The sequence below is a fragment of the Amaranthus tricolor genome, chromosome 4 (assembly GCF_026212465.1).
Source record: "Amaranthus tricolor cultivar Red isolate AtriRed21 chromosome 4, ASM2621246v1, whole genome shotgun sequence".
Classification (NCBI taxonomy): domain Eukaryota; kingdom Viridiplantae; phylum Streptophyta; class Magnoliopsida; order Caryophyllales; family Amaranthaceae; genus Amaranthus; species Amaranthus tricolor.
Window position 1 is genome coordinate 28,636,323 of NC_080050.1, and position 141,883 is coordinate 28,778,205.

The 141,883-nt window shown below is 33.7% G+C and overlaps 14 protein-coding genes and 1 long non-coding RNA gene across 32 annotated transcripts; 11 read left to right on the forward strand and 4 right to left on the reverse strand.

Moving 5' to 3' along the window:
- Positions 1-11,106: 11,106 nt before the first annotated feature.
- LOC130810020 (dolichyl-diphosphooligosaccharide--protein glycosyltransferase subunit 4A) lies at positions 11,107-11,716 on the reverse strand. The gene is made up of 2 exons (XM_057675927.1): positions 11,556-11,716; positions 11,107-11,473 (listed from the first exon to the last, which is right to left on the reverse strand). The coding sequence occupies exon 2, from the start codon at positions 11,471-11,473 to the stop codon at positions 11,360-11,362; it is 114 nt and encodes a 37-aa protein (XP_057531910.1). The 5' UTR covers positions 11,556-11,716; the 3' UTR covers positions 11,107-11,359.
- A 2,301-nt stretch (positions 11,717-14,017) lies between these two features.
- Positions 14,018-26,590, forward strand: LOC130810021 (uncharacterized). The gene is made up of 16 exons (XM_057675928.1): positions 14,018-14,412; positions 16,353-16,743; positions 16,837-17,062; positions 17,156-17,389; positions 17,469-17,584; positions 17,778-17,876; positions 18,020-18,107; positions 20,825-21,051; positions 21,970-22,154; positions 22,366-22,565; positions 23,323-23,655; positions 23,757-23,858; positions 24,078-24,375; positions 24,614-24,762; positions 24,996-25,280; positions 25,960-26,590. The coding sequence occupies exons 2-16, from the start codon at positions 16,445-16,447 to the stop codon at positions 26,230-26,232; spliced, it is 3,114 nt and encodes a 1,037-aa protein (XP_057531911.1). The 5' UTR covers positions 14,018-14,412; positions 16,353-16,444; the 3' UTR covers positions 26,233-26,590.
- A 1,005-nt stretch (positions 26,591-27,595) lies between these two features.
- LOC130810023 (probable inactive heme oxygenase 2, chloroplastic) lies at positions 27,596-36,297 on the forward strand. Of its 4 annotated transcripts, none has more exons than XM_057675933.1 (5): positions 27,596-28,181; positions 32,455-32,678; positions 32,898-33,005; positions 33,109-33,202; positions 36,179-36,297. In XM_057675933.1, exons 1-4 carry the CDS (start codon positions 27,644-27,646, stop codon positions 33,199-33,201), a joined length of 963 nt encoding a protein of 320 aa, XP_057531916.1. In that variant the 5' UTR covers positions 27,596-27,643; the 3' UTR covers position 33,202; positions 36,179-36,297. The 4 variants fall into 4 exon arrangements, with proteins under 4 accessions (XP_057531916.1, XP_057531917.1, XP_057531918.1 ...); XM_057675934.1 differs by lacking the exon at positions 36,179-36,297 and adding an exon at positions 34,389-35,298; XM_057675935.1 differs by lacking the exon at positions 36,179-36,297 and adding an exon at positions 34,351-34,379.
- Positions 35,432-46,234, forward strand: LOC130810022 (uncharacterized). Of its 4 annotated transcripts, XM_057675931.1 has the most exons (11): positions 36,102-36,240; positions 36,332-36,525; positions 37,657-38,790; positions 38,933-40,027; positions 40,247-40,288; positions 44,272-44,348; positions 44,437-44,521; positions 44,609-44,692; positions 44,804-44,905; positions 44,991-45,089; positions 45,442-46,234. In XM_057675931.1, the coding sequence occupies exons 3-11, from the start codon at positions 37,693-37,695 to the stop codon at positions 45,550-45,552; spliced, it is 2,793 nt and encodes a 930-aa protein (XP_057531914.1). In that variant the 5' UTR covers positions 36,102-36,240; positions 36,332-36,525; positions 37,657-37,692; the 3' UTR covers positions 45,553-46,234. The 4 variants fall into 4 exon arrangements, 3 of the variants coding, with proteins under 3 accessions (XP_057531912.1, XP_057531913.1, XP_057531914.1); XM_057675929.1 differs by having other exon boundaries at positions 35,432-36,525; XR_009040977.1 differs by lacking the exons at positions 44,991-45,089; positions 45,442-46,234 and having other exon boundaries at positions 35,457-36,525; positions 38,933-39,971; positions 44,804-44,861.
- A 633-nt stretch (positions 46,235-46,867) lies between these two features.
- On the reverse strand, positions 46,868-48,978 carry LOC130810024 (uncharacterized). The gene is made up of 2 exons (XR_009040978.1): positions 48,327-48,978; positions 46,868-47,122 (listed from the first exon to the last, which is right to left on the reverse strand). It is a non-coding gene; the product is annotated as an uncharacterized LOC130810024 (long non-coding RNA).
- A 328-nt stretch (positions 48,979-49,306) lies between these two features.
- Positions 49,307-57,833, forward strand: LOC130810025 (uncharacterized). Of its 7 annotated transcripts, none has more exons than XR_009040979.1 (10): positions 49,330-49,502; positions 51,867-52,051; positions 52,771-52,859; positions 53,052-53,115; positions 54,108-54,185; positions 55,107-55,183; positions 55,268-55,334; positions 55,412-55,519; positions 57,375-57,472; positions 57,678-57,833. XR_009040979.1 is itself a non-coding variant. In XM_057675938.1 (9 exons), the coding sequence occupies exons 2-9, from the start codon at positions 51,980-51,982 to the stop codon at positions 57,402-57,404; spliced, it is 585 nt and encodes a 194-aa protein (XP_057531921.1). In that variant the 5' UTR covers positions 49,307-49,502; positions 51,799-51,979; the 3' UTR covers positions 57,405-57,833. The 7 variants fall into 7 exon arrangements, 5 of the variants coding, with proteins under 5 accessions (XP_057531921.1, XP_057531919.1, XP_057531922.1 ...); XR_009040980.1 differs by having other exon boundaries at positions 49,331-49,502; positions 51,875-52,051; positions 57,664-57,833; XM_057675938.1 differs by having other exon boundaries at positions 49,307-49,502; positions 51,799-52,051; positions 57,375-57,833.
- Positions 57,834-59,121: 1,288 nt separating this feature from the next.
- On the forward strand, positions 59,122-63,327 carry LOC130810027 (uncharacterized). 3 transcript variants are annotated; one of them, XM_057675943.1, is made up of 3 exons: positions 59,122-59,856; positions 61,467-61,820; positions 62,555-63,327. In XM_057675943.1, exons 2-3 carry the CDS (start codon positions 61,583-61,585, stop codon positions 62,572-62,574), a joined length of 258 nt encoding a protein of 85 aa, XP_057531926.1. In that variant the 5' UTR covers positions 59,122-59,856; positions 61,467-61,582; the 3' UTR covers positions 62,575-63,327. The 3 variants fall into 3 exon arrangements, with proteins under 3 accessions (XP_057531926.1, XP_057531924.1, XP_057531925.1); XM_057675942.1 differs by having other exon boundaries at positions 59,139-59,856; positions 62,605-63,327; XM_057675941.1 differs by having other exon boundaries at positions 59,125-59,856; positions 61,467-63,327.
- Positions 63,328-64,716: 1,389 nt separating this feature from the next.
- On the forward strand, positions 64,717-66,060 carry LOC130810028 (uncharacterized). The gene is made up of 2 exons (XM_057675945.1): positions 64,717-64,969; positions 65,346-66,060. The coding sequence occupies exons 1-2, from the start codon at positions 64,796-64,798 to the stop codon at positions 65,865-65,867; spliced, it is 696 nt and encodes a 231-aa protein (XP_057531928.1). The 5' UTR covers positions 64,717-64,795; the 3' UTR covers positions 65,868-66,060.
- Positions 66,061-67,679: 1,619 nt separating this feature from the next.
- LOC130810030 (uncharacterized) lies at positions 67,680-75,725 on the forward strand. Its single transcript, XM_057675948.1, has 7 exons — positions 67,680-68,216; positions 68,391-68,479; positions 68,867-69,005; positions 73,509-73,607; positions 73,745-73,867; positions 73,994-74,256; positions 75,197-75,725. The coding sequence occupies exons 1-7, from the start codon at positions 68,051-68,053 to the stop codon at positions 75,305-75,307; spliced, it is 990 nt and encodes a 329-aa protein (XP_057531931.1). The 5' UTR covers positions 67,680-68,050; the 3' UTR covers positions 75,308-75,725.
- Positions 75,726-75,881: 156 nt separating this feature from the next.
- LOC130810029 (origin of replication complex subunit 2) lies at positions 75,882-80,877 on the forward strand. Of its 2 annotated transcripts, none has more exons than XM_057675946.1 (7): positions 75,882-76,514; positions 77,249-77,382; positions 77,483-77,589; positions 78,605-78,737; positions 79,243-79,534; positions 80,166-80,393; positions 80,479-80,877. In XM_057675946.1, the coding sequence occupies exons 2-7, from the start codon at positions 77,254-77,256 to the stop codon at positions 80,676-80,678; spliced, it is 1,089 nt and encodes a 362-aa protein (XP_057531929.1). In that variant the 5' UTR covers positions 75,882-76,514; positions 77,249-77,253; the 3' UTR covers positions 80,679-80,877. The 2 variants fall into 2 exon arrangements, with proteins under 2 accessions (XP_057531929.1, XP_057531930.1); XM_057675947.1 differs by lacking the exon at positions 75,882-76,514 and adding an exon at positions 78,248-78,400 and having other exon boundaries at positions 77,365-77,382.
- Positions 80,878-83,452: 2,575 nt separating this feature from the next.
- LOC130810031 (uncharacterized) lies at positions 83,453-88,646 on the forward strand. The gene is made up of 6 exons (XM_057675949.1): positions 83,453-83,866; positions 84,601-84,658; positions 84,986-85,066; positions 86,851-87,123; positions 87,199-87,340; positions 87,613-88,646. Exons 1-6 carry the CDS (start codon positions 83,685-83,687, stop codon positions 88,107-88,109), a joined length of 1,233 nt encoding a protein of 410 aa, XP_057531932.1. The 5' UTR covers positions 83,453-83,684; the 3' UTR covers positions 88,110-88,646.
- A 532-nt stretch (positions 88,647-89,178) lies between these two features.
- LOC130810032 (uncharacterized) lies at positions 89,179-101,685 on the forward strand. Of its 2 annotated transcripts, XM_057675950.1 has the most exons (10): positions 89,179-89,709; positions 89,816-89,947; positions 90,149-90,313; positions 91,239-91,544; positions 99,263-99,361; positions 99,458-99,489; positions 99,583-99,757; positions 99,850-100,056; positions 100,970-101,070; positions 101,431-101,685. In XM_057675950.1, exons 1-9 carry the CDS (start codon positions 89,431-89,433, stop codon positions 101,012-101,014), a joined length of 1,440 nt encoding a protein of 479 aa, XP_057531933.1. In that variant the 5' UTR covers positions 89,179-89,430; the 3' UTR covers positions 101,015-101,070; positions 101,431-101,685. The 2 variants fall into 2 exon arrangements, with proteins under 2 accessions (XP_057531933.1, XP_057531934.1); XM_057675951.1 differs by lacking the exons at positions 99,263-99,361; positions 99,458-99,489; positions 99,583-99,757; ... (1 more) ...; positions 100,970-101,070; positions 101,431-101,685 and adding an exon at positions 91,785-92,370.
- A 1,376-nt stretch (positions 101,686-103,061) lies between these two features.
- On the reverse strand, positions 103,062-108,376 carry LOC130810035 (probable protein phosphatase 2C 12). The gene is made up of 10 exons (XM_057675954.1): positions 107,764-108,376; positions 107,350-107,653; positions 106,964-107,135; positions 106,544-106,697; positions 106,395-106,458; positions 106,023-106,130; positions 104,833-104,958; positions 104,318-104,553; positions 103,954-104,153; positions 103,062-103,859 (listed from the first exon to the last, which is right to left on the reverse strand). Exons 2-10 carry the CDS (start codon positions 107,545-107,547, stop codon positions 103,834-103,836), a joined length of 1,284 nt encoding a protein of 427 aa, XP_057531937.1. The 5' UTR covers positions 107,548-107,653; positions 107,764-108,376; the 3' UTR covers positions 103,062-103,833.
- A 111-nt stretch (positions 108,377-108,487) lies between these two features.
- Positions 108,488-113,243, reverse strand: LOC130810033 (pentatricopeptide repeat-containing protein At3g07290, mitochondrial-like). Of its 2 annotated transcripts, XM_057675953.1 has the most exons (3): positions 110,773-113,243; positions 110,441-110,487; positions 108,488-110,094 (listed from the first exon to the last, which is right to left on the reverse strand). In XM_057675953.1, the coding sequence occupies exon 1, from the start codon at positions 113,086-113,088 to the stop codon at positions 111,577-111,579; it is 1,512 nt and encodes a 503-aa protein (XP_057531936.1). In that variant the 5' UTR covers positions 113,089-113,243; the 3' UTR covers positions 108,488-110,094; positions 110,441-110,487; positions 110,773-111,576. The 2 variants fall into 2 exon arrangements, with proteins under 2 accessions (XP_057531936.1, XP_057531935.1); XM_057675952.1 differs by having other exon boundaries at positions 108,488-110,487.
- Positions 113,244-137,299: 24,056 nt separating this feature from the next.
- On the forward strand, positions 137,300-140,367 carry LOC130810036 (BRI1 kinase inhibitor 1). The gene is made up of 2 exons (XM_057675955.1): positions 137,300-138,040; positions 139,376-140,367. Exons 1-2 carry the CDS (start codon positions 137,438-137,440, stop codon positions 139,802-139,804), a joined length of 1,032 nt encoding a protein of 343 aa, XP_057531938.1. The 5' UTR covers positions 137,300-137,437; the 3' UTR covers positions 139,805-140,367.
- The last annotated feature ends 1,516 nt before the right edge of the window (positions 140,368-141,883 follow it).

Here is a 141,883-nt window from a genome sequence, read left to right on the forward strand (position 1 = left end):
ATAAGGTTTCCTTCACCATATGAACGTGCCAAGCTATTTTGCCAACCGCTGCCTGATTCCAAAACTGAATGTTACGCATACCAAGGCCACCAACCTTTTTTAGAGTGCAAATTTCTTTCTAACTAATGTTGCCAGGTTTAGGTGATTGGGCAACCCCAAACCAAAGAAAAGAACGACAAATGGAGTTCACAATATTGATTACTCTTTTTAGAAGAATGAAGATTTGGCACCAGTAAGAAGTAACCCCTATCAAGACTGAGTTGATGAGTTGTAATCTGGCAGCATAAGAGAGATGCTTACTTTGCCAAGAACTTATGCGCTTGGTCATCTTATCAGCCAACTGCTTACATTCGGCAATACTAAGACGTTTGGATGAAAGAGGAACACCTAAATATCTGAACGGGAGTGTGCCAAGAGCAAATTGAGAAATGTCTGTATTAGCATGAAGCCCTGAAGTATTGGAGAAAACCTTGATGCACTCACAAGTAACTCTAATTGAAGAAAGGTCACCTTTGCAAAAGATCATCAAATCATCCGCAAAGCAAAGGATTGTGAGGTTAATGGATTTGCATTGAGGATGAAGGCTAAATGTACCGCAATGCTCTTTAAACTTCTAGAAAAATACTCTATCCCAATAACAAACAATAAGGATGAAAGATGATCACCTTGTCTTAACCCTCGTTTTGTTGCAAAAATGTTAGTAGGAGACCCATTGATCATTAAGACATAACTCGTGGATGTGATACAAGCCATAATGATTTTGATGAATTAGTGTGGAAAATTGAGAGCCACCAACATCTTTTTTATGAATTGCCAATTCATCGTGTCATAAGCCTTGCATAGGTCAATTTTCATGAGACAAATGGGAGCACAACCTTGTCTAGTATAATGTTTAACTATATCTTAACAAAGTAAGATGTTATGCATAATACTACGACCTGCTAGAAAAGCTCCTTGAGCTTGATCAATCAAATAATCCAGCACAAGTTTGAGTTTAGAGCAAATAAGCTTAGATATGCATTTATATAGCACATGACAACAAGAAATCGGTCTGAAATCACCTGGGTATAAAGGGCTACGCACCTTTGGAATCAATGTAATTTCCATGATATTTCAACTCATGAGCATTTTGCCATTTTCAAAAAATTGATTAACTACTTTGATGATATCATCTACCAAAACCTCCCTAGCAGCCTTATAAAATTTACTATTGAAACCATCTAACACCGACACCTTATCATTAGGAATATTCCACAAAGCATGTTTAATTTCTGCAGGTAAAATCGAAGGTCAAGTAACTGATGATGCTGAGGAGATAGGATGGGACCCTAACACACCGTGTCAATATTGATCGCATTTCTATCCTTACCCTCAAAGCAGAATAGATCGAAGTAAAAGTCAAAAAAAGCCTTATGAATTTGTGAAGGCTCAGTGATGTCCCTCTCTTGGAATCTAATGAAAGCGATTTTGTTGTGCCTTTGTATGTAATTAATGCTCTGATGAAAAAACGCAGTGTTATCATAACCAAATTTTATCCAATTCAGCTTAGCTTTCTATCGAAGACTAGCTTCAAGCATTTTTTTTGAGTTGGTGAAAATGAGTAGTAGCAACTTGCTCTTAAGTAGTTAAGGTAGGGTCACCCAAATGTTCATAAAGCTGATTCTGCAGAGATTTCAATTTAGCATGGGCTCTGTCCACCTCCATCTGTAAGTGTTTCTTTCCAAATAAGGTCTTCAACTTACTTTTAAGTGTTTCTGCTCTTGTAAGTGTTAGTTGTAACTGCCTCGAATTATGAAGGCAAACACTAATTGGAATTTAGTATTAATCTAGCGGAAGCTTACTTTTGTTAACACAATTAAGGTGTTACTTAAAGGTCAAACCAATATCCAAGTAAAATACTTGTTGAACCAAACCAAAGCAATATAACGGAAGTCTTAACTGTCCAAAATATAGAAAAATTACAACCAAATCGAAATAAGTCCAAAGTTCAAATTACATCCTTAAAATAGTCTAAATCTAAACAATTAAACTAATAGTCTCTCAAATACAATAAAGAGATCTAAATAAAAGGGGAGTCATACTCCAACTCGGGTTCAACTTCCGCTCGCATATTCATTCTCCGTCGAGGTGCCATAGGGGTTTACTCTAAAAAAAACCATTGGAAAAACATATAAAGCATAGTATCGGCAAAAAGGCCGAGTATAAACACACTAGTGTCGTCAAACAAGTTATTAAAACCTTTTTGATTTGAGTAAATTCATTTTGAAATATGCTTTTTCATTAATAAATCATTTTATCATTCAAACCAGTTCAATGGCTCTATAGTCATTTCAAATTCTCATTTTTCATCATAAATCATAAGATCTCAATGGATCCAAATCAATTTCAAACTCATATCATAAGTTTGCATGGGTACTCTGTGAGTCATCCTGTGACTCGTTTGGTAGTCGGTCTACCGTCTGCGACATGTCCGGCAAGTGTAACACAATGGTATTGTGAACAATACGCGCTCAGCATTGGTAAGCCGTTTAATCATACACACAACATTTGTTGTGGCATATGTACCCGCCATTTAGGCTAAAATATATTAATACATAATATATATCTTGTAATTTCAATAGCATTTGGAAGTCAAAAATATCAACTTTTTTCCATATATAAACATCTTTTATTTGCAACATAGCAAAACATATTTTATTTGCGACTTAGCAAAATCAAATCATTATATTTCCCACATGGGTAAAACATGCTTAGCATAATCATATCATCAAACATAACCTTTGTATTATACTGGGGCATCACTAGCATGTATGGAAATGCATCGTAACAGAAAGTGATTAAAGTTCAATATGAATTTCTAACGAAACCACTAAAATGTTTCGTTTCACTCCTTCTTAAAAAAATATAACTTAAAAGAGTTTTGAAATTCATTCAAAACAACTAGAATATGATTTATAAGTCTATAAAATCATTATGACAGAAGATTTCATAAAACACTATTTTCTTAAATACGAGATAGTTTGCCGGTAATAAAATCGATAATTGATTTACAAAATACATATTAATTATCCAACAAGGCCCAAATTAATCAATTTATTATAATACCTTATTTAAAATGAATTTAGGGTTTCCCATCAGATTATAATTGGTTATGTGAATTTATAACGATCTTACGATTATTTTCGACAATTTAGGTATATACTGTTATTTAAATGGTGTCTTGAATTTGTAAAATTTATAAACCATCTAAGTTAAACTTATTTTATAGTACGAGGCAGTAGGCTATTAATATAATTATAAATTTTTGATATAGGTCTATTTTTACCCAAATTTAATTAACAATATTACACCTTTTAATAAATAAACATTTTCTATTAATTTGATAAATTAGTAAATAATTAATAATTTATTTTATAAAATTATATCAAAGTTCCAAAAGTCATATAACATATTTATTAAGCCATTTTAACTTATAAAAGTCATGTATGATGTTTTATTATTTTGTATAGACATTTTATCGATAATTAGAATAAAATAGGTTTAAAATTATTTGAGTCGAAATAAGATATTATAATTATTATATGATGTTCCAGAAGCTATTTTAAGGGGTATAAAATTTTAAATAACCATTAAAAATTATGTGGGGTAATTTTAATAATTAATATCGTTATTTTACCGATAAACCAAATAAAATTTATTAAAGTGTCTCATAAAATTTTAATGTCCAAAAGATATCATTCAATATTTATTTTATATTTTATCGTTTTCTTACTTACCGATTATTAATAACCGAGTAAAAATTATTAACGTCCTTAAATGTCAACGAAACCTTCCCAAACTTTTATTAATTTTACTTACTGTCCATATGAGTATGTGATAAAAATTTCAAGTCCATATGTCTTTGTTTGGTAATTATTTTATATTTTACCACTTTACAATTTACCGTTAAACAATTTAACGATTATTCAAAAATCATGAAAAAATTCCAAACTAAATATATTCTGGCCAAATCTTGTTGGAGACATTATAATATGTTTTTATTAATTATTTTTGATGATGAAGAGTTTGTCTAATACCATGTTTTATAATAAGAGTATTTAACACCTTAAAATCCATTAAAATATCAATTTAACAAATAATTTCAATAAAAAGTATTCAAGAGATTTTCTTAACATATAGCTACTGGAAATTTCTTTTAAAATGAATTAATTTCATATAATTATTTCCATCACAATAACTTTCACAAAGTAGTGTTAAACATGCCTTTAAACATACAACAATTTATAAAATCAACATGCATGATGCCCACAATAATAATACATGAAATAAATAATTCCATACTTAATTATCATTTTGACATCATTTTTCAAGATTTAAGAACTTCTCTTTGGGAATTTTATTTTTAAAAATAAATTTATACACAAACATTCCCAATATGTTCTTAAATCCTTTAAAAATCATCCCATGTGACATCTCTCGACTCCAAGTCTATATAATCATTCCGTAAGCTCCTACGCGTTCTTAGAAGTGGTTCTAACTTCGGGTCCTTGCCCTTCAAGTCTCAACTCCAACTCTTCAACTAAACATATTGCATTCATCCAAAAATCAATAAAAAATTTGGATTTCTAACATGCACTTAACTTTCCTTAGTTGGAGTTGTTAAGCTAATTCTTGTGATGATTTTAACATATTTGGAGTATACTTATTATGTTGAGCAACATACTTAATCAAGTCCCATAATTTTACTTAAATCCTTAAAGTAAGAAAATTTATATGTTTGTTGAAATACATCTTCTTATTTTCTATTATAGCCGATTTTTATAGATTTATAAGTGATGATTTTCTTAGTCTTAGAGATAAAATACCCATTTTATAATGATCTTAGTTTATAGAAGGATTCATGTTAAAAAATATATTTTACATGAGCAAGTTCTCACAAAAAGTAGTGGAAGAAAGAAATGAACATAACGTACTCTATACTTAATAAATTTCTTCAAGTTTGGTGTCTATGGAATGCTCTTGAAATGAAGATTATTTTTATGGGAGATTTGAGTTTATAAACATAAATTTTCAGAAGTTTTAGATGGGTTTTTGAAGAAGATTTGATGAGAAAAGAAGGTGTTTTAGTAGTTGAAAGTTTGAAGGATTCTAGTGTTTGTTCATGGATGAACTTTGGAGCAATGTGTTGGGGTTTATGGCTGAATAATTATTCGTAAAATAGAGTGTTTTTGCTTCAAACATTTGCCTCTTGCATGCTTGTAATGATTCACAAGCTTTGGGTAGAACAAAAGGGGTTCTTAGGTAGAGTTTTTAGCTTGTATATGTAAGTATACAAAGAGCTATAAGGAGGAGTAGGGACAGCTTTAGCATGGCTGGTTGGGGTTTCTTTTGGTGATTTTTGTCCATCATTTGATCTATTATAGTGTAGGAAAGGTTTATCTAAGATAGTTTAAGGTTTGGGTAAAAATTATTGTACATGTAACAAGTTATGTAACTGGTACTTCATGTTTAAAAATCACTTGTATATGTGTGAAATATTTAATTTACTCCCATTATGGTTATATAATATGCTTGGGTAATAATTAAAATTTTTTCGAACTGTTATGGGTAGTTGCTCAACTTTAAGTTTTACCTCCAAAGTTTACGTTACTTGTTACGATTCATAATCACGTTACGAATTAACAAGTTTCTAATCATTGTAGAGATTTTTCAAATTACTAACATCGCTAATTAAATTATAATTAGTAACGAACAAATATATAAGAAAAATTAGGCGCTAAAAACGACTAATGAAATCTCATAATAATACGACTGTTTCATTAGTCCAAGTAAAGAATCTGCCATGGTGTTTAAGATCATGAACATTGCACAATGCCATACAATCACGAAGGGGCTGAACTTCAACTAATCGCACTGGAGACCCTATCCGTTCATTAAGATTTGCCACACAGTTAAAATCTCCCAATATAATCCAAGGTGAAGTGATGGATTTACTCATATCCTGAAGATCATAAAGTAACTGAAGTCAATCCCGCTTTATAGTGGACCCATAAACAAAGGTGCAAAGGAACGGGTCACCATTATTAGGAGCTACTGCAACATGAATAAACTGACTTTGACAACACAGAACATTCACTTGAACATCCGCACTTCTCTAAGAAACTATAATACGACCTCCATCATGCCAAGCTAGGTTAGTTGTAAAACACCAACTAGGAAACATACGAAGATAAAGTGATCCTAACCCTTTCGCTTCACCTTATTTTCTAGGAGACCAATAAGGCTAATATTATTAGAAGATAAGAAGTGAGCTACCTCTATCTGTTTTTTAGCCTTATTAATACCCCTAACATTCCAAGCTCCAAAACTAATCATCATCCTGGATGGGATCAACTCCCAACGCTATGTTATTTGAAGTTTTAACATCCCCAATAATTTTTTGCTCTACACTTAACACATCAAAGCTATTGCTAATAGTCAACATATGCTCCTATCTCAGAACTAGCTGATGTGAAGGGGATACAAGTTTATGCTGTTGTAAAGAAGCGGTAAGCTGCTGTGGGGAAGGTACATTTTGCTGTACAGATGCAGCAGGCTGCTGTGAGGATACTGGCACCATGCTGTCAGGAGTAGGTTCTGGCTGTGCTGGAATTAAGACCTCAAGCTCCTTATCCAAAGCTTGGTCCTGCTGCGCTGTCTGAGGCTTCGGGAGATAAGTTTTCTTCAAAGGTCGGAAACCATCCTAATCCATCTCTAATTGAGGCTTAGATGCTCTAGGATGACCTACTCGACACTCTACTGCGATATGTCCAAACTGAGCACATTTAGTACACCAAGTAGGAGTCCAATCATATTGAACCCGCTGAGAAATGAGCTCATCATGTTCATTAGAAAAAAATAACTCCTCAGGAAAACCTTCAGCCACATTCATGTCAACCAAAACACGGGCGTACATCAATCTTGTCTTAGTAAGCGTGGCATTATCCACCTTCAAAACAGAGCCTAAATAACCTGCAATCTATTTCAACATATGTCTGACCAATACATAACATCAAGAGTAGGTAACTTCACCCACACAGGCACTGAGGTTAGACTAGATTTTTCATAAGATATATTAGGGCACCACGGTTTAACAATAAATCTCTTCTTATCGAAGAGTATACCCTTCATGTTGCAAGCACGTTCCTGATGTTCTTGCAAAGCAAAAGGAATTAGGAAAACTCCCCTATTGACCATTCCAACCTTGTCTATCTCAAGATCTTTCCATTTTCTTCTAACAAAACCTTCTATAACATGGAGAGGGGGTTAGAATTTGTAACATAGCAAATAACTGAACGCTCCCAATACTTAATGTCAGGTTCAACATCCAATTATTATTATTATTATTATTATTATTATTATTATTATTGTCTTGTACTATTTTACATATTATTTTATATAACATCTAATTACGGTGAAAAGCTAGATGTTGCATTTTTTTTTTTAAATTTCATATAATAGATCAAGGTTTTAATTTGTTCACACTACATTAAAAAAAGATAAAAATGCTCCCATAGTTTTTATTGATATCAGTATATTACAAAGTGGAGCCAGGAATTTTTAGGTTTTTTATTTTACAAATTCTTGTATGAGACAATATAATAGTGAGATGCACTTCAGTTAAATAGCCTAATATACAAATTATTAGAATATAAATTTTTTTTAAGATTGTCTTATTGAGAGACGGTCTCTTATAAGAGTAATTAATTGATTAAAAAAATAAGGATATTTTTATTTATATTGATATTGACTATAGTTTGAATAAATCGAAACCTTATAATATCATTGTGTTAATATTATTTTAAAAAAATAGTACCCAATAGCTTTTCGTCATAGTCGGAGGGTAGCATCATATTCTAGATATTATATGATAATACATTAATACTGTTTATTTTTATTTTTGCTTTTCAACAATTAGATTATTTTTAAAAACATAAAAACATTGGAGTAAAAAGTTTTTATTAAAACCCAAAATTCAAATTTAAAATCAAAATATAATTCTTTTTTATCATCATATTCGTTATATTTCGCTTATGAAAATTAGTGTGAAGATCTTGAAAGGCTAAAAGATGTCAAACTATTCCCTTCTCAAAATGAGACAATTGAATTGTGGCCAACGAGATGAAATCATTGCAATTGTATAATACTCTTGGTTAAGATTATCACAAAAACTTTTAAAAAATTAATAATACTAGTTAAGGTGCTTTTTTTTAATGGGACTTATTTGCTAAAAATTTTATTAGTATTAAGATTAAAGATCGTACTATCTCATAAAATTCAGATATTGTTTATAAGTTCATCTTTTTTGTGTTGTGTTAGCTCGAAATAATAGCATTATCCTTCGTTATGCTTCAAGCCACTATTTTGTTTTTTAGTTTGATATTGTGTTTAGGGAAAAATTAATATTAATAATCATATATTTCATTTAGTGTGAATAATCCTATCTTTAGATTATTTTTCATTGATCCAACATTTCCTTTCATTTTGCTCCCAACATACACGTTTACTTGTAAACCTGTTACAACATATTTTGTCGATTGATTACTCTAATATGATGGTTGTTCGACAAATATTGATGTAGGCGAAAGGAAACTTAAACCTAGAGCTAAAAATTGCATTTTTATGATTTGTAGATTGGGTGCTAAGGGATAATAGGGTGTGATGTGAACAGATTAAAAATTGGATCATAAAATCCAACGACAATGTTAGAGTCCTAATTACTTGATGAAACTTAAGAAGGTAGCATTGGTATGCTTGATCTTGAACCCAAGACTTGAAATTTTGAAGGAATATGTCCGTAGACATTTCCGACAATTACTAAATATAAATATATAGGATATTTATGAAGATAATAAAGTTAATTATTATTAGTAATTATATTTGCTTGCTAGAGAATAAATATAATTGATGGGTCAATAATAATTGGACCACAACTAATATAATTAATCCTATAAGGTCTTACAAAAGAATCAATTGAACGATAAATGACTCGGGCCCATTAGGAGTATGGGCTTGCGATCCAATTAGGTTAACAAAAGAATCGGTTTCTTTTGACCTAGGTTACTAGTATTATATGAGGATATAATGCTAGTAGTGGAGAAGTGGGGATAATGGGATGATGGGTGTGAGTATTATAAATATGTTTATTTAAACTCTCACCATATACAATTCTCATACACAGTTATTGAAAAACCAGTAAAAGCAAGAGAAACAATACTCTTCCGTTCTAGCAAACGTTGGTATTCAATTGATTCTGGTAGACTGAATAGAGGATCAACGTTTGAGGCTCTCCATATTATCTTATCGCGTTAATTTCGTGGATTTCACGCTACAAAGGTAATATAGACTAATCCTTTTATATGATTCATATGTCTGATTATGTTTATGATCCTGAGATAGATGTTAGGGAAGTGTTTCCTGAAATTCCGCTTTAAGCATCTATCGAACCCAACAAATTTATCAACCAAACACATTTTAGTTAACCAATTTAATTGCAGTCACAAGTCGGGACTAAATATGAAATATAGTAAAATCAAAGTGATACAGTCATAAGTGAAGCAAAATCAAAGGTACAAAGGAAAAGGTTTTTGCCACCGTTTGAAAGGGCCAATTTCGTATTAAACCTGAGTTGTTTGAGCTGAAACAAGACATTCACCCGATGAAAGCAGTTCAAACAAAAGAAAGAACAATTGGCGTTCAATGAAAGACTACTGCAGCATGTCAAAACCAAAAAAATTGACTAATCCAAGTTCCATTAACAGAAGGCTTCATAGAGAATGCAAGGTCAAAGAGGAAGAATCACTTCTGAGCCTGAGAAACAAATTAAGATTCAATTCCTTAACTTCTAAAGCTTACACATAAAGCTGGAGCAGGCAAGCTGACTTATATGGAGGAATGGCAGAACTTAAGCTACTTAATTAGCCAACAAATTTAAAAGCTGGATCAGGCAAGCTGGATATGTAACGAAAGCATCATCTATAAATGTGAGGTAAAAGCCTACAACACCATCAAATACATAAGTTCTAAAATCTGTCACATCCTAATTTAGGTCGTGTTCAGCTTAGTCCACAGGAAACCATTACCTGAATGTCATGAACTATCAACAGATGTATCAGGGAGTTGTACAACTGCTAAGCTGTTCAATAAGATTAGCTACTTGTAGCTGTAGCCAATTCTCATCTGAAGTGTTTACTAGTTCGGCCTAGCCTATTTTCTTTAGATCAGAGGATCAAAAAGGGTTTTAAGAAATCCTAACACTGGCGGAAGCAGCCGCACATTTGCACCTATTTCTTTGTTTAAGTAGACGTAAAATATTTAGCAAGAAACACAGCTACAATGAGCATTATATATATGTGATCCCTCATTATTACTACAGGCTACTCTGTAGGATTGCTAAACTGGCACTAGAGAGGCAGGCTTCAGTGTGGTCTATCCTAAATTCCTAGACAAACCGAGCACCAATTCAGGGTGAAGGGTGAATGTTTAAACAACTTGATAAATAGGCGTTAGAAAGGCAGGTTTCACTGTGGCCTATCCAAAAATCCTATATAAACCAAACACCAATTCAAGGTCAAGGGTAAATGTTCAAACTAACTTTTGGGATTAAAGCTCTGTCATTTGTCATTGATATTGTTGTAGTTTAAGAGTTCTCTTTCTGAAACATCCAAAGAAGCTAATGAAAGACAGAAGATTCTTCTTTAGATAACAAGACTAAAAAACACTATCCATCTTTAAGGCAACATAGAACTGGTTGAAGCCATCAAACATGAGTTTCTTACGACACTCCTATAAATTAAAATTTCGAATACAAAAATGGATGAGGGGAAAAACAAATGCTTTCCAAGAAACAAACCTGACTATGATTTTGAAAATGAAATGGATTCAGGATACTATCATCTCCTTTTTCAATCAAAGCTTGAATCAGCACTCAACCAACACGAACAATGTCAAAACCTTAATTCAAGGCTGGTTGATAATATTTTATTATATTAACTGATCCGTCTTGTTAAGATTTATGTGATTCAAGCTTTGATAGGAAGATTTTGCTAATCAGCAGTAAGCACACCATTACCAGAAGAAATTATGTTTTCTACTGAAATAGGCATTCGCCTAAAATTCAAAATACAAATGTGCTGCTCATAATCACTTAAACAGATCAAAATCAGCTCTAAGTCGGACACTATCAAAAACACTCACCTGTATAATTTTATTGAAGTACATGGATAGTCAAAAAACGGAAAAGAGAAAATGTTGGAACATTCAAGGAATTACATAAAAACTACATGATTTAGCACTGACTATAGATGAGGAAGAAAATTCCTCAATTTCCTTCATACTTGGGATCAGCCATAACAAAATGGTAAGCAATTACCAGAACAAAGATAAAAACGCCTAGAAAATTGGCGAAGAATCCAAGATCTTGATCGTCAATCATCTGAAATTCATACATTCAACTTAATCGTTAGTAATTTATCCGAAAATTGAAGCAGGAAGATGTGTTCGGGAGAGAAACGTACCTCGGAAGCAGAAGAAAACAAAGGATAATTCGATGTAGTTTCGCCGGATCGGGAGGGTTTAAGGGGGCTGCCAAGACTTGAACTTCTATAGGGTTCCAACTTCGAACAATCCAACCTTCGCGGATCGTGAAAACAAAATAAAGTTTTTCCAATTTTTTCAATTATCAATAATACTCTTTGTTATTGAACGTTTTACGAGTTTCAACCGTAATCTTTTCTAATTTGTTTCATTTAAAATTGCCCAAAATTATTCACTTTTTCTTTTTATTCTAATTTTTTAATATTTTAAATTGAAAAATAATTAAAAAAAAGTTAATGGTTTTGGACGAAAAAATTAAAATAGATCATAATTGTAAGACGCTTAATAACATGAGGGTACCGTTCATAATTGAAAAAAACTAAGGAGTACCATTGATAATTTCTCTAATTTTTCCATTTTAGTAGAAAGGAATTTTAATTATTTTTTAAAGTATATATTAAAAATAAAATATATTCATGATGAACTTTGTTAGAGTACTTGGAGATATTGAGATTTGAAATTTGATTTAAAATGCATACAAAAAATAAAATGGACAAATAAAAAGAAATAAATAAAATATTTAATTGCCGATAAACTTTTGAGATTTGTAAAATTAAAGCATTTCATTTTAATTAAAAATTTAAACTTTTTTTTATCAAACCAAAGCATATATATATATATATATATATATATATATATATATATATATATATATATATATATTATTTTCACCAAGGAAATTTATAAAGTTACTCATATGTTCTTCTAAATTTGCGTTTTAATTATTTTATATAGGGGTGCTTGACAATTTATTTATTTATTTATTTATTTTACTTTTATTTACATTTTGTTTAGTCAAATAGTTGGAAAATATATAATAATATAATTTAGTTTCACCGAGAAATTTATGAGAGCACTCATTTGTCCCTTTTAAGTTTATGTTGTAATCATTTTATATGGGTGTTTGAAAAATTGTTTTTTGATTGTTTTTTGGTTGTTTTTTACTTTTTACATTTTGTTTAGTCACATAGTTGAAAAAAAAGGTTTGGTAAATGACTTTTAATTTAGCTAAAAAACTATTTTTTATACCAAAACACAAATTTGAGTTTTTAATTTCTAAAAATCTCAAACTACACGATTATTTTTACAAATAATTTTGATTTTGATTTTAACAATTTACTAGAATGAAAGTCAACTACTACTTAAATTATTATTAAATTGAACATATGACATCTCCCTCAAGAAAAGGATATAATGTTGACAAAAGAGATAGTTGCATAAACCAAGGCCATAATGTTAAGAAATTCACAATGTGAAAGGAAAAAAATGAGATAAGCATTGTGGGCTAAAAATGGTCCAGAGAAAGCAAGTTAATCTTTACAAGAAACAAAATTCTAAATCAGAATGTCAGATTGATATCTAACTTCTTACTCTCAACATACTTTCCCCAAACAATACTTTAAAATCCAACCCATAATTACAAATTAATATTACATATTTTGGAATTTTAAGTGTAATTTAAATTTTAATTGTGTTAATTTTTTTATAAGATTTGCTACCAATGTTAGCCGTGAATGCCGTTCATATTAAAACCTTTAATGTTGTTAGGTGTTCACTTAAAAGCAAAATTAATAATATTATCGGTTCATTAGAAAAAGTGTGTTTAACAATTAAATTGTTGTTGACTTTTATTTTTGACTTTTGTCTTTTAGTTTGTTCAAATAATAATAAAAATGTTAAATACATAGCTTTTAAAGTCATGTGATCAAATTTTTGAACAATTCATCTGAACTAAACAATTCTCATCCATACATTTGAATTGTGCATATGAATTGTGCATTAATATCTCAAAAAATTTTAAATCATTACAAGTTCTTGAAAAGGAGGATCTTAAGTGATGTAATCAATATCAACAATTCAACACTTACAACCATCTGCCAAACACAAATTATTATATGAGACGATCTCATCGAAAGATGTGCTTTCTATATATGGTTAAATAATCGATCTCATATATCTACTGGGGGAAAATCTGAATACGTGCGTTTCTCCTTGCCCACTCCTTGGAGGGGGCACGAGTATGATTTGTCCTCTATCCTTGTCTTCAGACCCTGTCTTGTGCGGGATATTGGATTCTAACTATAATTACGAGCAGAGTCATTCCTAATCATAGGCAAGGTAGACATTTGCCTAGAGTATAGAGTTAGAAAGAGCCCTAAAATTAGAAAATGTTAGTTAATGAAGTAGACACTTAAAAATTTGTAATTTATGGATAGTTCTTATATAATTTAAGAATTATATGTCACATTTACATTTTTAGTGCTAATTATAATATATAGGGTCTGTATTTGTTATTTTTTCAAATACCCATTTAAATTTAGATTCAACCTTTATAAAGAAGGCTTATCTTTTTTAGTTTTCGTTAGAGCTCAGATAATGTGAGGAACGACACTGACTACGAGACTAATACATCTACGTGGAGGTATTGTAGGAATACTAATGTTTGGACATTCCAAGGATAGAACACAGCAGTAGGAAATCAATGGGGATTTCCATTGCTTCTATTTTTTGAATGTTGAGTCAAAACAAAAACAGAAACAGTAACAGAATATGCCATTTTCTGGTTCGCCTTCTTCGCAGACATTCTTAGATACCCCATTCCCCAATCTTAATTTTTTTTTATATTTCTTTTTTTTTTCCCCTTTAATTTAAGCATCACAGAATACCAATTACCAACCATACCGACCTTCTTTTTCCGTCCACCATTTTTGTCTTCATTTATTTCTATCCACAATTCACAATCCACATGCTTCTTTTTCTCTCTAGTTTCGTCTTCAGGTAATCAATCCTTTTCTTTTTTTTTTTTGAATTTTTGAAATTAGTCGTTGCAACATTTTTTTTCTTATTGATTGATTTACCATTTCGTATCGGAAATTGCAGTTTTTCTAATTTATTTTGAGGTATAACTTGTCTATGATTCTGGGTTTTTGCTATTTTATTGCTTTATGCGTAAAATTGGCTAGAACCCTAATGTTTAATTTCTATTCTCATTCTGGGTTATGCAATTTGCGTTTTTTTTTTACCTTAAATTGTGTTCAATATAGGTGTGATTGTTTTGTGAATGGGAACTACATCCATGTTGATAAGCTTATTGGTAACGAGTTTTTATTGCCTTTGCATTTTCTAGGATTCTTGACCTGACCCAATCCAAGTTGTAAACGGGAAAAACTTCCTCCAAATTTGTACCGGAGTATGAGTTACCATAATTCATAAGCATAGATAACAAAAATTCTTCAATTATTTTTTATTTAATAGAAGTATGAACTTATTGACCCACTGATGAGTTTAATACATCAATTATTAACTGTGAAGCTTGACTTCCTAGATGCTTTAGAATTGAAGTTTTAAGTGTTTGGCAAATGAGAATGAGAATTGTGGAATTTTAACTGAGGCTTGATATGAGACTTTGGGGCTAAAAAATAATCATAACTTTGGGTTAAAGTCTCAACCTTTAATATTTGCTCCTAAGAAGTTGAATTCTTAACGAATTCCCAATTTTGGATTTGATCCTATGAGGAGTGCTTTTGTGGTATCAATGAAAGTCATTTATAAGTTTTTATGTGCAAGAGTCTCATGTATAGTAATTAGCTATACGCCATTTCTTGTAAAATAATAGTGTCAAAGTCGCACGAAATCCTTTGACACCAACGAGCTCCATTTTATTAGTCAACAGCATTCCATTGCCCCAACTCCCATCAAGTGATTCTCGCCTAGGGTGGGATTTGAGGTGTCGGAACTCGGAACTTTACCCTTGCTGGTGATATCACTTGATACTAAACCAACTTGTCATTTTGAATTTGTTAGTTGTGTTGAAGCACGTCGTTCAAGTTGATGACTCAGATTTTTTTATCAATTAGTGATTGTCTCTTGCCTGATCCTGATGTATAACTATCTCAATTGTGCTTAACCCCTCACCTTTAATTTTGTTGAAAGTTTAAAGATAGAATCTAAATCGTAAAATATACTAGCTATGATCTTTACATTTTTTAAATGTCTTTCTTGATTTGGAGCCCAAAATGAAGTGGTAAAGTGTACACGCATGTCTAAATGTCAAGCATCAAGGATCTGACACGTTTACTAAGGTGAAATGTAGAGTCTTGTAACATACAACTAAAATAAAAAATTTCATAAGTTAAGGGGATTGGAGCATGTCATCGTAACATACCAACTTTTTCTTGCTTTGTAGCGCTACGCTGTTGTGGCCAATTCGTTAAAATCAGTTTAAATGTTTCGAAACTAAAAACAGAATATGAAGCCAGTAAAAGTAGTTTCCTTTTTTTTTTTTTAACATGTTCACAATAACTGGTTAGTTTTAAATTCATCATACAACCTAATTAATCAAACATAAACTTTAAAATCAAAGTTAAAATGATAGTTATGCCCTTACAAAATCACCTTCTTTTTAAGCAAATAACAAAATCTGAAAGTAATGGTCATGTTTTTTCTTGGCTATTGCTGAAAATTGTGGTCAATTGTTTGAAATGGTAAGTAGTGTGTATTGATATCATTTAGCATCTGGTCAAGTGATAGTTATGGTTGTTTGTTGCTCAATACTCTTTCTTTCTCGCTTTTACCTGGTTTACTTTTGATTTCTAGCTTAAACCTTCATCCTTTTTGTCAAGTTCCAAGTTCATTTTTTAGCTGCGCGCTAGAGTGTCTGGATTTATATTCCTCCTTTTGATATTCTGATTATCTTCTATACCATCTTTTTCTTGCAGAATTTTATTTGATGTTTAAATTGGTTATCAGTGACATTCGTTTGACAAAACTGAATTCGCTCTACACACTGGAGCTGGTTCCATATTGAGGAATGGGCTCTAACAGGTCGGCGGTTGGTTTACTGGATACAATTAAAATGGAAAGCTTCAGGACTATACTTCCTCATACTTATCCTTATCCACATGAGCATTCCCGCCATGCTATCACTGCAGTTGTTCTGGGATGCCTTTTTTTCATATCATTTGATAATATGAATACCTTCATACAAGGGTTAGACAGTAACATAAAGTGGTGGTCTATGTATTTCTGTCTGTTTGGATTCTTCTATTTTTTCTCATCGCCATTTATTGGAAAGACAATTAAGCCAAGTTATTCGAATTTTAGTAAGTGGTGAGTACTATGTACATTCTGTAAATGTATCTTACAAATATTTGATGTATAACTGTCCACAATTAACTTGTAGACCTTGGGCTGATTATTTAGGTATATTGGCTGGATTTTAGTGGCTGCTGTATACCATCTCCCAAGTTTTCAATCAATGGGAGTTGATCTCAGGATGAACCTCTCTTTATTCATAACAATCTATATATCATCCATATTGTTTCTTCTTGTTTTTCATCTGGTTTTTTATTTCCTTTGGTTTTTTGGTCTTGTTGCCCGTGTGGCTGGCAAAAGGCCTGAGATATGGACCATTCTTCAAAATTGTGCTGTAAGTTTGGCAGACTCCTTGAGTACTTTTTATACATTTGCCATTTTTTGCTTCATTTTATGGTATTAATTCATTCAATTTTGTGCTTTGTAGGTAATTAGTGTTGCCTGCTGTGTATTCTATAGTCACTGTGGAAATCGAGCCATTGTGAAAGAGAGAAAGAACTCTAGTTGGTTCTCCTTTTTGAAGAAGGAGGAGAGGAACACATGGCTTGCAAAGTTTTTGCAAATGAACGAATTGAAAGACCAAGTGTGCTCTTCTTGGTTTGCTCCTGTTGGTTCCGCAAGTGATTATCCTTTATTGTCAAAGTGGGTGATTTATGGTGAGGTATGTGAACATAGTTCGTTTTTGTTAAATTTTCTTATATCATACAACGGTTGTTGGCTTATTTTTTTTCCAATTGTAGCTAGCATGCAGTGGCACATGTGCAGAATCACCGGATGAAATTTCCCCTATATATTCCTTGTGGGCCACCTTTATAGGCCTCTACATAGCTAATTATGTAGTTGAAAGGTCAACTGGGTGAGTAAATACTTCACTATTCCCAATGAGTTACAATTTTGTTGAAGATATTGAAGCCTTAGAAATGTGTTATTTCGGCTGCGAAAAATGGAGGATCTTGATGTAGATTCCATAATTATATTTTGTTTGATATTCAATGATTTCTCAATTTCCAGTCTTAATGTGCCTCTATTTCATTAATTTTGCTCAACAGATGGGCTCTTACTCACCCTTTGTCGGTTAAAGAATATGAGAAATTGAAGAAGAAGCAGATGAAGCCTGAGTTCCTTGATATGGTCCCTTGGTATTCAGGGTATAAGTCATCACCTTCTTTTTCGTTTAGTTTACTGAACACCCTCGTGTCCTTCTGTTTGGTTGGAGAGGGTTTGGTGAATATTTTTCCTGACAGAATGGGCTTTCATTGAAATTGATTTTGAACACCCTGTTGTATTTCAGGACGTCAGCCGATTTATTTAAAACTGTTTTTGACCTTTTGGTGTCTGTGACCGTGTTCCTTGGGCGCTTTGACATGCGTATGATGCAGGTAAATATTTTAAGTTTATGACCCAAAATTGGTCCTTTTCCTCAACTTACATTGCTGTTTAATACATTTTTGCGCATGACCAAACCAGTTTTTGGTTTTTATTTTAAAAATCCGCTCTCCCTTATGCCTCACATGACCCACCAATCTTATTAGTTCCAACTTGGTCTCTTTAACTACTATAAATCTACAGTGTGTCTTGAAAATAATAATGGCTGTTCAAAGAAAAGAGGAAAGAGAGAGACAGGGCTAGCTTTGTCTTACTTTCAACTACTCATGCATTGCTTATATGTAATTGCATATGACACGTGCGCGATGAGTCTTAATAACACATTTATGCACTACTACTCTTGTTAAATTTTTCTATGGAGTGCTTTCCAAACTCTTTGTTTTGCAAGGCTTTTGAGTTTTCTGTTATTCTTTCTGCTAAACTTTTTGATTCTAATGATCCCCTACTGTAAACTAGCTATTTGTTTTTGGCCAGAACTGTTCTTCGTATCCTTTCCACTCTGACTTTGACTTGAACAAGATGATGATCCTTTAGTGGAATTTTGCAGATCATCTGTATTGTATGTGATTGCTTATGATATATGACTTGTAATTTTTAAATTTATGCATTTCTCTCTTTTACAATTTTCCTGAGTGCTTTCGAAACTCCTTGTAAGGCTTTCGAATTCACAAATGTAACAATATATGCCCCAACACTTAACACGTACATGCAATGATGTAAATCATCCCCTTTACTTTTAATTGGACCCGTAACTTATTCCCATTGTGCAATTAACCACTGATATAAATTTTGGGCTAAATATATTACAAACTGGTCCATCTTATCCGATTATAATAGTGACAAAAAAATTATTTCTTTACATTTAAAAAGTTGAACTTAGTATGATGGATTTATAAATGTTTGTATTTGATTTATATAGATATAGATAGTGCTTCTCATATCTTTCTTTTCCTCTTTATTTGTAAGTTTATATAAGCCTTCTCTTTATTCTTGCTAAACTTCTAGTTTATTGAAGAACCCATGTACATATGTTTTTCTATCAAAAAACTCCAGTTTTATTTTTCTTAAATATATATCAAATTGTGAATTCAAGTATGCAATTTTCTTTGTTTTATAATGACCACTTCACCACTCTTAACTGAAATATTTATTAGTTTGTGCAATTTCCTTCCAAGTCTTCTTGCTTAAGTTTAATTCATCTAAGGTACAAAGAAGGGGTTCATTTCTTGAATAATCTCTAAAGGGAACTAATATCTTGTTCTCTTAGTCTATTCCTTGGAGATTTTTAGTTTCTACATTTCTGAAACTGGATGACCATATGAGAGTTGATAACAACAATGCGAAAACCTTAATCCCAAAAGATTATGGTCGAATACATGAACCAATAAAATAAGTCCTAGTGTTGAGTCTTATGTTTGAATATTGTTATTGTTTTTGACTATCTAGCATTTGAAGCATGATTAGCATAGTATTTTACTACTAATTTCTGTAAACAATATTTTTATTCTCTACTCATACTTGTTTCTTCAACACGAACCAAATCCTGACCTTCATTATGCATTACTTGTTGACTTTTTTTAGTTTATATAACTGATCCCATATTTCAGGATTGATGCTTTTGGCATTATTGTTGTTGCTACTAAGTTCGGAAGAATATGAATTTTGGCCGAAAACAATCCTCTGCGTAATGTGAAGCTCTAATTTGCTGAAGATTATGTTTTATTTGGCTTATTTTCTTATTGGGTTGTATTTTCTTGTTCAACCCTTCCATGCCTTTTTCAATATGGGAAAACTTTTCGTACCAAAACACCTCTTCGTTCTTTTGTTCTGGTCCCAGCCACTTCCACATTTTGATGTTGAGTAAATCTTGTATGAGATCGTTTGAGCCCAAATTCAAAAATGAGCATTTTAATATCCAAAAGTAATGTTATGAATAATTTAGTTGGACTTTTTAGCCCAATTTGGAATTTTCTTACAGTAAGACCGTCTTAAATGAGAATTTGTCTGAGAATTACTAAGATGCACCCATATCTCTCTAGGTGGCCCCATTTAATTTGATTTTGTCCCCCACTTACATTTCTTTCTTCGAAATGTATGTAGCAAATAAGGACAAAAGAAAATAAACTAAGGAAATGTATCCTAATATGATTTGTTTTAATATGCAATAATAAGCAAAAAAGTTCACGTTCATAGTGTAGATACGTTTCTAATTTTTTACTAGGCAATATTTAAGCAAATAAAATGGTGTCCTGTGAAATTTAATTTTTTGAGATATGTTATTTCAATGTAACATTATTTTTGATTCATTTACTTCCCGTTTTTTCTTTTTTAATGGGAATTATCTCTTATTAAATTGCAAATTTCACTCAATTTATTAAGAGGTTGATGCATTTGTCATAAAATGATTACTCCACTGACCTTATGGGTTTGTTCCTAAACCCTGATAATGACAGTTTCTCATTTAGTATGTCACTATTAGAGGCAAACTCATGAAAACAGAGGGAATATTGATTAATTGGTAGTAGAATGAAAAATCCTGATTACAATTGACAAGGAATCTTAAATATGGTTGTCACACAGGACAAAGGTCAGAAGGTTCTAAGATGAACTTGTCTGAAAATAACAAATTGACTTGTTATTTGAAGTGAAAAGTTATTGGTTGTTGCTGTCGCTGCCTGTGCTTATGTTTAACGCTGGTTTTCAATATTAGGCCGCAATGAACACATTTCAAGACACAGAGAAAGGGGATCCTCTCTATGATCATTTTAAGGAAAAGGATGAGTTTTGGTTTGACTTCATGGCAGATACTGGTGATGGGGGGAACTCATCATATACTGTTGCACGATTACTTGCTCAACCTAAACTTCTTCTGAAAGATGGTGACATTGTGAAAACTCTTCCCCGTGGAAACTTATTGCTTATTGGAGGAGATCTCGCGTAAGTTCACATATGTTTATTAGTGTTTTGTGCTCATGTAATAATCTATAGTCATGCTAAATTGGCTATGTATATGCAATTACTCATATGCCAAGTGATTCCCACTTAAAAGAGGGGTTTGGAGTATTATGTATGAAATCTTACCTTTGTAATAACAAGAAGGTTGTTTTCAATTATCTCATTGTCTATGTGCATGCCATTATTTAATTACTCCCTCCAATTTTATTTGTTCTTCCCATTTTGAATACGAGAAGGAATCAAGGAGAGCAATAATGAGAGATAAGATATTAATTATTGATTGAAATAATTAATAATTATTGTTACGTAAAATCATAGAAAATAATAAAGGGTTTTGGTAAAAACTGAAAAAAGAGGAGTTATAATGAGGTAGGGTACCACTAATAGGATAAAATCAAGTAAACATTGGAGGTTAAAAACGTAAATATGTGATGCTCTTACAGTAATATGTGTTAAGGTAAATAATTATTTTTGTCCAAAAAGACCAAAGAGTACTTCACTATAGTATCATTCTACTTCAATATGTTTAATCTATTTTGTTGTAGAGTTAGATTGGTCTGTTTGATGAAATTTTTGTGGAGCAGTTGGGACCTTGTCTTGTTTAACCAAGCATCTTAGATTATTAAACTCCTTTAGGTATTTTTTGTTTGGATCCTCACGCTTGTAGCCTTTTCCTTACTTTAGCCTCTTGCAAACCAAACTGTGGCAGTGGTAGTTGTTTAAAACGGTTGGCTAGATGCTGAATACAATTTACATTCAGTCTGCATATTTTTGATACTAAATTTCCTTTTAATTTTGACCACTGGTAAAATATCTTTCTTAGGAAGATCGACATATGAATTTTCTGCACTTTTCCACCACCATTGGGAAGTTTGATATATTAATAGCTTAATTTTACAGATATCCTAATCCATCTGAATTCACGTACGAGAGGCGCTTCTTTCGACCCTTTGAATATGCACTCCAGCCTCCTTCTTGGTATAAAGAAGAGCTTATCGCGGTTAAAAAGCCAGAGCTGCCCAGTGGTGTGCCTGATTTGAAGCATTATGATGGACCGCAATGTTTTATCATTCCTGGAAATCATGGTTTGTTCTGATGGCTGTTGGGAGCGACTTTTCTATTTTGATAGAGCTCTCATAAATAGCTTATATTTTCCAAAGAAAACTTGGAATGATTTTTCTAGATTTCAAATACTTTTGTGGGGACGATGTCATTCCTAGTTTTCTTACCATCCAGATGTTTACCTGATTAGTTTTCAAGATAGCTAGGTAATACTTTCCAGTTCTTCTATTACAGACTGGTTTGATGGATTAAACACTTTCATGAGATACATATGCCATAAGAGTTGGTTTGGTGGATGGTTGATGCCTCAGAAAAAGAGTTACTTTGCGTTGCAGCTTCCTAAAGGATGGTGGGTATTTGGTCTTGATCTAGCACTTCATGGCGATATTGATGTTTATCAGTTCAAGTTTTTTTCAGAGCTAATTAAGGACAAGGTACTTAACTGTTATTTGGTAATTGTTTTACGTTTTCAGTATCGTCTTTTGAATTGGAAAGTTTACCTAAACTTAATGTGCATTAGGCGTAACTCATCATATTAAAAATTGAAGTTTCTACAACTCAGCGGTTATTCAAGGAGTTTGAGTCATTATTAATGAGATTTTCAACAGGATATTTTACTTGACTTTTTAAATATGAAGAAAACTGTTAATAATAGTACAGGGTCGTCTGTGAGTGCCCTAGGCTGTGCTATGTCAATGGTTTAGTACTTTAGTTTGATATTAATAGTGGGAGAGATATTGATTAAATTTAGATAGTGGGAGAGATATTGATACAAGGGTTTTAATTTGATTGAAGCTGTACTCATTGATCACTTAAAATAAGAGGTTGTAACCTGTAAGATAGTTAAATTAGGTCACTTACCAACTTAGTAAACTAAGCTTGAAACAGGGTTCACTTGCTTGCTTGGGATTGTTTTCACCCCTTATTAAACTTAAAGGTTGTATTTGAGGCACTCTCAATCTCAAAAGAAAATTTTCCTTGGCTGCAACTCATTTCGATATGTCCAATAAACTTTAATTTCCTTCGGTTGTTAACATGTCTTCATATTACTATATAAATTAACAATTGTCATTTGGAGACTACCTATAAATCAACTATGTTCTTTTTTTGTTTCTTTAATTATGATAATACTCAATCCGTCTTGAGTTTTTGTTTGATTGTTGTTTGTCCTTCCTCTTTCAATTAATTTAGGTAGGAGATAGTGACTCTGTAATTATAATGACTCATGAACCAAATTGGCTTTTGGACTGGTATTGGAACCATTCTTCTGGAAAGAATGTGGCACACCTGATCCGTGACCATTTGAAGGGAAGGTGCAAGCTTCGTATGGCTGGTGATTTGCATCATTATATGAGACATTCTTATGTCCCATCTGACAAACCTATTTATGTTCACCATCTACTTGTAAATGGTTGTGGTGGGGCTTTTTTGCACCCCACTCACATCTTCAGTAATTTTAGGAAATTTTATGGAACCCCATATGAGATGAAGGCTGCATATCCTTCGTGTGAAGATTCTAGCAAGGTAGGACAAGAAACCGGTAATTCTCTTCTTTTTTTTTTCCTCTTGTTTTTACTCATAATTCCTCTCAAGTCTTAAGTGGTGTGCTTTTAACACTTTGACAGATAGCTTTAGGAAATATACTGAAATTCAGGAAGAAGAACTGGCAATTTGACTTTATTGGTGGAATCATCTATTTTGTTCTAGCCTTTTCAATGTTTCCACAGGTAACTATGAACTATTACCCTTGTTTAGCGTGCTTATGAATGGAAGTTTTGGATATGATTTTGCTGCGATATTGTGCTCATTTTACTATTTAGTCTAAATATCTTATTGGATCCTGATTTCCTTCAAACTTAGAAGCTACATTGTTTCCTTATTGCTAAAACTTGTGGTTAGTTGTATTATTCAGGCTTGATTCTGATGACTGTATTATTCTTATTTAGTGTCAGCTTAATCATATCTTGCGAGAAGATTCATTTTCTGGTCATTTGCGAAGTTTCTTTACCATGGTCTTGAATTGTTTATCGTACGTGCTGGAACACTCTTACGTGTCTTTTTTAGGGACACTGCTGTTGTTGATAACTGCAATATCTTTTGTCCCACCAAAATTCTCACGTAAGAGGCGGGTAGTCATAGGAATCCTACATGTATCAGCACATGTTTCTGCTGCTCTGGTCTTAATGTTGCTGTTGGAGCTGGGTGTTGAGATGTGTATCCGGCATAAGCTTCTAGCCACATCTGGTAGGGTTCATCATCTACTGCTCCTAAATCTTTAATTAATTGAATCTGTTTCTACATACTTTATTTTAACGAACTCTGCATCACTGATGAATTATAAATATGTTTAGAGTAGCGATCCTTTTTTTCAGCTTTGAATCACTAAATAACCTTGTGGTTGATATGCTGTAAATGGCACTGCTGTTTTTGTTTAGTTAGATTATGCCTGGTTATGTTTAATGTGTAAAATTCTCTATTTCAGGCTATCACACTTTATACGAGTGGTACAGACAAATGGAGAGAGAGCACTTTCCTGATCCGACTGGCCTTAGAGCGCGTATTGAGCAATGGACCTTTGGTCTTTATCCAGCATGCATTAAATATTTGATGTTTGCCTTTGATATTCCCGAGGTACATTACTTAAAACTGGAGGTGTTCATTTGGGTCATCGGGTTGATTTCGGGTTAGATGTTTCGAGTCGGTTTAAAATCAAATTTTTTAAAGTGGGGTTAAATAAGGTTCGGTTATAAGGTCGGGTTATCGGGTCTGTTTTGAACGCCTCTACTTATAACTGTTAAATATGAATGGCTCCTTTATTTTATAAGTTTATTTGAGTAGCTCACCTAAATTCTTAGAAAATGTAGGTAATGGCTGTCACGAGGAGCAACATTTGCAAGAACGGGATACAGTCGCTGTCTAGAGTTTATGCTGCAGTGTACTATGCCTCTGTTTTCCTGTATTATTGGGTGTTCTCAACCCCAGTTGTGTCTTTGATATTTGGGAGTTATTTGTATGTTTGCATCAATTGGCTTCACATTCATTTTGATGAAGCGTTTTCCTCTTTGCGTATTGCAAACTACAAGTCGTTTACTCGTTTTCACATCAACAGTAATGGTGACTTGGAAGTCTTTACTCTAGCCGTTGATAAGGTACGCAACTTTTTTCCAGTGATTATGGAACTTGAATTTTGTTTGACCGGGGATTGGGGAGGGGAAGACTACCATGCCTTCCATGCAGCGATCTCTTCTTGGAATTACATTGTTATAGGCCGCCATGACTTTCTATTTTCAGAATTTTGATTCTCTTGCTTGTGCATTGCTCCAAGTTTGTTACATACTCCCTCAGTCATCTGAGTTTGCTACAATTTCTATTTTTGTCCATCATACTTAATTTGTTACATTTCTTTTCATGGAAAAGATTTTCACCACTTTTTTTGATTCTCATATACACATTTTGTTCCTTACTTTTGATATCATCCACACAATTCAAGGTTTTTTTTAATCTTTTTCTTATATCAACACAACTAGTCTTATATACTTGTGTTTGTCCCCTTGGTAGCAAACTCAAGGGGACAAATGAGTATAGTCTAGCTATTTCACTTTCACTGCTTAAGTATGCAAACTCAGTTTCTTGTATTGGAGGCTCACTTTTTTTTTCTTTTTTTTTTTCCTATATGATATATCTTGTGCCCATCCCAAATCGGTAGCAAACTTGGTATCTTGTATTGGAGGCTCATTTTTATTTCCTATATAGTATTTCTTGTCCTTTTTAATTTTTAGCTTATCCAAATACAGAGGGACAATACCGAGGAATCCTGTATTTTTGCAGGTTGCAAAGAAATGGAAGTTAGATCCAAAATGGGACAGGGAACCAAAACAACCCGAGGAATTAAGTTATCATAGGAAACACCCCAGCAAATGGACTGCTGCTACAAAGCACCAGGATCCGTTGTCCACTGTTCGAATCGTAGACCAATTTGTAATCCAGAAGACTGAAACTGCCGACTTGCTCAACAATGGACCACTACGAAGGACTGAAACTGCTGATATTGTCAACGGACCACTTCAGACTTCTGTGCTGACTTCTTTAGGACTTTGGTAATGACATATGTAGATTTTATACTAAGAAACAAAGTGTAGAACTACTTACAGGTACAAAGTTAGGAGTCGGGGGGGGAAGATGTCGGAAAATAGGAAATTCTCTCCCTGCTCTTTTTCTGTATATATGTTTCGTAGAGCAATGAAATCGCTAGTTTTCACGATATGCTAACTGCTCTTACACAATTACATGGAGCGTAACGTGTTCAGGATGCTACAGAAATCTATCAAGAAGCTGCTTATAATTGTTTTCCCATTTGGTTGGGTCCACAGACTTCACTAAGATTTAATGTTTATTGTTGATTTAAGCACTATGTCTATTTTGCTTTAAGATTGCTATTGATAGTGATATTTTCCCCTTATGATATATCCTTAGTCAGTAACAATTTCAAAGGGACAAAGGTAGTATACAGTTTCGATTTAAGGCTATATCCTCTGATCTCATACATTTACATAAAATTTCGTGTTTTGGATTGTATGTTGTAGCTATCTTAATAAATGTAGCCCAAGTTTTAAAAGATTTTGTTCATATCTTCATACTTATTGAAGTAGTGTTTCTGAGTAGACATGAAACGGATTAAGCTGGTTTAAATCATGTTGACATGATAAACGCAGATTAGTTTAGAATTTTGATTTTCAGCCCGATTGATGATTTGATACAAATTTGATTTTCATAATTTATATGAAAATTAATTTTCGTGAACGATAAGAAGAATCTCTTACAAGCAAAAGAAGGAAAGAAAATATAGCAATCAATTAGTGATAATAAATTAACTGAATAAGTTGATTAGGATTATGAGGCGCCACATAATAATAAGAGCATGTGATAAGACAATATTTAACAAAGCTCTTTAGAAGATGCTAAATATGTAGCCAAAAAAATAGTATCGCTTAATCCATATTTTTGCATATAATATATAATATTCACACAATCTAATATTATTTGAGATTTTCACAAAAGCTGATGAATTTAAGCTTTATTAGAAATATTATTATTAATATTGTAGAAGATTATTTAGGAGGATAATTTCGGAAAATATTTGCTATAGCTCTTATAGGCTAAAAATCTAGCGATAGTCCATCACCAACATCAAATATATTTCTTTTATCTTTATTAATGAAATTCGATTTTAATTTATGTTACCATTTCATATAACTTATACCGACTAAACTAGTTGACATTCATTTTAAATAATCTATCTATATTTATTATGTCCGTACACAAAATAATAATAATAAAAATTAATACTACACAATCCCTTTAATTTTCCATTAAAAAATGACCTAATCGAATTTTTCATAGGTCTTTTTCAAAAAAAAATAAAAAATAAAATTAGAGGCCTTTCCTAATCAACCCCCAAATATTGATGATGGCTTAAGTATGAACTGAACTCCTTACTCCATCCTGGTAAAAAATGACGACATTTTCAGTTTCTCTCTTCCCAAACCAAATTCCAACTATACCACCATTATCAACATTCAACAAATGCAACGTCAATTCTATCACTTCAATCCATTCTCTCAAATACCCATTACAATTCAAGCCCTTCTCCTCAAAACCCAGTTTCTGTTTTTATGAATCATCCAATTCCTCATTAACAACTTCATCTTCAGAATCAGAGATTGAACAAGAAGAAGAAAATGAGGGAGATATAGATTCTGATTCAGACTTTTTTCTTTCAACAACTTCTTCTAATGGAGGATTAGCTCCACCTGTGCTAAAGAAGAGGAAAAGGTACAGGAAGGAATACCCAGGTGAGAGTAAGGGAATTACTGAAGAAATGAGGTTTGTTGCGATGAAGCTTCGAAATGATAAAGGGTCTTCTAAGTCTTCTGGGGATTCTGATGGGGTTTGGGAGCCTAGTATGGAAGGGTTACTCAAGTACTTGGTTGATAGCAAGCTTGTTTTTGAAACCATTGAACATGTTGTTGAGGATTCAAGCGATGTATCTTGTGAGTTTTCTTTGGAAATTATTATTACATGTCAATTTGTTCAAGTACTACTACAATTTACTTGCTATTGGATTGTTATTGAATATTGAAATTATTAGTTGGACTAGATGGTAAAAAGTTTATTGGAAATGCCCTTTAATGGTTTGAAATTTTACGCCTATTGGTTTCTGTGCCTCTTTTGGATAGTTAGAATGATCCCTTTGTACTCATCATCATCACACTTACAATTAAACACTTGTCTTGCTTGATTTTGGATTTGTGCATGCTTTGTGTGTTGTGTGTTGCGTGATTATTCTTTCTTCCTCATCCCATCTCACTTCTCTAACTATGTGCCCATATTCGCAACAATTGGTATCAGAGCGAGATAAGATATATTTAGTGTTTTGAGAGTGGTGAATTTGATAGATGTTTGGAGAAGAGCGAAATGGTAGAAGTGGCCATGTGCGTGGAAGGCTTTTTGAAGCCATTGGGGTTTGTTGAAACTCTTGTTGAGAGAAATTTTTTTGGTGTACCAGATATCAAGACCTTGTTAATTGAATTCTCAAGAGAGAATGAGAGCTTATTAACAACGGTGGAAGAGCAAAAAACTAGTGATAAAGTCTTTATAGTTGACAGTTGAAAAATTGGAGGAGGCTGCGAGGTGTAGTAGCACTAGTGATGTAAATCCATTTAAAGGGGTAGTTTAGTTGTTGAGGAAAAACCATCTGAGGGTATTGAAGAGAAAATCAAATTCAAGAGTGTAAGGGTTGGATATGAGAATAAAGTGTGCTACTATTGCTATAAGAGAGGAATTATTCAATATACTTGCAACAAGATGAAGATAGACCTTCAAAAATTTAAATTTTTAGAGAAGATGAGGAAACCAACCACGGGGGTTAAAGATGAGATGCTCAATGGGAAGAAGAGGAGATTTTCATTTGAGGATGGAAATGGGTGCTTAGTGCACTTGAAATGTGCGATGGGCAGCAAGGGTCATGTATTGCTATAGGGAGGAAACCTACATCATGTTGAGGATGGTGCAAGGTTTAAGTTGCCAAGAAGGTAATATTTGTTGATGGTTATATCCATGATGGGTAATGCACAACGAGAGGTGATGAGAGATTGTTTTGAGGGAGCCAAGGGACCACCGACCAAGATCCATATCAAACATTGTTGTTGAACAATGTGAGTCACCAAGATGGGTGTCATTTGATATTAGGGATGAATTTGGTCTTGAGGGTGTAATTGTTGAGTCAATTTCCAAATCATCCTTGATGATTCTGCATTTGGGCGCTTAGTGGTAAGGGTGAAAGTTTGGATTACGGTTTGGTTTTCCATCAAAACCAAATCAAACCAATTTTTTTTCGGTTTTCATTTTGTCAGCCCAAAGTCAAACCGTTTTTGTATAAAACCGAACACCGAATTTTTAAAGATGAAAACCAAACACCGAACTTTAAAACCAAATTATGACATAAAATCAGACATTTAAAATAAAATTTTACACATTGAAATTACAAAGAACATCATCCTTTATCAGATCTACATGGAGAATCAATCAAAATTGGAAACAAAAATAAAAACCCTAAAAACTCTGCTTAAAATTCTTTACAAAACCCTAATTTATTTACATATCTACTTTCTTTAAGGTGTAGAAAACCATCAATCGACCGAAGAAATAATTACAATGTCATTGATTGATTTATCTGCAGTTTCTATTTTGTTCATCCTCAACTTTTCAAATTTTCTTGTTGTCCACCAAAAATTCCTTAAAAATAGAAAACAAGAAAATTTTGCAGGTTCATCCTCCGTTTTTCGTCAATGAGCCCTAGTTAAAAATTTCTTCAAACCCTAAAAAGAATATCAAACAGAAAAGGAGATTAAAAAAACTCATCAAATTTCTTTAAACTTTTAAAAATATCGAAAAAAAATTTGTAAAAAAGAAGAACCCTTCCATTTTGTGATGTACGAATCTGAAAATTTTTGCTTGCGTTTTAAGGACAAATAAATCTAGAAATTTTTGCTTCCGTTTTAAGGGCGCAAAAATCTGGAAAGTTTTGCTTGCGTTTTAAGGGAAAAAAAATACATATTTTTGGTACTTTATCAATGGATAAGCTTGAAAAGAAAAGATGGGAGATTAGAGGGAGAGAGAGAGAGGAGAGTGGAAGAATGGCTGCCTCACTGCCTGTGGTCCTGTGGAGCGTGGAGCAAAATGAGGGAGGGATGTTGTTAGGGTTTTTTAATTTTAAATGGGACGTGGGTTGTGGAGTGTGGGCCTATGGGATTAGGCTCCTCCATTTGGGCTTAGGTGTTATAATATTAGTTTATTTTGATTCTTTTCTGTTTTTTCGGTTTTAATGTTTGGAAACTAAACTCGAACCAAATTAAGTTCGGTTTTGACCTATTTCAAACCGTATCCAAACCAAATTATAAAAAAATCAAACTAAATTTCTTATTCGGTTTGGTTTGATTTGGTTTTCGGTTTTTAACCAAATAAGTTTCACCCCTGCTTAGTGGTTCATGTATTGTCTTGCATCAATGAAGACATGGATGGGAAAGCAAGGGAGGCCACTCACCATGAGTTTGAAGAAAGAATACGTAAAGAAGGGGCGCAGACGGGGGGGCTCTTGAGCGAACATTTGGGTTTTGCGAGCAGCCTCAGGCAACAACATATAGCGGGTGCAGAACGTGCGTTGCTCGAATGAGCAGGGCATGTCAGAGCCTCAAACTTGCTGTTGCACGTGTGAATCCTTTTGGGGATTTCTTTGTTGGTCTTCTTTGACCCCTTAAGTATATATAAATTATAAAGGGACTCTTGGAATAGAAGAAGAGCATAGGGAAGTAGGCAATGTTTAGATTATTGATTCCTTGAGAGAAGAGTAAGTGCTTTGTAGTGAGGTAACTCTTTGTGAGTGCAATTGTAGCCAAACTCTAGAGGGTGAGTTTGAGTGATTTGGAAGGGGTTCTTAAGGTACCATTAGACACTTGTCTTGCTTGTTTTTGCATTTGTTCATACTTAGTGTGTTGTGTACTTTGTCCTTTATTCCTCATCCCATCTCCCTTCTCTAACTGTCTGCCCATATTCACAACATTTTCTCTATTAAAAGACTGAAATAGTTTTGGGTCAAAATTCAGAGTTTCTTTTACCATGCTTGACTAGATTCCACTTTGTCTCTTGCCTGGGCTTGAGCTTTTTTCAAAAACTCGCATTTGGTTTGGCCTAGCTGATGAAATTCTTTTCTGCTTTTGAGTTGTGTTTGAAAGCATTCTATCATTCTATGTACCTTCTTTGCTCCTCTTTCAGTATAATATTGAAAGGGTCATGTTCTATGCTTGAACTACATAATGCCAAGTGGAAGAATGTGATGCTTGCTCCCTGAAGTTTCTGGCCAATAGTGATCTAATCTTCGTAATTCTTGATAGAATTTCGTAAACAGAAGAATTATTTCTAGCACTTGAAAATAACTTCTTTGGGGAGAAGTTGAAGTCGTTGTAACACAAGCGGTTCAAATTTCTTTTTTTGTGTTTAAAAAATATAAACTGCAGGCCACTGGATTTGGGCTTTAAACTTTGATTTATGACTTTGAACTGGTCAGTGATTTTAATCATTGTACTGGTCAGTGATTTGCTTGGGTTTGATTGGGAATTTGTTGCTCAGTTATTTGGGTGCTGAACTGGGTGTGTTAGGATGATTGTAATTGCAGTTGTTGAATGTGATTTTAGATTGAGAGATGGTGAGGAGTGTGGGGAGAGGGAGAAAGAGATTATAGTAGTTTTGCACCAATTGTATCTGGCAACACAAAATTGAGTGACTATTCATAGAACAAGGGCATACTTTTCTATAGCAACTTATATCATTGAAATATTGAAATTCTATGATCTTTGCAAATGTAATGAAATTAAAATCTGAGGGTTTTTTTTTGGACTTTCAATTTTGCTTTTGATGGACATTCAATACTTGATTTTGTCCGGAAACATTCAAAATTCGAAATTCTGACATCAATGGAATACTTGGATTGGACTACATTAAGTAGTTAATTATATCTTATTTTTGCCCTAAAAATTTTCTCTGGATTTGATCAACTAAAAGGGATGCCTTTTTTGTCTTGTTGAAACAATATGTGGTTCTAGCTCCATTGCATCGGAGTAAAAAAAAACACCTATACCAGAGAGCAGCTATGTTCCCCATGCTTAAGCTGCTTTGTAAAATTGGTACCTTTATGTGTGTGAATAGTATGAATATATAGCATGATTGAAATTAATAATGATAAGGCTATTATTGGCTGTTGTTGAACAGATGCATACTTCAGGAGAACTGGCTTAGAAAGATCAGAATGTTTGGCTAGGGACCTTGCATGGTTTAGTGAACAAGGCATGGAGATTCCAGAACCTAGCAATCCTGGAATCTCTTACGCCTCATATTTGAAAGAGCTTGCGGAAAAGAGCGCTCCATTGTTTCTCTCCCACTTCTACAATGTGTACTTTTCACACATAGCTGGTGGGCAAGTGATAGCCAAACAGGTGAGTTGTCTTCTTTTCTTATTCCCGTGCCTCTTGTTTTGCTATATTTCTAAAATAGAAGCGGGATTTTATTTTTTTACTTCATTCAACTTTTCTCACATGCTTTTTTTTTTTTGTTTTTTTTACTTCCCGTTGAACTTTAATGCAACAAAACACAATTGTAGCAATTCTCATAAGAAAAAGGATTATCAGTTCCTCACTTATATTAATCTTCATCAGGTTGCTGAGAAGCTTCTTAGGGAACAGCAACTGGAATTCTATGGCTGGGAAGGAGATGAACAAGAGTTGTTGAGAGAAGTTAGAGAAAAGCTTAACAGGCTTAGTGAGGTTGGTACCTGAAGTTTTAACATTGATTTCCTTCAATTTCTTCCGATGTTTGTCTTGCGCCTGTTTGGACTTATTTGGGAGTATGATTACGGTGATTTTGCAGCATTGGTCTCGTGACGACAAAAATAAATGCTTAAAAGAGGCAACGAAATCATTTAGGTTCCTGGGGCAGATTGTTCGCTTAATTATCTTATAAGGTAAGCCAATTTTTGTTTTTATTTTACTTGTTGCCTTTTGCTTCATTATGAGTAGGGGTGCGCGAGGAATATTTGAGTAGAATCCATGGTCTTCGGGCTTATCCTGAATGTGTGTTGGCTTTCTAAGAAAATGCTAATTCCTCACCCATGTTGGATGTGCGTCACTTGATTTTACCGTTTCTTCTCATGTACTCGCGTAGAAGCCAAAACGGGCTTTCTTTATGATTTTGTGATTTTAGATCACCGAGTGTGGACATCATTTGGATGTGGACGAGGAGTTTTTTATGAAGATGAATATTCTCTCTGTCTCATTGAATTTGCTATATTTGCTATGAAAAACTCTCAATTTAAAAATGTAATTGTAGCAAACTCAATGGTACAGATGAGTACAAAGCAACTATTGAGCCTCCCAAACGATTTGGGTCTGCTACATGAACCACTAAATCAGTTTTAATGACTGTTCACATGAATTATCCTTCTTTGTTCATTTGATTATCTACCATCTCAACCTGTAAATCTATACTTTTCATATCCTTTCTCACTCCCTCTCTAAAAGTAGAAAAACAAAACAGAAGTAATTTCTTAGCTAGCTGCCATCGCCTGTATTTCAGACAGTTATATGAAGATTAATAGCAATATTTGCTTCTTTAACAGGTGCTTATGTGCATATGCTCCTATCAAACACAAATTGTTCTACTGACCCCCAACCGCAGCTAGCCTTGACTCCCTCGACCCTTGGCGCCTCTCTTGGTAAACCAAACCAGATTTTCTTACATATTAAACTTGTGAGAAGTGTCTGCCTCCTCTTCCCACTCGCGGGAAGCTTGTAGTGTGATTAGTGGAAGTTTCGGAGTTGTATGCATTTTGTTCCGATGGGATCCCGTCATCCTCAAGACTCTTCTAAGTTTTGTCATCTCACCATTATAGCTCTTTAGACGATTCGTCTTCATGACCCCATGTAAATTTAGGAAGCATATTAGGCTATGGGCTGTATATGAGACTAGACTTTTGCTAAATGTTAACATGTGAAAATACAATGTTCTATGTTTCAATACAAAACTGCAGTTTTTTTCTAGTATCCTGCAAATTGAAACTCAATTGCATTTGTGCTTTGAATTGGTCTTTTCTACTTCCGTTTTGCCATAAAGTAAGGATGTGCTTTGTCGAGTAATGTTTGAGGGGCCAGGATTAGGTTGTTGTGTGCTCTTGCTCAAATGAGCACGAGAAAGGCTTCGCAAGTAGATGTGTTGAGGCAAGTAGAAGCATGGGTTGAGTAAGTGCTCGAACAAGCATCATATGGATTGGGCGAGCGAATTCCAAATTGATGTCTTCAAGAGCAAAATTGCATTGGGTTGAACAAGGATAATAGCTTAGCGTGAAGGCTTGCTCGAATGAGGTAGGTGGATGCGTGACCGACAAGGTTCTTCCTTGAGTGAGATGGTCAAAACTTTGTGTTTTGTGCTAAATATGCGGATAAATCTCTAATTTATATGATTATTGTCCCATTTTATATGCTTAGTTGATGTATTACTATGCCATTTGATATATTTTCCCATTGAATTTCACCAAAGGAATCCCTTTCCATGTCCGACTCGTACTTACCATAAGACTAATTCAATACATAAGTAGACTATATATCTTTATCTTTGACTATTGTATTTCTATGAGCAACTGTGTATCATTTTGCGTTCTGACTTATTAGTATCTTTCTTTAAAACCTCAATTGATATTTAATGTATCATAATTATAGAATAATTAATTCACAACTATAATAAGTCTCAAATAACTAATTACTCTTAAATTTATATAATTTTAATAAATTTATAATAATCACGATAAGTAAATTTTCTATGAAATAAATAGAAAACAAGCTTTAAATATGTGGACTTCATGGGCTATGAATGTTCAAGAAAACCGGTAGGTAGATAAAACAATAGCTATCACTAATTGATTACTCCAATTATTAATGAATTCATTTGTTTCTAAAATATGAGTACAACATATTTATGATATTCATTAATTAACTTATTTCTATTTTCTATTGACTGTGATATAATTTTAATTAGACAAGACTAATTAATTTTTTTATTTTTTATCATTCTATGGTAATTCGCATATTTCTGCTATTGTATGAGAAAAAAACATAGTTATGTGAGATCTTGTTTTAATCTTCTTGTTACATATTTTCATAATATTAAATTTTTTTAATTTTTAGTTATGTATAACTCTAGATATAAATGATTCGATAAACACATTAAATTGTGTAAAAATAAGTTTGGTGTAAGTATTTTGGAATGAAATAACTATTTATATGTTCATAAAAAATCATTTAGTTAGTAATAATCTTTTTATATTATTTGTAAAAATATCACTATTAGTAGCAAGTATTATGGAACGAAATAATATTGATCAACAAGTAATATTCCTGCATTACATTGACACGTATACTTGGGGATTCGCATCTTTCCAGGTTCTACTCCTTTCTTCATCTTCCTCTCTCCAACGCTGTTCGCAATTTTCCCCCTTCTCCAATAAAACAGCCGCATTTTTTTTTACCGTTAATTCAATTCGACATTGAGAAATCTGTAATGCTTCGTCTCTCTCTCCGCCGCATTCGCCGCCGTCAATACCCTCTCTCTTTCCCTCATCCTGCCCGATCATTTTGCTCTTCTTCCAATTCCCAACCCAGAAATCCTTCACAATCCCAGAAAAACTCATATCCATCTTCAATCCTCCATGTCAATCCACCCCCCACCTCTTCGCTTTCTCCCGTCTCTTCGTCTCTCTACCCTTCTTCTCGTACTGCATCTCTCTCTTTCCTCGCCCTGACCGCCATTGCTACTACCTCCTACCTTCTCTATTCCAATGATAATGGCAACGGCAACGGCAATCGCAATCTCTCTTCCGTGATTGAAACTGCAATCCACCGATCAACTGAGTCAACTCACCGTTTAATTCATCGTTTGAAGAATACAGGTGCTGCTGCTTCCGTGCTTTGGCAATCGCTTCGCTCCGTGCTTTCGTCCGCTAATTATGAGGTGCGTTCGGGATTTGAGTTTAGGGTTGCGGCTTTTTTGGCGGATATTGCTGCTGCTAATGCTTCCCGGAGAGCTGCTATTGTTACTGCAGGTGACGGAAAGGTAGTTGATTGGCTCCTTCAGACGGTTTCAGGAGAAGTAAGTGGGACACAGGCAGAGGCTGCTAGAGCATTGGCTTACTTGATTGCTGATCCTCTTGTTAGGCCTCAGGTTTTTGAGAGGCCTCATTCTGTTCCTCATCTTCTTAAATTCATTTTCTCTTCTCAACCTCAGCGCTTCAAAAAGGTTTGCATCCTTTTTCATTTTTTCGTTATTGTTGGCTTATTGCTAGTGTGTTGGTTAATTTTTTTTTTGGTTTTTTTGGAGATTCAAACAATGCTTTTAATTTTTTTTGTTGCCTGAAGTGCTTAAATATCACCAATCATCTAAGAATAATTTGTTTTAGATATTATGAAACCAGCTATTGAGACGATTATCACGATTTTGATGAGACCTTACTTAATATTGTTCTTTTCATGCACATTAGTATTAATTTGAAGTGAAATTTTGTTTATAAATACGGCAAAAACTCAACTTGTTTGCAAGCTTTTAATATACAGAAGTACTATAATTTTTCTGTAAACCTTTTATGTCATGGTGATGAATGATGATGAGATACCAATCAATGGTTGGTTTACTTCTAGAATCGTTTGTATAGTTGTATGAAGTTTCATGTATGTTGGTTTTGTAATGTGTTTTATAGTGGTATGATAGGTTTTGCTTTCTTTTTAACTCCTTATGTATGTGAAATCTTTTTTTTTTAAATGTATTTTTATTTGTTTAGCCATGCTACTCTGGGAAATACTTGTCACATTTTGTAGTTAGATGATTCGGGAAATGTTTCTCCATCAATGTAGTATGCACTTTGTACCATTTGAGTTTGTTTATAATAGTAATGTGTTGGCTATTATTTACATCTTTGAGGCACTTGTTTGGGACAAAGGACTTAGAGCGATACATCTCTATTTTTTTACATTTGATAGTCTGACTTCAATTTATTTGGTTTATGTTTTTGTTAAGTCAATCTGGACAAAGAGCAGATGTGATTTTTTTTTTCCATTGGATCATATATGTTGACCTTCTGTGGTGTAATGTCCTTTTAATAAAATTCACAGTTAAGATTATCTTTAAGAACGAGCTCTCTGGAAAAAAACTAGTAATGCATTTAGTTTGAAGTGGTGAGAGGAGGAAGCTTGGAACTGGATGGTTGAGTTGGGAATTTTAGCATTTGAAGTGGCACCATTCGTGGGTTGAGGGAATGTACTTTTTGCATCTGAATCTTGATCTTAGTTCACGACTTGCATAACAAATTCGATGATAGTTTTTTGGCAATCTAAATTTTTGTTTTTATAAAATCTTTCGCTTTCATTGAAACAGAATTCAAGAATTTCTGATTCATTGAAAGGTAGGAGCATGCTTGTTGCTGCTATAATGGATGTTGTGACTTCCACTTGTGACAGTAAAGGCAATGTCAGGTTCCAGTCATGCCTTCCTGCAAATGCTGAAATGAGAGACATTGCATCAGCTATTCAAGTAATCGAAGGAGGTTTGGATCTGGATGATCCACATGCTGAAGAAGATGACGATGGCGGGAAAGGATTGAAGGGCATTGGTATTAAAGTTCTTGGAGGGACAACTGTTATAGGACTTTCTAGGACTAATGGACTAGTGGATTATGTTGACGATGATACTTTATCAACCATTAAATACAATTCTAGAAGCCGTTTTTATCAAAAAAAGAATGATAACTATCTAACAGATGCGAATTTATCTTCTGCTGTAGTACCTGGCCTCTGGGATGATTTACATTCTCAGCATGTTGCTGTGCCTTTTGCTGCATGGGCATTGGCTAATTGGGCTCTGGCCTCGGAGGTTAATAGATTACATATTCAAGAGTTAGATCAAGATGGAAATGTGGTTATGACTGCCTTAGCAGCCCCTGAAAGATCAGTGAGATGGCATGGAAGTTTGGTTGCTCGATTGCTTTTAGAGGACAATAATGTTCCATTAAGTGACTCTGTTTTAGACTGGAGTTCTTGTCTTCTTTCAACAATATCACAAGCTTGTAGAACTGATGACATACCTCTGGCATTGGTGGCTTTGTCTGCATTTATGCTTTCTGTTGATAAGAGTCCAGGAGCGAAGAAAGTCGTTATGGAGAAAGGTCTTGATTTGATGAGAGAAACTGCTAAAAAGACAACACAACATAAGGATATCCAAGAAGCATTGGCAAGAGCATTAGAACTTATTTGTACAGATGAAATTCATTTCTCTCTTGAAGAAAGTCTTAAATGGTCTGGTATCCTGCTTTCCTGGGCATGTGGTAAATTTTCATCAAAAAACACACGATATTCAGCAACGAAAATTTTATCATGCATCCTTGAGGATTTTGGGCCATCTTCTGTCTTAATTTCTCAAGGATGGTTAACTATTCTTCTAAATGAAGTTTTGGACTCCACCAAGACCGCATCATGGAAAGGAGCCTCTCAGCCAAAGAGCAATACTGTGAAGGTTAGAGTCTGTATCCGTAGCTCTCATTTATAAAGTAAAATTCTGTTATGTTTGATCCATTTTTGTTGCTGATTTTAATATTTGGTTGGAATTGTTTGACTGATTTACATTATTTGTTTATAATGCTATCTTTTGTTTGCAGACTCAAATTGATCAATCCAACATTCAATCTGGTATACAAATTGCCAATCAGCTGGCAACGTGTGTTGTTAATATAGCTGCAAAGCAATTGGGGTTTGCCACTGGTCACACTGACATATTCCCCGTTGCTGATCTTCTGTCCCTAGAACCTTTTTTGGGACCATTTAAAAGCTTAAATAAAGATCAGATCCCTAAATATGATGCTGCAGACTTGGCAGTGGCGACCCTCAAGGGAATCAAATCGCTGACTGAAATTTGTGCAGATGATATTGTGAGTCAAAACAAAATGGTTGATTCTGGTGTTTTGTGCTTGTTGCGGCGTTTTTTATTGAGTGATGATTATGAAAGTCTTGCTGCCATTGAAGCATATGATGCATCTAGAATTAGGGAAGGACCAGAACAGACTAGTGAGGTTCAGGATGAATCAAAACCTGATGCTAATTCTCAAACAAAGGTTCGAATCCCGCCATCTGCTCACATAAGGAGGCATGCTGCTAGACTACTAACTATCCTCTCAGCATTGCCAAAAGTTCAAAAGACCATTTTAGCTGATGTAACTTGGTGTAATTGGCTGGAAGAATGTGCTAATGGAAAAATTCCCGGTTGCGATGATCCAAAAATTCAAAGTTATGCTAGAGCGACCCTGTTAAATGTGTTTTGCCATGACAAACGGGGCTCGGACTATGGGAAGAGTGGTGGTACTGGTACTACGATTGTGAAGGATAATCGTGTTTGGCCTCGCTATGAGGACATGGTATTTCTGATCAATCCTGAATCACCGCACTGGCAATGCCCTGACAAACCTGTATCGGAGAGTTCAAATAAATACTCCAGTGAGGATAACGACATGAGCTCATACAGTCCTTCAGAGGGTAACTTTTCAGATACAAAGGTCCCTTCTATAGATGTAATTTTTGTTCATGGTCTGCGTGGTGGGCCCTTCAAAAGCTGGCGCATTTCTGAAGATAAATCATCAACTAAATCTGGTCTTGTGGAGAAAATTGATCAAGAAGCGGGGAAGCAAGGAACCTTTTGGCCAGGTGAATGGCTCTCAGCTGACTTTCCTCATGCCCGTTTGTTTACACTTAGATACAAGGTTTGTTTGAAAGAATTCCCTTTATGCCTTTTTTAGCTTGGGAGGTGTGGATTTCCAAAACTTATGGTGATAGTAGTCCAAACACTTGGATGTTTGTGTAATATATACTTGAAGATTTGAGGACTGGTATTTTTAGTATCACTGTGCATTACAGTTTGTTACATTATTTTTTGTTACTCTTTAGTTTCGATCATAAGTTTAAACTTTAACTGGATGCAGACAAATCTTACTCAGTGGTCCGGAGCTACCCTTCCACTTCAGGTGTGCACCTTCCTTTTTAGCATAGGAAATTCTTATACTTTGTTGTTATATATATGCTATATAGCGTGTCAAATGGTTTGAATATTTTGGTTTATGTCATATATTGGGGATATGGTGCTTTCCTCACAATCTTGTAAACTGTGAACCATAACTCATCTTGTTCCTTCATTAGGGAGTGAGAACTTATACAAAGTGCACAATTTGCTTTTTTTTTTTGTGATAAAAATGGTTTTTTGTTCCCTTCTATTGCCTTAATCTCTTATAGTGCTGAATCTTATAAAAGTTATCAGTATATTCATTTTATTAATGACACTAGACCTATTAATAGATTCATGGTGATAAGCCCAATTCGACCTTAGTGTTACTGTCATCACCTTTTCATATTGATCAGTCAATGAACTAACATTCATCCCCCATTTGAATTCTAACTACAAAGAGCTATAGAAAAGACACAACTGGGTAAAGAGTAGTAAACTTCTGATTAAACGAGGAGAGTTTCTGGCTCTTATTGTTTAACACCTTCATTTCCTTGATTAATTTACAACCATGGTGATTAAGCGGAGAATTTCAATGAATTGGAGCAAATTCATCCTCATTTTTCCATACGATGATTTTCTTCTTGCTCGAAGTTTTAGTGCCAAATGATGAGTTTGACTATCTTCCTCAATCGAGCTCCTTTTATTCTCTTTGAATGGCAGAATCAACACGGTCAGTTTCCGGTCGTTCTGGTTTGTTTGTGTTTAGGTCGACCCAAGAGGTCATGTATTGTAAGTTTTTACTAAGAAATAAAATGACTATTTTCTATCAAATAAACTTTTTTATAGTAATGGACCAATATACAACTTTTTGGGTTTCAATGAGGAAATATTGACTCAAAAGACAATTGGATTAAAAATGTGGCCCCGACTCAAAAGTGATAAATTGGGACAGAAAAAGTTTTCGAAATTGGACAATGAGTCAAAACGGTTATTTTGAAAATAAATTTTCAACGGTTTTTTCAGTCTGGTCATTTTTGGGTTATGGCCTTATGGGTTTGAATTTAGGTTTTATGAACCTCTAATTTGCGGTCGGATTCCGGGTCAATCTCAAGTTGAATTAATGATTAATAGGTCTAATGGTGAACAATGTTATTTTAATTATATATTTTCCATTTTGTTTTGAAGATGAATTTTTCTCCCTTTTGTTTTGTTCATTTGATGATGTTTTAGCTCTGGAATTTGAGGGAATTAATAGTATTTTGGAAGTAAGGTGCAAACACAAATAACACAAAACAAGAGCTTACCCTATCAATCAAGAATAACATAAACTAGTGATGCCATAAAGTGGTTCCACACAAGGAAATAAATGAAAAGAAGGGTTCTCTTTTTAAGAATGATTACACAGATCTCAAGTGAGGTAACTCAATATTCATTAACTTGGATTACACTTCTAAAATAGCTAGCATTTGGAGGCTGCAAAGACTGAGTCCTAACTTCTAAGTATGTAGGCGAAGATCAGACACTGACAGAACTTTACCAGCAAGTAAAGGGACACAAAAGGTGTGGTGAAGCCTGATCTGCACCCATCTGACTCCTGCAGTTCCCACTCTATTTCTCTCTGCCGCCATCGCACCACCTGATGATTTTAGCTTTTTTAACTCATTAGAATGATCTTAAGCCAGTGCCTTTATTAGTCAACTAAATCGTACTTCACTATATTTGCATAATAATCCCATCCATTTAGCAATGCTCCCTCTGTGCGACAGAATTTGCATTATTTTTCTTCAGTTTTTTTCATGGATTTTGTTCTATTTCTATTTTTAATCATGACACACTTTTTTTTTCATCTTATCAACACATTTAACATGTCTTTTCATCTCATTCAAACATTTTTCCCACTTACCCATAAAATATACCTTTTTTCCTCTTTTTCTCCCTTTCTTTGGTTTGCACAAGAATTATACTGTGCACAAATCCCATGGGACAAAGGGAGTGTGTGTTTGGATTAGGTTATTGAAAGCAGGGTCTTGACCCCCCTTGCTTAAGTAGGAGATCCCAATAAATCTCTTAAAAGACGTGGCATCAAATGTAACGTACGAAAGTAACATTAAGACTAGAATGCTTAATCTCCTTATGTGATTTGGCAGAGGCATGCTTAGACCATAGTTTGAATGTTAACGATGATGCATGAGGGTCAAAAAGGACATTCTTTATTATTATTGGGACTTTGGAAGGACCCTGCTCTAGTTAATCATGGAATATAAATACTTCAACATCCTCCACCTCCAAGAGTCCAAGCTAACGAACTAATTCTATTGCAAACCTTTGAACTTATTGCTCTCAATCATTTGAGCATAACTCTCTTGCATTTACTCTTTTAAGCAAAACATTCATTAAGACCTCACGCCATTAACAAACAAGTTCCTCCAAGCTAAGGCCACAATGCACTTGGGGTTGGACTTCTTAGGTACTCAACTTATATTCTCGCTAACTTAAATGTCGGAGTAGGTTCCCAGAGAATCCCTTAAAACCTCTCTAACATCTGATCTTGTTGTTGAAGTAATCTTACCTCATGAAAGGCAAGATAGCAAAGACAATCCTCTTATCCAACAACCCTTTTCTCAAACAACCCTAGTACTAACCAAACTTCGTGCTAATCAATTGAATCTAGTCCTTGACAGGAACAGGGAGTATTAGTGCAAATAATCTACTGATTTGTTCTGGATGAGTGTTTAAGAGTAACATATTCCAGAAAAAGGGTTTCCCCCAATTTCATTGTTTTGTCATGGGTGTAAAACAGTTTTCCCTAGTGAAAAATGATTCTTTTATGAGATATTTTTTCCTCTTGAAAGAAGGAATGCAACATCTTCCTTTCAACTGTTCGTTTTTCCATCCATCCTCTTCCTTGTATTTCTATTTTTCCTATTCTTGCTAACTTTTTCCAAGGAACGTGTTGAAGAAATTAATCTATAGTTTTGTTCTCCTTGAATTTCTCTTGGAAATGTTTTTTCACATTCAAAAGTGAGCCAATTTTGAAAGAGGCGTGGATGAATGTGATTTGGGTCAATTTTTTCAAATCTTCAATGTTTTTGACATATACTATTGCACTTTATTGTAGAGTCAAGGAAGCAACGGGAAAGTGGAGGAGAGAAAGAGTTGTGTTAGTGGGTAGAAAAAAATTAAAATGGTGAAAGTGTAAAGAACATTAGGTGACTGAATTGTGAAGATGACTATGGAACGGAGTAAATTATTCTAGTTTTTGTTTAGGTCGACTATAATATAATGTGTGTTACTGCAAGACCAATCAAATGTCAAAAGACATGGTTTGTATAGAATTTCCTTTTTTGAAAACATATTGTATGAGAAGTCATTAACTTGGTAAATGCCATTTAATTTAGTAGACATAGCAACAACAATGCCAAGGCCTTATCTTAACAATATGGGGTCAACTATATGAACTAAAAGAAATAATTATGAGAAATCATCGGTAACAAAGATTATACGATCTATCTACAACTAACAAAATCGATTCCAATATCATCAACATATATTTCTCTTACATGTAAATAAACTTGTCTGAGGAGTGAGATAAGGGGAATTTTGTTTTTTTTACTACTAGATATATTTTGCTTGTGATAGTTTGGACTTTGGACAATATTGACTTAGAATCATTTTTTTGGATTTTGGTTGACAACTAGTTTGAGGTTAGATATTAAACCCATTGGTATAAACGAGCAATACTAAAAAATTCATAGCTTTAGCCAGGTATTTGGTTTGTTAATGATTGTAAAACTTTTTCTTTTTACCCTCTCCTTTTGCTATAGGTTCTCTCTTTCTACCCTATTGCGTTGTTATCCTGTCTCTTTCAACACCACAGCCAAAGCACTTTTCTAATTATTCTTCCTCCACTTATCTGTTGTTAACTTTAGCACTCTGTTGCACTGGTATATTGCTATGCTTGCTTTATAATATCGCCATAATATTTGATGTATGTACAATTTACAGGAGGTCAGCTCAGTGCTTTTAGAGAAGCTTGTTGCAGCAGACATTGGCGGCCGCCCTATCGTCTTTGTGACACACAGGTACACCACCCTGTTCTCAGAGCCGTGTATGTAAATGCTTAGATGTTGGATCTTTCATAGGTTAACTTTGAATAATACATGCTTGCAGCATGGGTGGATTGGTAGTCAAGCAGCTGTTATATCAAGCTAAGGCAAATAATTTGGATTATTTTGTGAACAACACTGCTGGAGTTGTATGTCCTTGCCTTGCATCTTCTCTCTTTCTATGCACTTAAATTTTAGGCAGATTTACTGACACTTGATAGTTACCCTGGTGATAGGTGTTCTATAGTTGTCCTCATTTTGGCAGCAAACTGGCAGATATGCCCTGGCGGATGGGCCTTGTGCTTCGTCCTGCACCTACGGTTTTTTTCTTTATTATTTTTGTGCTATTCCCTTCTACATTTATCCGTTGCATAATTACAATATCTTACTGCTTTATTCATATTTTGCTTCTGGTATTGTTGATTATGCAGATAGGGGAGCTAAGAAGTGGATCTCCAAAGTTGCTTGAGCTTAATGACTTCATGCGTCAACTTCATAAGAAAGGCTTACTTGATGTTCTTAGCTTTTGTGAGGTAAAATGTCTATTCAACATGTCTAATTATGTATTATTTGTAACACACTGTTACGTCTATCGTGATTATTGACATTGCCTTTCAGACCAAGGTGACTCCGATTGTTGAGGGTTATGGAGGATGGGCTTTCCGCATGGAGATAGTTCCAATTGAATCAGCGTATCCTGGATTCGGAAACATTGTGGTTAGTATGATCAATGATTCTGGTTTAAAGTTGCCCCGTATATTTAGCACTCATGCTTGTGTGAAGTTGATATGCTTTTCTTATGAATTGGAAATCAGATTAAGATTAATATAATCATATCGCACAAATTGAAAGTTCCATTAGCTTAACGGAATAAGCATTACCTCTGAAGTTGAATTACCCGTGAATTCAAATTTCTAGCTACAATCCCCCCCCAACCCACCCTCTCCCTCTCGAATTTCCGGACTTATTGGTTTCAGACTGCTGTGCTCCACCTTTGCTTTTGGGACATTAGTTGATCTTTCTTTTGAATTTCAATTTCTCTGCCTCATCAAGTTCATGTTTGGATTAGGTATTAGAGTCAACCGATCATATTAATTCCTGCAAGCCACTCAGTCGTGAAGATCCTTCATATACAGAGATATTAGAGTTCTTGCATAAAGTGAAAGCTCAGCATACATGAAACGGAGAAAGGATTTGTTACACTCATTTAAGCCAGATACATCAATTCTTTCCTTACATAGTAAAGTGAGTTTCCTGAACCCGAAGCTCAGTAGAAGTGATGATCATATTCGTTGACGATAGGATATGTTATTGCAATTTGCACGAGCTTCTCCTATCCTAAAGACGGCCTTTTGATGAAGGAACTTAAAGGAGTTGCTGCTAGTCGGAAATGTGTGGTTCAGTCCACAGGAAGTATTTGGTCATTGTCATTAAGGGTTAATGTTCTCCAATTTTATGCTTTTTAGGCCTGCCCTTGTACAGTTGTATGTTGTAAATATAATGGGTTATTTGAAAAAAAAAAAAAACTCAGCATTCAACTGTAAATGATTTTTTTTTTCTTTTCATGTAATATATATATACTATTATACGCATAAGATTTATTGTGGTTGGTTCAAATGGAGAGTTTTATTTTATTTTATATAGAAAAGGAGTTAGAAAAATCTGTAATTGATAGACTATTAAACATTTTGATTAATGGTACTATAGGAGTTTGAATTTTGAGTGTTAGATTAGACCTTTAAAAAGGATCACAATAGCGAGATGGGCAATTGAGATGTTTATGCCATGAGTTTAGTCTATAAAGTGAACGGATTTCATGTGAACCATAATAACGCAATTTTGATAGTTAAATTTTCTTTTACTTAAATTGGAACAAATTTAATCTTTTTTGTTAATTTATTTAATAGGTTAAAAATCAAACCTCTTATTTATGACAAAATATATTAGGTTGATCTTGATTTGAATATTTTGAAAGATTAATTTTACCAAAATATTAGAGTGGTAAAGATTTCATATTTTGATCTACATTATTTAGAGGGACCATCAATTTTTCATCCCTTATATAGCGAACACACAAATTGTTGTGAGAGACGATTTTTTCGAGAGATGTATTAGATTAGATATATGAGTTAAATAGCCCATCATCATCATCAAGCCCAGTGTATCCCGCTCATAGAAAAATAGTTAAATAGCCCAATTAATACAAATTAAACAGAAAATAAGAACGTGGGCTCCTTGTTTTGAAGTCATCTCTTTGAGGGACGGTCTCTCACAAGAGTAGCTGATATCGAAAGATTGAACAAAAGAAGCTTTATAAAAAAAATTCCCAAAATAAGCTTCAGAAAATTTAAATTCTCAAAATGAGCAAATTAACAGTGAACAAGAGAAAAAAATTATTTCAAATGAGAGTGTAACAACCCGACTTACCGTTGACTAAGTAAACAGGGTCATCACGGGGTTTGCTTCCCAAGAACCTCGAATCTCAATCCCAAAACTTGCGCAAAGAGTCTTTAGTTCTAAATCATAACTAAATCAGCTAATTCTCAATCCAAACATCTATCTAATACATAAATTAATCATAAAAGTTTCTATAAAAGTCCTACATAACCAATACAGTCTAGACTAATATATTACCAAAGCTTAGTACAAAACTGCAAAACTCTAACGTGCTCAGCTCATTATAACATCCTCGGAAACTCTAATCAACTCCGCTAATCCATCATTCCCGACTGGTTCGGATCTGTAACAAACTAAAAATTGGAAACAACAGAAGGTCAGATTAAACTGAATGAAGTAACAATCCAAAACAACAAAACACAGTAATTTCCAAACAAAGATTTAAAAGCAACATCAGTTTCCTAGATCTATGTGCGCACAGGGAGTCTAGTTTGAGAGGTGCCGCATAGCTCTAAGGCTATGTCGCTCTCGGGTGAAGCTAGTCAAAATTTGAATGACAACTCGCTTCAAAAACAGGGAGAAGGGAACAATGTTCCTCAACTCCGTCAATGACCAGCTCGCAAGCCTGATTCATTGACCATATCATAATATCAACATAAGCATTCACAACAACATTTGTCTTAACAATTTTCAATTTTAAAAGTGCTTTAGTAAAAATTTTGTTCAAGAAATGTAGTCTGATCAGACCCTTTAAGGGACTGCTACTACTCACCAAAGACGACGCTTCAAAGAGTTGGGTTCGATTTGCAGATATCAGCTAGAATGGTTCCGCCGAGAAATCGTCTCCAGTAGCATAACAATACACATAATCACCAAAGGGCATTCGATACTTAATACTAACATATAACTTTATTACATCTCCTCCTAAGATCGTAGCGTAACCAAGATTTTATTCTAATATTTCGAATCATTTAAATCTCACATGTTTTATTCTAATCTCCCGATTTTCCATCAAGATTTTATAACCATGACCTATAATTGTCAATTTCTCTTCAGGATTAACAACCTTCATGATTTTCCTTTGTATTTCCAATCACAAGTAAAACAAACATTTAACTCACCGTTAACAATACTTCCAAGAATCGCATAATTCAATCAAGAATACCAATTATCCCTTCTTTAATCACTTTTAATTATTTCTCAACTAAGCTATCTAATTTTATTTATCTACAATCATTTTCCTCCAATATGCACATCTAATCAACCATAGAGATAAGTATTATACCCTACAAACTATAAGTCCACCAATTCAATATTAAACATAAAAAAATTCCATCTACTCTAATATGAATAAGCATACCCACACTAATTCTTGAGATCACATCCTTCCATGAGACTACAAGATCTTAATGAGCACTAATATTAGGTATCATAATGAAATAAAATTCACAAGAATCAGTTATTAATTTCATAGTGTTATCCCAACAACAAAGAAGAAAAACAAAACAACAATAAAACCAAATAATATAAAAAAAGAAAAGGAGGAAAGAAGTGGACCTTGTTTACGGCAAGGATCAGAAGTAAAATAAAGATTTGGCACACAATTAAAACAGAAGCAAAATTGAATTCGATTTCATCATTTTTGGCAGAATTCAGAGGCAACATAAATTGATTTTGGCTTTCCCTTATTTTCGGCAGAATTTGAAGACCAAGGGCTCGAAATTTCAAAAATTTCAAAAGAAAAAAACGAAAATGAATTTAAAAAATTAATATAATTGATGCTACACAGAAACGCAAAGAGGAAAGGAACTCAAAAAGGACTATACTTGTTTCATTCTATCAAAAATCAGAGGAAGAGAAAGAAGAATCTTGTTTCTTCGAAAATCAGAGGCAAAAATCAAATGGATTAGGGCCTTGTTGCTTCGAAAATCAAATAAAGAAGATGGATTAGGACTTTGCTTTCCTTCGAAAATTGAAGACAAAGAAGGATAGGAATGAGAGGGAAAGGTTTGAATGGCTTGAGAAGGAAGTCATTGTTGTTTTAGTTCTTAAAACTCATGAAATTGGGCTTTGAAAAGTAGTATTGAAGAAGATGGTGTTGAGTAGTACATGTAAGGGAAAGATAATCGATTTTTAGGGGATAAATAAAATAAAATATCAAGGTATAATAAAAGAATTATTATGTTGGGTATCCCTAAGTCCAATACCACTTCTCATTCCTTCTAGGTTTGATCCAATAAAATTCTAATCTTAATATTTATTTTAAGTTCCCAATTCTAAATATTAATAATTTCCCAAATGTTACAGAGAGATAATATCATAACGTCTAAGGGGACAAAAAATAATAAATAGTTAGTTTGTTGTTTATCAACAGACAACAGCGAACAAACTTTATTTCAATTTTCTTTTGTCCTTTAAAATATTATGACGTTGTTCCTCTTTGTTCGCTGTTGGTAACAATAAACTAAGAACGAATAAATCTGTCCTTAAAATATGCCTAAAGACACTTATTTTGACAAATTAAAATTTCCAGAACTTTTTTTTTCTTTATAAAAAAGGTTCAATCTTTCTTAGAGTATATCCTCAAGTAACTAGTAAATGTAGTTTGTTTTAATAGTAACAAGATTAATCGGCATTCTCCAAAAGGGCCACGGCGAGACGGAAGTCACCTCACCTTGATCAATCATCCTGCTTCCTGATTCCTCTCCCTACGATTTCTTCCCACTTCCGGCGGTGAGGCTACTCTCATTTTTAGTCTTTTTGTAAAATCTTGATAAACATTCCAATTTCATGCTTTCCTGATTTCCCATATTATAATTTCTAGGGATGGGGATGGGGATGGGGATTTTTATTTTTTTAATATTCCCCTTTATAATTATAGTTTCAACCAACATTATCTGTATCAGTATGCAGAATGACAAGTTTCAGCCAAATTGTTGTAGGTAATTGCTGTTTTTTCCTGTTCAATTTGAGTGTGAATGTCAATGGATCCTTGTCTTACTCCTACAAGTTACAATTTGAGGTTTTGCTTTTTAGTAGATTTTGCTTTCTTTTGGAACATCGTTAAGGATCTAGAATTTGATAGTTGTTTGTTATTGCCATTGATAGATGTTATTGATTGGCCCTTGATTCTTTGTGTTAGAGCAAGTGCCAATAATCTTAATGATGGGTTAACTTTAAACATATAATCGAACATGGTTTGTCTTGTACTTTGGAGAGGGTAGATAAAGATGTGTCGAATATGGGTGGTTTAAGGTTTGGAACGGTCGATGAAAGTTGCTTGATCAAAGCAACAAGGAAAAAAGCAGACTGTGAGTGGCCCGATCGAGCAGTACCTAGCTCGACCGGTCGAGCGGTGTTGGCTCGGTCGAGCAGAATGTCTAGAACAAGTTAGTAGCTTCACCGGAAGCTCGCTCGACCGAGCGATGTAGTGCCCGGTCGAGCGGTAGTCGAGCAGACTACATTGGATCCTGTTTTTTGTCAGAATTTGTAGTGGCTATGCAATAATGTGGTGCATTACTCTATTGTTTATTGTAATGTTTATTGTCATAATTAATTAGAATGTTAATTGGGATGTTACATGTGAGTTTATGGTGATTTATGAGGGAATACTAAGAGTGATGAATACCTTGCCTATAAATAGGATTCATCACTCATAGTAACATTCACCACAAAAACACACATATTGTTGAGAGGACTATTGCATTGTTAAAAACTTGAGAGTGTTTTACTTTGCTTTAGTATTTGTGATCTTGAGAGATTGTTCTCAAGAAAAGGAGAGGTTTATTATACTTGTAATTGTTGAATTCAATATAATAAACTACATTTGAGGGGGAGGTATCCAAGATACCTCATATACACTTGTGTTCATCTTTGTATTATATTTTTCATTTGTTTTTCATTGTTAAACCTCTTTGAGGCTTTCATTTCACTTTGCATTATATTTAGTCTGTTATAAATGAGAAATTGTTGGGTTATGTGAAAAACTTGAAGATTAATTGTTGAGAATGCACAGGTTTTGGGCAGTAACAAACACATTATAGGTTAAGTGGAAGTCGATGGAAAATGAAATGGAGCTAGAGAGAATGAGGTTGAAGGAGAGAACAAATTTGGGGGCGTTCTAGGTTTCGTTTTGGCCCTTCTTTATTTTTTCAATAAATGTCAATTTATTTTTGTTATGATTATAGGTGACTTGGTTCAGACTTAATTAAAATAATTAATTAAGTGCGTTAGTATGGTAAGGGAAGGACCAAGTGCTCACTTGGGATTGAATGGAAGGGATAATCTTAGTGCGAAATGGTTGTTCCTTTATTAGTTGGTTTAAGCCGTGGAAAGAAATACATGCAATAGAGCCAAGACTAGTTTAGGGAGTGCATTGGGTGAGTAGGGAATGTTGGCACACATTGATGAAGCAAGCTAGTAGACCAGAAGTTGTCAGGTGTGCTCGAACTAGCACCCTGAGTACGAGCACGTTGTGCCAACAACATTTTGCCTCTCAATTGTATTGCCATATCTTCCACTATAAGTACTAGTCTCCTACATATCCCAGGTTATTAAGTAAGCCAACTTCTCATTGTATAGCTTTTTGTCCTTTAAATACATTAATACTTCTACAATCTTAGCTAGGTATGGTGGACGTAGCCTTTATTTGGTGATCCACCTTAAGAACTTGTGTTGATTATTGCTTTGTTTATTTTTGCTATTCATTTCATACTTGCATATTTTGGTTCTTGTCTTCATACGCACCATAGACAACCATTTTAACCTCAAGTTTTGATCTTTGGTGTGTGTGTGTCACCCTTTTCAATTTTTGTGTTCATTTTCATTATTTTTGAAAAGATTTTAATTGGGTATTGCGAAGATATGATTTGGTTTTTATGAACCAATGACTTGATCACTAACTGTTGATATTTGACAATTGGGAATTTGAATTTGTTGGAACCAAAGTCCAAGGTTTACTGTTTTTCTCTGTTTCTCACTGTATGACAATACGTAGTAAACTATTCATTGTTGGTGTGTATATTTACAGCTTGCCATGTACTAACTTAATGGAATTCATTTGAGCAAGTTCTGTAATTAAATCAACATTTGTGAAAGTTTTGAAGGAAAAGGCATTCATTATTCTGTATTGAAGGCATTATTTAGAAGAGCTTCACCGGATTCATTACAACATATTAATTGAGTGAAGCAAGTTTGAGGAAGAGAACACCATGATTGGAGCGGGGAAGATCAAACAATACACAAACGTTCTTGACAAACCATTAAGCAAAGGGAAACAAGAGGTGCTTTTATTTTCTATCTTAGAACATGACCTTTTTTTGTATCCCCTAATTTTGATTTCTTTATTCTGAATATATTATCACTCTCTCTTTTCGATTTTTTTTCAACTTGGTGTTCATTTGGTGAAATCTTAATTACTTACTTCCTCCGTCCCTCCTTATGTGTCCCATTTAGTTTGGTACACATGCCAATGCACTTATTCAAGCTTTTATATCTCTAACTTAACATAATTAAACATTATAATAATGTGATATTTATAATCTTTACGTTGAGATGAATTGCACAAGATCTCACTTGATTATTAGAGTACCATACAAATTAAGAGTGATAGGTGAAGATTGTCAAAAAATGGGACGCATAGGCTTGGACAGAGGGAGTGTTAGATAGTGGTCTCACAATAACATCACAGTTCGATTGCCATTAAAGTGGCTCTTGCTTAAGCGGAGTAGGTAGGGGTCGGATGTAGACAACTTTAGCCTTTTATTAACAAAGATGTTGTTTCTGATTGACTTTGATTTAAAAAACACCATTTGGAGCTTCACTTGAATAAAAGGTGTACAAAATATAGCGAGCATTTTAAGTAGTCCATCACAATCCAAAACCGTAGAACTATAAATATTTGACGCCATTGGAAATGATAAAAATCTTCATTAACATATCTTTTCAATTTCTGTTATTTTAGGTATTTGAAATCATATAATGGTTCATTCTACTCTTGCAGGTCAGCTTAAGTGCCTTCACCTTTTTGTTTTCTGAGCTTGTACAATATAATCAGACCCAGGTGGACAATATTGCTGAACTAGAACGAAGGTGAAATGTTGCATAATACTTACTAATAGGTAGCCCTGTTTGTTTCTAACTTGCTTCAGGTGTGCTAAAGGATCATATAGTTGGTTGCCAAAACATCATTTTGTGACCTTTCTGCTGAAATTAAAAGTGTTACAGTTAACACTTAGCATTTCTGTTCCTTTAGCTTAACAATCCTGGTAAATCTTCGTGCAGGCTAGAGGATGCGGGATATGCTGTTGGAGCACGAGTTTTGGAACTTCTCTGTCACAGGGAAAAGGTGTTGCATGATTTCGCTGTACTTTTTGTTCTTGAATTTCATTAAGTGTTACGTTAATTTTATTTTGTCTTTCTCTAATTGCAAGATGCACCCTCCCTCCTCTATACCTTTCCCCATTATGACAACAAAAGATCTCACATGGGACAAACTAATGGGACAAAAGAGCAATTAATACTCTTCTTATTCTCCAATGTAATTTCAATATTTTTAAAACTAACCAAGACTTGAAAAAATAGACCAGAAAGAACTGAAGAGAATTGCTTAGTTTCCAGGTCAAGAATGTATTTTGTGGGTTTGGTTTCAAACCTAGGAAATGGATTTGGTCGTTAAAGGTGCTTATTTTGGAATCCGCATATACGTAGCTTCTTAACCCTTGTGAAGACTAGTGACTATGACCTACTCTCGTATGCTGAGATTTTTTTATCTTTCTCATGATATGTAAATTAGACAAATGCATAGTCGCATTAACTGGGTATTTGTTGTCCCAACCTTGTGAGAAATGAATATCTGGTGCGACTAGACAGTGTCATAAGATTAAATCTTGTTGCTGTCTTTCTTAATTCAGTGTACTACTATCTATTTAGGTATTATTTATCTTTAAAATTTAATGTCAGTAGAGATAGAGTAGGGATGGAAAAATGGGCGGGCAGGGGTATTATACCCATACAAGTAGAATTTTCATGCCCACGCCTGCTCACCTGGGTATGTATTCAAACCCATCCCCACTCACTATACCTAAATAGGTATACCCATCATGAGTATACCCACCTTAAACGCGCTTCACATTCACTCTATGTTTGCGTTTTATGCGCTCCATATAATCGCAATTCCTTACAAATTTTATTTTTTGTTTGATTTATATAAACCTTGCTGTATAATAAGATAAAATCAACATCCTAGAATTTTTTGTCAAATAGTTTTTAATAAAAGTATACAAAATTGATATGAACTCTCCTAGTACATTAATGCTTTTAATATGTGAATAATTGCAGGGAAACAGAAGGGAGACTCGCTTGCTTGGAATTCTATCTTTTGTACACAGCACTGTTTGGAAGGTGTTATTTGGGAAGGTTTGTATTTCTCATTATCTCATATAACCTTGAAGCTTGGAATCCTTTCTGATTTGAATGTGGTTGTGGTGTAAAATGGTTCTCCTTTGCTTAGAGTTCTTTGCCTAACGTATTGGGGGGGGTGGGGGAGTGGTGGTGGAGGATGCATATGACAACATTAAATATAATAGAATGCTACATTGTTTTGGTATTTGTTTACTCACAGGTGTTCCTGTTTTGGTTCTGTAAAAGTTTTGCTTGTTTTGGTGATGTAGCTTATATTTTTTTTTTTGTAATTTTACTAAATGATAGACTGCAGTGTTCCCTGTTTGATTTGATAACCTCCTTTCAAATCATATTCTGCCAATTGGCAAATGTAAGGGGTGCATTTTCTTTTTTGCTAATCTAGCAAAAACGATTTGCAAATTAGGACCATACACCACGTTAGGTACCAAATTTGGTAGCACTTGACATGTGTTGATTTGCATCTTGTGGTTGTCACTACACATGATCAAAGTCCCAAGCTTATATAGTTGGTTCTATTTCATCTTATCTTCAAAATCTCCTAGTCCAAGCTCTTCTCCTTATCTTTATTTCAAATTATATTTTTACCTATTTAAGTAATGTTGGTTTGATGGAGATCATATAGAATTTTCATTTAGCCTTAGATGTAGGCCAAGATCAATACTAAATTTTCCAAGTGTTTCAAGATATTTATATACAATCATTGCCAGGGAGTTAGGTGAGCTAAGTGGTGCCATTTTTTTTAAATTTGATTTGTGCAATTGGCACCCAACATTTTATAGCAATATAGAATCAGTGATCATGGAGGACAGGCTTCTTTGTTTTGCATAAGTTTAATGGTTTAAGTATGACATGCATGTATTTTGTTGTAATGTTTCTTGTTTTCCAACTTTCTGCATTTTGTTTCATCAACGGTAGGTTGCTGACTCACTTGAGAAGGGAACTGAACATGAAGATGAATATATGATCAGCGAGAAAGAGCTCCTCGTGAACAGGTACTATATGTATTTTTTTTCTGCTTATGAATTGTTCCATCTTTCTTGTGGTCCCTACATTAATAATTTCTCTGGCGACTTCAGGTTTATATCTATACCAAAAGATATGGGAACATTCAACTGCGGTGCATTTGTTGCTGGTATAGTGAGGGTATGAAGTCCTTTGCTTATTTGATGACTAGTTTACTACAAATTGAAAACATTACTAACCTATTTTATCCAATGAAGGGTGTCTTGGACAATGCGGGTTTCCCAGCAGTTGTAACTGCTCATTTTGTTCCAGTGGAAGGGCAGTTGCGGCCAAGAACCACTATCTTGATAAAGTTTGCTGACGAGGTACCTCTTCTGCTAATTCCCACTTTACATTTTTGCTCATTGTGCCATATAGGCACAGTTGATGAATCTAGTCCGCCTTTTCAAATAATCTTTTAAAAAATTTTGAAAGTGTTAATTACAATGCTCAAATTCAAGTTGTTATACATATGGCATTGCTCACTCTTACAGCTGATCCATTGATATTTTTGTTTGGTTGATCTCTCTGTTTTCCTGACTCTGCTAGCTTGCCTGCTTTAGCTGTGCAAAAGAAAAGCTTGCTTGAGAAAAATGTCCTGCCTAGCTATATAGAAGTATCTTTTGTAAATCCATCTTCATGACGAGCACAACCAATCATTAGCTAAGTCTTGTAGAATATGTGGAGAGACTCTGTAGATATTCAAGTCTGGTGAAATCTCAATGCTTTCTGTTTGCCATTTAGTGGCCACTTCCTAGTTTAATAGAATTGTACTGTCATGTAGCATGATGGGTAATGATGAGTTCTATCGACCATCGTTGTGTGAGATTGTAGATTATGATGGCTAGTTTGAGAGTGATTTACACTACCACCATGATGGGTAAGATAGGGTTTTGAACAATCATTTTAGAGGGTTTTGGAGGAAATGGCTAAGTTGGGACTTAGGGAGTGATAAAATCACTACCCACCATTGATGATGAGGGAGTGGGATGGGATGGGGAAACGTGGAAAACAATAAAATCTCTTGATACCATGTAACTTTTTTAAGTGTTTATTGTATTGATTGAATCAATGTAGGTAGTACAACTTAGAAATTTATGTAGGATTAGGAAGATTACATGAGATCACAAAATTACATCTTGGTGAATGAGATATCTTAAGTAAGGAAACAAATGATTGTGAATTGATATTATAGTTATTAAGTATTATGGTTGATTGTCTCGTTAACAAGTTAGAGTATTTGTTAATGAATCCTAATTAATAAATTATTGTTAATTATGGTGATTGAAATTAATGCTTACTTTGCTCCTAATTTAAAAAAAATAATCACTTTGTTCCAATTACCCCCTTTGCCAAGGTTGTTATGCCTAGATGCATTTTTGAAGCCAAGCTCTTAACTATTGAACAATAGATATTCTTAAAATAATTAAGTTCACATTTATGATTACTATTTAAACGTCAAATGCCTTTCAGTTATTATTTTTGGGGTGTGTTATCATGTTGGATGGATAATTTTTTGGGTGATGCATAAGTCCTCCCATCTCTTTGCTGTTTGGGTGAGACAAGGTGCAAAATAACCAAGTGTCTTAGCATTATATACTTGATTCTGATGTGCATTATGCTCTTATCGTATATCTTACTCCTATTAGTATCGAACCAATGAGAATATATATATATATATATATATATATATATATATATATATATATATATATATATATATATATATATATATATATATATATGATCGTTGGAATTGGTTTTGTTTTTAAGATTAGTTCTAGAGATGTTTAGTAAATGGCTTTTCAGCCAGCTGACTTCTAAGCCAAAATGAAAAAGCTAACTTGATTGACTTTTTTAATTGGCTTTTGGCTTATTGATGCACTTTTTCTTTAATAAACTACCAACAATCAATAAATAATTTACCCAACATCTCCTTACAATTGATTTATCCAGCTGGCTTAAAAGCCAAACACTTCCAGTAGGTAAAACTAGCCCATTAAAAAAACCAATAGCCATTTGTCAAACACCCCCTTAGTATTGGTCAACTAAAAAATAATCTGTCACCGATGATCCCTCACATTGATTGTTTTGTTCATTTAGCGGACTCCATATGTTGAGATTGAAGCTTTGTTATTGTTGGTGTTGTGGCTTACCCTGTTCCTTCCAATCTTGGTACAGGTACTCAAAAGGGAAGCAAGATTAGGCTGATCTCTGCAGGGTCATCAAAACTGTTAGAAGAGGAAGATGTGGAAGAAGTTAGTATTTATCTGTTATAGGTAAAGGAACATTCTTAGAGAGAAAATATTTAGTAGTATGCTTGAACAGTTGAACCTCTTCAGGAGTGTTTTCAGCTCCTGGGAAGCTGATATTTAACCTCCAATATTTCTGTAATTCATTTAATTATAACGATGTTCAACCTTTGTTTACCACGGCATCCCAACTAGCTCAGTCGATCACACTTTTTCAGATCTGTTTTGACAGATCGAGGAACTATTAAGATTATCCCGAGTCATGTCAATTGCGAGAGTAGTGATGCCGTGGATTACCTCTATGGAACTGTAAGAATGAAATTGTTTCTACTCAACACTCGATATCGAAGCTTTATACAAACCAGCTTTGTAGGTTAATTGTCGTCAATCGGAAACTTGTTGCCTGCACCAAATGATGTGCAGTTGATCATTTCTGTCTATTACTACTAAGTATTTTAAAAGGTTTTAAGACTTCCATTTGTCCAATATAATTTGCATTCAATATTTACTTTTCTTCTATGTTTGTCCCACTTATTTTGCACGATTGTGTAATAATCGTCTTTTAAGTGTCCTTTACTATTTCTTGCTAATTTTCAGTATCATCTATTTGTTTCTTCATTAAAATTTGTACATGTTGGAGTTTTGGTGTGACTTTGAGTACACCAATGGTGTATGATGAAGTTGGTGGTGTGTGGATGTGTGTATGTGTGTGTATGATGATGCGGGAGTCATTATAGACTTTCTGATGAGCCGCTCGACCCACACTGTGGCATGCTCAACCGAGCCAGTTGGCTCAACCAGATCAGTGAGCATTTTGATCTGCTGCTCGACTGGAATACAAACCGCTCGACCAAGGCCATTTCGCTCGACCGGTCGAGCGAGGGTCCAGAATGCACTCTGTTTTCTTGCGCGATAAGTTTTACGGGAATGTTTTAATGAAGGCCTTTGCCCAACCATTGGTATACGGCTACTACTATAAATAGGAGTCTCATATACTCACTTCAATGTTGATTCAAACCCTAGCTAAACACAAACCCATCTTCTTTATCTTCTCTAAGTGTAATACTTCTTTGTAAGAGTTCTTGAGAACTCTATTGTTTCTTCACATAATCAAGCAAGCTAACCACCACCGAGGACGTAGCCCACATTGGGGTGAACCTCGTAAATCTTGTGTCTTTGATTTTGCTTTCTTTCTTATTGTTTCTCATTGCTTATTATTGAAGTGTTGTTTACTTGCATTGAACATCCTTGTCATTGGTCTTGGGTGTATTCTAGGGATAAAGATTGAAACTTTAGACCCTAATGTGTTTGTTTTATCAGTACATCATATGAATCGAAGAGAGTATTTTATAAGATTGCTTGTATAAGTTATTATTAGTCTGTATTTTATAATTAAAAGTTTGATTTAGCAAGCAAAAGTGAAGTCAAAATGTGGAGCACTAATGATTGATTATGTATTTTCTTTGCCCCACTAAATTTACATTTTTGATATTCGATAGGAAATTAAGAAAAATAAATTTACCTGTATTTTATAGAAAAATGAGAGAAATATATAAATATGATGAAATGAAAATATTAGTTATAAACAAATATAAAAGTGATTAAATTTAATTAAATGTGTATAATAAAGGAAAGTGGGAAAATTTCTAGACACATTGGTAATATATTTAGAATTATTATCCAATAATTAAATCCACACCAATAATGATTATATCAATTGAAAAAAGGGTGGGATGAGGTTGATGTGGTAGACAATGGTTGGTCGGTTTATTAAGAGTAGAAAACAAATAAATAAAGCCGTTCAGGTTGTTGGATGAGACATGACAACAACAACCAAAAATTACTAGTATTTCTATTCTATTTCTATATTCTTTCTGAATTTTGAGTAGTGAACGGGTCAATTGCCAACCCGTTACCCGCCCATCAAAACTCATACATAGGCCTACAAAAGCTAATTTAATCCGCTGATTCGATCTGAACTTTTTTGAAAATAAATGAATTTGAGTTATTTTTGATCCAATTAATTTCAAATTTATTTATTTTCGATTAGGGGTCGGGCTAGCAGGTCAAATCAACTTTAAACAAGCCTAAAGCCTACTCATACCGAAATCAGGTAAATTGGTATTTTACGAGAAAATAGAAGAAATAGTGATATGTTAGTTCTAATCAAAAATAGAAATTATGATAAATTTAGTAAGACAGACTGAGAGGGGGCAAATTTGAGGTAAAATAGGCCAATTCAGTTGAAACATTCTCTGGAAACTATAATCATAATCATATTTTGAGCGAGAGCGAGTATTAACGAGATTATAGTGATTCAATTACCAAAACGAGTTGTATAGTTATCTAAGAATTATTGGCAGCTTCTGGAATCCTATTGTTCCTCCGTCTAGCCTCTCACTTTTCTCATTGTAAGTTCTCTTCTCATTCTTTTTTCACTTTTATCTAATATTCAAGCTTCTATTTTATTATTATTATTATTATTATTATTATTATTATTATTTTTTTTTTTTTTGTTACCAATTGTTAATCATGCACGTTGATGAAAATTAGTGTGCACTATAAGTCATTGGAGCCCTTCTCCATTCCATTGCGTTTTGGGTGGTATCTTCTTGGACTTACGACGTTAAATAAAAAAAAAAGGTAATCTAAAAAAGTTTCATTAAAACATATGAATCTAGAAAAATCTAACGAAACAAAATTTAGATATTCTAAAAATGTATTGAGTATTGATTAAGATGTACAGTATTCTAGATGCATAGTGATTAGGTTGCAACCGATATAGTTGTAAATACTTATGAACATGTGCATCTCGTATTTTCCTGATTACAAGCTAATATTAACAATAAATTCAGCCTAATTTAACAAATATATAATAGTTTTAGCAAGAATAATGTAACAATAAAGTAGCAATGCTAGAAGCCCTTGGATTGCAGCCCTTGAATAGAGCCAACTGCTCAAGATCATGGAAGATCATGAGTAGTTGTGGTTTTCTTAACATGCCCCCGCAAAATGGACGCCCGTTTGGAAAGTCTAATCTTGATAAGTAGCATATGCATGTCATGGTGTAGGGATTTGGTGAGCGTATCTGCAAGCTGATCATCTTGGTGCACAGTGAAAACACACAATTTACTGACTGTTTGAGCAACTGAGGATAAGTTTTGATAAGTTTAAGCCAAGGGTAGTTGTTCCTTTGAGATAACGCCCAATGGGCGGTTAGTGGGTTTATTCATGAATTGCGAGAGCTTGCTAACAGCATACTCAATGTCAATGCGAGTAAGAGCAAGGTACTTAAGACTGGTGAATCTTAGGGAAAGAAGATAAGTGTGCATCTCTGTGTACCATACACGAGGAGCTTTCTTGAGGCCATCGATGGCTTTGCGAAGGTGACAAAAATGGTGATTGGTTGGGGTATTTTTGATCAACGAAAGTGCCTTGCAAGAAGGCATCATTAATGTCGAGTTGTGTTAGATTCCACCAATTAGTGACAACAAGGGATAGAATAATACAAACCGTTGAAGATTTGATTACATGACTAAAGGCTTCAAAGTAGTCTAGGCTAGGGAATTGATATCAACTATGGCCACAAGGCGAGCCTGGTAGCGTTCAATGGGGCCGTCAGGTTTGTAGTTGATGTTGTGTACCTTTTGAACCTCGCCTAAATAGGAACTACTAATGGCTTTGGGGTTGTAGAACGTTTTTGTTTTTATTGAATATAAATATTGGCTCTAAAATGGGTGTTTTTCATCCCCATATTAGAAAATACTTGATAATCAATACTATTCTCTGGGTCTAATAAGTTTTCCTTCATTTCAGATTTAAGTGATGTCAACTGACCTCAGTGACATCACGCAGCATCCGCCCCTAGTTGTACTACAATAATGCTTTTAGTTCTCATATTAATTAAAATGGAAGATTAAATTACATCATGTCGTTATACTTGTAGTAGAAGTGTTTGTGCTTATCTATTCTAACCATTTCTTTATGCTAATATACTTCCATTCACTATAATTCATTGCAGGATTTCAAACACACCAAATCTTGAATCCCAAAAGTGGGTTATTGCATAATTTGGGTGATTAAAAGCATAATCAATCAACAGTTCTTGTATGAAAACATCTTGACATTGTATATAATATGGGTTCTAAAGATGGAAGTGTAGGGTGGAGTGTATTTGACACTATAAAATTTCTTCCCGCAACCCCAGATGCACTCATGGCAGAGATAAATGCAGCCATAGCTGCTTTAGAATATGCACAGGCTTCCACACAACTCGCTCCTCGAGCTAAGAGCAGCAACTCGGTTCCATGTTCAGTTTATGATGCCGAGATTGCAGAGGAAGCTTACAAGCTGGGATGTATTGCATTATCTGAGGGTAAGCTTGATGAAGGCCTTCAATCTTTGAACATTTCTATATCTAAATGCCCACCTCAACAAATTGATGTTATTGCCAAAATACAGTCCCTAATCTCTTTTACAGCCCAACAATTTAAGATGTCTTCTAAATGACTATATTAGTCGCTTTCCTTTGTCCACTTCTTGGAGGGGCACCGGTAATCTGGTATGATCTGTCTGCTATCCTCCTCCCACCAGATCATGACTTGTGCGGGATACTGGGTTGTTGACTTTGACTCTGATTTTGAGTCACTTTCCCATTGACAGTGTGTGCTCTTTGATGCTTCTTTTAACAGTTGAGTTTGAAAATTGTGTTTGTAATACTACTCATTTTTACTCACATTTTGTCTATTTACAGTACACCATTTTTCCCATTAGCTTATACTCTCAGTCACCTAAAGATATCGCCCCAAACTTCTTGATCTGAGAGCTTTTACAAAGTTTCGGGGCAATCTTAAAGGGGCGGAAGGAGTTGTGAAATCTATTAGCAACTTCTATTCATGCCATATACGATAGTCTAACCGTTAGACCATGTAAACTTTTTCGAAAATTCTTAAATGAGACAGTTTCATGGTGAGACCGTCTCTATTAGGTTGATCCATGTATTTACAATTAAGTGATCAATTATAGAATTGAGCTAATTATATGGGTCCATCTCATGGTGTGATGGTTTCATACAAGACGAGCTGAAACTTTTTACGTTGTTTATTTCAGGAGTTTTGTGCAGCTATTGATAAGGCTCAATTTAACACTTTTTTGTGCAGTTACTGAGATCACTTTGTATATCACATTTATGAAGCTCACCAACAAGTTATACCTTAACACAGTTGAATGAAAAGTGTTGATGAATCAAATGCTCTTGAGATTTAGGGTTCATAACTGTAAAACTTTTTGATCATCTTATTCAATGTATTCCGCTCATAGAAATTATGTTCAAGGTTAGAGGAAGGATGGAAGACGGCAAACCATGTTGTTTGATGGAAGACTCAAGGAAAATGAATATTTTCAAGCTAGTTGATTTACTAAAATATGAATGTCATGTTGTTTTAAGTATTATATGTTTTAAAATTGATTTTATGCTTTTTAGATAAAAAGTGCATCTTGCTTGCAAAAAGCTTGCGCCTTTGCCCTATGTTTTGCGCCCAAGCTCTAAGGACCTTTTGAGTGCGATCTCGTGGTTTTTTGAACTGAGATTGAATTAAGATTGGAAAATATCAGGTTGAATACTTGCACTTTGCAGATACGTTTACTAATATATGCTAGCTTGCCCATTAACAATGCAAGTTTGGGAGAAGTTGTAGATTAGTGTCGAGTAATCAATTCAACTAAAAGCTTAAGCTGATGGTTGAGACCCAAAATATGTTATATACTCTAACACGTTCTTTTACATGAGAGCCCTTTGAGCTAGAAGTGTAGATGCAAGATAGACCTTTTTCATACTTGGCGCTGAATATTTTACTTTAAATAAAGGGTGGTTAAGATTTAAACCCGTGAGTCTGTAACCTCTTGACTGGAAATGAAGTATCATTAGATAAAGGGGAAGTTTGTTTTCTAGAACTACAAGTGATTGGCAGCTTCATGGTGTCAAATTCCAATGAACTGTTGGTTCTGATACTAATCATCAACTAAAAAAAATTAATTTTAATAATCATACATATATTCTAGAAGTTTAAAATCTAAGGGGGAGGGAATTCGCAATTTAGTGCACTCAACAATTTCCTTCCCTACAAAAGAAATGAGACGGTCTCATGGTAAGACCATCTTATTGGGCAGATTCGTGTATATTTAGTTTTCTAAAGTGATTATTTATAATTTTAAAGTAATAAATTAGAAAAATAAGCTAATTATATAAGTATGTGAGACAGTCTCATACAAGACGAGCTGAAGTAACAAAAGAAAAATGCCTTCTAAATGTTACCAAAATGCAATGTTTATCCTTTTTGAGTTGGTTCCTCAACATTATATACCCTAGAGTCCAAAAATAGTCATAAATTCAAGTCTACTCACAATAAATGGGTCTATGTCTAGTCAGATCTGACTCAAACCCAACCCATAACCATGCCTACTGTTGATGGCACCTCCATTTCGTTTGCATATAAACTATATGATTAACATATAATTAACATATGATAGTTGTAGTGGTAAGTCATTGTCAAGAATCAAAATTTTATGGGGTGGTTGTAATGGTAATGTCTTACACATTATCTTTAATGACTTAACATTTTAATGGAGTCACACTCTTACGAAATACCACAAAGTGGTAGTTAGGTATATTGTCTTAATGCATGATCTTTAACTTTACCTTCAAGTAATGAGATGAAAATTACACATTTACAACCCAACTTAGAAGTAACTGTCCCAAGAAAAACAAACGTATAAGCTTTTATGTAGTATCGTTCTTTTATTTATGGGTCCTAGACAAACTGTAAGAAATGCAACTTCTTTATAAAGGGTTGATTCTGCATTTTATCGGGTATTTTTGACAAAATAACAGAGACGTGCCCGATACCCCTATATATTTCTAATTATTGTTATAAATATAGACGTGTCATATATTCTTAATTGATAAAAGAACTAACTGTGAAATTTTTTTACATTGTCTACTTTAGTAATCGGAATTTTCAAATATTGAACCTATTTCTAGCTCTGGGCCTTAGGCAAATGCCTATCTGACCAAGCGGCATAAACCGCCATGCTTTTAAGCAATTTAAGCTGTTAAATGAACATTAATGGTAAGAAAAACGTAACAGGTAAACTTTCTTTAAGTAAACATCCTTTTCACTAAATACTTTGTCTTTACACCAAAGTATAGGACATTAGTAAGATTATGACATAAATAAGACTAGCAGTTACATTTTTATTCAATAGATTGTTTGAATCAATACTGATTTATGATCCTTAGAACCCAATTGATTTTTCATAGTATCACAATGATTTAATCTACATTGCCTGAAAATGCCCATATTTTGTCTACAACATCCTTCCCGTTCTGCTAAGAGATGCAAGTTGTTCTTTTCGGTATTGAAAGATCCCTTTTCGAGTTGTCACTCCTGCTATCCGAGTCACATGTCCTGCTCGAATCCAGAAGACGAGGAAGTCTCTGTCGCTGATTTTCAAGACGTGCAAGAAGTATATAGCTTAGACTTTTGATTGAATTGGTTCCTTAACATGGTATCAGAGTCAATGATAGAACTTATAACATATCCTGGTGGGTTGTAGCCCCATCGTATGTTATATACTCTATCAGTTTTGCGTTATCAAAGTTATTGCTTTGTTTTCTATGATAAACTCTGATTGAATTAGGCTTTGAAAACCAATCACAAGTATCTGGTTTCTTGTACTGTTGGATGGTTTATAAGTTTGTACACTATATAAGTCATTGGCACCTATTCTCCCATTGCCATACAATTTTGGGATGAAATCTCTATGACGTATGGAGTGTGTACACCTTGTATTTCTCCGATAATATGCTGGTATCGATGATTTGGTGGTGTTTTATGTGCAGTTGGTGGTATCGATGATTCGAACCCGTGCAATGGAAGCCAAGTTTAGAAGAAAAGGCAGCCTGCTGAGCACAGAAAGTTACTCATTCATCCATCCAACATCAGGAGAGCTCTTCGTAAGTACTGCAAAGCAGCACACACACGACGATCATTCTGCACAGAAGCACAAAAACAGTAAAAACAAAGAAGAAATGGATGATTTTGTGTCTGTCCATAGCCACTTCTCCTCACCGTGTTTTACAACTGCTGTCGATGGTTGTGACACTTTTTTCTCGATGAGAACCAACTTCTCGCACTGTTCGAGCATGAACGATCCAGACTCTGCGGAGAATAGATGGTGGGTTTCGGAAGCTATGGATAGTTCTGAACTCAAGAGGCGTGCAATCATACAGGAACTCTGTCACTGTGAAGGCTGGCCTTTCGGTCTGTGTCGTAGAGCATTGTTACTTCCACCCTTGCCCAAGTCCCCTTCGGAATCTTGGTCGTGGTGTAAAGGGTTTCCTAAACATGTCAAGACAGTCTGATTTTGCGTATTCTTTTGTCAAATTTGGTGTCAGAGAGTAGAGTTGGTTGCGTACAGAGGCGGCAGATTCGTCACCAAGTAGGCATCTATAGTGTAGTGTGCGAGTTTACCGATAACACAGTATGAATAAGGTCAAGTTAAGATCAATAAAATGTAAAACTTGGATAGAAATGAAAAAACATTCAGATACAAAACTGGACTTATGTTCAATGTTGTTTGAAACTATGTTACTCGGACTCTTCATTTTGCTTCACGTTTCATGTCCAATTCTTGATGCTTGGACATTGGTATGACACTCAGACACTTCGTTTTAGCTGTAAAATTGAATAACACTTGGACACATACCAGTATCCGACATTAGTACCCGAGTCGAAGTAAAATAAGGTTTAAACTAATAATCTTATCGGTAACATTCTTATAACACTCTGACCTACACTACCCATGATGATTGTAGACTAGCCCCACAAACCAACATAAGTATTTTTCGACACATTTTGTCCTTACTTGTGTTCACCCTAAGAACTTTCTAAGAGGTCACTCATGCATCCCGAAACCACTCCAATACCAAGTACGCTTAAAAATTTAGTTATTTTGGTGACTTAAATCAATGGTTTATTTTAAGATGTTCATAATTGGCTTTTTTTCTTTACATTTTGTATGCTTGTCTTCCCTACATATCTAAATTGCTCATAAGTTACTGATTTGCACTTGCTACTTTGCTTGTATTCAAGAGTTATGCTCAGGCTCAGTTGATAAATATTTAGATACTTTGGGTTCCTGTCAAGGACAAGAAGTAATTAATAAGCACAAAGCTTAGTTTGTATTATGGTTTAAGAAACTAGTTAATATGTTGGTTTTGGAGTTTGTCTTTGCTATCTAGACTTTCATCAGATAAGTCCACCTTTACGTGACTAAACAAATAACAATGGCCCAAAGGTTTGCCTATAGGGATCACCTCTGAGTCTCTAACGATCAAGTTGTAAATACACAAAGAGAGTACTTAACTCACACAACTCCAAATGCACAGTGATTTTTGTCTTGGATGAGAAATTAGGGTTTGTTTATATAATATGAGGCCATTTGTCGGTAAATGCGAGCAGAAGCAAATGCTAAATTTTCTAATGATAAAATCTCCACTATTACCAAGATCGTGGAACGATTCAAGTCGCATAACAGGGTGGGGAATGAAATTTACCAATTTTCAAAATCTAAGGTTTGATCGAATATATTTTGGATCACTGAACGATTTATTTCAGATCGAGGTACAATTTGGAATATATATAATATAAAGTGGTAAAAACTGAAATTATACAAATCTTAAATGTTGTACATAATCGAATTTTTAAATAATTGAATATTTGCTAAAAGTTGTATATATATGTTTAAAGGATGTTTGTTAATCCCTCCGTTCTTTTTTGATCTTCCACATTATTATAATGGGTAGTTTCAAAAGTTCTTCCATTTTAGAATACTTTCTATTTTTCAAAAGTTTTTATCCCACTTTTACCCTTTAAAACCCCCCTTTTCTTTTAATGTACCCCTTTCTTTTATTTATAATTATTTTCTCTCTCATACTTTCAATACAATCATTACTTCACACTGCTATTTAATTAAAATAATACTCACTACAACCTTATACTTCCAATACAATAATTACTTCACACTACTATTTAATTAAAATAATATCTACTACAACCCAAAAATTCTATCTTCCTTAATATGTGTGAAAAATCCAGAGTAAAAGATAAAAAAGAACGAAGGGAGTACAATTTAGAAGGAAGGGTGGGTCGAGAAGAGAACGAACAGTAAAAAAGAAAAAATTGATAAAAAGATGAAAATAATGCTAAATGGAAGTATTACTCTTATGTTGTGCCCTGGATTTCCGACTCTTTCTAATCCTATTCCTCTTACCATAATAAAATACCCACTTTATTCAATTGTTTTTTGTACCCTATTGTGTTTCGTCAATCCACCTGAGTGTTTGATTCTTTACCAATTTTAGGCTATTCTATCATCGATCTGTAATACCCAGAAGTTTGTTCCCTGAAATCTCTAAGAATTTTGACTATACAACACTCAATAAAACAAAGAAAAGACAGAAAACGCCGGAAAAAGTGCACTTTTCAGTAGCAAAATAAAGATGATGGGATGATCTGGTGTTGAGAAAAGCTTCGAAAGTGGGAAATGGCGAGGATAGAATGGGGGACTCAAGCAAGAGCTAAATGGGGTTGTTCTTATAAAAAGACAACTCTTATTGTTTGCTCAATCAATATTGTTATTGCTCTCTTTGTTCTTCGTTGTCTTTACACTTCTGTATATGTCTACTCCAATAACAACTCTTCACAAGACAGTAAGTCCATTAAATTTCGTTAATTTAGCTTACTGTTTCTGGGTTGTTTTGCTTTCTTGTAATCTTAATCTTAATCTTATTCTTGTTCATACTTGATTTTTGTGGGTTTTATGTTGATTTGATTCTGTATTTTTAAGCTTAGTGGATGTTGATTGATGGGTTGTTTGTAATCAGATGTTAAATACACCCCAGATCAGTTAAGAAAAATGGAGGAATCGATTCGAAGTAGGAAAGCATCAGAACCTAAACAGCTAGTCAAAGTGGTAAGATGATTCCCAACTTTCCATTTTTAATTTGGTTGATTTGGTGATTGAGAAATAGTAGTGTTCAGGGGCAAATGATTCGATTGCGAATCGAAAAAGTGAATTATAGTCGTTTTTAGGCTATTTTTGAACCATTTTGAGCGAACAGCGAATTCAAAATGAACTAACTAGCGAATTATGTTTCATTGGTAGTGTTTGATTTTGCTCAATTTTTGTCAATTTATGGTCTTTATTATTAGGCTTCTAATTGATGCTTGATTCTAGTTGAAAAGTTTCACTTTTATATAAACCTTTCACTGTTAATTGTCATCTGATAATTCCATAAAGTAAACTGGGATATTGGTGTGGGACTAATGCCTTATCTTTTAAAAAATTTGGTGTATGAAGGTAGAAAATTTTACAGCAGAATTAGCTGAAAAGAAGAGGACTGTGAATTTACCCTTACATTTGAAGCAAATAATTAGAGTTGAAATCTTGCAACGGCTCAAAACATTACCTGCAAATACAAATGCGACTGAGCAACAAGGTTGGTGTAGATTATCTTTGTTTGTCTGCATCATTCTCTTCTTAACCGTTGGTGTTTCATTGTGTATTCTATGTAGGAAATGTCTTTGCTGAGAATTGAATGCATAATTGCTTGAAAATTGTGACTATGTGAAGAAAGTGTTGGTACGATTTGTTGCATGTTCCGTTTTGTAATGTGTTGGACCAACTAGCACTAGAGAGAGCTTGCACTTATGTGCTTGACAATAGATTGGAGTCTTTACTTACGTTATTTTATGCGTTGCCATCCCGACAGATTTTTGGCCCTTTCTTTTTTTCTCAATATCTTTTAGATGAGTTCAAAAATTTTGATTGACCAACAGTCATCACTCATCACTTCATAAGACAAACACATGTATTGGGGAGCTTGTGCATAACTGCATGTCTTTTTGCCTTCAACAAGCTATTTCTTCGACTCTGAGCGTCTAAGGCTTATTTTTTCTTCTTTATTGTTTTGTGCTTCACTCGTTAAGCATTGTTTAGTAGTAGTTCATGTATGTATATAGTGAATTAGGATTTGATCCTGTGGCATTGGGTTTTTTAGACCCATATTTCTGAACTGAATAAAATTTGCATACATTAATGGCTTAATGCTGATATTCGTAGTTTTTAACTTTTTATTTAGCAATTGTAACTGAGTAATATTGCATACGTTAATGCTTATTTTCACTTCATGTATACTATTAAGGTGATATACAATAACGTTTATTATTTGAGCCTTTGAGGAATAACAACATTTCTGTATGCTTTAGTGATTTCTGAATTATAAGTACTCCCTCAGTTGCAAGTTTTCGGAGTTGCAACCATGGAATTAAAGTGACACCATGACATTTTAATGGTTGCCTGTTCATTTTGGACTTGCCTTGCTTGAAATGTTGTGTTACATGTGATTCAAAATGCTGTGATGTTTGTTGTTTTCATAGTTTTAAGAGACACTAGGCGCACCGAGGCACAAAAGGTCATTTTTTTGAGGCGCAAGGCGAATGCTCGGGCTTTTTGTATGCGAGGCTCACATTTTTGCTAAAAAGCTTCAAAATCAATTTTAAAACATATTTAATACTTCAAACAAGATGAAATTCGTATTATAATAACATATAAGTAAGATATTCACTAATTTAGCACATTAAGTCATACGATAACCGATAAGTTGATAACATAGTGTTGAGTTAACAAAAGAAATAAAAACTAAACAAAGATAAAGGTAAAGAAAGCAAACAATGGTTCTTAATGCTTGAAATGTTTTGTTTAGCAAAGCCACAAACAGCTGCACAGGTAGATAGAAAAATTAACAAAGCCACAGAAAAATCAGCAATGGTAGAAAGCAAAGCAGAGAAAAGATTTAAAAAATACAGCAGCAAAGGAGAAGAAAACATAAGAAAGGAGAAGAAACAAAAGAAAACAGAAGAAAGGTAAAGAAAAGAGAAGAAAGGAGAAGAAAATAGAAGTTACCTAGCAGTCGGCGGTCAACGACAGGATACGGCAGACAGCGGACAATTGGTGATCTGGTGAACAGCAAGAGAGGATGCTTGGAGTTGGAGCAGTCGAGCAGCAGCAATTAGGGTTTGTATGATGATTGCCTTTAAAAATATTAATCCTTAAAGTTACTTTTATTTAAAAAAAGAAAAACAAGAGACGTGACCCGAGAAAAAGGCGCGCTTCTGCTGTGCCTCTTGTTCCACACTGCGCCTAGAGTCAAGGAGGCGTTTTGGAGGTTTCCTTGGTGCACTTCGTGTCTAGGTGCGCCTCGGGCACGCTTTTTCAAAGAAAGGTTGTTTTACCTTTTCAAACATTAAAATCCATAATTTTAAGACCGATCTAATGCCTTGAAACTCGTATTGTCATATTCAATTAAAATCTAAAATTGTTTTCTCAAGATCATAGATTGTATTGGTAACAACAATATCAACATAGCATCTGCAATTAAGCTACCCCTAAAGACCAATAATTTATTCATCACAGTATCTGCATCTAAGCTACCCCTATCATGTTGTGATGTATGTTGTTTTACCATATCAGCCATCATATTTCATATGCTCATTCATCGTAGCATACACATTTACATTGCGCCTATCTTTCTATTTTGAGCTTTTTAGAGGCTTAAATTTCGGACCCATATGATAACACTAGTTTATTGTTGCCATTAACCTTAGAAGAACCCCTTGATCACATAAAATCTTACTTGCACCTCTCCATTTCAACGAACCACATTACAAGATTGACTTTTGATACTTGAAACATTCAATTGTAGTACCATGTCCCAAAACATTCACACGGTTATAGTACCTTATCCCTCTTGATACTTCGACTTTGTCTATAGTTCTTTGATTCCATCTTTAGCCTCATAGCGGTGACGCTTTCTTGAGTTTCATTCGCTAATACAATATTATATCATCGACAAACAACATAAACCACGACACTTCATCCTGAATCAAGTGTGTTATCTTGTCTAAGATGGCTGCAAATTAGAATAGGATTCAAAACCTTGATATCATTGTTGCTCCTCTTAAATAACTAATTTTTTTTTTTTATTTTCTAGTTCATATCTTTAACTATCTCGTTATATTTATGAGGAATACTTGTTTGTAATAACCACCAAAGTCTCTCGGTATCTTGTCTTCTCTCGTTATTTAATCATATGAAGTCAATGAAAACCATGTGTATATCTTTTATCCTTACACCGTAATACTACATTAATTGCTCTATCATATGATTTGTTTTCATGGTAGGTCTTCTCAAAATGAATCCAAATTGCTTCTTTTAAATGCTAATACATCTTCTTAAGAGATTTTCAATCAATCTTTCCTACAACTTCATGTTGTGGCTCATTAAAAATCTTTATTGATAGTTGAGCAATCTTGCACATCTCTTTTTTTTCTTGTAGATGGATATTAGTGTGTTTTTTCACTAATGCTTAGACTATCCTTCAAATCTTGTTGAATATGTTCGTTGACAAGTTTACGCCACATTTCCAAGCCTAAATGGGTTTACCGTCTGGACCCACTACTTTTTTTTTAATTTCATCTTCTTTGATATCAAGCTGTAAATTCATAAGGCAATGGATGTGAAGCATGTTGTAACTTTTGTTCGTATCTCATGATTCACTAATCTCCTTGCGAATTGCTAATCAAAAACAAATTATAGTATTTTTTTGGGCTTTATTTTGGTCATTTTGAACGCATCGTGAATTTAAATATCCAAAGAACTATTGAATTATATTACCACTCTACAATTTTGTTATTTTTGCGCTTGTTAATGCAATTGTGCCCACCCCCAAAATTTGTTTCTATGGTTGTTACACTTTGACATTTGCATTGAATGTTTATGATTCTTTATTTTTACTATTAGGAAAGGGAAAATTATTATTAGTTTATTTGTAAAGTAATACTGAATTTATCTAGGTCTTGGTTCCCAAAATATAAAAGTTTCGAAATTATTGCTTACATATTAATACAATAATAATGCTAAAATCTTAATCCCAACAATAGCCTACATATTAGTATAGTAGCAATATTTGAATTGATGATAGCACCAAAATTCCTTCTACACACTCGAGATTTCTCTTGCTTCCCCTCACTCCTCGCTCTCAAACTGACAACCACCAATTAAAGGGATGTAAGCTACTAAGCTTTACGTTTTTTTTTTAGTGCATCACAGATAAAATTTTTTCTTGTCCAAGGTCGGTGCAGCTAAAGGGATACATAGTGGACTAAAATCACGGCGACCCTTATTGATTGTGATATAGCATATGCTCATTGCCTTTTGGGATCAAAATTCAAGGGTGTAGTAATGGAAATAGCATTTTAGCCATGGTAGCAATGTAATTTTATACATCACATTCACATACCCTCTTTATTAAGTAGCAGGAGTATCTTTAGTGATACTGGGTAGTGTTAATTTTGATTGAATTTTCTCTGAAGATGTCTCGAAAAGTCAATGATCCTAGTTGATAGGCTGTTTCTTGAAACCTATTACCATCATATTGCCATGGTTATCTATCTGAGCTTTCTTTATTGTGCTTTGGAGTCTTTCATGAGAACTCTCATTTTTTCACGGCTCATGCTACATTGGTTTCTTAAAGAAAGCTGTCTTTCGGTGCAATTCATTGGTCCTAGTAAACATAAGAAAGGTTCTTTCCCGATGTCTGAAACCAGAAAAAATTGATTTTCTGTTTTATACCCTTTGAATGCGTAAGTCTTATAAAGCTTGCTTCATCATTGAGGATTGTTGAGTTCATTTCTATTGTTTTTTATGGTCTGTACAGCTTTTGATCATCAAATGTGATTAATAAGATCAAATGAATATGCAGTCAGATTTCCTCAACTTGTCCTTGCTTTCTGTTTAATTTTTTTGGTGTGCATTATTATTTGTAGGATACTTTCCCTCTTGATCCAGCTTTTATGAATTTTAGGATGGAAAATTGGCAATCCTTGTTGCATTTATGATGCTAATATCTCTAATATGCCTTTCTCGTTTTTTCTGACTACAGAAGCAGTTGAAAGCTGGCGAAAAACAAAACTGCATGAAGCAAAACGTCTTATGCTTGGGGATAAGAACTTAACCTTGGAAATTTCACTTGATGATGCTGGTAGGATCCCGTTTTCTGAGCATGCATTCTGATCCTCGTGTTATTCACAGTTGCTAATACTTCGTTGACTTTTACATTTTTTCGTTGTTTTTGCAATTACTTTGATTATACTTCTTTTTTAATTATGTTCATTGTAGCATTGCTCATTGAAGTAATGGAATCAAAATGGTCTTTGCTTATGGAAATCATTGGGCTTTGGATACCATCTGTAATCATCCACAAGGAGCATGATGATAAGCCTTTAGGCCTAGATGCACTTGGTAAGTGATCAATCTGACACACCCTTGAACTGATTCTAGCTTTTCTTTTATTTTCTTGTATATTTGATGCTTATTTTTGTGTCATTTTGGTGCCGTTATCACTGAGTCCTTTTATTATGTATCCAGAAGAAGACCCTTTACCAGGAAGGCCAGTTCCTCACGAGTGTCACGCCGAGCTTCATACAGATTATGGTGGGGCTGCAGTTAGATGGGGTCTAACTCATCACAAAGAGAGTGCAGCGGATTGTTGCCAAGCTTGCTTGGATCAGGCAAGACGCGCCAAGCCTGGTGATATGAGATGCAATATATGGGTTTATTGCCCATCGGAAACAGGATGTTATTCTCCAGACATTTATGAACATAAGCATCAAGAGTGTTGGCTTAAATATGTAAGTGTTTTTTGCATCGTTAACTTATTAATGGCTATGCTTAAACAAGACGCTTCAAACTTTCAAATGGCAACTTTCCAACCTGACATGATATTTGGTTCATTGATGTACAGGAAGTGCACACATCATGTGCACTTCCAAATCGTTAAAACTTAAAATCATCATGACATGTGCACTTCTTATTTATGTGAATTTACCGAGATGGTTGCCATTAAAGGTCAATTGGAAACAATCTCTTTGTTATTATAAGAGAAAGGTTGTGTACATCTAGCCCTTCACCACCTAGGTCGAAGCCATTTAATGGCATTGGTGTTGATGTCGATAAAACTGGGCTTTGAATGATTCGTTTTCTCATAGTTTCAAAATTACTTGCTTTACTGTCCATTTGCTTATACTTACAAGACGACCTCTTCAAATTGTGCTATTTATCCCATATATCTAACGCGTCTCTCGGAGAGACCGTTTCTCACAACAATGTTCAAACAAAACTACTACCCAGCACTTTGCAGGGAGATAGGTGAAAAATAGTGGGTTGGGCACATGTAGAATAAAATAGTACGAGTTTGTATTGGTAGTATGAGAGAAAAGGGTTGATGTCGATTGTGATGTGGAGAGAAATTTTAGTCAGGAAATCGAGACTGGAATACACATTGCAAGGGAATTTTTTTTCCGACTCATTTTTTTTAAAGGTGGAATGGATCAAAATGACTACTTGGTTCGCACTTAGCGGGTTTATTATTATTTGGGGATGGAAATCTTTTTTAAAAGGCGTCTCACATTATTCATGGTTTCGCCATGAAGTTGCGAAAAGCGCTCAGGTCTTAAGAATCCATTTTAGATATATATATATAAGGAGCATGCTTAAGGCTGGTTCTATTATTTCAACCATCTTAAAGCTACCCTATTTTTGTTTCTTTACACGACTTCAATTGTTTTGCAGTCACAACAGCCCAAGTTAAATTTCAAGGACAAGTATTCCGAATCATATCGAGCCTCTCACCCGGGTGCACCTTTGGTTGTCCCGTGGGTTTCTGGAGTCGTGACAGTCTAAGATCGGAGGCTGCATTTTAATCAGAATATAGAGCATCCAATGCTGATCTGCTGAAAATTTAGCTTCCATCATTGGTTTGAACGAGAAACTTGGAATGAACAAGAGTATCCGGGCTGTTTGTTCAATAGTTTGCAAGTTGCCTTTTGTCAACACGTAGGACGTAGCTTAATGGTTTACGGTGCTGGTTTGCTGAATTTAAGGCATGGCAGCCATCCAAGAGGGGCGGGGTGTTCAATTTAACTTCATATTGTTCATTGTGAATGATTTGCAAGAAATATTTTTTTCACGATCTAATGGGGAGTTTTTGCATTTTGATTCCTTTCTTCATTTTGAATACATTTGTAAGAATATTATTTCATGATTTAACGGTTAATTTTTAGCACATTTTAGCAAAGAAATGCATTCTTGTATTTTCTAATTTCGATGAGACATGTATTTTAGCGTTTTAGATTTACGAAAATGAAATAAGCTTTTCTATACGCCATTGGATTTCAAGAAATTATTTGCGTCAAACAACCAAACTATGTCAAATTTTGCAATACTTGTAATTTAATGATAATTTATTAATCTGAAAAATTTGCAAAATGAACTAAAATGTAAATTAAAGAAATTACTTTGATTATTATCATTTACTTTTTTTTATTTTTGAGGTTGAGGTCATTCATTAACAATGACTTTTTAACAAAGACAAAAGTTATTGGTTACTTTTTTAATCCACTAAAAATTGTTACATTTTTCTTTTTAGTTTGTTCAATTTACTTTGTAATTTTCTCTTATAAAAATATCCATCATTTTTTTATTCTCGTCTATATATTTTAATTCCCGTTTAATGTCATCTACAGGACCACGCCATTCAAATAGTTCCAACATTTTTTAATATTTGTTCAACATATAATTGTAATAATTACTTGGAGATTACCAGCAAAGTCCTTATATTTACGCGGGAAGAAATGAAACTTAGTTAACGTTCAAAATCATTCTTCTGGGAGTCACTACCAATTCTCTTTGCATCAACTGAGTTAACCTAAAACTGCAGCCACCACAGCCCTGCCGCCGCCTTCTACTGCCGTCTGCCGCCTCCGGCTGTCTCCTCTGCCTGTCCTAGACCTTGCCACCAGCAGTGAGTTGCCTGTCCGGTGCCGGCTTCTGTGTCGCTGTCTGTCTCACAAAACAAAAACCCTAAAAATCAGAATTTTGATTTTTAAAGGTATTTTCACTCTTAATCTTAATCTTTATGTTATAAACTTATAATATTTCTTTATTGATATGAACCATTAATTTTCAAGTTCTCAAAGGCTTTATTCATCCAAATGCCTTTGATCGTATTGCGCTCAATCCGGATAAATCCTTTTGCGTTGATGTATGTGAAGGATAGCCTGGGAAAGCATAAAATGTTCGGAAAAGACTTTTTTTTTTGGTTTGTGAACATCACCTGTTTGTTAAAATGCTTGATACTTATTTGGTACGTGATTGTAAATTTGTTGGTTTCTAGGTACGTGCAAGTAGTCAAAGAGCATTGACCATCCAATCTAAAGGGCCTTATACTAATTTGTCCCACCCAATTTGCTATATTGTGGTTCGATGCGAGAGCTTGTTGATATAAATGTAGCAAATTGGGTGAGACTGAAGAGTATATGTTTGAGTGAGTTTATAACACTTATTCTTTAGTTTAATCACTTGTTTCTAAAGCCCAAAATTTTGAAAAAAATTTATAACAAATTGGGTCTAAAAATTAATTGGTATTTTTGCTCTGCCCTTGCATCATCTGATAATAAGCATAGTGTATGAAGATTTGTCCCTTTATACTCTGCTAGATGGGAGCCAGTAATGGCATTGGGTTTATAAAATGTAAAATGTAGAGTTCAAAACTTTAAACACAAACTTTGTACACCTATTTTGGGGGATATCTTACTTCTGAGGCTTTTTTTTTTTTGCTTAAAGTGGGTATGGACATCAATGATGTAGACGATGAAGAATTTGGATTCTCCAGGAATTACTTCCTGGCAAAAGAATCTGGCACTTCTGGGAAAAAATCAGGTAGCAAGCTTTTTGATATTGATCTTGTTTCCGAGGAGGTATTTCCCAAACTCTCTTAAATTACCAGTTGTCTGATTCAAATATGTTTTCCTGAGTGTATAATTATAAAGCCTGCTGCTGGTTTATGCATATTTATAGGAACTTAGGGCAGCAGTTCAGGATCTCGAACCAAAACATGAGAAAGAAGTTGAGGCTCTGATGAATAGCTACAGAAGTTCATATCAGGAATGGGTATTTGAACTGAGGTATTTGTTTTTAAAAATGTATATTCTGAAAAATTACCTATATTTTTTTGTTGATCTTGTTTATGTATTGAATGTGATCCTAAAGATTAGAAGTTCACGATTTATGGGTTTATGGTAACTTGATAATTGAGGTCTTGCTACTTAAGAATGACTAAATGTTAACTTAACTGCATGTCATTCTTTCAAATAATGAATAAAAATCACTCTTCAGTGTTCAAGATAAACCTGTTCATAAAACTTTGATGTCACAGAGTAATAACAACACTGTTCTAGCCTCTAGGCATTTATCTCTTTCAAGCATGCGCTGCACCGCTAACATATCAACTTGCATTTCCTGTGAATGGATAAATTTTACGAATCAAAGGAAAGAAAAAATGCATACCAAAATAAAGGAAGTTGTAAATCACTTGTAGTTCTATCAATCTTAAGCGCAAGAAATTTTTCCTAAACTTAATCTATTGTTACCAAATCATCCCAAAAAAAATTACTTTTTTAATACCACTCTAGTTGATTGGCCCTCAAACCCTAGCAGGTGCATGACGCATTGGATGTAAGTGTGATGATGTCGTTTAGAAGCCAATTAGATTAAATTTAATATAATCAAGTAGGCTTCATTGTGATGGTAATTATCTGATTATCTCAAGTATGTGATATGAAGCATTAACTTGTACCAAAAGCACTTGTGGCTCAATGGATAGAGCATCTGCATGTGGAGCAAAAGATTTGGGGTTCGACCCCTACTGGGCGCAGGTATCAATTGGGGGTTTCTTGACTGCACGCATCTCTCTTTACTCCCTCCTTGCGATAACGGGTATGATTTGTCCGCATCTTTCAGGAAAAAGAAAAACCCCCCACCCAAAGAGCAATCTAGCAAGACTAGGTTTTAGCTTTACGTTCTTTCTACTGGTCTTACTTAACTAGAAGGACATAATCTTAGGCAGGTTTTCCTTTTTTTTTTTGTGATACTGTTAGAATTTTCTTCATAATAGCTTTAGATTTCACGTTACCATTTCAGGTGCGGGTTTGGCCTTCTGATGTATGGATTTGGATCAAAGAAAATGTTACTTGAAGATTTTGCTTCAACAGCTTTGAAAGAGTACTCGGTGCTTGTTGTCAATGGTTATCTTCCATCAGTAAATATTAAACAGGTAAAATACTTAGGTCCATCATGAAGTGCTATGAACCGATTAATTCACTAAAACAGTAAAATTGGAAGTGAAAGATTAAAAGGACAAAAAGAGAGACTATACTATAAAATTGATGATTAAAGGAAGATTACAAAATAACGAAAGATAGATCAAGCAATTTGAGAAGCTTGAGGTCTCCTGAAATGAGTATAAACTCACTCACAATTTTCTTAACAATATTCTTGATACTAATGAACCTCTAATTCCTCTTATTTATAAGAAAGCTACCACTTAAAACTAACTTATTCCCCAAGTTACTCCTAATATTGTAATTACCTAATTACCCCTTCGTAAACCATTATCCCCAAATATCAAGTCATAGCATAAAGTTCCTCTTAACGAAAAGTTTCTTCCATTTTGGTGTTCTTTTAAATGTTCCCTTGACAATAATATATGTATGTGCATTTTGGACCCCTTCATGGCCTTACAGATGTGAGCATGAGCTGTTTGCAATGGATCTGTACAGGTTCTTATTGCTGTGGCTGAACTTTTCTGGGATCAAATCGAAATCAAAAGGAAAACAACTGGAAGCTTGTCTAAGGTCGACCAACCATTCAATTCTAAATCCACAGAAGACATGTTTGCTTTTCTAGATGGATCACCATCAGAGGAACATGATTCTTTTGTGTGTGTTCTAATTCATAATATTGATGGAACTGGTTTACGGGATCCAGAGACCCAACAATTTCTGGCTCAAATGGCTTCTTGTTCTCATATTAGAATTGTGGCTTCAGTTGATCATGTGAACACATCTTTATGTAAGGTTCTATCCTTTCTTCTCTGAGTCCTGAGAATTCAGCAATATTTAAACTATCAACACTATTGATTGTTTGTTATTTTTTGGTTACATCTGCTTTAATTATTTTTGTTATTTTTTGAAAGTTGTTCTTTTTCCCTCCTGGTTGTAGAAACTTTGGTCTTCGCTTGTATCACAAGGTTACCTGTTGAATGCACAATCACACCATTGCTAATAGATTGGGAGATGAGAAGCAATTTTCTTACTCCCCAAAGTTTAACATTTTTCTTTGCTATTTAAGGCTTTTGCCTTTTCAAGTTTATTACCTTTTGCTCCACCATTGTTTGAAAAAACATGTCAAATATTCACATTTGCTCTTGTAACTTGCACATGTGCTGTTTTCTGTGCCGTCTGTTGGATTGAGGAAATTGCTTGCTTTTACACTTTTCAGTGCAGGAGTTGCTGCAAAACCTTTTATGAACCATAAATTTTAATAAATGGATGCAACTTTCTGCCTTATTATTATCATGCTAACTTGGATAGGGGAAGCATAGTAATTAGTGTATTTTGTTCCTTGATGTACTAATTTTGTGATCATTATTACTTGGGATGAGCAAAGACTTGGCATCTTTTTGTTTTTCTAATGGTGACAGTATGGGATAAAAAGATGGTCCACACACAATTTAACTGGTGCTACCACCACGTCCCAACGTTTGCACCTTACAAGGCCGAAACAATGTTCCATCCTTTGATTCTTGCACACAGTGGTAGTGGTCAAAATGCAAAAACAGCTGCTATAGTTCTACAAAGTTTGACTCCAAATGCCCAGAGTGTCTTCAAAGTTCTTGCTGAGTATCAAATGGCTCATCCTGATGATGAAGGCAAGTAACCTCTATTGTTCTCTTAATTTATTCGGTTCATAAGCATATATTTTCCTTCTCTGAAACATGAAAATTCTTCTTTCAGGGATGGTAGTCAACAATTTATACACCATTTGTCGAGAGCGCTTCCTTGTGAGTAGTCAGGTGACTCTGAACTCCCATCTAACGGAATTTAAAGATCACGAGTTAGTCAAGACACGAAAACATTCCGATGGCCAGGATTGCTTGTATATCCCCCTCACGAATGAAGCTATTGAGAAACTTTTGACCGAAATCAGTCAATAGATTCCTGCCATATATTTGGATATTACTTGTTGTAACATCAGCTTTCAACTGTGAAACTTAAAAGTGGAAATTAATCTGAAATGAGATATGAGGAGCTCTACTGCTGCTCTATTGCATCCGTTTTTGTTTTGAGAGCACAACTTATACTTAAGCTACTGTCGATTATCATGCAAGCACTCTGTCACTTTCTTGTTTGCCATTTCGACCTTGTGCCTATGTTTTCTGTCATTCTATATTTCTGTGGGATTCTCACTTGCTTTGCACTAACTTAGTTTGGATCTGAACTCGGAAATTCAGATATGGTTTAAGAGTTAAGAATAAACATATCACAGTGGGCACAAAAAACTTGCATCTTGATGTTGCTGGTGACAAACACTAATGCATTAACTTTGAAAGATTTCCTGGTCTGAAAACTCGATTTTTCATAAGTATGTTGCTGTTGTAGGGATCTGCTGGTGCCCCTTGTAATTGATATGTCTTCAGTTAAGTTCAATTAAGGTTTTACGCTTTAGTCATTTTGGGTCGAAACGTGAGACATCGTGCCTGTATTTGGGTATTTGTTTTGCCGTTCTGGTTGTATTGCCTTGCCTTTTTGATCAGTTTGTTCCCTTCTTTCAGAGGTTTGGAGTAGGGTTGGTTATGGGTTCAGGAATTTATTGGACGCGCCTAAAATCCGCCTTTTTTTAAGGGTATGGGTCTCTTTTTTTTTTGAGACTTATTGGGTCTAGGTCAGATCTAAATCTCATTTTTTTGTTAGGAGATCGGCAAATGAGTAAGACAAAGTTTAATTGGGAGATAAGTCCGAGTAGAAAATGAATAATGTTAAGATGTACGACGGAAAATGGTGTGATGTAGTGTTGAAAAGAGGAAATTTTAGAACAAATGGTGTAATAGTAGCATTAAAAGAGAAGGAATTTAGGAAAAATATTATTAATATCAAGATTAATTACATGCTATTCGCTGACGATATCGTGTTGGTCGCAAAAATTAAAGAGGAATTTAGTTAAATTGGATGAGTGGAGGAGAGTTCTAGAAGGTAAAGGGTTGTGTATTAGTCTTACGATGACCGAATATTTGCATTGCGAATTTAGTGGAACATCGCCGACTGGCGAGCCAGAGGTGTCCATTGGTGAAGATATTGTTACGAGTATGACAAAGTACAGGTATTTGGGATCGATCACTTAGAGCAATGAGAAGATTGACGGAGATGTCAATCATCGAATACATGCGAGTTGGCTCAGGTGGCAAGCAGCCACCGGGGTGCTATGTGATAGAAAGTTTCCAGGTAAGTTAAAGGGGAAATTTTATCGGGTGGCGATCAGACCTGCTTTGTTGTATGGGACAGAATGTTGGCCCGTAAAGAAAATTTTTGAACATAAGTTACAAAAATGCGTATGCTGAGATGGATGTGCGGGAACACTTTGATGGATCGAATTAAGAACCAAGAGTTTAGAGACAAACTAGGGGTTGCTCCTATTTTTGCAAAAATGCGTGAAAATAGATTGAGATGGTTTGAACATGTGTAGAGAAAGACTTTCGACGCCCCAGTAAGGAGGATAGAAAGCCTCATAGTAGAGGGTAAGAGGAGTCGAGGAAGATCAAGGAGAACTTGGGATAAGCAAATAAAAGTTGACCTGCATAAGTTACACTTCTCTGTGACCTGACCCGGAATAGGGCTAGTTGGAGGCGTCGTATCCATACTTTAAACTACTGATTTCCTCTTCACTCTTGGGCTAGTCGGTATTTTTGTTCTATGGCTTTTACTCATTCTATTATTATTATTATTGTTTTCTTTTATTGTTATTTTTCCTTTATTTTATTTATATTTGCATTGTATCTACCTACATTTTATGTCTAAGGGTCATGCTTGGGCGATACGATGCAAGCATGCAGGGTTACTTTCAGCCTCACCCGGCTCTAGACGTTGCGAAAACCTCTTTTATTCTTTCTCGAGTTGGGGGACTCTTTGGCCGCACTCTCCTTTATAGGTATGAGTTGCTGCCGTCCTTGTCCTCCCCAGATCGTAACCATAATTTTCTATGATCGAGATATACTAGATATTATGATGATGATTAATTACACATTTGCCTGAGCTATAATAACAATATTAATATTACAAGATCAACTATTCATTTGGTGACTAATAATAACAAATATCAAATGATTACAATAATGTCAAAACTTTTACACATTAAATAATAGGTAATTCTACTAATGAATAATAATAATAATAATAATAATAATAATAATAATAATAATAATAGTTATTATTATTATTATTATTATTATTATTATTATTATTTAACTCAAAAAAAATAATTAGTATTGTTATTGTTATTACGTTTGTTTTAACCACATAACAACATACATAGAAATGTTGATAATGTGAATGTTTCTATTTAGTACAACCAATGACTGTATTAGCTACAATTTTTACACATGACTACAAGAGATTTAGAATATACTCTCTTTATCTTTTAAGAAAATTTTGAGTATATTCATTTTAATTATCTTATTTTTTAACTTAATCTTTATTTCTACTAAATAAATTTAACTAAAAAAAGTATTGAGTGCATTTTGAGAGGGACGTAGATAGTAATAGTCAAAAGAAAAATCTGATATTACTAAAAATATAAATATTTAATAATAAATGAAAAGTTAATAAATTATTTAGATTCAATTATAAAAGATAAAAAATATATTAATAAAATTAAAAGAAAAATAATAAATTAGGCAAAATAAATGTGACAAATAAAAGTAAATCCAAATGAAAGATCTCAAATACCGATGAGGAGTACCAAAAACCAAACAAAGAACTGCACACCAAAAAAGTCTTCAATCGGAGAAAATCATGTCTGCGTGGGAGAGAAAGAAAGCCTACCAATTCCACTCTTCTCCCCTTCAAACCTTAAAGGAGTAATTTTCATGAACTCCAACTTTCATTAGAGCTATTTTGAACAAATTAGCAGGAATAATTAGTGGGTAATTTGCATTAATTAGAAAAATATGTGGGGTTTTGGTGGAAGATTTTATTGGGGGAGGAGAGAGATTGGTAGAAGAAGAAGAGACGGAATTGTGGTTTTATTCGCTTGGATGTCCAGTGAAGAGAGACATTTGAAGCATTACATCGATCTCTATGCTTCTTTGGGTTGGAATTCTCTTGTTTGCCACGCTCAATTCCTCAATTCGTAAGCTGTTATTTTTGAATTTTTATTCTATCTCCAGTTATTTTGATGATTCTAATGATTGTTTATTTTGGGAGCTGCTGCTTATAATTTTTGAGCTATGAGCTTTTGTTGAGCTCAAACTTTTAGTTACTCATTTCTTATGGCTGTTAATTGTTTAATTCAATGTTTGAAGTCTTAAATTATCATCAAAATTGTCTTTTTTGGGTGTTTTGGTAGAGTAGGTTATTGGGCAATTCAAGCTGATTTTAGAGCAAAAAGATGGTTGTCTAGTTCGGCTAGTGTTGTTGGTCCTTTATTCCGGAACTCTCTTAGCGCCAGGATATCCACAAAGACAGAAATCTCTTGTGCTTTTAAGTGTAGATTTTGACGCCATGATATTAGATTACTGAAAGGAGAGAGATTATTGAAAGAAATATGAGATTTGATAGAGAGAGTAAAGAGTTTTTTGTCAATCAATGATGAATTAACTTATTTAAGAAATAAATTTTTCTGCAAATTGTTTCTGTGATTTGTCCTAAGAGATCCCAAAATGATTTAAGGCCCTTGTTTTGGAACTTTTAGGCTTGTATCTAGATAACAAATTAAATGTCTTTTTTATAAAAACATCTTGCAAAACACATTCTCAGGGATTTGTATTGGCTTATGAGACTTCCTGTCCACAAACTTTCTGCATTTTTCTTATTGCTTTTTTCATACATGTTGTGGCTTTGCGTGATTTCCTTGGTCTTCTGCAGATTCTTTCCAGAGAAGGCGACGTTGTTGGCTCTGGACATTCTGGATGAGCTTATTAAGGTCAGTACATAGCTCCCCCCCCCCCCCCCCCCCAACACACACACACACACACCCCCCAAATAATTTGAGATTAAGGCTTGACATTGCTGTTTCTGTGTAGCATTTACCATAGAGTGTGGTGTCCAGTAAAATAGTTTTCGATCTAGTTCTCTGCTTCTTGACAAGGAAGCGGTTGCTAAATTTAATCATCTTTGAATTGATATATAGCCTATAACATTTAACTGTTTGTATTTGACAAAGTTGTTTAAACCCGTTTTATGAAAATTTATTCGATTTAAAGCTTGATGTTTTCGATAATACTAACTTGATTTTTGTGTTGTTTTGAAGGAATTGAAGATAAGTCCATGCCCGATTGTATTTGCTTCCTTTTCTGGCGGTCCGAAGGCTTGCATGTATAAAGTTTTACAGGTATTCATTTTATACTACTTTTTCTCATATGTGGTAAGTCGGGGTGATAATGAATCTATATAAGCCAAAGCTTGGGTAAGCTTAGATCGGCTGTGCATCAGATCAAAGCTTTCGCAACAATTAATGTTAAGCAAAACAATCAAATTTTCAATTCCAAGTTGGAAATACATTTTAAAGAGATACGACTTGAGAAAAATACCCATGATATTTTCACAAGATGAGCTTTTTCATCACTCGTCTTCATTCTTTATAAAATACCAAGGGAGAAGACAGACAAATATACCCTTCATTTGTAACGCAGTATACATTTTCTATCATCGTTCTTTACCACTACTGCAAAAGCAGTTCTGTTTTTCTTGCTACGAGCCTGTCTGCGATGAAATCAAAACTGATGGAAACAGCAAAAATGGTGGTTTGCTAAAGACAGTTGAATTAGGTTGAACTTCTCTTCCCATCATGGTAGGTTGATACATTCCATTGGTAAACGGCAAACTAGAATAGGGAAAAAAATATAGACAACAAGATCTTAAACAATGACATGGGCATGGCGTAGGGAGAGATTAGAAAAAATAGCAGGGAAAGAGCTAACTTCAGAAGAAGTGGTATTTTTAAAAATGTAGGGTTTTGAGCTTAATAATTATGTAATTGAAGTGGGAACAAGATCTTTTCAAAAAACATTTTTGATAAGAACAAAAGATTGTTTTGGCTATAAAATTTTCTTGCTGGGCAAATATAAGAAACTAGAAAATATGAGTGTATTCATGAAGTTTCAAGCTTGTTTGACTGTCTTGGGTCAAGCTTGTTTGAGAGCTGATTTTTAATTGAGCTAAGTCAAGTATCTCACAAATTACTCCGTTTCTTCTTTATCTTCGCTTTATGAAACATTTTACATTAGCGTCCACAACAACAACAATGCCAAATCATTAATGCTTATATGGGTTCAACTACGTGAACCAAACTAAATTTAATGTGAGAGATCGTTAGTATCGAAAGTTGTCCTTGCACTTGATTACTATTGCATCATCCACTAAATGGTGGAATTAAATGGCGTAGAGAAAGGAGGAACAAGCTAGCATAATAGAATATATGAAATATCATTACAAAGATCATAACTGGGGTGTTTGAAAGTTAAAAGTCATGGAACTCTCACCAGGTGTGTTTTTAAGTACATTAGCTCAATTTTTTACAAAGATGAATCAAGCTATTAAGCATGTGATTAAGTGAGATTGGCACAAATAAAAAGTTGCAATCGGAATACTATGCAAAAAGAAAGGGATAACGAAAATGCTTATGTAAAAATGTATGAGTGGACATATCCTAAAGAATAGAATTCGAAATGTGACATAAAAAAGTTTCTTATGTTACTTATAATGACAATGAGAGAAAATTTTTTATGACGTTTGGTAATGTGCAAAGAAGATTAAAAGATGCATTAGGAAAATGGAAATCAGGAACTTGGACGAATTTAGAAGAGGTAGGCCAAAGATGATCTGCATAATAAAAGTGAAGAATGACATGAAACATTGGATTTGCATCCTCGCAAGAACATATGACAATAGAATAAATAGAAAAGATAAAAAAAATATGTAGATGATCATTAGAATAGATTTCTTAGTTGTAAATTAGTAACAAAATAGCGCCGAATAATGTATATTTGTTAGCAACAATCCCGTAGTTATTTTGTGGTAGCGCTTGTCCTCTTTTAGTCTTGTTAGCTGGTGGATTTAGAATTTTGTTGGTTATCAGGTGGGTTAAGTTAATGATTTTTAAACAATGTTTTGCAGATAATCGAGGGCAAATGTGAGACGCATAAAAATCTTAACTATCAAGTAGTCAGAGATTGTGTTGCTGGCCACATTTATGATTCCAGTCCTGTGGATTTTACCAGTGACTTGGGTGCTCGTTTTGTTCTTCATCCTTCGGTTCTTAAAGTATCGAACCCACCGAGATTCGTCTCATGGATAGCAAACAGCATTGCATCTGGTTTGGATGGCCTTTTCCTGAGTAGGTTTGAATCACAACGAGCTGAGTACTGGCAGACTCTATACTCGTCAGTTGTATGTATCATCAGCTTTGTACAATTTGGATTTCTTTTGTGTTTGGTCTTTGTATGATACTTAATTTTTTTGCAGACCTTGGGAGCTCCATATCTCATCATGTGCTCGGAGGATGATGATCTTGCTCCTTGTGAAACTATTTGCAATTTTGCTCACCGGTTGCGGAAGCTTGGTGGTGATGTCAGACTTGTGAAATGGACCAGCTCACCCCATGTAGGTCTGTTTCTAAATTGAGACCTAACTGTAGATTTTTAGGCATTGGCCATCGTGATGGAATGTCGTAGTTGTGTTCAAAACAGGCCTGATGACCCGAAATTTAACCGACCTTGTAACCAAACCCAACCCGACTTCAAAAATGATTTACAATTATGTAAAAAACAATATGGACACAAAACCTGATTTTAAACTAATCCGAAACACCTAACCCGAATGAACACTTCTAAATGTCGTGGTTCATATTTGGCTAACAATAAATATTTTTGATTGCAGGTCACTACCGACATTATCCACTTGATTACAAGAGTGCTGTGTCTGAGCTACTCAGAAAGGCATCAGCCATTCATCAACAGAATATACAGCGGCTTAAAGTACGGAGAATTGGTTTTGAGTGTGCCCGCGATGAGATTTCTGAACCACTGGGTGATCTAAGAAAAGCTGCAGACGACCCAACTGACATTTTCAAGAGATTCTCAGGTGAGCTGGAACGCCATGTGAGTGTGGCGAAAAGTTCAGTGGAGTATCATGAAGATAGAGCTGTGGGGTCAGTCCAAGACGAGAAACCTGGCCTTGTCCGCCTGCCTAGCCCACCGAGGATCAATGCTAACGGAGTGCTTGGTCAAATGCTCTTTGATGTATGCGTCCCGAAGAACATAGAAGAATGGGATGCAGGAACGCTTAGCTCTTTGCGTCATTCTCCATTTCCTTCAACAAGGAGGCACTCGATGCACTTTAATCCAATGAAATGCATAAAACGTTCGAGGTTATGATTTCCATTTTGACATTCAGATGGTGATGAAAAATGTTTTCTTTTTTTGGCGAGATCAAATTCCTCTAACAAAATGCTCGACTGCGTTGCACGTTGCACGGCTAGAGTGACATTGGAAGCATAGGGCAAGTTATTCAGAAGGATCCTTTTCTGTGATTGAAGCCTCAGGCAGCCCTTTAGTTTGGTGTTTATATTACCCCTTTAAGAATGTATAGTGGTTTGAGATGTGCACGACCTTTAGTAATACTTGTGTAAAAAAACATCAATTAGCATTACTATATTATAGTTTCTGAATACTAATATATTATTGGATAGTTGGATTGTCAATTTATGTTTATGTAACTTAAGGGCCTATTTGGCCAATAACTAATAGCTAAAGTTGTTGGCAAACCAATTAGAAGTATTGGCTGATTAGCTAGTTGTTTAAGTTGATTGTCTAAGTCAACAGGTATTCGGTATAAATTATTGGTTGTTAGCTGTATTAAACATAAGTAAGTACAAAATCTAAAGTTAATAAAAAATTTACTCCTTGTAGCTTTATAGTTTTGCATTGAAAGCACTTTTTTAAGGTGTGTTATCAATCAAAAAGTTTATAGTCTATCTAAAAACCAATAAAAAAAAAAAAAAAAAAAAAAAAAAGCTTTTTAAAACGTTTCTGCCAATAAGGCCAAATCAAGACATCTTGTTCAAGTTAACAACTATCAGATCCTTTTTTTCAAGGTTACAATAGGAAAAAATATTAATAAAAAAAAGGAAATTTCATGTGACAATCTTATATTTTTTACTTTTTAACGTGGTAGAAAATAAACTTACGTCGTGATCATGGGCTTTTAACTTTTTCATGTGGTAAACAAAATGTTAAATTAAGTATTCTTTTCGATTGGATTGCAAAATATGTGGCTAATTAGGGTGATCACGACGTCTATTTTATAAAAAGTCCTTATGTTTGGAAAAATAATGTAAAGTTAATAAAAACACTTCATTTTTGTCTACCATGTAAAAAAAATTGAAAGCTTAAGCTTACCATGTGGTATGTGGATAAAAGAAATTTGTCTATCACATAAAAAAGCCAATAATTTAGAGTTACCATCTAAAATTTCTTTAAAAAATAAGAAAAAAAAATTAAATCAAATTAAAAGGTAACGTAATATAAAACCAGAATGGGGCGAATTCTCATAAGCGAGGGAAGTGTTGCCAACAACGATGGTGCTTAATGGGTTAAAGTTCCATTAATGAATGCGTTGTACTTCTTCCGTTGACTGCATAATCTGCACATCTGACACATATATAAGAGTACCACCCAATAAGAAGAAGCGACGAAAATGGAGAAGAAAACCGTTTTAGTGACTGGAGCATCTGGATACTTAGGTGGTAGGCTTTGTCATTCCTTACTCAACCATGGCTACTCTGTTCGTGCTCTCGTCCGCCATTCCAGTGACCTCTCTTCTTTACCTACTTCTCAAAACTCGAACCTCCAACTCTCTTTTGGCGATATTACTGACTTTTCTTCTCTTCTCTCTGCACTTTCTGGTTGTCATTTCATCTTCCACTCTGCTGCTCTTGTTGAGCCTTGGCTTCCCGATCCTTCTCGTTTCTTCACTGTAATTTAACCTAACTCTGACTTTGAATCATTTCCGGTCTTTTTTGTTCTTTATTCTTTATTTGTCAATTGTTTGTTTGTTTGTTGAATTTGGAACTTTCATCTAGGTTAATGTTGAAGGATTGAAAAAGGTAATTCAAGCTTATAGAGAAACCGATTCCATTCAAAAGATCATCTATACTTCCTCCTTTTTCGCTCTTGGTCCTACTGATGGTGGAATCGTTGCCGATGAAAATCAGGTCAGTTTCAAATGAATTGTTTATTCGATTTTGGAATTTCATTGACTCATCATTAAAAGAATCCATCTGATTCTTTGTTGAATTGAACTTTTAAATTTATTTTGTTGTCTGTACGCTGGTGTTTCATTTCCGATTTCAAATTGTTTTTGAATTTTTGATATTCGTTAAGTTTTTGACAATTTGAATACTGATAAATGAAAGGTACATCATGAGAGATTCTTTTGTACTGAATATGAGAGGTCAAAGGTTGCGGCTGATAAGATAGCTTTACAAGCGGCATCAGAAGGAGTTCCTATTGTGCCGGTTTATCCTGGAGTTATTTATGGTCCTGGCAAACTCACTGCTGGAAATGTTTTTGCTAAATTGGTAAGTCGCAGTCCAAGAGAGTACACTATTTTTGATTTGTTACATTTTTTTGGAGTATTATTTTTTCATCACTATTTGTTCTTGTCTTAGTTTCTGTATCATTGTTCATCACTATGTGCACAGGGTGAAGCGGTGGTGGTATGGCTGGGGGTTGCGATTGAGATGTAGAACTTTCAAATGTATAAATTTCCAGATTATGGTTGGATGAGTGTTAATACATTGTAGATAGGCTTTCGGTATGGCTGCAAATGAGCGTGCCGAGTTGAGTGTGGGTTGTTCGTGTTAAGTTTTTCAGTGTTCAAACATGATCCAACCTCGACCAAGCTTTTCAACTTGTTTGAGCATCGTTTATTAAACTCTTGGGCTGTTCTAGCTCGACTCAAGCTTGCTCGTTTGCAAGCCGAGCTTGAATGAGTACAATAAAATGAGCCCATATGAACGAGTCTATGTAAACAAGCCTAACCAAATGAGCTTGGTAAGGAAAAAAAGGCATATTTGGGGTGAGATAACATGTAAGGATTGACATCCAAATAAACGTTAAGTTTGCCTTTTTGTAATTTTTGCATTGGAGAAAAAAGATAGATAAATTATTTTGGGGGTAATTTTCAATACTTCTATTCCATAAAAAATGCCAGAGCAATTTTTGGAATCGTAAACAAGTTATTTCACGAGTGATGGATTAGATGTTTACAAACGCTAATGTGCCAAACAGAACTGTTTTCGAGTTTAGCTCACTATCAAATAAGAATCAAATTTTTGGTTGAACTTGTTTAATTTCTTTATGAACGTGTATTCATTGACCTTTGATCAAGCTTATTCAAGAGTAGTTTGTGAATGTTTGGTTCAGTTGCAGCCATGGTTCTAGCCTATATGTAGGTACCTTCTTGGGGATATTGGTTAACTTATCTTTATTTCTGCCTCACAGCTAATTGAGCGCTTTAATTGGCGGCTACCTGGTTATATTGGACCTGGGAATGACAAATTTTCTTTTAGCTATGTTGATGATGTGGTGGATGGACACATAGCGGCTTTAGAAAAAGGTTATCCAGGTGAACGATATTTACTTACTGGAGAGAATGCATCATTCAAGCATGTATTTGATGCTGCAGCTATCCTTACGAACACAAGTAAGCCCCATTTTACTCTTCCCATGTGGGTGATAGCAGCTTATGGATGGATTTCAGTTCTTTTCTCGAGGGTTACAGGAAAGTTGCCATTGCTCAGTCCTCCGGTATGTTGTTAGTCCAATTAATTGCATAACTTCTCTTCTGTTTGTTTAAATTGAACTGCATGAGTCATGACCTAGGGAAACCAGATAAATCTAAACTAAACTTAATGTGCCATATTTTGATAGTTCAATTAGATATGCACATCTCTGCACATGATAGGAAGTTTTAAAGGTTTTATATATGATCTTGTTTCGTAGTTTATTTCGGAGCTTGAATGTGCATTTCCTTAAATTCTGGAACAGACTGTATATTGCTTACAACATCAATGGGCTTATTCATGTGAGAAAGCAAAGAAAGAGCTAAATTACAACCCAAGAAGCTTAAAGGAAGGCTTAGAAGAAGTGCTTCCTTGGTTGAAGAATTCGGGCTATATAAAATATTAATCGACAAAATTTTTCCACACTGATGTCAGATTAATCAGTTAAAAGATTCTTGGCTCGTTTATACTGCACCGCGATTACCATGCTAGTGATTTAGAATGAGGGTGTTGCAATGGCTTATGCTTGACTCTGTTCTCTGTACATGAAACAAGATCCGAGAACTCCACTTGCAAATCCCCTGAAACGATGACCATCCAATATATATATTCTGATGTTCATTAACAGTACATCTGTTGTGTTTTATTTTTTTTTATTTATTTTACAGTTAAACTTGCATTCAATTTCATATAAAATCAAGAAGAAAGAATCGAGTTGAAAAAGCAACTCGAGTTGTTTCCAATTTCAGGTGTATTTTTGGGTTCGGGTGATAATTTTCAAGTAGGGTCACATTTCGGTCTTCCGTGTATAAAAGCTATTACATTATTGTTGAGCCGAATTTAAAATTGAATTGAGTTTATAGTCAATTTAAATTTGCACGTCTCAAGGTCTAGTACTCTTACGGCCTCACCAGAGCGATAAAAAGGAGTCCTAAAAGCATGTGCAAAGTAAAGTAGTTCAAGCTCTCCAATTTTATGGGCCTTCGAGGATAAGTATATCGGTATATGTGACATCTTTATATCAATGAAAATAGAACTATTGAAGGTTCCGAACAAATCCCATAAATTTTAAAGGCAGCTTTGCAGAAAAAACCTATAATACAAGACTATTTTTTGGGATTTGCAAATCACTAAAACTGAGTTTAGCTAAGTGGTATGTTAAGGCCTTTGAAACAATTCTTTCTATGAAGTGTTTTGAATATTTGATTCAACCAATCATGCATTGTAGATTTGAGGTACTAATTGTTACCCTCTTTGACCTCTTGCTGTTTGTTGGCCAGGATGATATATACTCATTCTACCTTTTACTCATGCATTTATCACTGTGCTCCTTCCCCACCTATTATCGACCCTTATCATACATCGCCATCGAGCAACCTATACGATTGATGACTCCAACTTTGATTCATCTGCGTGCCAAACAAATAGATTGTGTGATAGCCGGCTATTTGGACATTCTTTTGTACTCTCTTTATCTCTTTCGATGCTGAAATATAGTGGAAAGGAAAATTAGATTGAAAAATGAGACAAAAAAAAAGTGAAACATAAGAATGATTGGTTAACATGGAAAGAGAGTATAAATTTATATGTGAGATTAAAAGAATATGAGTGAATGCCAAAAAAGAAGAATGTAAAATTAGCGAAACAAAATTAAAATGAGAAATAATGCAAAATAAGAGGGACAAAAAGAGTAACTTTTAGTGTATTATTGATAGCTAAAGTAAAATTACTTCAATGTTAAAAATGTCGAAGATATATATAATGGATAATGTCGCATTATTATATAAACACTATTTATATCAATAATTTTATTTGATTTATTTTTTCTTTTCATAAAACTCATTTTTAAATAGACACTAGAGTAGGATTATGATTTTTTTTTTTTGAAAGGAAGAGGGAGAAATTGGGCTATCAGATTTGAGAGACATTTTATAGGGGCAAAAGAAATCATATTTAGGGATATTATAAGATAGTTACAAAATATTGTGAAATGTGCTCTATAAGCTAAATAGTTTAACTAATACAAATCATTACAATATAAATTGTTGTTTGACTAAGGAACGGTTTCTTACAAAGGCAGTGTTATTATCAATAGAATTATTTATGCATTACAGTCTTAAAGTTTGATTACTTGTGAATTATAGCCTTAGTGTTTCTTTTTAGCGAATTATAATCGCCAAAATATCAATGTCTATGATTCCGATCAGTACATTGATTTGATCATATCAGATACTTTATGTACTGATCTTGAAAGGCCACGATTGTGGCAGCACAGAAAAGAGAGAATGAGAGAAAAAGAGAAGAGAGAAAGAGAGTAGAGATTATAGAGAAGGAAAAGAGGTTATTATTATTATTGATTATTCATCTTTCAACACCCATAAACAAGGCTTTTATACACAGTTGGGATAACAACCTTTCCCGCCAAACAAACAAATATAACAACTTAACTAACAATTATCAGAACAAGAAAAATTACAGTATTACCCTCATTAAGGCTAACCAACTTGACTAACTATAACAATGCATCCCCCTTAAAGAAACTTGCCCTCAAGTTTCTAGACTAAAAGTTGGAAAGGCTGACACAAAAACAGTAGCATCTATCCATGTAGCAACTTCCATTGGTCTGTTCTTCCACTTCACTAAGTACTGTGTCTGTGCAATGTTATGGACCTTGATCATCCTCCTGTCTATAATAGCTTCAGAAAACTGGCTTACACTTTCTTCTTGAATTCCCCCTTGTAGCCCCTTTGGGATGTGCAGAACTTTAGGCAACTGCCCATGGAAAACCTTCAATTGTGAGACATGAAAAACATTGTGTATCTTAGCTTCTTATGGGAGTTGTAGTTTGTAAGCAACTTTACCAATAAGATCTATTACTTGGAAGGGGCCAAAATACATTTTGGAGAGCTTTTGATTCTGTCTATGCTGCACAGTGGACTGCCTATACGGTTGAAGTTTGAGCCATACCCAGTCCCCTTTTTTGAAGACCTTATCTTTCCTGTGCTTATCTACTTGGAGCTTCATTCGAGATTGTGCCTTGTGCAATTGCAATTTAACCTGCTTGATCATAGCCTCTCTTCTTTTAAACTCCTATCCACTGCAGCATTAGTGGATTCACCAGGTAAATAAGGAAGGTGGGTTGCAGGGGGTTAGTTGTACATAATTTCGTAAGGAGTCAAATGCGTGACTGTGTGAAAGTAGGTGTTGTACCACCATTCAGCCAATGGAAGCCACTTGCACCATTCTTTTGGTTCTTCTCCACACATACATCTCAAATACATTTCCAAACACCTATTAACCACTTCTGTTTGCCCATCACTTTGAGGGTGATAAGCAGTAGACATGCAGAATTGAGTGCCTTGGATCTCGAACAAAGACTTCCAAAACAAAGACTCACTGTACTCCTTGGCCACCCATGATGTTTAAACACACAGTCTAAGTAACTATGTGCCACTTGAACAGTAGTGAAAGGATGTCTAAGCGTCATGAAATGCGCACCCTTGCTGAATCTGTCAACTACCACAAAGATCACATCCTGGCCACAAGATTTTGGCAACCCAGTTATGAAATCCATGGAGACATCTTGCCATACTTCACTAGGAATAGGAAGAGGTTGTAAGAGTCCAGGGTAGGCTACCACTTCATTCTTGGCAGTCTGACACACTTGGCATTCCCGGATGTATTGTCTTATGTTTTGTACCATGTGCTTTCAAAAGAATATTCTTTTAATTCTCATTACTATGGCATCTCTCCCACAATGTCCTGCCTCCATGCTGGTGTGATGCCAGGCTATTATTGCCTTTCTAAGCTCCTCATCAGGCCCTACTACAAGCTTGTGTTTTCTTCTTAACATCTCTTGCCTCCATGAATAATGTTTCACCTGTTCCCCATTTTTCAACTTCTGTATGATGCCTTGTAAATGAGGATCTAAGGAATAACTGCTCTTGAGTTTGTCTTCCAGATTTGAAATCATGGAGATGGCACAAAGGAGTATCTCAGCACCCTTGACCCTAGATAGAGCATCTGCAGCTTCATTTTCACTTCCCTTTTTGTAGACTATATCATAATCAAAGCCCATCAATTTGGCTAACCAAAACTGTTGAAAAGGAGTGAAAATTCTTTGTTGTAGCAACCACTTAAGACTCTTTTGGTCAGTCCTTATGATAAAGTGATTACTCATAAGGTATTGTTCCCATTTTTGCACAGCAAACACCACAGCCAATAATTCCTTCTCATACAAAGATAAACCTTGTAATTTGGGTCCTAAGCTTCTGCTGATATATGCTAGTGGGCGACCAGATTGCATAAGAACAGCCCCAATGCCTTCTTTTGATGCATCAGTTTTAATCATAAAGGTCTCCTCAAAGTTTGGAAGTGCTAAAACAAGAGTTTCCACCAAAGCTTGCTTGAGCTCAACAAAGGCCTGTTAAGCTTGTGTATTCCATTGAAATGCCCCCTTTTTCAACAAATTAGTAAGTCGTTTGCTCTTCTCAGCATATTTTCTTATAAACTTCCTGTAATATCCGGACAACCCTAAGAAGCTTCTAAGATCTTTGATAGATCCTAGGACAGGCCATTGGATCACTGCTTCCACCTTTTTAGGATCTGTTTCAATTCCTCTTGCTGAGATGAAATGGCCAAGGTATTCGATCTTATCTGAGGCAAAAATGCACTGGCTAGCTTTGGTATACATATGATTTTGTCTCAACACAGTGAATACACATCTCAAATGAATGCAATGCTTATCCATTGATTTACTATATATCAAAATATCATTAAAGAAAATCAAAACACACTTTCTTAGGAGAGGTTTGAAAACCTAGTTCATCCAATTTTGAAAAGATGCAAGGGCATTTGTCAAACCAAATGGCATGCCAAGGAATTCATAGTGCCCTGTATGAGTTTTAAAAGTTGTTTTGTAGATATCCTCTGAATGCATCCTTAATTGATGATAACCTGATCTTAAATCCATCTTACTAAAAACCCTAGATCCATAAAGTTCATCTACTAACTCCTTAAGTGTAGGAATAGGAAATTCGTTTTTGATGTTGTGCTTATTCAGTTGTCTATAATCTATGCACAATCTCCAGCTACTATTCTTCTTACCAATCAGAACCACAGGAGATGCAAAAGGGCTGCTACTTGCAACTTCTCAGTCATAGGACACTTTAAATTAAGTAGAACTGTATAGCCTATGCAGCATTCTTCTCAACCATAGGACCTTCAATCACTTGCAACTTCTTTTCTTGTATCCCCTTAAGGCAAAACTTTTGATTCTTGATTTGAAATTTCATGACCATATCTTGAAAATTCCAACTGATTTCTCCCAAGGTTCTTAACCACTAAATGCCTAAAACCATGTCACAACTTCCTATTGGAATTAACAAAGCATCAGTTTTGAAAATGTTCCCATTCATGTTCCAAGTGAAATTCTTGCATTTGTATTGACAAACAAATTTATTCCATCAGCTATAGTCACTTCTTGAGGAGGGATCTGCTCTGTCTCACACCCCAGCTTCCTTGCATACTCTATGTCCAAGAAATTGTGAGTAATACCGGAATCCACCAATATGTATAGTGGCTTATGTTTAACAAAACCCACAATTCTCACAGTATGAAATGTCTTTTCCCCAGTCAGGGCATGTAAAGAAATACAAGGCTCTTCCATAGCATATCCATCATACTCATAATCCCTCATTTTATCCCCTTCATCCTCATCATCTACCAAGACTCCAATTGTAAAAAACTGAGGTTCTTTGAATCCACACTTATGGCCCTTAGAATAAGGTTTGTCCTAAAGGTAGCACAATCCTTTAGCAATTTTCTCAGCCTTGATCTTGGTTGGCACAAATTTGAAATTATTGTTGCTCGAATTAGAAGAAAAATGAGAGCAGGTTTATCCAAGTTTGAAGCTGGTTTGAAGTCAATGGGTGTAGGTATAAGAAGGGTTTTATTTTGTGTTTTGATGGCAGTAGGGAAAGGCTTCCAGGCTAGTTTTGGGTATTGATTTTGCAAAGATTTCATACTCTCCTTTTGTAGTCTTGTATATTCAATGGCTTTTGCAAGAGTTTCTGGTTTGAAGGCTTTCACAAAAGGCTTAATGGTATCCTTCAATCCACTAATAAAACTATCAAGAATGAACTTAGGAGATAAGTCATAGTCATGCATTTCTAGGAAGGATCTATTGCTTTCAAAGGCATCAACATACACTTCTAAACTCCGCTCCTGAGTAAGCTTATTAAAATTTTCCACAACATTATTTAAAGATTCATCAAAGAACCTAGCCCTCACAGCCATACTGAACTTGACCCACCCAATCATGGGTTTCATAGCCAAGAATCCAACAACCCACACAGTTGCCTTATCCACCATTTATAAAGATGCTATGTCCACCTTCTGATCTTCACTAACTTTGCACAAATCAAAGTATTTACAGGCTTTCCTTATCCACTCATTTGGTCCTGTTCCATCAAATTTTGGGAATTCTTAGGTAGAAAAGCCAAATTTTTAACCCCTGCATTTCCGGAGTTATCCACTGCATTTCTTGAAGAATTTTCTATCGAAGGCACACTTTTTTCATTGAGTTTTGAAAGTAACAACTCAAACTTGGAATTCATATCAATCTTGAGTTCTCTACCATTTGACTTTGCATCTCTTTAATTTGTTCTTTCATGGCTCGAATTCGTTTAGAATGATTAGGTGGTGCCAGACTTCAAGATTGTGTTTGAATCAAGTATAGGACGTAACTACTCTGATACCAATAATTCCGATCAGTACATTGATTTGATCCTATCAGATACTTTATGTACTGATCTTGAAAGGCCACGGTTGTGGCAGCACAGAAAAGAGAGAATGAGAGAAAAAGAGAAGAGACAAAGAGAATAGAGATTATAGAGAACGAAAAGAGGTTATTATTATTATTGATTATTCATCTTTGAACACCCATATACAAGGCTTTTATACACAGCTGGGATAACAATCTTTCCCGCCAAACAAACAAATATAACAACTTAACTAACAATTATCAGGACAAGAAAAGTTACAATATTACCCTCATTAAGGCTAACCAACTTAACTAACTATAACAGTCTATATGATTTCAACCATTTTAGTGGTAGGAATTATCGGTCAAGTGATCCAAATTCTGTAATTTAGTGATGACTTAAATGTTGTAAACATTGATACTTTCATAAGTATAATTCACAAAACAATAAAATTGAAGTTGTAATTCGCAAAAGGTCCAACTCATAAATTTTTCAAATCAATATCAATTTAAGAAGGCATCCCTAATACCAAGAAAAGTTTAACCTTTTTTTTTTTTACCTTGTTCACTCACCAGTGATTTGCCCGCTTCTCTGAACACTAAACAGTGGCACTCTAACGGTCGACTCCGTTCTTCAGTATTTAAAAATTTATCCCACCTTCCTTATAAAAACTACCCATTACTTAACACTCACCGTCTTTCTCGCTCCCTCTTCATCAACAAGCTTTTGCAAAACCTTAATTGACAATAACCCACAAAAAAGGGGATGGCTAAAACATCGTACGAAAAATGTCGAGAAAAGAGGGTTGAAGAGAACCAGAAGCGTTTGGAAGAACTCAATCTTCTTCATCTTTCTCAAGCTTTCAATAATCTCTCCCCTAAATCTTCTCCGGTAACTGTTTTTCCTTCTTTTAATCGCTTTTTGTGTTGTGAATTAATGAAATTAATGATATTTGTGCTGTAAATTTGTGAATGAAAAGATGAAGAAAGTAGGTAAGCCTCGAGTAGTGGAGAAGCAAATGGTAGCAGTGAGACGATCACCTCGAGTTTCCAACAATCCTGCCCCTGTTTATGCTGAGGTTTTTTTCTTTTTTTTCCCTTTTCTTTCTTACAATTTCCCCTTTTTTTCACTCATGAATTTGTTTTTCTTTTTTTCTATCTGTGTTCAATTTTAGGTTACATTGCCTCGATTCTCCTCACCCAGGAAGTGAGTTCTTTTGATCATTCAAAAAAAATTGAAAATTATGAATTTCAACCTAAACATTCCATATAATGAATGAGATTGTAATTGTGATTATAGAAGCTATGGAGTATCAAAGGCGAGGGATTTTGCGAACAGAGTGATAGCAACAGATGAAGTGAGAGAATACGCAATTGAGAAAGCAGAGAAATTGTGTGCTAAGCTCGATGAAGAAGGGTTTCCTACTCTAATTAGACCGATGCTTCCTTCTCATGTTACTGGTGGATTTTGGCTGGTACATTTCATTCTTTTATTGTTTCTACTTTTGATATTTAGATGAATGATGATCAATGGTTAAGAAAACCCTAAATTTGTTGAATGTTACAGGGTCTTCCGAGTGATTTCTGCAGGAGAAGTCTACCAAAAGAAGATGGAATGGTAACAATGGTGGATGAACAAGGAGAGGAATTTCCGGTTGTATATTTGGCTCGTAAGCGTGGAATGAGTGGAGGCTGGAAAGGCTTTGCCGAGTTTCATGAGCTTGTTGATGGCGATTGTGTTATCTTCCAACTCCTGAGTCGTTCTGTTTTAAAGGTCACTTGCTACACATCCCTTCAATTCCAGTCTTTTATTGCTCATATCGTATTGATCGAATCGTAAATATTTTAAGCACAGGCAAAATGGGTAAAAGATTAAAGGCTTAAAGTTTGAAGTTTGAAGTTTGAACCATATCGTAAATGTTCTTAGCAATGGAAAATTGGGTGAAAAATTATGAATTGGGTGAAAAATCATGAGTTGGTTTAGTCGTAGACATTGATGCCGAATACTGGTACGTGTCTATATATTGGACACGTCTAAATATTCAATTTTACGCCTAAAATGAAGTGTCCAAGTGCCATATCGATGTCCGGACATCAAGAATCAGACTCGGGCACATGAAGCAACATGAGTCCGAGAACATAGGTTGTAGATGTTTTTAGCAATGGCAAATTGAGTGTCAAAAACAAAGGAGTGTATTTTTTCAATTGAACCATAGAATTGGGATAAACTATACCTCCCACATCACGAACACTTTGTTGAGACAAAAAAATGGGAAGGAAAGGAATGGAAGTGAAGGGAAAGGAGCGAAAGGAAGAGATAACATATTAAGGAACAAAATCCCTTCAATACTTTCCCTCCAAAATAGTTCTTCAAACAAAGGAAATTTGTCCCATCAAATCCGTCTTTCCTTTTCCTCCAATTCTCTCAATCCAAACATAGAAGAACTGGAAAAGCTTTGATTTAGGCGAGTTTTGGGTGATTTCACGGAATGACAATGTTATTTGGTAACTCCTACCACAATTGCACTCATAACTCCATTTGTGTAGATTCTTCAGAACGCTAGTATCTAGAAATTTGCATGTATAATATATGTATGTCATTCCAAAACCCCCTTGCAACGATATAGATTCATCACTGTTTGAGAATGTTAGCTTAAATATCTTTGGTTATTATTTTGTATGTGCAGGTTTATATTATAAGGGGAAGCGATAAAGAAGCTGAATTAGATTAGCCAGCTCACTGGGAAGTGGAAATTGCCTTCTAATCCAAACTACTAAATACTTATAGGTAGATGCTTGTTTCTTTCATAACTTGCATTCAATAAAGAATTTAATTTAGCTGTGTTCATGATGTAAAAACTATTTATCATAACATTGTTTTCCACAAATTTCATTACTCCATTTCATTTGACAAAAAAAAAGTGGAAACAATTTTCTTCTTTTCTATAAACATTTTTCTTGAAAACAAGAGTAACATCATATCATCCCAATGCCATTAGGTGGGTTCCACTTAAAATGGAGTTTTGACGGTCGAATGTACGAAACCTCATCCTTGTTAGTAATAACAAAGAAGTTATTTTCTATTGACTCTTAGCGGCAAATATTATCTGAATGGCTTATATAAAGTTTGTTTCACTTTTGAGTGCAGGCTGCTGGCAGACAATTTTAATCACCACCAGGTTTGTTTTGTTGAAATGAAAGGGAAAAAGCTGGTCAATGAAAATGTTGCAAGTTTGGAGATTGATCCTGGCAATGTTGTTAGAGTAGTAGTATATGTATGGATAGTCTTCTTGTATATGGTCTAGCTAAAATTTGCATTAGATCCTAATTCTTGGCTAATTTCTGTCTTTTGTTCCAGTCGAGCAATATGCTGATATATCAAGTATCTACATTCAGTGTGGCTTTTTTTTTTCCCCTTTTCTTAACTAATGTGAAAACAACGAAGATTAAAGTTGTAAAATTGAGGAACACTTCAAGGAAAGATGTTCGGTTTTCAATATTCAAACGACTATTGAGGAACATTTCAAGGAACGCTTCAAGGAAAAAAATACTTCATAGTAACCGGTTCTATTTAGGTCCACCCTAATTTTTTTGGGTTTAGATCGGCCTCGATCAAAAACCAAATTTGTATGTTTTTAAGGATCAGTGACCACGCTTGATGATTCAAGTCTGGTTTGGTTCTGATCCAGGTTCAGGTCTGGACCGTCGGTTAGTATAATTTGCATACCTCTATAATATTAAGGTTGATTTATAATGAAATAGAAGTATGATGAAAAAATACAATAGCCTAAAAATCCAAGGTATATTTTTGACTTTAAAATGTTATTTCTCAAAATAAACTATTGTTTAATAAGTTTGAACTTTAAAATTAAAATAGCGTAGAAAATAATCAGAAATACTTAAATCCCTTTATTAACTTGAAAAAAAGAAATTAATAAAAGTGACCGCGTAAAAATGAAACTAAATATGGTGATATAAAAGCTTGAGGGATTTTTAAAAATGTCTTGAGATTCTGATTTAAAATTATCTTAAAACAAAACCCTTGTAAAAAAAATTCTGATTTAGGAAAGACTAGGAAAATATGGCCCCGCCCTAAATTGGACATTAGTTCACATAAAATTGGTCCAAAAGTAAAATAATCAACAGCTGGCAATGAGTGTTCCACATGTTCCGCATTAGTTGGGTATAATTCATACTCTTCATAATAATCCATGAGCTGGTTTGGCTTCCATGTCAAACTTAGAATTCAACAAATCAAAAAAACATTAAAAAATCAACTCCTCCATTATTGTCAAATGCCTAGAAAACTTCCATAATACATCATTAATTAAATATATAATTTATTCCTTTCCAAATCATTTACAATATTAAAAATTTTACATTATATATTTATCACTCTTAATTTATAATGTAGTTTTTAATTTATAAGTTAAAATATATTCAAACAGATACTTTTTTTATTCGTTTTAATGCAAAGATTATTAACATAACCAAAGATACTAAGAACTTAATTAATACATTAAACTATGTAAAAAGTTAAACATTGTAAGTATTCAGAAACGGAAAAGTATAATTAAAAACTTTCTCCGAATTATAATAGTTATTATTCCTATAGCAACTACTGTTCATCAACTAATCTTATTTTGTATATATTTCTCTATGTATAATGTAAAATATAATCAAGTAAAATCTTGTTTGATTTGTCTTAATAGATATTTTTATAATATTAACTTTTTAGAATTTTTTATCATATGAAATTAAAAATATTAAAAATTAAAATTAAGCATTAAATAACGTGAAAAACAAAAATGTACCAACTATTAAAAATAAAAAACATAGGAAGTTTAAAAAGGAAAAACAATGATTGCACATGTACAAGCCGACAGCCACCTCACATAACACAATACAATAGTAGATTACATTCACCATTAATATGGTTGACAGCTGCAGATGAGCAAACATGCACTAGGACTAAAGAGATCTAAATTTTAATATAAAAAAATATTAAATTAATTTGCATTAGAAAATGCTATATTTTAATAAATGGGTAGAGGAAATCTCCCAACAATTCTGATCTATAAAGAATTATGTGTATGTCCTTAAATCTGTATTAGATATTACAACAGAATGCCCTTTTCACAATAATACACTGGGAATCCTTTGTATGAATGTATACAGCTGCATTTGTCCATGGAAGCAGAAACATACCGACTCCCTTCCTTCGGCCTAGCAGCAATCGAAGCACGAAGAGATTTGCACTTAACTTCTGAGGGAAGGGAGGGGAGGCTCACGTAATCGACAGATACTTTAAATACTCACCGATCAGAAGTCGATGCTAAATTAGGTTAGCCACTTCTAATATGATATACTGTGACATGAAACAACAAACGGGGAACGAACGTATCCAAGCAGACAGTAATGCTTCAACTCGATTGTGATTCGAAGGAGATATATTCGACCAACAGATAAACCTCCGTTTTACTTTTTTTCATTACTGGCATCAGATTGGAATAACTGAAAGATGCTGAGTGGTTTCCGATATTATTGTCAGCTAGTCGCTGTCGCTGTGATATCTATCTGCGCGTAAGGATAGGAATGTGATGAATCAAGGAGCTGCGGTTATGTATGATTAGAATTTTTTTGAATAAGTAAATGGGATATCAAAACATACTTCCAGACGGTCTTCTCCCTTCCATTGCTTCTCTCTTTTCCTGGCAACTTTGGCACAAGAAAGGGCCATCCCAAGGCCGAGCTTTCCGATTGGATGAACCAGAATGTATTGAAATACCATCTCCCGGTTTTATCTCAACTTGACATATTGCACACATGAACAACTTGAACATATTGCAAAGTGGATACTTGGTGTCAAGCCTACAAGTCAAAAATCTACAATTAAAACTTTAAAAAACAAAGCTATAATCCACAAATTATCATTTGCAGAGTCATAAACGAAAATTGACAGTAATAATATTGGTAATAAAACTACAGACTCCTGATGAGAAGTCACGGCTAAAGATGGTTAGAGTGAGCAAAACCTTCTCATAAGACACGCAGATCCATCTTCAAACATTTCCTCAACCACATCTGGTTCTATATACTCTTTTTCAGCATGAGAAGTTGACTCAGTTGACTTTTTCCGGAACATGGCTTTGAATACCCCTTTTCCTGCTTTTTTCGGGGGAGGTATAGGAGGAAGATTCTTCTCAGCTTGATAAATATCAACAACAATGCAGGTTGTATCATCCCTGAGACCCTTCAACTGTACCGCTTCCTGCAAATGCAACGAAAGGCACAGGACCAACCCTTTAGAAATAATCACAGTTCAACCAATTGGACCACCTGACCCTCCGAGCCAGCAAAAGCATCATTTTGCACGAAGCAATTCTTTTGATTACCCGAATACCTCTATTAGATACTGCTACTAAGCAAACTTTATAAAAAGTAGTTTGTTTCGCATAGAAAGTGCAAATGGAATTATTCAGATTGAAATATCCTAAAAGCAAAACGATGTTTATATACAAGGAGAATTGAAGCAAGGGACTGTGACTACCTTCACTATTTGAGCAGCTGCTGCCTCTGCTGACATTGTGCGGGAACAATCAAGCGCTGATTCAAAACTTAAAATATCCCACACACCATCACTGGCAATAATAAGCCTACCACCGGCAGTTGACAGCTGAAATATTTACACACTGATCTGATCAGAAACTTTGTAAACTGACACCTCCATTCAATTAGAATATAATAGACAACAAATACAAGTAATAAAACAATGTAACAATCACCTTGAGATAGGTTGCTTCTACATTAAAATTATTAGGAACTAATCTCATACTAAATTTTTCCGAAGATTTAAATATCTAAGTCATTGCTTCACTCTAGTCATAAAATAATGCATTTTTACTTCGTCCACAAGAAGCAAACATACATCACCTACAAGGATACAATAGACAGATAAAGCATTCAAACTTTTGAACCTTAGAATCTCCTTATTTTGCTGATATTTTCATGAATAAGTCCGAAGGCTAGGTAATATAAATACTCCTACGTCACATATGGTAGTTATATTTGTCAACATGAACACATGAAGTACAAGCATAGATAGAAACAATATTACAAAATGCAATAGCAGTATTCTCAATTCACATAGTCTTTTAACATTTTCTTAGGAATTAATCTAACACATTAGAGATTATGACAAGGACAGTGCTCAATAACGCATACAATGCAATGACTATTTACAGCCATAAGAAATCATCTCCAAGAAGTTCAAATCAATTAACTGCCTTCTTTGAGCAGTTTTAAAGACACTGCAACATCCTTGCAATATAAGAAAACTCGCCTCACTGAAACTTGCCTCTCCAAACAAAGCTATTACACATTTACTCTATGACATCAAAAATCGATCATCCTTGCAATGATTGTAAAAGCTAACTTCGCTGACTCTTTAATGTATGAAATATAAGAAAACATGAGAAAGTCTTAGAAGCTAAAGCATCTGTTAGGTTAAATGCTACCAAGAATTCCAACAGATCAGAAAAAAAGTTCAAGAAAGCATAATCTAAACAAGATTGTATGATTAAACAAATTCTTAAACTGATATAACAGATAAATAAATAATTTGGCTTTCATATCTCTAGGGATTAAGGCTTTGGCATCATTAATAATAAATTATTTACACTCAAGAAAGGATGATGGAAAAAAGCACTAGACAAGCATACAGTTAACTACTTAACATACCCTCACTTGTTTCACATAAGGAACTGGAACAATAAACTCGCCAACATCCTTGTCTCCAATGGATCGAGATAGACACAAGCCACCAGGCCAGCATCTCAATGGACCAATCTGCATAAAATTTAAATGGAATGCTCAAATAACTAACAAAAAACGAAAAAATATGTGAGGTGGCTATATCCAACGAAAACGCTGACAGATGCACCATACAAAACACAGTACACAATATAACTAAAGCATAATTAGGTCATCAGTCGACCTCGCTAAACTTCCTTCTTAATAAGAGCAACCATATTCCTATAAGTTTACAAAAAGTTGTACCGATACAAGAAAAGTAAAGATAAAGGTAGAAATACATTCCAAGGTAGAACATACCTCCGTTCCACCACCAGTGTTAAGCCGACCAACCTCACCCCCACAAGCGGTAACACGTTCCCTCCTGATTTAAAAGTTAAAAGAAAATATATTAGCAGCCCACATTTAAGGTGACTAGCAGTATCAAATGAGCGGTGCCCAAGACTTACTCCGACTCATTGCTCTCAAGCCTGTGATCAGCTGATAAACAAAATATATCACCCTCAGCAGATTCAAGTATACAACGCGAGTCCCCAACTGATGCTACAGTTATAGACCATCCTTCAATAATCGCAAAGGTAACAGTAGTTCCCGATGCTTGTCCTGAGTGCAAAACATCCAACATGTTACTTATCATCTCTTTTTAAGCATTATGACGATGTCATTCTTCATTAGAACATGACCATCATATCAGTCAGGCAAGTCAATTTTAAGGCATCACTATTCTATCCTATCCTAACAACCAAAAACCTAATTGGTCAAAAAAAATACAAAATCAATATCAATATCATAGTTGAAATTGAATACTCCTATAGTGAAAGCTTTTCAAAAGATGAAAACCTACAACTCATTATTGAAAGAGAAAATACCTTTCTCCAAAAAATCTTTATCAGTTTTGACGAATCCAGCCACCAAAGCCCTGGGAAGAGCCGCTACCCAATCATCTCGATTAAGATCCGTGGGTATTGCACCTAAAACATTACTTAAAAGATGCTCTTTGGCATATATAGCAGCTGCAGTTCCATTATGTCCATCAAACAGCTGCAGTGAAAAAAATTACTACTATCAATCCCATTCAACAACAGTTTCTGGCCCACAACCAACACAAATCAAATTTCTCTAAAGTACTACAAAAAAATCCCCATCCCCATCAATAAAACAATTAATCCATACAAAGAAATTTGTTGATAATCAGATTTCCATTCATAAATTGCAAAAATAACCCAACATAGGAAAAAAAATCAAAAAAAATTACCCCGAAAACCGAAAAAGTGGTAATACCATCGCCAACAATACGTTGGCATTCAGTCTTAAGAAGCGTGAAATCCTCGCCTTTTTTGCTTTGATTAGCTTGACCATAAGAAAGTTCTGGATTCTCGATTCTCTCACTATTTTGCTCCCTTCTCAACAACACTGATAAAGGAACAGTTTGATGATCGCCTCTCGACGACATCTTTTAGGGTTTTACTCCCCTTTTCCACCCTTACCAAAACGAATAAATCAACTCAAATCAACAACCCAAATTCACAATATCCTTTCTGAATGCATACAAAAATTCTCTGCATTGTTAATTTATCGTAAAAAATCAAATGTAAGAATCGTAATCAAACCAAAAAAAACAAAAAGTTAGCCAGAATCTCAAAAAGTGAAACGTAAGAAAAAAGTTTACCAGGCAAAAGAAAAAGGAAGATCGAAAATAGCGGCTAAAGAGAGGGAGGAGGGGATACGGCTGTAAAAATGGTGGATTGAAGTGATCGAGAAACGTGGATCCCGGCGAAGGGCAAAAATTCCATTGTTGAAACTTGAAGAGAGAGAGAATGGAGGAGAGAGAGAGAGAGAGAGAAAATGCGGAAATGGGAGATTGTGGTGTTTCGTTTCTTTTATTGTTTTTTTTTTAATAGAAAATGTGTTGTGATTATTCGGCGCTTATCAATTGACGCTTTTTCTAGTTCAACACTTGTTGGTCATATTCCTATTAATTATAATACGCTACCTTATTTTTCTACATCTCTACCTTCCCTTGACTTTTTTCATTTTCATTTTCATGTTCTATTGCTATTGGGTCCTTTTTTGTCTTTGTGATTCTTAACTTCCCTCTAAGAGAAGAAAATGTTGAAGCCTAAAAATTGTGATTATGTATATTATGATAATGGGTTATTGGAGTACAGAGTAATAACCGTAAATTTATGGAGTGAAATATAAGAAGTGTAAGTTAGTGGAGTGAAGAGTAAAAAGTACTCTTATAAGTTAGTGGATTGAATTAGTGGGAGCTAAATCTATATTAGACTTGATCCCATACTAAAAGGTTAAGGAATCATAACAATCATCGTCTCATGTGCAGATGTGCTAAAGATAGTGCTACATAATCTGACAAATCATACTTCTATATGGTACATATAGTACCTGTCTCACGTGTTCATCCTTTGAATTTGACTCATAGCATAAGCCTACATTTAAAAAATAGAAACCTAATTAACCAAATCATGCACCATTGTTATTAAAATAGTGATTCTTGTCTACGATCCAAAACAAGTGAACGCTCTGCAGTGTAGGTATGATCTTATCGTTACTAGAATCTTACAATATTAATTGGACAATTTTAAGAGGTGGAATTATAATACATTTTTATGATTTTAGAATCTAACGATTCAATCTAGCATATTTAGTCCTAATCATCCTAGCATTCTAACCTTTATTTCATTACTAAAAATGAAGTGAAAGATGCTTTATTTCACAAATTTAAGCTTAAAATAATATTAGATATTTTTAACGATTTTAAATTGACATGGGAAATATAGAGAGTAAAACTCAGTCTTATGCCTACAATATTTTTTAGAAATTATTCCCTACGTATTTGGAGACTTTTAAGTTTTGAAACGTTTTAAAGAGCATTAGTTTGGAAAAGCTTCTTGTCTTATGGCATCGGCTTAAACCTCAAATTTTATACCCCCAATCTAAAACTAATAAAACAAGAGTTCCCTACTCCCCTTTATATCATAGTTTTTGCCTGGCTCCAAAAGGCAAAAGACGATTCATTGTTGGTATTAAAAAGTAGAAAAGTGAAATTAAAGTTAGTTTTCAATTTGGTAGGAAAATATTTTAACATGTTTAATAGTCATACTTCTTCTTCAATCATTTCATTATCTTCGCAAAAGTTAATCTAATGCAACACCAATCAATCCACCTTTGCAAGCTTATCTACGTCAAGATATCAAGCCATCATCACTTAACTACAAAAATTTCAAATCATAGTGAAAACTACGGTAATGGTCAATCACCAAATGTCACTCTAAACATAGCCTAAATCAGTCTAAAACGCGGTTTTTTACACATTTACAATGCAAATAAAACAAGTTTGATAAATTTGAAAATTTTTATGATGTGGTCACGACACAATACAACATTGTCTTAGCACTGTAGTTCAAATACATTCTAACAACAAAATTCAAAATAATGGCAGGTGCACATATATAAGTCACAAAGTAATTCAACACCAAATTACATTTGGTTTTCAGAATTATCTGCATTGCTTATTTTATTACCTATGAATTTCAACATAGCGAACAAAATATTTACAAAAATAAATATGAATCTACAAGCAAAATACATTAATGAAATCAAATTAACTAACCATATTACTTTCCAGGCTTCCAGATTAACATTGGAATTAATAATGTTCATGTAGATTTAGAGCTAGAAAGGGTCAAATGGAGGATAATCCTTATTATACATTGTCTCTCACATTGGTTTGCTTTGGTTCATGTATCCAAGTTTCAATTTTGCCTTGTCAAGCCTTTTCATCATAAATCAATTTTACCCATTTTTTTCGCACCATAATCATCAAAGTATAAATACCTGAGCAGTATCATATAATTCGCTAATCTTCTCTCAAATCATAAATCGAAAAGGCAAAGTATTGTGGATTGTGGGCTATGATGGGCCATTTTGAACGAACCAAAATTCAAAAATAAATTAGCTGACGACCCGAAGCCTTAATCAACTGCAGCATAATAAAGCCATGACTTTGTCCATTAAACAAATGTCTTTAGATTTCACAAAGTATAAAATGGGAAGAATCAGACGGCAGGACTTTTAGTGCAACAGCAAATGAAAAAACATAGGGTAAGAAACAAGGGTTTTTATGAACACCAAAATAAAACAGATGATGATCATTGTGAAATAAAGGGATTATATATTTTGTGCACAATACCACAAAAGAGAATTTATAAGTATGAATGATATGAAGACGAAGAAACATACGTAAAATCTTCATGAGCACACACACAAGTAAACAAGCAAACCCGAAAGAGAGAGATTCAGATTAAATATAAGTCTGAAATGCTTACCTATAAAACCAATCCAAGTGCAGAGATTGAGCTCTGATAAGAACCGTCTGCATATTGAAACAGAAAAATGAGAACCATGGCCTGAACTACATGAAGTTTCAAGCCAAAAACAACCCAATTGTATTTTCGACAACAACAGAAGAAATAACAAATATATTCCATCAAAAATGCTTTGGTACAATTTTTCTACAATTATACAATTCATTTCATTACCAAAATATTAAGAAAACAAAAGGTATGGTGGCTATACTGATAGTGCCAAAATAACTCTGACAAAATTAATGTGATATAGTTAAAGCTATTCAACAACAACAAAAATGGCAATATCTTACTCCCGAGAGATTTGGATCGGCTATACTGTTCCATTTCCATCACCATGGATCATGGGAGCAGGGCATGACCACACTAGCAGAATTGGAGAATTATCAGTCAACCCATCACTGACGTTTGCTGACAACACATCACAAGTCACAACTGAAGCCACCACCTTGAGGTTAGGTTATTCGCCTTTCTTATAACATCCTTATTCAGAGTTTGGTGCATGATAGCAAAAACACTTTATTGTGCACCAGAAGAACATTTGCAGGGTCGTCTTTCAATCCAAAAAAATAATTCCTGCTAACAATGTACTCCTTAATCTGCTATCCATTGTCAGCTAATGTTCTATAGCAAAACTTGTGCTGCGATCTTTTTAACAAATCCAGCATAAATTGAAGAAGATTTCTATGAAACTTCCATGATAAGAACACGAGCGAGCATCAAAAGATGTCAACCTACATAAACTAAACTTGTTTTGTACTGGGCTAAAACGCCTAGATCCATCAACTCAACTCTTATGCATGGAGGACAATCGACAACACTTGTTTGGGGTAAAACCGACCGCTTTCCTCTAGTACTCCCTATGAAGGAAGGACAGGTTTGGATTGTCCGTCATCTTCCTTCACCCAAACCTTGCTTCCGAGCGGGATATTGGGTATGATGATAATGATGAGTGGAGCTTGCAGGAAACCTTCTCCATATCAAACCCAACAATGAAGTTCCAAAACATTTTTGCCAGAGCCAACATCATATATGTCTAAACTGTAGTTACTAATCATCATTGACAAAAGGCAAATGAAGAGAAACAAGATCCAAAATCATCCAGCATTGTGACCATCATACAGAACCTTCAATTTTCCAGCAAGATTTGCTTTTCCAATCTTACAGAGACGCGAAGTTACTCTCAAGCAAATAGAATGTTCCGGTTTAATTCCTTTTCCAAGCATTTCATCAAGAAGCTTGTGAGCAACATGAAGATGCCCATCATTTAAGTGAAGGCTTGCTAAAACACTGTAAACTTCCCGCGCTACACATCTATCATTTTCAGAAACATCACTCACATATCTATATGCCTCGTCAAACTGTCCTGCGTGGAAATAGCCTCGGATGAAAGCATAATGAGTTGAAAGGCAAGGTTCCAAGCCTATACTAACCATTTTGTTATCAAGCATTAGAACATGGTCTGATCGGCCATATCTACAGCAAAAAAGAATCAATATTTCAAAGGTATGCAAGTTAGGAGAACAACCTCCATCTTGCATTTCTTCGAAAACTGATAATGCCTCATCAATACGACCTCGCTTGCACAAACCACTAATCATGTAATTGTAAGTTTTAGCATCAGGGTCACATCTCATTTGCTTCATTTCCTCAATCAGATCCTGTACCTCTCTGAATTGGCCTCTTCTACACATATGCCTTACAAAAATATTGTAATAAGACACCTTTCTCTCGGTAATTCTCACCACATATTTGGCTAAATCAATGAAATTCAAAGAACAAAGCATCTCAATCAAGGAATGAATCCCAGAATTACTACAAGAACCACCAATTTCAGTTAAAAGCTCTACAATTTCACTTACAGATTTCTCAGCAGTCCCCAAACTTGAATTGGTGATGGGCAAGAAACTGAAAGCTTTTTCACTAAGACATATCTGCTGATTTCTGAAATCTTTCAGTAGATTAAGCAAATTTGCATGATCACCTAACAAATGACAATTCGCAAATACTAAACTACATATGTCTGAATTTCTGCAGTGGGTTGAATGTGAATTTTTCAACCATTTAAAAAAACGCAATGCAGGAACCTTTGAAAAATTCAAACATCTTATAATCTGGATAATACAAGACTTGGACAGAATTGGGGAAATCGAATTTAAATTTGATTCCATGTCAATTCCATCACCTTTAATTACATTAAATATTAAGCTATTAATATCAACAATTAAATCTTCATTATCAACAGTTTTATCATATGTTTTAGCCGATGAATTGATACAAGACCTAGAAAATAATTGAGAACTGAAATTAAACCTAAAAAATTGGGTACTACAACTCAAATATTGATTGCTGAATCGATAAGAACCCAACAAATTACTTTCAGATTGAATATTCGAATTAGACCGATTTGAAACCCCCCAAGAGAACGAAGATTTAGAAGATATGGAGCAAAAGCTTTGACGAAGTAGAGGGTACCCGGTTTTGGAGAAGAAATGGTGAGTATAAATGGAAGGATATGCAGTATCTGACAGAAGAAAAATCAATTTCCAATGATTGCAAAACGGGATTGAGCCATGCCTAGACCTCTTGCTGCTTTGAAGAAGTCCCATCTTAAACCTTGCCCAGTTTTGTTCTTCTGTAGTCGATTGAAATTTGAAAGTGTTTCTCCCCCAAGCTATTTTCTACAAGATGCTTATATTTTCAAGCTTAATATATATACTCATTGACACAATTAGAGAAGGGAGAAGCGTGAACAAATTGTTGTATGAAGAGATCTTGCTAAATGTATAAATTGAATACTTTAATTAATAAAGTCAATTGAATATGAATTTTTGTTTTGGGTTTGTTTAACTGATAAAGAGTGTCTCAAAAAAATACTTTTAATAAGTTTTGTATGAGATTGTTTCACTATGATACGGACACATATAAGGATGTTTGGCAAAATAACTTATTGAGCAATTTTAGCCCATTTTGATGCGATTAATAAAAAATAGAAATCAAAAGAGATTTCTGATTTTTGAATTATATTTTCATTACTTAGGAAAAGAATAACAAGCTCTATTTATATAAAATTAACCGGAAGAAAAAAAACTAACTTTCCTAAAAATAACCTAATCCTAAAAATAACCTAATAACCCTCCTTAATAATAGGAAGTTATTAGTAAAAAAAACTCTAAAATTTAACTATTATTCTCTACACTCCCCCTCAAGTTGAGTGGTAGGTCTTGAACACCCAACTTGCAAAGTGCCTCTTCAAATACTTCTGTTCTTATTGCTTTCGTAAGAATGTCCATAATATGATTCTTGGATGTGACGGTTGGAAGACTAATAACTTTCTTTTCAAGTTTCTCTTTTATGAAGTGACGATCTACTTCTACGTTTTTGTACGATAATGTTGAACTGGGTTCTCTGAAATTCTAATTGTAGCTTCATTATCATAGTAAAGCTTACACGGTTTAGTTTGAGAAAAATCAAGTTCATCTAACAACTTTCGAAGCCATAAAATTTCAGTTATCCCTTTAAGGATACCTCTGAATTCTGCTTCAGCACTAGACAAAGCTACAACCTTTTGCTTCTTACTTTTCCAGGTCACCAAATTACCTTCAACAAAAGTAAAATATCCAAAGGTTGACTTTCTTCCATCTCTATCTCCTGCCCAATCGGCATTAGTATAGGCTAATAAATCAAGATTACCATTCTTTTTAAACAAAATATCTCGGCCACATGTTCCTTTGAGATATATAATTATCCTCATGACAGCTTCGAAATGATCCGTTTGAGGAAGATGCATAAATCTACTTACAATTCCTACCGCGTATGATATATCAGATCTAGTATGAGAAAGATATTGTAACACCCCAGAATTTTCGACCCCTAAACGAAACCAAAACCGTAAAGGACGGGAGGAAATTCGGGTGTTACAAATATATAAGTTTACAAACTAGTCTATGATATTGCTCTTTATTAGCCAACTTATCTCCCTCAACAATCTGTAAACCATGATTAGCTACTATTGGAGTTTTCGGTGGCTTGCAATCAATCATCCCTATACTAGCGAGTAGATCAAGAATATATTTCTTTTGGTTTATGAATATTTCGAGCTTCGCTCTAAGAACCTCAAATCCAAGGAAGTATTTTAAGATTTCCAAGTTCTTTCATTTCAAACTCTTCAAATAGTTTACCCAGTTACTTTGCTATCTCTTCCAAATTATCTCCTGTTAGTATCATATCATCAACATATATTATTAGACATGTAATTTTCTTTTCACGTGTCTTTAAGAATAAAGTATGGTCTTCATTACTTTGTTTATACCCAAATCTCCTCATAGCAAGTGTGAATCTCTCAAACCATGCTCTTGGAGATTGTTTTAATCCATATAAGGCCTTCTTAAGTTTGAACCCCCTCCCCCTTCTTAAATTTGTGAATGAATCCGAGAGGAGCTTCCAAATAGATTTCTTCCTCAATTTTTCCATGAAGGAAAGCATTTTTAACATCAAACTGATAAAGAGGCCAACCTAGATTAGCAGCAATTGAAAATAAAACACGAATTGTATCAATTTTTGCAACAGGAGAAAAAGTTTCAGAGTAATCAATACCCATAGGTTTTTGTGTACCCCTTGGATACAAGCCGGGCCTTATATCTTTCAATTGTACCATTAGCATGACGTTTAATTGTAAAGAGCCATTTGCATCCAACTACTTTTTTATCACTCGGAATGATGCACTTTTCCCACGTGTTGTTCTTCCGTTAGGCATTCATTTCCTCCTCCATTGCTATCTTTCATTCTTTACTCTTTAAAGCTTCATCAACATTACGAGGAATATTTTCAGAACAAATTGTAGTATGGAAAGAAACAGCCTTCTTTGATAATTTACTCTCTACAATGTTACTAATAGGATACTTAGATATTCTATATTCAAATTCAGGATCATATCTCCTTGGCGGAATTCCTCTTATACTTCTAGGAGGTAATACATACGTATTAGTTGGAATTGGATTAGAAGTTTGATTAATACTTTCCTCGTTCCCACTAACCTCTTCAAGATAAGGAGTCGGTGCTTTACTAGGCGTGGATGAAGATAATGTGGGTGGATAATTATTTATTGACTAAGTCGGAATTGAATCTTCTTGTGTAATGACACAAGTTGAATCTTCATGTATAGTAACAGGAATCTGAAGATTAATCAGAAGATTAAGTAGTGTGTCTTGATTAGTGTCTCGATTATTAGTAATAGAAGACAGATTCTGATTCTCTTATGCCTCTTGTGTCATTTCTGAATATGTTAACCAACTAAGATCTCCACGTGTACTCTCCCCCTGAGATGTTAGTTGGGTATAATAAAAGGAATCTTCAAAAAAATCACATTCCATTGTAGTATACATCTTGTTATGAACTGGATCAAAACATCTATAACCCTTTTGATGAACACCATATCCAACAAACACACACTTAACTGTTCTAGTTTGCAATTTATTTCTATCTCCTTTCTTAAGATGAACATAAACAACCCAACCAAACACCCATGGTGGAAGATTATGGGAAGGCGGTATAGTTGTAAAAGAATGTAAGGTCTCAAGAGGCGTCTTAAAGTCTTACTTTTTTGCAGGAAGATGAATCGTTAAATAATTTGATGTCGCAATGGCTTCAGGCCAAAAATATGCAGGGACATGAGATTCGAACATCAAGGGTCTTGCCATTTCAAGAAGAGTACGATTCTTCCTTTTGGTAACTTCATTTTGTTGTGGGGTGCCAGAACATGATGTTTGATGAATAAGACCATTAGAAGTTATAAATTATTTCATATCAAGTTTCATATATTCCCCTCCGTTATCAGATCGTAGAATATGAATTTATTTGTTAAACTGTGTCTAAATCATCTTGTAGAACTTTACAAAAATATTAAACACCTCAGATTTTCGTTTCAGAACATATACCCAACTCATACGTGTGAAGTCATCAATGAACAACACAAAGTAAGAATATTTATGTATAGTAGCATTCGGCACTGGGCCCCAAGCATCAGAATGTATCAACATAAATGGTTTATCAGAATGAGATGAACTATATGTATAAGTATGTCTATGACTTTTAACAAGCACACATGCTTCACAATCTAAGGAGAAATTTTTAAAACTAATAGAAGAAAAAAGACGTTTCAAATATATTAAAGAGGGCTGACCTAAACGCTTATGCCACATGCGAATCTTTTGTGCATCAGATGTGTTTATAAGCATAGCACTACCGTGTTGAGGAACTTCATCAACATAATATAAGCCACCTATTTCGGTACCATGCCCAATAATCTTCCCCGTCGGAATCTCATGTACATAACATCCACCAGAAAACATGAGCACACAAAAGTTCAGTTCTTTTGTAAGTTGACTAATAGAGAGTAGTTTATGTGATAAACTTGGAATGAAAAGGCAATTTTTAAGTTCCAAGTTTGATATTACTTCGGTAGACCCTGTTTTTTCTACTTTAACACACTCCCCATTAGCCGTTTGAATATGAGTTCGTCGAGTAGATTTAATATTTTTAATATCATTAAGATCATTTGTCATCGTATCTGTCGCACCACTATCAAATTTTCATTTTTTATCAACATTATAAACCTCACTCTTAATGTTATTAGCATGCCCATTTAATTGAGAAAAATGAGTCGACTCTTTTAAAACTTTTTGGCCTTGTATAGAAAAAAAAAAATAGGCCCTTAATTATTACTTTGTTGGGCCGAAATAGTGGAACAATTACCACCCATTTCTTAGGGCGAACAAAACCCTCCATATATCACTTACCTTGTTCTCATGTTCTTGCCGTTTGTATTAAAAGACACTTATCGTATGAGTGTTTTGTCGACTATTGATACACTACCCAAAGCTATGTAAATACATATAAATCCATATTCATGTCGTTGATTGATAAGAGATCATGGCCTCAATACACCAGTATTGAGGTGATACACGATCCAGATCACATTCGTGGATTAGGAAGACCTAAGTCAAGGAGGATTACCAACGAGATGGACGAAGGATCAAGGAGACGCAACGCTTGTCGACGGTGTGGTAGTAAAGGTCACAACACTAAAACTTGCACGTCAAGGTAAATAGTATCTGTATTTGAGTATATAAACATAAAGACTATGAAACAAATAAATAACATAAGTAAACAATTTGAGTATTTCTTAAGTCTTTTTACGTATAATCATAACTACAACTTAGTTATTGTTGAATTGCAGTAGAGATGGATCCAGCAGCTCCAGGCCCTCGAGACCCTAGTGTACTGACGATGCAGGCGGATCACAGGAGCGGTGTACTATGGGATGTCCAAGTTAGTGAACTTAGTATTTTGAATGTACATGCCTTTATACTTTAACTTTATGATAATATAATCTTTGCGTTTAGGTGTCCGACGTGGAGACCATATACACCAGGCATCCCGGCTCTGCTCCGTGGGCCATTGACGCACGGATCATCCCCTACCTTCAACGAGCGAGGTTGTACAACTTCCACCTCATCGCTTATGGGAGAGTCAATCGGGCGCTAGTCACGGCTTTAGTCGAGCGGTGACGCCAAGAGACACATACCTTCCACCTACCTCTAGTGAGGCCACTGTCACTTTACTTGACATAGCTGTGCTTACACGGCTTCCTATCGAGGGACATGTCGTCTGCACCGTTGGACGTCAACTGGAAAGCTGGCAAGATAAAGTTCATAGATTATTAGGAGTTCGACCTCTCGCAGAGGTAGCCAAAAAGAGTGCGTTGCGCGTAACATGGCTTGCGCAGAACTTCTCGCACCTCCCTGAAGGTACTGACGAGGCTACCGTTGAGAGATATTGTAACACCCCGTAATTTATCGGGTTTAAAAATAAATAAAATATAATAAAATAAAATAAATAAGTAATATTAAATTATATTATTTTACATAGTTAATTACAAGAAATAAAGTAGGTTTAATTTTAACGGTAACAAGTTTTATCGCGTACGATGTTATCGCGTGACGTTTCTTGCTGTTTTAACAAAAGTATAATAATTACTCAATTAATAAAAAAAAAATTATGGAAGGGAGGTGAAGGGCTGCCGGTTTGGGTGAGTATGGGAGGAGTCTTGTAACTCCTCTCATAATGGTGTAATTAGGAGCAATTAAGTTGATCCTTAATTTCCCTATTAATCCTTAAGCTTCAATTTGAATTCCTCACATTCCTAATCACATTTTTAATCTTCTTAGTGAGAAAAAAATTCAGAAATTTTTCCCTTTGTGTTCTTGGTTTCGGCACTCAAGAAGAAAAAAAAAAAAAAACATTTTCTTTGCTCAATCCAATCTTCTAATCAAAGGGTAAGTTAAGTTGTTAATTACTATTTTTATTTATAAGAAATTTTAGTATGGGATTACATAATCTTCTTTCTTTTTATGATGATATCCTATGACTTATTAGGAGGATTGAGTATTTTATATAAGTTTTCTTTAATAATCATTTGATAAAATTGGTTTGTTAAAAGGATTAAATCCTATTTCTATTATATAAAATTTTCCTTGATTTGCATTCTTTAACAAAGTTTAAATTTGTTATAAGAATAAAGTCTATTCAAAGGTTAAAATGGATTTATTTTACGATTTATATTTTTCTAGCAAGATTTTAGTTTGTTAGAAGAAATTTTAAGTGTATGAATTACGTAATGTAGGTATCCAAGAGTTTATAAATCTTTTAACAAAATTTGATTTGTTTAAAGGATTGTCCTTATATATATGTTTTGATTCAAAAATGATGATATATGATTCTCTACAAAATTTTAATTTGATAAGAGAATCAAGTATTTAATTTTATTATCATGGTTTATGAAATTTTAAGTGCTCTTGAAGGATCTTGTGGATGAGTATGTCTTAAGTTGCTAGCTTTATGTTTTTGATGATGGTTTAGATTGTTGATGGGATTTTGTGTATTGTTAGATGTGTGGAAATATCAAGTGGTTGTGTGATAGGAGAATTGGTTTTGTTTGTTTTATTTTAGTAGAATGTAAATTCGGTTTCGGTTAAGTGTATCTTAGTAATGAGATTTAAAAAGAATTAAATAATTTAAATAGAAAAAAAATATAAAATAAAAATAATTAAAGTAAAAGGAATTTTGGACAGCAGCTGCTGCCTCGATAGTGGCGCCCCGATCCGAGTGTTGGGTGTGTTTCGTTGTTGTTTTATTTAACTGATGCGTTTTAAAACTCGTTAAAACGCTTAAAATAATTAAAAATAGTAATTGGATGCTAGAAATTATGAAATTTGGTACCCAAGGTAATTGATGCGTTCCGGACGCAGCGGTGAAGTCGGATTTTTAATTTGAATTTTCTAAACTTTCCGAAATGGCCATAAAAGTTTCTGGTCAGAATGTAAAAATTTGGAACTATTGGAAGTTTGATGAAAACATTTGAAATTATCAAGTCTTAGTGATATTTTAATGGTATTGAGTGGATTAAATATTTAAACACGGTCTAATACGTGATCGTTTCGTGTGTGTGTTATTTAGGACCTCGTTTCATAAGAGGGCGAAATTCTAATTGTGCTTGAACAACGTGTGTTTGCAGCGTTCAAAGGTACACGCTTAGACCATACTGTTTATATGGTTGTGCAAGTAATGTTGTTTTATTTCTAATCGAGGCTTTGTAAATCACATAAAGATTAGACACCTCTAATAATATGAAATAATTAAGTAAAAATTGAGAATTTATGTGTTGTCACCCAAAGGGATTGACGTTTGGTTATGTTACCCAAAAGGGTTAACAAATGGTTTGGAATATTATAAATTATTTTTTCCCATGGCAGTTGTGGATCATTACGGTCACCATGGGGGTATGCATACTTCAGCCTTTGGCGACCTGAACAGGACGGGCAACGTCTTAGGTAGGTGGTTGCCTTGGGATTAGCTCTCCCAAGTGTATTCCACCAAAACAAATTTGAAATTATACTTGTACGACCCGAACAGGACGGGCAACGTTACAAGATTGGAAATATTGAATAAAGAATATGTATTAGAGCCTTTGCATGCTAGGGTAAACACAATGCTTGTATTCAACCTGTTTAATATATGTATGAAGTTTTGACGTGTATTGGTTGTTCTTTGGAACCTGCTACGTGTTATCATACGACGTGCAACAGGTTGACTGCAGGAGGGGGCTGGAGTGAGGATTCAGCTTAGAACCCGTAACCATCAAATCTAGACATACTTTGTAATGAGTCGAAATAACTCAGTTTATGTAACCAAAGTTTTTGACGTTTTCTTTTTATCTCGTACAACTTTTAGCTAGTCTAGAGGCCGGTGGGCTCTTGAGTTGTATGTAAAGACTTCCGCTGACTTGTTTTATTTTGCTTGGCGTTGTTTCCTGTGTTGACCATATTCCTTTTACCGTTGGAACGTTGACGATCCGAGTAAAAGTGAATTTTCTTTTGTGTCCGTTTGTGAACCGGAATCATGTTTTCATATGATTTTCCGGGTCACTTAAACCGGGCCGTTACAGATATGCTAAGGCGTATCTCTTATATCTGAATGGTGCTGTCTTGTTCTCCGACAAGACTGGCAACAGGGTACAGCTTTTGTACTCGACATTGCTTGATGCGCCATGGGAGTCATCTCCGGTTACAATTGGGGTTCCGCAGCCCTAGCTTATCTATACAGAAGACTGTGTGAAGTTTCACGGAAAACGTGAAGGAGATCGTTGGGCCCCTGATTATTCTCTAGGTAATACTAACTTTACATGTTAACGCTTTATTTCTCAATTTTTTTTATGTTTCGTTTATTTACTTATATTTGTAATTTATAGCTTTGGGCGTGGGAGCACATTCTCATTGGGCAACCGATGAGGAGTGTGGGACGTGGTGCATTTGCACCACCAATTCTTCCACCCCCACATGTGCCGTATGGATCACGGTGGTCCTTTGAAAGACGTACACAGGATCGGGCGTGGGGTTCTACCGCGATCAACTCGATCTACTTTGAGCTAACCAGGCAAAAACTTCATTACAACTTGTCTTGTAACTATCATATTGCGTAATTTATTAATTACATTTTCACGTGTAGTTTCGATGGGACCCTTACCCCACTAAGGCATACGCTGCATTCCTCAGCACTCAAGGATCTTGTCAGGGGCATGGAGAGCCTCTATACCTTTGATATGCTTTGACATAGTCGATGTGGATCTCCCTGAGCGCGTACTACACCAATTTGGGATGGTACAGGGCATCCCGCCACCTTGTGACACAGTGGCGGATCTCTATCACAACTCACGCAAGGGTCGGGAGCCCAAGAACTGGTTGGAGATCAACTGGCGCCATATAGCTCGTTGGGATCACAGGCTGGAGCTGCTGGCCCAAGGTGCACCGATCGAGGCTGTAGGCGCACCTACTTCGGCGGATTACATGTTGTGGTTCCTCTCCATCACTCGTCGATGGATGACACCATGAGGTATCATCGCGGCAGCCCAGTACGCTCCCGCAGCACCGACGATGACACACTTTGTAAGTATTCTTCAACGTTGATTATTATCCATAGAACTTACATGTTATACATTTCGTTAATACTTCAGTCTTCATGCAGGCACAGGGCATTGCATCTGTCATCAGCTCCACCCAAGAGGAGCCTGTAAGAGAGATTGCCCAAGGCATACTTCTAGGGACACATTTTCAGCACTTCATTTCAGAAGTCACTGTGCCCGACACGACTATGGACGAGCAGGGGTCATCTCCTCATCATGCCGACGTTCATCTTGAGGAGGTAGTAGAGATGGTCATGCGGCGGGTTTGGAGCGGGTCTGGCCAGACCTGGACCCGGACCCTTTTATTTTTTTTGGATCCAGATCCGGATCCGGACCCTGAGGGTCCAAAATTTTCAAACCCAGACCCGGACCCTACGAATCTGACGGGTCTAGGGTCCTTAATGGGTCTTATACAAAGCCTCTTTGATTTGTCAAAATTGAACCTTTTTCGAGTTTTTTTGTATTTTTGTATCACAATAAAAAAATACTTAGAATTCAGAACAATTATCAAGTAAATAAAAAAACAAATAATCAATGAAGCTTACTTACTTTAGTGATAGAAGAACACAAAGCAAAGCAAAATTCCATTAGATCTCAAGTAAAATTTAGGCATCAATTCAAAGCAATAAATTCAAAAGACCTAATTTTTTGTGAGATGAATCATTAATCAGATCTGCAACCAAATGAATTGCTATATTGCTATGGTATGGTTCTGGGGTCCAAGGAGCGCACTCATCATGAGTAGCACGAGGAGAAGAACTACTGTATTCTCGATTCTGGCTTTAGGCTTATAATATTGCGGCTGCATCAATTTCAGAATGATATTTTTCATAATATTAGAATTAAGAAATCATAAATTCAAAATATAAAATTTAAAATTTTAGGATCTGGGTCCGGGTTTTCACCTTAGGACCCGGACCCGGACCCGTCAGATTTTTTTTGGATCCAGACTCAGATCCGGATCCGATGGGTCTCAAAAATTAAGATCCAGACCCTTAAAAAAGGGGCGGGTCCGGGGTGGGTCCAACAGGGTCCTAGACCCATGACCATCCCTAGGAGGTAGACTTAACGTGCCCCGACTATGGTGTCGGGTCCTCACAGGGTGCTGGAGCATCACAATATCAATCACCTCCCCTACCCGAGTGTCATGCGACAACCTCTTACTATCGTAGGAGGCGTCGTAAATTGTCACAGTTAGACAGGGTACAGGAGGAGGATTACCATTAGTATACTGTTTGTATAATTTGAACATTAATAACATTTTGTATACAGTGAACATTTGTACATGTTGAATATTTGTAACATTTGGACTTTTGTGTATAATTTGTAATATATATGTAGATGTATATATTTTTATCGTATTATCACATGTTTATTATGAATGAAATGATGTTAATTACTCAAAGTTTTCGGTGATGAATCATTCCGCCAAGAATTAAGTATGAATTTAATCAAAATCAAACAGACAATCATATTCAAATAGGGGAAATGCTCTCGAAAATTCAACACAATTTCATTCATGTTCAACGAATCCATATCAAATTACATAGTTCATTCGTTAAGTTAAACCACCGCCACTAACTAAGATTTTTTCTTCAACTTTCTCATAATCCTTTCAGTCTCTTCTTTTCTATGTTCCATATCATCTATTTGTCTCTTGAGATTAAATACCTCATCTTTAAGCTCTTGTTTTTCTTTTTCAAGCGATTTGGTACACTTCGGAGCAACCCACCTAAAGTACGTGTATCCGAATCCTTCATCCAAGTAGAAAGGACAAGCAACAAAATCACGGCCAGGATCGACGTCGCTCCAATCTGTATTAATCTCAACTTCATAACCACAATCACAAAGCTCTTCAATAGAATGCTCCTGTGACATCTACGGAACACATATGATATAGTAACATAAGTAAACATTCAAAAATAATATTTACATTTATAAATTGAGAATAATACTAACATAATACTTTATGTTACCTTCAAAATCGATTAACTAGAACAAGAAGTCAAGAATGATGGAGTTTGGATACAATGAAGAAGAAAGATGATGGAGTTATTTATAGAACATAATAACAATGGCTATTTTTCAATTTTACAACGGTTAGTTTAAATCATACAAAAAGATCAATAAAAGTCAAACCAGGTCAAGGGATATGTCGCTGTTAGTAACAACGACATTATGTTTGACCAGTCAAACATTAGGTCGCTGTTAGTAACAGCGACATATTCATTGACCAAATTTTTTACCATTTCTTTTAATTCGCTGTTAGTAAGTGCGAGTATACACCAAGCCTAGGTTTGGAGGCAAGGATGCTTATTTTGGAAATAAAGTTTGAACGAAGCTTGTTTTTTGAATAAAGTTGTTAAATAATCTTATTTTTTTCAAATTTTCACAATTACCACCCGTTTCAGCATTATTATATGACACTTGGGCTGAAATAGTACGACTCATTTCAGCATTAATATGGGCCGAAACAGTGGAGTCATCAACTACCCAATGTCCACAATAATCAGTTGCCCAATGTCCACAATTAGGTCTTATTTTTCCCTATAAAAGAAGGAGTGCTTAAGGATTAGGGTTTAAAATAATGAACCTTTTCTTTCCCGCACAAAAGCTGGCAACCGTTCCTTCACATAAGCTGGCAGCAACTTCTCTTTTTCCCTCACCATTTTTTATTTTGCTTGATACATGAATTAGGTGATTAATTCCCTTCATCTCTACTAAACCATTTGAGCTATTACTTCTTTTAATGGAGTTAGTAGCTTCTTCATCAAGTAGAGTACATGAAATATTTGTTGGTTTTGTTTTCAAAGTTTGACAAACTTCTTTTGAGATGGAACTACCATTTTCTACCTCAAGAAGATAATCAAAATTATTTATAATAGCTTGTTTTTCCTTCTTGATTTGATTTTTGGATCTAATATCAAGTCTTTTTTAATAGTTTGTTCTACATTCTTTCTTTGATTTTCGAATCTTATTATTCTTTTCTTGAACCACTTCATTTGAGGAAGAAGAACAACTATTTCCTTCCTCTTGAAGATGCTTGAAATCTTTATGTGAGGAGGATGAAAAATCATTTCCTTCCTCTTGAAGACACTCGAACATATTGTGGCAATTTACTAAACTTTTATTTTCCTCTTGTTTAGGTTTTTTTGACCTTGAATTAAAAGCACCTACAACATTAAAGGAATTTAAATAAATGTTACCTCTTTTAGTTCCAGGTTCTACATTTGTGATATTCTCTTTATACTCCATCATATGTGCATCTTCCTTTTTTGTTGTTTTTGAGTTAGCGTCTTTGATTTGTTTTTTATTTTTCAACCACCATTCAAAATATCTAATAATTTTGAAGCATCACTCCTTTGTGTGTTTGGATCCACCACAGTGAGAGCACTTTAAGTGGCTCTTATCTTCATTTCTAAAATTACTATTTTCTAGTTTCCTTTTTGATATTAAGCTTGACCGGATTTCGGTTAATGTCGTGCTTGGTGTAGATGTACCACTTATGATATTTCTTCGAATAATCTCCCTTCTATTTTGTGCATAAGCCGCCTCTACGGATGGTAGAGGATCTTGATTAAGAATGTCTCGTTTTTCTTTGCCAAGATACTCATTAATACCAGCCAAGAATTGATATAAACAGTTTCGTTGCACTAACACATTATACGTAGTTATATCCTTATCACAGGTCATTGGATTTAGGATCCTTCTATCTATCTCCTTCCAGATCGATATCATTTTTCCATAAAAAACTTCGATGAAATCTTCCCTTGTTTTATACTTGTAGCTTTGACTGTTAAATCAAAAATCTGAAGACCATCTCTTCCATTGCTATATAAGGCCTCTATATCTTTCCATAAATCTTTAACTGTTGTATAATCTAGAAATTAATTTACGAGATCCGAATGAATATTCTATAATCCAAGAAAATACCAAAGAATCTTTCTGTATCCTCTTGGTATACTCCGGATCAGTCACGGAAGGAGGATCGACAGTGATATGACTGAGCTACCCTCTTCCATTAAAGGCCAAATACATCAATTTTGACCATTTCATATAATTTTAGTTGTTAAGTTTTTCGGTAAGTATCACATTTTAACTTGACGACTCATTAGAATTTTAATTTGGTTTGTTTAATTGTTGTAAGATTTGCAACAATTGATCCATTAGATTCGATTGTTGATTTTCTTGGTTGTCTTTAGAAATATTTCCTGCACTCATCCTTTGGTATGTGATGAAACTATGATATGGGTTTTTGAATTTTCCTTGATCAATTTTGAACCATAGGCTCAGATATCATGAAAAATAGAACTCAAAAGAGATTTCTGATTTTTGAATTATATTCTCATTACTTAGGAAAAGCATAACAAGCTTTATTTATACAAAATTAACTAGAAGAAAAAACCAACTTTCTTAATAATAACCTAAATCTAAAAATAACCTAATTCTAAAAAAACCTAATAACCTTCCTTAATAATAGGAAGTTATTAGTAAAAACTCTAAAATTTAACCATCATTCTCTACAATTAAAAGGTTGGGTGGTCAAACCAGCTAATGCTAATGTTTGGTAAATTAGCTGGTTAAAACAGCTTATTGTTATGAATAAGCTATTTTTGAACAAATTGCTCGTAACAGCGGGTTCAAAATCATCTAGTCAAAATCGTAATTAAATTCAATTGGTCAAATCAGTCACTATAATCAGCTATCAGCCGTTTGCCAAACACCTTCATAAGTAGTCCAATTCTTAATTAGTTTGATTTAAATTAAATAATGTTACTTCTACATTTTCTCTGCTTTCTTGGTCACCAGCGGCCACCGGCGGACCGGCCCACCTTCCTTGCTGCCCAAATGCTATATTTTGCAATTACATTCAGTCCATCAATATGTCACCACCGTCGGCCATCATTGGCGACATCTTCATTACAAACTCACATCTTTCATGATCATACATCCAAGAGGTTTCCATCCACATCAAATTTGAAGAATTCTACTAGGTATAGCGAAAGTCATGCAAGAATCTCTATTTCACAAGTTTTATTGAATATGAGCATTGTATAAGTTATTTTTACATGAAATCTTATCTTATAAGATTATTATATATATATATATATATATATATATATATATATATATATATATATATAATGCATCTCTCGGGAAAACCGTCTCTTACAACAATTTGTAATATATATTTCATTAAATCAAAGACAAATCATCTCTATACAAGCCCAAATAATTTCGGTCAATATAGAGAAATAACTTTAAACCCATTTCAATATGAGTTTGTGTCTGCTAGGAAATTTATGTAAAATAAATATCAGCTGGTCGACCTCATAATGAAACCGTCAATTTGGGCCTTCTAATTCGCGTGTGTAATAACTTGGACATTTTTCAATTTTGATCTTAAATGTATTAATTTTGATCTTAAAAGTGTTAATTTTAGAAATTGATACCTTTAAGATTAAAATTAATAAATGGCAAAAAAAATTAAAATATTATTACACGCGCATATTGGACCGGCACAAATTGAATATTCAAAAATTTACTGGCCCAATAATATTGGACTTACTCTTTGACAAAGGTGGACGATATTAGAATTTTTGAAATACTTAAGCAAAAAAAAAATTAATTAAATAAATTAAGTTCTAAACTTATTCTAAAAGTAAGCGTGAAAATCCAAAACCTGAGGTTTGGGTCTGTTCGCAGTTACTAACTGCGAACAGGTCAAAAAAGACAAAAATAGTTGTTCTCACTTAGTAACTGGGAACAACTATTTTGTCCTGTTGCTGTTCGCAGTTACTAACTGCGAACAGGTCAAAACAGGTCAAATAGCTGTTCGCAGTTAGTAAGTGCGAACAATTATTTTGTCTTTTTTGACATGTTCGCAGTTAGTAACTGCGAACAGCCCCAAACCTCAGATTTGAGAATTTCACGCCTTTTGGAATAAATTTGATTCTTAGTTTGTTTTGTTAATTTTTTATTTTTTCTCTTATGTTTTCCAAATTTTGGACGAAAATGTAGCAAGAATCATCATTAAAGAAAATGGGCCTGAATTTCCAAACTGGAAGTAAGTCAGCAGTGCTTTGTTGGCAAGTCAACGTCAGTCAAATATACAACAAGGGTCAGTTGTCTACATGAATCCCTTTCACACGAGCCACTGGGCCAGGCTGTAGCAACCCGGTACATGGCACTTGTCCGATTCACATAGAATTTGTGTAACTCTCGTATAAGATACGGCTGAGATTAGATATGTTTTATAAAGTGACTAGTTTAAATAATTAAAATGAGTATTTAAATATTTTTAAATGATTTTTAGATATTAAATAGTTAAAGTGAGTATTTTAACTATGAAAGTGATAATTTTAAGAATTTGTGATTTTGGTTATTTTAGGTAGATTATTTTGTCTAATTTAAACTATCTTACGGTGATAACTTTTTAAATGAAAATTTATGAAACAGTTTTACATTACTAATTATTAAATGAGACAATTTTATTTTGGGACAGATCTCATATAGACATACACAGGGGTAAAGTAGTTTAATTAATAAAGTTTCTTACAATCATCTCAATTTTGAATGGTAATTTTGAAAAAAAGTTTAAATTTTAAATTATATAAATGTTAATTATGTTAGCTAATATGATATTAAATTTATAATTTATCATCAAATTTTAAATGGTAAATTTGAAAAATAGTTTCAATATATATTTTATTTTGTGTTATAATATTTTTTTTCTTTAAAATATATCACTACTTCTACTCACGAAGGCCCTAGTAGCCTAGCGATTATTAGCTTTTGTCTTATTTTAATAAAATAAATGCTAATATTCATTAATAATGATAAAATGAGGTGATTTTTAAAGAAAAAAAAGATATTAGCTAGAAAAGGAATTTTGGGTTTTAGTGTTTTATTAATTACTTATTAAATTTTAAAAATATATTAGATGTCTTGGACAAAGAAAGATGAGTGATGTTTTATTTATTTAGTATTAGGAGTATAACATACAACAACTAACATCATAGCCCTAATTTCAAAATATAATGTTTTATTGATAGAGGTGGAATCAAGTTTTTGTGGCTGCAGTGTATTATCGCCAGCCATGAAGGAAAAAAAATTAAACCTTACTCTGATACCATGATAAAACAAGAAGCATGAATGTCTCTATAAAACTTCTTGCTTGACTTCTTAATTACAAAATGTCTTTATATTAGGATAGGATGTAATCTAATTAAGTATAAACTTGGCCTAAAAACATACCACAAGATAATATTAATATTCCCTAATATCTTAGAATAATGCCATATGATATTGTTGCCGTATAACTAATATTGATATCAATCACAATATTCCCAAATATTCCCAATATTTACTCCTATTATTATATTTAGTGCGGATGAAATTTTCAACAAACTCTTGAACATACTTAATAAGAATATGAAAAACAAAAAAATAGGGAGTATTTATTAATAATGACATCACCGTTTGAGTATTTGTCTTTGTTCCTCGATAACTAAAATAAAATTGTATTTCCACTATCCCACATAAAAATGCTCGACACTTTTTTATTTTTTATTTTGTTATATTTTATTTAATTTGCACCTTTTTTTTTCATAGTCTTACTCTTTTTCTTTTTAAGATTTAATTAGTATATACAAATTTAATCTTTGTCTTCATCTTAATCAATTATTTTTACCATTTGAATTTGGGTGCTTTCAAAGATCATGGTCATAGTCATAGATATAATCAAAGTCATCATCCCAGAATTCTTTATAAGTCAGGTGAGTGAGGACGATACGCAGCGGATAGTCCATACCAATACTCCCTCTAAAGAGAGAACAAAGAAAAATACGCACACTAAGATACTCACTCAAATAGATGAGCCTGCAAAAGAGAAAAAAAAGTACATGACATACAACACACCTAAAAAAACAAAGTACTGTTAGAATATATAACATATCTTGAGGCCTTAACCATCAGCTTAAGCTTTTGGTTGAGTTGGTTCCTTGACATGGTATCAGAAATATTCTAACAAGTACAGACCACAGTTTATTATACATGCTACGTGCAAAACTGTTTTGAACCTTCGATTGACATACATGATTTGTCACGAAATGACAGATGAGTTTGTTAACATAGAATTATTTCACAAACAAGACAGAGTAATTAAATCTCATTTGAGACAATAAAGATAAAAGATGTGTACGATGGAAGAGATAGGAGGCTTTTAATCTGGTTTCCACAATTGTATTGATTGAGTAGCTAAGCCAAAGATAAAGAAAGCTTTGATTTTTTAAAAAAAATTTTTTTTTATGTGGGCTAATGCATAATGGCTATTGAGAAAAGGGGATGCATTTGCTTTGCATACTTAGATGAGCGGCAAGATGTTGGCTTGGGAATATTTTTTTAATTGATCACTTTAAAATTGTACGTGATCGTTATAAAATTATAATTGATTACTCTAAAACTATAAAAATTAATATTTTAAAACTATAAGTAATCACTTTATTAAGATTATAAATCATCACTTTAAAATAATAAGTGTATATTTGGTAATCCTAATAAAAAAACTATAAAATTGTTTCATTTGAAAAATTTAGGGCCCATTTTTAATTGCTTTCTCTTAATTCTCTTTTCTAGCTCTTAACATGTTTACTTTTACAACCTAGGTGTACATTGAACACTTATCGAGTCAACTACATGAATTAGTATATGATTTTCATTGGTTGTTCATATGTTCTTTTCTATTGATTTTAATTTTTAATTATCTTAATTTATAAGTCTAGATTTTTAATCTCCTTTTCCACTCCTATCTCTCAAGTTATCTTCATTCGTCTACGCTTTCTTTTTAATTCCCTCGAATTCAAATTTTTTATTCCCAAACACTATCTAAACGAAAAAATTTTAATGTGATATTTAAAAATAGTTAGAGTATACTCTCTTCATCATATTGTATTCTTCTCACTTTTGCACATTTGAAACCACTTACAAAAATAATATTTTATTTTTCATGTCGTGATTTTCATTTAAAGTGAGATTTAAAAAGACTGAATTTATGCGACCTTATTCTTGTTAAAAAGATAAATTCTTTTAATTAAAAATAGAAATTATAAAATATTAGTAAAATATTCAAAACAAAATGAAAAAGTGTTTACTATAATGGAGGGAGAGGGAGTATAATAAGTCCATGATTGAGATGTTGACATTTTGAACCCATACAAAAATCCTCTACACTCCTTGGACCCACTTGCTACACGTGTGTTCCGGGTCTACCATCACCTCTTTTCTAAACAAACAAATTAATCAATCTTTATCTAATGAGCACTATTTCCTATTACACTAACTAATCTCAATGTAAACGAGAATATGTTTTAATGGAAATTGCTTTCTACCACTTTACTTCTAATGACCTAAATTCGTACTTCAAACTCCACTTGTGTTTAATGCTTCATTTTATATGCATTATTAATATATTATTCACACGAATAAATTAAAACAGCTTTAACCTTATTTTTTTCTCAAAATTACAACGATAATTTTTACTTTTTCAAGTTTATTATAGTTCAAAACACATAAGTATTGCCGTCAAGTTGTTGGATTATCCATGACTTTGATCGAATTTGATGCCTCAAAAATCGTTGTATAAGTACTCATATGATCAGACCGTTTTGCTAAATAAAATATTAGCATCAATAAAAACGATGTTAAGGATGGTTAAAGTCAATGAAATGTGACAGCACAAATGCCTATTTGAATCTACCACGACGGTTAATGAGAAGGAAAAGATGAATGTTAGTATGATAAGCAATGCATATGCACAAAGAGGATCAAATTGGACCAAGTTTGTCTTAGGCTTTATGAACCGTCACTCTCGTTTCTCTAGTCCTTATTGTAAAGCATCTAATCTACACTTTGATGGTATATTGGTATGTTTGGTTGGCCTCAAATTCTAGGCCTCATAGTTTTCATCTCATCTATAATTCATTGTCTTTTTGTGCACAAATAGAACATGCATGGTTTAAGACATTGCACTTATCTATCTCAAATCATATTTTAGATATTGCCTTTTGTACCATGGATTAGCTTTCCAAATAGCCACCAATTCCCATATATACTTTTTTCTTTATTATTTTCTCATCCATTATTTCTTTATAAAGTTTTTAAATTTCAAGAAAAATTCACACATTTTTTTTTAAAAGTACTCTCTCGATATGCTTGTTATTAATATAATGAAAAATAACACATAGATAAAAAAAAGTTGTGATGATATTAAAATTATGTGAATAAGATTAAAATGAAGAAAATATAAAAGAAAAAATGTGAATAAAAATTGAAAAAAGTGATAGAAACTTTTAGTTATTAAACAGTTGCAGAGTAAAATAAATATATCAAAATATAAATGTTGGCAAATTCATATGACAGAGAGTACATAATTCTTAATATATAGATTCTATAATTAATACTTCTGTATGATCATGCACGCAATTTAGAATATAAGTGAATATCAATAATTTGGTATGTTATTTAACATTTATTCCCAATTTATGAAGAAAATGAAAAGTAAAATCCGATTTGGTGTTGAATAATATTAGATGGATTTTAAAAGTTTGTTGATTAAAAATTGTAATTCATAATTCAACAAATTGCATCGTGTGCAATTTAAAAGTTAAGTATGGTGTGCCATTACTTATAATATCAATTTTTATTTGGAAGTGCTCGATTGTACTCTTTGTGGCTATCTTTTTATATAAAAGTATTTATTGGTTAAATTTTTTTTTTTCTACCAGTTTTATAATGAATGAAATTTAGTAGAAAAGAGAATTAAATTCATATATAAGACAAAAAAATAAATTAGGTGTCAATGCCAAACATTTTTCATCTTCCAAGAATTATCAATATAATTAAAAATAAACTCATTTTAAATAGTTATTAATTTAACAATCTATAATAACGATTCAAAATATGACAACGACAAGAAATCATCGTACCATTTTGGAGAGAAAATTCCTTATACGAGATGACACATTGACAATTTTAAAAAGATGATGTTAACGATGTTTTGCTTTTGTAATAATTCTATATGTATAATAAAATCAGTGAAATACTGTTCTATCCCGTAGCATTTACTATAAGGATAAAATTGAGCAAATCAAGAAAATAGATATAAATGGATATGAAATGTGATTTACGGAAAAATGAGAGAAAATTTGTATTTAAAAATTTAAAAAATGGTATAGATATGAGCCAAAATTTAAACTATAGCAAATTCCATTGAACAAACCAAAATAAAAAATATAGCAAAATATGTGAAATGGACAAATATACTAGTTCTTTTTTTGTTCTACACATTTACATTTGTATAAATATCAAAGCAATTTTAGGCTTTCAGTATCTCTAATAAATATACATCATAAAAAATAATTTGTATAGTAAAAGAGTAGATATTAATATAAATCTAATAAGATCTCACATGAAAATACTTTATTATCTACATATATCTCACAAAGGCCAAAAATTATAGCCAAATTTCTCTTGTATGACAGTGAAATATATTAAATGGAAAAAACATTAGAGAACTACTCCGTATATACTTCCTCCATCTCACTCATCTTGCATCAAATGTCATTTTAGTTTGTGCCACTCATTTTGCATCATTTTTATTGTTGGACAATGATCCATCACTTTCTTTTAATCTCATCCATACAATTATCTTTTAATTTTATCTACGTAATTTATTCTCTTGTTTTATTTATTATCAATATTCACTTTTTATTAAATGCAAATATATAGCAGTATAACTGATAAAAGCGGTATAAGTTTGTACTTTGTAGAATTGTGCTCCCTCTATTTTCATTTGTTTTTCCTATTCACTTTTTGTACAGATCCAAATATAAACATAAAAGTCAGATAACTTTAATTGTAAATTTTTAACAAATTTTAAAAAGTTAATATTTAAAAAATATATATTAAGACAAATTTATCAAGATTTCACGTAAATATATATTTTAAATATATATTTATTTATAGATTGATGAATAATCAAATTTTCACATTAAATTCTAGCGGTCTATATTCCGTGCGGTCAAATGAAGACAAAGACATTGTAAAACAAAAAACACATCCACCGATACAAGAAATTGCGTGCAAACTACTTGTAGTGGCAGTGTGGCACTAACGGACTATTCACTATTGAGCTCTAAACTCACCTAATACTTTCAAAAGATTCCTCTTGCAAGGAAAAATCTTTTTTAAGTATGAAAAATTATCTAAGACTAATTTAATATTTTAATAATTTTTTATAATAATTTTAAATATTGATTAATCATAAATAATTTTTATTCAATTGATCTATTATAGTAGGTTATTTATAAAAAAGTAAACTGAAAATTAATATAAGGTTAGAGAAAATTTTAGAAATATACATAAAAAAATTCTAAAAAATTAATATTTTTTAACATTTTTTCTACATTTTATTTTAATTTATCTTTTTTTAGTAAAAAACTTCCTGAAGCAGGTCATTCGGTTATTTGAGTTTGCTCTAGACAAATACCTCATAAAATTATGATTATTCATGGTTAGAAAAATCATAAAAAGATTGAATTATTTTAGGTAATTTTTCTGTTAACTATCTAGTCTATTTGTTATTTGGTTTTTAAAAAATTAAGATATATATTAAAACGTAGAAAAATTTTGGAACCTTTTTAATTGCAAAAAGAGGTGTAGGAAGATGAAGAAAAACAAAGTTTGAATACACACAAGCAAATAATTCAATGTTTTGATGAACAGACCACCACACACAACAATATAAATATATTGTGTCATAGGAACCTCCCACTTAAATAGGCAGTAGTGTTATTTCTTCATGGATTCAATAATATATTAATAAAGTAACACTCACAAACTAAAAACTTTTTTTAATAGAAATTTCACACTAATACAATGGAGAGACATTCTAGGTTCTCATTCCTTATTACTTTGGTATGTACTTCCTCCGTTCCATTTTAGTCGCTACATTTGCATGGCACGGGAATTAAGAAAAGTGATTGACCTACACTGTAGCTGATTGTTTACTTTATAGAGTATAGTATTTTATTGTTAATTGAAAAAGAAAAAGGAAAAATAGATGTTAGGTTACTTTATAGAGTATACTATAGTATTTTATTATAAAGTATAGAGTATAAAGTAGGATAAAAATAGGGGTAGGTAAAACTTTAAATGATTGTTTTATTACTAAAAACGAAAATGTAGCAAATAATATGAAATTGCCAAAAGTAGAAAATGTAGCGAGTATTATGGAACGGAGGAAGTATATATTAGCCACCACACACACTTTTAATACTAATTTAGATCCTTTATCTAGTCCACTAGATCAATAGAAGAACTCAAGTAAAAAGGACATCATGTGTTCTATTCCACAAAACCAAAATATAAAATGCAAACAGTGACTTCTGACCTAAGTCTGCTTGAACAAATATCTCAAGTGCTCAAACGAGAAGGTTATTGTTATTTTATACGTTATTTTTAAGTGAAAAGTGGGTTCATATATTAATAAATTAAATCAACCAAGGTATTGTTAAAAATCTAAAGAGGACCATCATCATCCCATACCTCATCACAAACACGAGAAGAAATCAAAGATTGAATTGGGATAATCAAATTAAACTTTAATCCGACTTTAAAAATAGATTGACAACAATGACAAAATCAATATAGACATAATATTCGATTTTGATCCGACTTAAAACATCTGACCCTAAAACTGATCCAATTGCTCATCTTATTGCACGATAAGATACTATTAGTAATAGTCGTAATGACTAATGAGTATGTTTATACTACTAAATCTTTCTTTTCATTTTTCATGTACTACAGTACTAGTATACGTTGATGTTATAATCTACCCCAATGTTGAGTAGTGTTAAAGATACATAATAAGGACCCGCCATTCTTAACGTATACAGCTAATATAACTAAAAGAAAGACATTTAGACAACCTATGGGCGTTGTCCACACAATCACACCACACTAGAGTACGCCAACTTCTTTCTATCTATACCTCAAATGTGAATACATTAATACTAACTCATATACATATATATACTTTAACCCCTCTATTCTGAAATACTTGTTTCTGTTATAGGTGCTATTTATTGTTTAAGTTTATTTTATGTATTGTGGCTGATGTATAAGAAAAAATATAGTCATGTGAAATCTTGTTTGAATTGTTTAATCGCTTACTTTCAAAATGTTAATTTTTTACAATTTTTGAATGCCAAGTTCAATATGTAAATGATCAAAATAACACAATGAATTACAAACAAAGTCAACTATAGCACGTAAAATGGAACGGAAGAAGTACTCCTTATATAATTTACTCTATCAAAAACATGACTCTACCCACAATACCACACTAAATAACATTTTCTTTCATAATTTTGGAGTCCATTCTTAATTAGAAAAAACACATTCAGATGTTTAACATTTGTCTTTTGTTGGCTTTTTTTTTTTTATTGGTTTTTGACTTTTTAGTTGGTCAAAGAGTTTGATATATGTTTGTCAAGTCTGCTAATAAGATGACTTTTGAACCAAAACCAAAAAACTACTCTTTGTTTTTTTTATTAGCTTTTGACTTTTAGTATATTTTTTCTCTAATAAACATGCAATAGCTAACAAATAAATTTTGCTAAACATCTCCATAATAGCATACTCAAACAACTATTTTAAACATCTTACTTACCAGTCAACACTTTTAACTAGTCAAACCGGCCAACAACTCAAGTTAATTGTCATTTGCCAAACAGATTAGCCTATTTTTTGTCTAATAAACAACTAACAAATAATTTCTACAAAACATCTTCATAGCAACTAACTTAAACAATCTTAAACATCTGACTTCAATCAATACTTTCAGATGATCAAACCGGCCAACAACAAACAAATAATTTTTACTATATATCTTTATAACAACTCGCTTAAACAAGTAGCTTATCAATTAACACTTTCAGCTGATCAAACCCGCCAACAAATCTGTGATATCCCAAATTTAGCTTTAAAAAGAAATGATAGATTACTCATATCAATAAGATGTATCATCTTTTCAAAAGAGCTCATTTGCTAAGAACTCCACAGTTAAACGTGCTTAATGAGGAGCATTCTTAAGATGGGTGACCCCCTAAAAAGATTTCTTAGGTGCTCATAAATGAGGCCAAAATATACTGAAAAGACTCAAATTGATCTATAAGACCGATCTACATAAATAGTCACCGACGATATAAAAGATTTAAATATTACAACTCTGACTAATAGTCATTTCTCCATATGCCCATTAACCATTATATTGTCTTTTCCAAAACCTCATTAGTCATTTCTTACTTATCTCTCAGACCTCATCTTCTCCTCTCAATACTCTGTATTCACAATTGCCGCCCATCCGTACAAATTCAATGGAAACTCATCAACAACAACAACAAACTAAACCCATCATCTCCCCATCATCTTCTCCTGCACATGAATTCTCCTTCACCATTTCCTTACAATGTTCCTCAACAACAACAATTACAAACAACCCATTAAACCCATCATCATCATCATCATCATCATCATCATCAAATTCTTTACCCACAAAAAGTCCATTAACCGCCATTGATTTATCTCCAGCAGATGAAATATTCTTCCATGGTCATTTACTTCCTCTTCACTTCCTTTCTCATCGCCCATCAACACATTCTTTGGACAGTTTTACCCTTCCTGTAATTCCTGATTCATCACATGCCATCACCAGAACAGAAGATAAAGCTGAAAAAGTCGAAGAACACGACGAAGATGATGATGATGATCAAGATGATGATCATTGCATCTCATTTAATAAAGATGTAATTGATCATATTCAGTTCAATAAATGCAGAGCAGAACAAAGAATCAACAATACTCATAAATCTAAGTCTTTTTCTTTATTTGGGTTATCCAAGTGGAAAAAAACTTCTTCTGGGTTAGAAAACAAGGAGAAATTGGAGAACGATGATATTAATAATAATAAGAGAAGGAAGGTAATCTAATCTCTTTGTATTTCTTCTACTCTTTCTATTTTTGTGTATTTAATCATATTAGGAAAATAATAATACTTCAATAATAATAATTGTAATAATACTAATTCGAGAATTACAGTTTTATAGCTTAAGTATTTTGCAAACTACAGCTCAAATTTTATTTTTTTCAAATTACGATTATTAAAGTGTTAATGTCTATAATATTTAGACTAAATTTTTGAATTTCGACTATTTTACCAAACATTCCAACCATTAAATAGTTGAAATTCAGTGATTTGGCTTGAATGTTGTAGATATTAATACTTTGACGGCTATAAATTATTAAAAAAATAAAATTTAAGGTCATAATGGGTAAATGACTTACTTAAAAACCACAATTTATAAATAATTCCAATAATAGGAGAAATTGGAGGGATTGTAGAATGATAATGATGATAATTAATAATAATAATAATAATAATAATAATAATAATAATAAACACCCAAAACAACCTTATTCAAATATATATTGTACACTTTGTATTTCTTTGTATTTAATCTCATTTAATGAATTCTATTTGTAATTGAGAGTTGAAATTATTTTAATATTATAAAAAATTAAAGATATCTTTTCACCCAAAATTTCATTTAATTATGAGAATCATAGGTAGCTTGGGTTAAGGCATTCTTCCCATTACAAATCAATTTTAGAATGAATTAGTGATTATATTTATATACAGTCATCTCTACTCTAGTTCTTGCTATGTATAATTTCCGTAACAAATAAATTTATTAGTTATAAGATTTTAATTATCATCACTCAAAAGAATTTATTTCCACCCTTCTCAAATAGAGCATCATAGAAGATTTAGAAAATGCAATTAATTGATAAAAGAAAAAATTATCTAGAATAATCTAATTTTTTATGATTTTCTTACAATAATCTCATTTATTGATTTACCATAAATAATACTAATTTTTGGGTATTTGTTTAGAGTAAGCTTGGGTAACCAATGACCTGTTATAGTAGGTAATTAAAAAAAAAAAAAACTAAAAATTAATGTAAAATTAGAGAAAAATTTTGAAATTTTACATAAAAAATTATGAATAATAAAAAATCAGAAATTTTTTTAACATGTTTTTTACATTTTTTTTAAAAATAAAACTTGTTATAAAAAGTCATTCGGTTACCAAGTTTACTATAGAAAAACAGTCTCTAAAGTTGGGATTATTTATAGTTAATTAATAGGTAGGATTATTGTAAAAAAATCATAAAAAAAAATTAGATTATTTTAGATAATTTTCCCTTAATAAAATTCTACTTCAATTTTATTCATTAATTATTATTTGGAACAGGTGAAATTTGATGTAAGTCAAATGGTAAAAAGGTATATAAAAATGGTAAAGCCATTATTAACAGCAAGAGGAGGAAGGAGAGAAAACAAGATCATAAGAGGTGGTGGAAGATCACAATCATATTCATTTTCAGGAACAGCTACTCCAAAACAAAATTATTATAATAATAATAATAATAATAATAATAATAATAATAATAATAATAATAATATAAGAGGAAGAAGAAGAGGAGAGTATTCAGCACCAGCTTCAATGAGAACTTCCCCAACAAATAGTGGAGTATTAGTAGCCACACCACTAAATAGTGTAAGTGTAAGTGATAGTACTATGGAAGAATTACACTCTGCTATTCAAGCTGCTATTGCTCATTGTAAGAATTCTATTTCTGTTCATCAACAAGATTTACCTACTTCTCTTCCTGTTGTATGAGACTGTCTCACAGTAAGACGACCTCAAAACAAGAAGCCTAAAAGATAAAAGTTTTTATTATTGGACTATTTAACCCATGTATGAGACATATCTCACTGTGAGACTGTCTAATACAACAATTTGTGGTTCTTTGTTAGTTAGAATTTTGTTACATACAATTGTTAACAAAACATACACTTATCCATCTCCATGTTGGAGTGACTTCTGCTTAGACGAGGTTTTTAGAATATCCGATGTGTATATAATTCTATTTTTGTAATAATAAATGTTCTTTTTTTGAATTTTGAAAAATACGTATGGTACACACTATAATTTTACGTTTTTGATCAGTCTACTACAATATTAGAAAAATACCATCAAAAAATTCGATAGTAATTTTGTTTAATACTCTCTTTGTTCCATTTTTCTCCATGTTGGAGTGACTTCTGCTTAGACGGGATTTTTAGAATGTCCGATGTATATATAATTTTATTTTACTGTCAAAAAAGTCAATAATAATTTTGTTTATTATTACTCTCTTCGTTCTATATAGTACGCTACATATTATGATTTTACGTTTTTGATCCGTTTGCTACAATATAAGGAAAATACTGTTGAAAAATTCAATAGTAATAATTTTGTTTATTACTCTCTTTATTCCATTATATATAGTCTGTTAGACTGCTACTATAATTTTACGTTATTGATTGTTCTTCTATAATATTAGAAAAATACCATCAAAAAATTCAACAGTAATTCTCTTTGTTCCATATATTCTGATACTATATGATTCTAGGTTTTTGATTAGTGTGCTATAATTTTAGAAAAATACCATCAAAAAATCTAATTACTTTAATTGGCCAAGTCATTTCATATTTTACATTAGTATTTCATATGGATTTTTTAGCTTGTATTTTTTATGTGTAATATAAAATATAATTAATTAAAATTTTATTTAATTTCTTTTAATGTAAATTTTTATAATATTAAGAATTTTAGATCATATATACAAGTAATAATTGTAGCAACCGAAAAACCAAAAAATATACTCCTATATAATTTAAAATAAAAAAAAATAATTTTAAGAAGATCGCGTATGGATACGCACGAGGGGTCCAATGTCGTATGTGAAGTCGGTAGACAAGTGTGTGCATAAGGGATAACATTATTGTTGATACTACAATTCTAGACTGTATAATCCAAGTCTAATTTACTATCGCACGGACTACTATATAATATTGATATTGATAAATTAAAAAAAAGTGGCGAAATTAAGATTTCGATTACCAAGGCCTTTGAAATTAAGTACAAGAATAATAATTATTAGATATTAGAAAAAAAAATAAAATAAGAAGCTCATAAAATATTTTATTTTAAGGATTTTTTGTTATTCTTTATAATTTTTTGTAAGAAAATTAATAATTGATAATTAATGGTGAAATTTAAACACGCACTTCTAATTAAATACTTTTAATGTCGACCAATAGTGAAAATTTGAAATCGTGACAAGAGATAAGAAGGGAGTTGTGTTATATGTTCTAATATCATTATTTACGATAGATCACAAGCTGTAACAATCTTTTCTTATTAGTCGTAGTTGAGTCGAATAAAGTATAATCTTTATCAAAACCGATCTTTCATATTGATTTATATTATTAAATTATTATTATTATTAATGTCTTATTAGTGTTGTTTTTATTATTCAAATTCAAATAAGTAGTATAATACAGTTGGAATGGAATGCATAATTGATAATTATACTACTCCTATTAAATACATCATATTGAATATTGATAGCCATTATTGAAGACAAGGCTTACGGACTACTGATGAACCTTCTCGTTTCCAACAGTTCCATCCGGCATCCGGGCCTTAACATTTTTAAAAAATGATTTCCCCACTAGTTTTAGGGGATAATTAGTTTATAGAAGTATAAATTAATTCAAAGTACATTTTGATTTTATAGAGCTTATGTGAGAGCTTTTTGAAAAAACGCAAAAATCTATAAGCGGTAGTCTCATTATGTGACGGGTATTAAAAGGCCGGCTTAAACTCAAAAAATTTTTTTAAAAAATTAAATTTTATCTTTAAGGTATCAAT

Excerpts from the sequence above, each read along its gene's own strand:
- LOC130810025 (XM_057675938.1), top strand. The coding sequence starts at position 51,980 with ATGATTGGAGCGGGGAAGATCAAACAATACACAAACGTTCTTGACAAA. Across the intron at positions 53,116-54,107 it reads TTCTCTGTCACAGGGAAAAG|GGAAACAGAAGGGAGACTCG; the intron begins GTGTTGCATGAT and ends GAATAATTGCAG. Across the intron at positions 55,520-57,374 it reads TGATAAAGTTTGCTGACGAG|GTACTCAAAAGGGAAGCAAG; the intron begins GTACCTCTTCTG and ends ATCTTGGTACAG.
- LOC130810030 (XM_057675948.1), top strand. The coding sequence starts at position 68,051 with ATGGCGAGGATAGAATGGGGGACTCAAGCAAGAGCTAAATGGGGTTGT. Across the intron at positions 68,480-68,866 it reads CTAAACAGCTAGTCAAAGTG|GTAGAAAATTTTACAGCAGA; the intron begins GTAAGATGATTC and ends TGGTGTATGAAG. Across the intron at positions 73,608-73,744 it reads AATTTCACTTGATGATGCTG|CATTGCTCATTGAAGTAATG; the intron begins GTAGGATCCCGT and ends TGTTCATTGTAG.
- LOC130810032 (XM_057675950.1), top strand. The coding sequence starts at position 89,431 with ATGGAGAAGAAAACCGTTTTAGTGACTGGAGCATCTGGATACTTAGGT. Across the intron at positions 89,948-90,148 it reads TCGTTGCCGATGAAAATCAG|GTACATCATGAGAGATTCTT; the intron begins GTCAGTTTCAAA and ends GATAAATGAAAG. Across the intron at positions 100,057-100,969 it reads TGAGTCGTTCTGTTTTAAAG|GTTTATATTATAAGGGGAAG; the intron begins GTCACTTGCTAC and ends TTGTATGTGCAG.
- LOC130810029 (XM_057675946.1), top strand. The coding sequence starts at position 77,254 with ATGGACATCAATGATGTAGACGATGAAGAATTTGGATTCTCCAGGAAT. Across the intron at positions 77,383-77,482 it reads TTGATCTTGTTTCCGAGGAG|GAACTTAGGGCAGCAGTTCA; the intron begins GTATTTCCCAAA and ends GCATATTTATAG. Across the intron at positions 77,590-78,604 it reads GAATGGGTATTTGAACTGAG|GTGCGGGTTTGGCCTTCTGA; the intron begins GTATTTGTTTTT and ends TTACCATTTCAG.
- LOC130810027 (XM_057675941.1), top strand. The coding sequence starts at position 61,583 with ATGGGTTCTAAAGATGGAAGTGTAGGGTGGAGTGTATTTGACACTATA.
- LOC130810028 (XM_057675945.1), top strand. The coding sequence starts at position 64,796 with ATGCCCATATTTTGTCTACAACATCCTTCCCGTTCTGCTAAGAGATGC. Across the intron at positions 64,970-65,345 it reads ATTTTCAAGACGTGCAAGAA|TTGGTGGTATCGATGATTCG; the intron begins GTATATAGCTTA and ends TTTTATGTGCAG.
- LOC130810035 (XM_057675954.1), bottom strand. The coding sequence starts at position 107,547 with ATGTCGTCGAGAGGCGATCATCAAACTGTTCCTTTATCAGTGTTGTTG. Across the intron at positions 106,131-106,394 it reads ACACTGGTGGTGGAACGGAG|ATTGGTCCATTGAGATGCTG; the intron begins GTATGTTCTACC and ends AATTTTATGCAG. Across the intron at positions 104,154-104,317 it reads TCTGCGTGTCTTATGAGAAG|GCTTGACACCAAGTATCCAC; the intron begins GTTTTGCTCACT and ends TTTGACTTGTAG.
- LOC130810022 (XM_057675929.1), top strand. The coding sequence starts at position 35,791 with ATGCTTCGTCTCTCTCTCCGCCGCATTCGCCGCCGTCAATACCCTCTC. Across the intron at positions 36,526-37,656 it reads AACCTCAGCGCTTCAAAAAG|AATTCAAGAATTTCTGATTC; the intron begins GTTTGCATCCTT and ends TCATTGAAACAG. Across the intron at positions 40,028-40,246 it reads TGTTTACACTTAGATACAAG|ACAAATCTTACTCAGTGGTC; the intron begins GTTTGTTTGAAA and ends AACTGGATGCAG.
- LOC130810036 (XM_057675955.1), top strand. The coding sequence starts at position 137,438 with ATGGAAACTCATCAACAACAACAACAAACTAAACCCATCATCTCCCCA. Across the intron at positions 138,041-139,375 it reads ATAATAATAAGAGAAGGAAG|GTGAAATTTGATGTAAGTCA; the intron begins GTAATCTAATCT and ends TATTTGGAACAG.
- LOC130810031 (XM_057675949.1), top strand. The coding sequence starts at position 83,685 with ATGTGGGGTTTTGGTGGAAGATTTTATTGGGGGAGGAGAGAGATTGGT. Across the intron at positions 87,124-87,198 it reads AGACTCTATACTCGTCAGTT|ACCTTGGGAGCTCCATATCT; the intron begins GTATGTATCATC and ends ATTTTTTTGCAG. Across the intron at positions 87,341-87,612 it reads GACCAGCTCACCCCATGTAG|GTCACTACCGACATTATCCA; the intron begins GTCTGTTTCTAA and ends TTTTGATTGCAG.
- LOC130810023 (XM_057675933.1), top strand. The coding sequence starts at position 27,644 with ATGACGACATTTTCAGTTTCTCTCTTCCCAAACCAAATTCCAACTATA. Across the intron at positions 28,182-32,454 it reads GGATTCAAGCGATGTATCTT|ATGCATACTTCAGGAGAACT; the intron begins GTGAGTTTTCTT and ends GTTGTTGAACAG. Across the intron at positions 33,006-33,108 it reads AGCTTAACAGGCTTAGTGAG|CATTGGTCTCGTGACGACAA; the intron begins GTTGGTACCTGA and ends GTGATTTTGCAG.
- LOC130810033 (XM_057675953.1), bottom strand. The coding sequence starts at position 113,088 with ATGGGACTTCTTCAAAGCAGCAAGAGGTCTAGGCATGGCTCAATCCCG.
- LOC130810021 (XM_057675928.1), top strand. The coding sequence starts at position 16,445 with ATGGGCTCTAACAGGTCGGCGGTTGGTTTACTGGATACAATTAAAATG. Across the intron at positions 17,877-18,019 it reads ATGGTCCCTTGGTATTCAGG|GACGTCAGCCGATTTATTTA; the intron begins GTATAAGTCATC and ends GTTGTATTTCAG. Across the intron at positions 21,052-21,969 it reads CTTATTGGAGGAGATCTCGC|ATATCCTAATCCATCTGAAT; the intron begins GTAAGTTCACAT and ends TTAATTTTACAG.
- LOC130810020 (XM_057675927.1), bottom strand. The coding sequence starts at position 11,473 with ATGATTGACGATCAAGATCTTGGATTCTTCGCCAATTTTCTAGGCGTT.